This window comes from Mesoplodon densirostris, chromosome 4, assembly GCF_025265405.1.
Source record: "Mesoplodon densirostris isolate mMesDen1 chromosome 4, mMesDen1 primary haplotype, whole genome shotgun sequence".
NCBI lineage: Eukaryota > Metazoa > Chordata > Mammalia > Artiodactyla > Ziphiidae > Mesoplodon > Mesoplodon densirostris.
The window spans coordinates 172,250,974-172,395,152 of record NC_082664.1 but is presented as its reverse complement, the minus strand read 5'-3'; the positions used below and the strand labels follow the sequence as shown (position 1 = coordinate 172,395,152).

Here is a 144,179-nt window from a genome sequence, read left to right as displayed (position 1 = left end):
CTGGTTTGGTGGTGCTGAACTCTCTCAGCTTTTGCTTGTCTGTAAAGGTTTTAATTTCTCCATTAAATCTGAATGAGATCCTTGCTGGGTAGAGTAATCTTGGTTGAAGTTTCCTCTCCTTCATCACTTTAAATATGTCCTGCCAGTCCCTTCTGGCTTGTAGAGTTTCTGCTGAAAGATCAGCTGTTAACCTTATGGGGATTCCCTTGTGTGTTATTTGTTGTTTTTCCCTTGCTGCTTTTAATATGTTTTCTTTGTGTTTAATTTTTGACAGTTTGATTAATATGTGTCTTGGTGTATTTCTCCTTGGATTTATTCTGTATGGGACTCTCTGTGCCTCCTGGACTTGATTAACTATTTTCTTTCCCATATTAGGGAAGTTTTCAACTATAATCTCTTCAAATATTTTCTCAGTCCGTTTCTTTTTCTTTTCTTCTTCTGGAACCCCTGTAATTCGAATGTTGGTGCATTTAATGTTGTCCCAGAGGTCTCTGAGACTGTCCTCAGTTCTTTTCATTCTTTTTTCTTTATTCTGCTCTGCAGCAGTTATTTCCAGTATTTTATCTTCCACCTCACTTATCCGTTCTTCTGCCCCAGTTATTCTGCTACTGATCCCATCTAGAGTATTTTTAATTTCATTTATTGTGTTGCTCATCGTTGCTTGATTCATCTTTAGTTCTTCTAGGCCCTTGTTAACTTTTTCTTGCATTTTGTCTATTCTATTTCCAAGATTTTGGATCATCTTTACTATCATTATTCTGAATCCTTTTTCAGGTAGACTGCCTATTTCCTCTTCATTTGTTAGGTCTGGTGGGTTTTCATCTTGCTCCTTCACCTGCTGTGTGTTTTTCTGTTTTCTGATTTTGCTTAACTTACTGTGTTTGGGGTCTCCTTTTTGCAGGCTGCAAGTTCGTAGTTCCCGTTGTTTTTGGTGTCTGTCCTCAGTGGCTAAGGTTGGTTCAGTGGGTTGTGTAGGCTTCCTGTTGGAAGGGACTGGTGCCTGTGTTGTGGTGGATGAGGCTGGATCTTGTCTTTCTGGTGGACAGGTCCACGTCTGGTGGTGTGATTTGGGGTGTCTGTGGCCTTATTATGATTTTAGGCAGCCTCTCTGCTAATGGGTGGCATTGTGTTCTTGTCTTGCTAGTTGTTTGGCATAGGATGTCCAGCACTGTAGCTTGCTGGTCGTTGAGTGAAGCTGGGTGCTGGTGTTGAGATGGAGATCTCTGGGAGATTTTCGCCATTTGATATTATGTGGAGCTGGGAGGTCTCTTGTGGACCCGTGTCCTGAAGTTGGCTCTCCTACCTCAGAGGCACAACACTGACTCCTGGCTGCAGCACCAAGAGCCTTTCATCCACACAGCTCCTCAATTTGGGATGATTCGTTGTCTATTCATGTATTCCACAGATGCAGGGTACATCAAGTTGATTGTGGAGCTTTAATCTGCTGCTTCTGAGACTGCTGGGAGAGATTTTCCTTTTTCTTCTTTATTCTCACAGCTCCCGGGTCTCAGCTTTGGATTCGGCCCCGCCTCTGCGTGTAGATCGCTGGAGAGCATCTGTTCTTCGCTCAGACAGGACGGGGTTAAACGAGCAGCTGATTAGGGGACTCTGGCTCACTCAGGCTGGAGGGAAGGGAGGGGTACGGAGTGCGGGGCGAGCCTGCGTCGGCAGAGGCCGGCGTGACGTTGCACCAGCCCGAGGCGCGCCGTGCGCTCTCCCGGGGAAGCCGTCCCTGGATAACGGGACCCCGGCAGTGGCGGGCTGCACAGGCTCCCCGGAAGGGGGGCGTGGACGGTGACCTGTGCTCGCACACAGGCCTCTTGGCAGCGGCAGCAGCAGCCCCAGCGTCCCACGCCCGTCTCTGGGGTCCGCGCTTTTAGCCCCGGCTCGCGCCTGTCTCTGGAGCTCCTTTAAGTAGCGCTCTTAATCCCCTCCCCTTGCGCACCAGGAAACAAAGAGGGAAGAAAAAGTCTCTTGCCTCTTCGGCAGGTCCAGACTTTTTCCCGGACCCCTCCCGGCTAGCCGTGGTGCACTAACCCCTTCAGACTGTGTTCATGCCGCCAACCCCAGTCCTCTCCCTGCGCTCCGACCGAAGCCCGATCCTCAGCTCCCAGCCCCGCCCGCCCCGGCGGCCGAGCAAAGAAGCCTCTCAGGCTGGTGAGTGCCGGTCGGCACCGATCCTCTGTGTGGGAATCTCTCCGCTTTGCCCTCCACACCCCTGTTGCTGCGCTCTCCTCCGCTACTCCGAAGCTTCCCCCTCCGCCACCCGCAGTCTCCGCCCGCGAAGGGGCTTCCTAGTGTGTGGAAACCTTTCGTCCTTCACGGCTCCCTCCCACTGGTGCAGGTCCCGTCCCTATCCTTTTGTCTCTGTTTATTCTTTTTTCTTTTGCCCTACCCAGGTACGTGGAGGAGTTTCTTGCCTTTGGGGGGGTCTGAGGTCTCCTGCCAGCGTTTAGTAGGTGTTCTGTAGGAGTTGTTCCACATGTAGATGAATTTCTGGTGGTTCGCGCGCTCTCGCTCTCGCTCTCGCTCCCGCTCCCGCTCTCGCTCCCGCGCTCTTCAGTAGTGTCTTTATCAAAGGATCCTACACACCGTATATGAGAATGCTTAATTAAAGTCTTACTGAATATTAGTTGATTGGGAGGAGAAGGTACGAGGAAGTAAAGGACAATTAAATCCCAAACAGAATGTGTTGTCTGGACAGCCAAGATAAAGATGGAGCAATATACAATCAATCTGGTACCACTTGGAACAGCTTACATTTCATTCAGAGTGTTTACGAGCAAGTGGAAATGGCCCTTCGAAGCTCTTCCGTTCTTCCCTTCACTCTTGAGTTTTGTTCTCTGTGGAAGTAATGGGCTACTGAATTTCGGAGGCTGCGGGAAACATTCAGAAGTGACTCCATCTTCTGATCCAAGTGGACTCACATGGAACACCTCTGGAGGAAAGATTTTTTTTATCTACCTTCTTAAAAATAGGTTGTCATCTTTTTTTTTTTTTTTTTTTTTTTGCGGTACACGGGCCTCTCACTGTTGTGGCCTCTCCCATTGCGGAGCACAGGCTCCGGACGCACAGGCTCAGCAGCCATGGCTTGCGGGCCCAGCCGCTCCGCGGCATGTGGGATCTTCCCGGACCGGGGCACGAACCCGTGTCCCCTGCATCGGCAGGCGGACCCTCAACCACTGTGCCACCAGGGAAGCCCGGTTGTCATCTATTTAATCATATCTTCTAAAGTGTCTTTTGAAAACATTTGGGCTGTAATTCTAAGAGAAGGCACTGCCAGCAGCTCAGGCCCCCTGGTCCTGAGGGGTTTTCTGAGTGTCAGCCCTGAATCCTCTGCCTTGTTTCCTTGTGGAGTTCAGGCATGCTTCCTGAAAAAGATGTAAACAACCAAATAGCTCCTTCCTCACCTTCCCACCTTGTCCTCCATCCCCCATGTGGTTTTGCAGGAGACCTTTTTCTGCGTCCCAACGAGTCCCCTAGAATTAGTATAACTGGCCCCAGACAATCCACGAAAACCTTCTTGAGTCACCAGACACGTTTTACATTTTTATCATTTTTTAATAATACCTGCTACTTGTACTGACATCATGGATTCACAAGCCAGTATTTCATGCATCAAGGTAATTCATCAAATTCCCAGAGTGCCTCCAGGTAGTTATTAGAACAGTGTATCTTCTTACCTATATATTATTTCATGGATACGTGTACAATAACTTATTAAAAACAATTTAATTTTAAAAATGATTACGATTCCAGTTTTTCAATGTTATAAATAGTATTGATGTAAACATCCAATTTTGTGTGTATTTCTATAGAATATAGTTCTCATATCCATGATAATGTTTAATCCTTTTCCCAGGTTGTATCTGATAGCTCAAAATTTGTCAATTTACAGACTTAGATAGTTTTTCTCTAATTGCATTACTTGTCACTTGCCCTTAATAAAGCTCCGCCTGCCTTATTTTCTGCCTACAAATGTAGACTTGAAATTTCCTCCCTTCATTGATTTGTTAATGCCTGCTTAGTGAGTTTACTGTATCCATAAATCTCAGAGCTCATGGTATACTTGCTTTTCCAAATTAACTATAGCACTATAAAAGTTTTTAGCTAAAGAATTGAAGCCATAGATTATTTCCTATGACCTCTTTTTAACTGCTTTCCCAAACAAACTATTCTGTGATGAATCCCACAACTTTAAGGCTTTAGAGCTGAAGGTATCCTTATATATCTTATCAAAAGCTCCTTTTTAGGGACTTCCCTGGTAGTCCAGTGGTTAAGAATCCGCCTTCCAATGCAGGGGATGCGGGTTCAATCCCTGGTTGTGGAACTAAGCTCCCACAGACTGCAGGGCAACTAACCCTTGTGCTGCAACAAAGAGCCTGCACACTGCAATGCCAACACAGCCAATAAATTAAAAAAAAATTTTTTTAAGCTCCTTATCAGAGGCCCCTGGGATTCAAACAAAATATAAATTATCTCTATCCTTCCCCCTTTGTCCATGCTGATTTACCACCTCAAAGAACTGTTTTAAATTACTAAGACTTCATTTCCCCTTTATCTTTGCTTCAAGATGCCTAATGCCTCTTTTCCATTTCAGAAACTGGAGAGAGTTATCTCTGAGGATGTGACTGTGTGTGTGTGTGTGAGATATAACAAGTTGGATCAAGCATTGGTATATCTTAAACAATTGGGAATTCATACTTTTTAAAATTAATTAATTTTATTTTTGGCTGCGTTGGGTCTTCATTGTTGCGCATGGGACTTCTCTAGTTGTGGCGAGCGGGGCCTACTCTTTGTTGCGGTGCACAGGCTTCTCTTTGTGGTGGCTTCTCTTGTTGCAGAGCACGGGCTCCAGGCATGTGGGCTTCAGTAGTTGCAGCACTGAAGTCTCAGTAGTTGTGGTGCACGGGCTTAGCTGCTCCACAGCATGTGGGATCTTCCCGGACCAGGGCTCGAACCTGTGTCCCCTGCACTGGCAGGCAGATTCTTAACCACTGTGCCACCAGGGAAGCCTGGAAATTCATATTTTAAACACACACACACAGAAAAAACTATTAGGTCATGATCTTGTCACATGAGCTGGTTCCAGACTAAAAGGTCAGGTTGACAAGTTCCTCTCCATGTTTTTCTACTTCTGGGAAGCCCAGGCTAGTTTTCTTCCCTGAGTCAGAGAGGAGCTGATAAAACAAGCTCACACAAAGCTGTGAGTGATTCAATATTTAACTTTTTGGGGGTAATGCATTAAGGATGTATCAGAAGGCATTGCTTCATACAAATAAGGAACTGCTGATTCTGGGGATTTTGACCATCAGCCAGAATAGGAGATATTTCCAAGTTTCAAATCAATCATTTATTCAATAAGCATTTACTGATTACCTTCCATGACTAGACACTGTACTAGCCATTGAGGATACTCAGATGCCCTTGCATTCAAGGAGCTTGCGATATAGTAGGGGAGACAGCAAAGAGACAATTATAATACATTATAATAGAATATGAGCAGGTATAAAGACATGCCCAAGATGTGGGATGCCAGGAGAAAAGAAGTACAAGAATAGAAATTGTGTTTGCCCCACATCCTTGGCACCTCTTTCTTTTATGTAGCAGTCATAGGGTGAAGAGGGTTGATCCTAGCTCTAGGGGATGGGCCCTGAGGAATCTAAGCCACTCAGGACCCACATGCTTCTCACTGGACACAGGGCGCCCCCCAGGACACTGGTTCATTCACGTACTGTAGTTCAGATCACTGATATGTAAGGAGAGGTTTTCTGAGAATTTCTGGTAAAGAAGTGTTCATGCTTCTTCTTTTGTTAATTGAGATATAATTCACACACCGTAATATCCACCCTTTTACTTTTTTTTTATTTTGGCTGCACTGTGCAGCATGTGGGATCTTAGTTCCCCGACCAAGGATCGAAACCGCGCCCCCTGCATTGGAAGCGTGGAGTCTTAACCACTGGACTGCCAGGGAATTTCTCCACCCTTTCAAGGTGTACAATTCGGTGGTTTTAGCATACTCACAGAGTTGTGCAACCATCACTTCTATCTAATTCCAGAACATTTTCATCACCCCCAAAGAAACCTTGTACCTCTTCTCTTTTCCCTGCAGCCACTGACAACCATCACTTCTATCTAATTCCAGAACATTTTCATCACCCCCAAAGAAACCTTGTACCTCTTCTCTTTTCCCTGCAGCCTCTGGCAACCATTAATCCACTTTGTCTCTTTTGCCTATTCTGGATACTTCATGTAAATGGAATCATCCAGCACATGGCTTTTTGTATCTGGGTTCTTTCCTTGGGCACATGTTCAAGAATGACAAAAACAAACAAACAAACAAACACCCCACAAACACTTTCATTGATATTGCTTAAAAATTTCCCTTAGAATAGTAGGAAAAGGATTCACATGGATTCCACAAACTTTTCTTGAATCTGTTATTAATTTTAAAATGGAAGATTACATTCCAGATGTTCATTTTCCTCAGTTACTATGAAAGGTTCAGACTATAATCAGAGGACTAATGCCAAGCTTTGTACTGTTGTACAGTACTCAAGTAACAAATGAACATGCTTCTTTGTAACTTTTTGCTATACTATTACCTGGGGAGAAAGTTTGCACTAAGTCTAAACTATTGCCAAGCCAAGAGAGGATTCCCTCATTCAGCTCATTTCTCCTTGAATAATTCATTTGGCAAAGTTCCTTTTACTGCAAGCCTAGATGAGAGTGTCTTATTGTGTCTTAATGAATTTTAATTGTATCTCTCCCTATCTTGATGTCAACAGTGTCTTATTTATTACTATACTTTGATCACTTTTAATAATTCTTCGGACTCCAAAGCTTGAAACAATTTGTAGTTTTGTTTTTTATTCTCGTTGTCTTCTCGGACGGCCAGCTCAGTGAATAAGCTGATGAGACCAATGTGTCCAAGATCATGGGCTTGGCTTGTGATGCCTTCCCTCTGGCCACAGACTGTCCCTCTGACCCTCCCCCCACCCATATTGTGATTTGTAATAAGAAATATATATGTTGGTCTTCACCTCATTTCTGACATGGAGGTCCTAAAACCCTTGGAATTTCCTAAAAGATAGAGTGATAAAGATGTCTTTTGTTATTCATAACAAGCCCCTTTCCGACACACCTGAATTTATGTTAATAAGTGACTTTTGGGGGACTTCCCTGGCAGTCCAGTGGTTAAAACTCCCCGCTTCCACTGCAGGGGGCACTGGTTCCATCCCTGGTCGAGGAACTAAGATCCCTGCATGCCACAAGGCATGACCAAAAAAAATAAAAGATGATTTTTGGAAAGCCCTAAGGATGGGGGCTGGTTGTCAGGGGAACCAATCAGGATTAAATCAAATTAGTGGATTGGAACTTTCAATCCCACCCACCAACTTCCAGGGAGGGGAGAGGGGCTGGAGGTTAAATCAGTCACAAGTGACCAGAGTTATAGTCCAGCATGGCTATGTAATGAAGCCTCCATAAATACCCAATAAGAAAGGTTTGGAGAGCTTCCAGGCTGGGAACACATGGAAGTACTGGGAAGCTGGTGCACCGGAGAAGGCGTCCTCGCTGTCTTCCTCAGACCTTGCCTTATGCATCTCTTCCATCTAGAATAAACCAGTCATTGAGTAAGTACACTGTATTCCTGAGTTCTGTGAGCTACTCTAGGAAATGAATTGATAGCTAATTTAATTAGCTGGTCAGTCAGAAGCACAAGTGACAACCTGGACTTTCAATTGGCCCCGGAATGGGGAGGACAGGGGCATTCTTGCGGTACTGAGCCTTCAGCCTGTGGGATCTGATGCTGGCTCCAGGTAAATAGTGTCAGAATTGAGTTAACTTGTAGGACGCCCAGCTGATGTTGCAGAATGGCTTGATGTGTAGAAAACCCACACATCTGGGGTCAGAAGTGAAGTAGCGTTGTAGTGGAGTACTGAGAATAGAGGAGACACACAGGAGTGGCTTTTTTCCTTTAGACTCCTTAACCCCCATCTCTAAAATGCACCTGTGTAGTCATCCGGCCGAAGTGCTGGGTTAGCTGAGGGGATGAAGTGCAACTAACTGAATTCTCCAGTCCAAACACTTGCCTTTCAAACAAAGAGCCATTAGCCTTTAATTTGCTGAGGATGGCAATCAGTAATGTTCTAAGGCTCAGTTTCTCTCCTTATAAAAATATGATGATTAATATGAATAATTATGAAGACTATGCACCACCACATAAAAGCAAGCCATGAAATTATTTGTGCCCTATGAGTACAACCATTTAAGAATGGCTACAGTTTAAATAGCCCAAGAATGAAAGGGAAAACCAAAAAGGAAAAACAATGATTTTTTACAGAGGTAAAAATTTTACAAAATTTTATTTATAAATAACACAATTATTTTATTTATGAACAAATGTTTATTTAAATGAACAGATGTTCAAAACCCCTCTAGACTTCGCTCCCACTTTTCCTTTATGTCCAAATAAAATGGCTTAATTATACATCCCCATATTTTCCTAGGATTTTTTTTTTAAACCCCCAGCATAGATGCAGGGGGAGGAGACTTCAGTCTCCTGTCCATTTCCACTTGCCCACGTGCCTGGGGCTGAAGTCCATTCTCAGCACAGCTCTTAAGCAGAGACCAGCCTCTTCTCCTTCAAGGCAAAATCACCATTAACTCAAGGCTATTCACTCATGCTTATCTTGCTGACTCTTTGAAGAAAAAGAGGGGGTGACAGAATAGCACAGAACACAGAACAACTTGAAACTGGATGTTATATCCATTTTCACCCCACCATACATAACTTCCCCAGAAATTTTTCTCTTCCATCTCTGACCAGATCAAATGACCCTATAAATATACTCTCACCCAAGCTCTTCTTAACATTTAACGCAGTTTTAATTCTGCATTCATGTGTGTGGTTACTTAGATTAATAACTGTCTCTCCCACTGTGTTATAAGCTCTATAAGGGCAGGGTCCATTTTTGGTTTTGTCCACCATTGTATTCCCAGCACCTAGTATAGCACCTGGCCTGTGGTAAACATTCAATAAATATTTGCTGGGACTTCCCTGGTGGCACAGTGGTTAAGAACCCGCCTGCCAATGCAGGAACACGGGTTCGAACCCTGGTCCGGGAAGATCCCACGTGCCGTGGAGCAACTAAGCCCGTGAGCCACAACTACTGAGCCTGCATGCCACAACTACTGAAGCCCGTGTGCTTAGAGCCCATGCTTGGCAACAAAAGAAGCCACCACAGTGAGAAGCCCGCATACCGCAACAAAGAGTAGCCCCTGTTCGCCACAACTAGAGAAAGCCTGCTCGCGGCAACGGAGACCCAACGCAGCCATAAATAAATAAATTTTAAAAAACTAAAAAAAAAATTTGCTGAGTAAATGAGCAATGATTGTTAACATTTATTGAGCACATGAGATTTCATAGGCGCTGTGCTTATGTGCTATTTATGGGCCAGACATTGTTCTCAGTGCTTTCTGTCTAATGTCTCATTTAATACTCATAAAAACTTTGTGAGATATATAGTTATTATTTCTGTTACACTAATGACCAAAAAAACTGAGGCACAGAGAGGTTATGTGATTGCCCAAAGGCCACACAACTTCTAAGTGGAGGAACTGGGATTCAAGCAGTCTGTGTCCTGAGCCCATGATCCTAACCTGTATGCAAGCTATGTATTTAAATGGATGAATCAATGAATAGAGAGGCAGATTCAATGAACTATTTATCCTGTAAAAAATTTATTGTTGGGCTTCCCTGGTGGCGCAGTGGTTGAGAGTCAGCCTGCCGATGCAGGGGACACGGGTTTGTGCCCCGGTCCGGGAGGATCCCACATGCTGCGGAGTGGCTGGGCCCATGAGCCATGGCTGCTGAGCCTGCGCGTCCGGAGGCTGTGCTCCGCAACGGGAGAGGCCACAGCAGTGAGAGGCCCGCGTACCGCTAAAAAAAAAAAATTTATTGTCCATCTATTTTTCTAGGCATTTGGTATAAGGTACAGATGAAACAATTCACTTCTCTCATGTAGCTTATATTAGTGTGTGCATGCACATGTGTGTGCTTGCACATGAGATAAACAATCAACAAGTGAATATATACTATGTCAGGTGGTGATAAGTGCTATGATAAAAAATGAAGCAAAAGAGGGAAATGGAGAATAAAGACAAGTTTCTGCCAGCGTGGTCAGGGAAGGCTTTTTTAGAAGTGCTATTTCCAACAGCTGAGGATTGAAGTCAAAGAGAAGTTATAGAGATGATTGAGAAATAAATGATTCCATTAAAAGGATCCGAGCAGATAAAATTCAAAGCAAGTATTTATTAAAGCTTTGTACAAGCCCAGGGCTGGAGAAAGCAGCAAAATATCCTGGGAGGTCATTTTACACAGCATAGTGGTGGTGGTTTTAAATTCCAGGGTAATGGAGATAAGTCAGCCCTGAAGTATCCCTGCTCTGTCTTTGGCTGGTTTGCTGGGGTGCCGCCTGCTGCATGGTCCTGGCAGGCTCCAGGGGAGAGGTAGCACCAACCAAAGTATACAACATCACCATCTAAATGCACCTCTGATTCAGTGAACCAAATAAAAATCGAATATAATCTTCTGTGCGTCCACAGATCAGCCCATGTACTTGCTTTCCTGGGACTTTGCAAGGGAAATGTGTTTTTTTAAATGTCTGGGGCTGGGCTTCCCTGGTGGCGCAGTGGTTGAGAGTCTGCCTGCCGATGCAGGGGACACGGGTTCGTGCCCCGGTCTGGGAGGGTCCCACATGCCGCGGAGCGGCTGGGCCCGTGAGCCATGGCCGCTGGGCCTGCGCGTCCGGAGCCTGGGCTCCGCAACGGGAGAGGCCACAACAGTGAGAGGCCCGCGTACTGCAAAATAAATAAATAAATAAATAAATAAATAAATGTCTGGGGCTGAGGTGCACTGAAGGATCCATGCATGTCCCTCAGATGTTTTGTTGATGCCCAGGTGGTAAGTTGAGCACTTAGACCACCTGACTCAATGTTGTCTAAGAGGAAAGTCTTGAGAACATGACACCTAATTGGAACTTTTGTTACTAAATCTTTGTGAGAAAATGCATTGAGAGACATCCACAGAGCACAGTGTTGGTGAAAACGATTAGATGTTTTGATTCCTAAAGCAAAGGAGTTCTTTTTTAAGAAAAAAAAAATCAAGTAGGTGTTGAGTGGCCTCTACTATCACTAGAGTTTCTAAACAAGGCTGAAACTCACCCACTGGTGCTTTGGATCTTTTTACTATAATCACTTCTCTCCATGCCTGGCCGTTTTTTGCTTTCCCTTCCTCCCTTCCTCCCTCCCTCTCTCCCTCTTTCTTTCTTTCCTTTCTTTCTTTTTCTTTCTTTCTTTCTTTCCCTTCCTTCTTTCTCTCTTTCTTTTCCTTCCTTCCTTCCTTTCCTTCCTCTCTCTCTCTCTCTCTCTCTCTCTCTCTCTCTCTCTCTTTCTTTTCTTTTCTTTTCTAATTCATTCAATAGTGGTACACAAACCAGCAAAGCCACATCCAGGACAGCTGGTTAACTGATACACCTTGAGGTTTTTGAAAACAAAAGAGCTGAACATTTCCTTTGTGCCAAAGGAGAGGAAGTAGAGATAGGCTAAGATGCTGCACTTCATTAAGAAACCCATTTAGTCAGAATGATTTCCTGACTGAGGAGGTAAATTACCCATTCAGTCCTTCCTCTACTGATCTGCCCAAAGGCCAATAAAATATAGATTCTGTCTCAGAAAACTGAGACGTAAATAAAAGTTTGTTAAACTAACATTTCATTAGCAATGCAGCAGAAACGTCCATAACCACTACGTCTGAGAAGGCATCATCATCTGTTTCCCTGTCTTTGAGGTGATACTACTCACAACTCTTGTAAAGTTTAGATAAACCCCCAGATGTTGCTGTTGGTATTATTGAAGGTTAGTTCTTCTTTATTTTAAAATCCTACCCATTCTTCCAGGTTCTTTTTATTTTTTATTGTTTTGGCCCTGCAGTTTGTGGGATCTTAGTTTCCTGACCAGGGATAGAACCTGGGGCCCCGGCAGTGAAAGCCTGGAATCCTAACCACTAGGCCACAAGAGAATTCCAAATGAAAGAGTTTTCTGTTTTTGTTTTTGTTTTTAAATTTAGTTTCCATACATTACCATATGGTTTTTTTTAAATAAATTTTTATTTATTTATTTTTGGTTGCATTGGGTCTTCATTGCTGTGCATGGGCCTCTCACCTCGGTGGTCTCTCTTGTTGTGGAGCATGGGTCCAGGCGCGCCGGCTTCAGTAGTTGTGGCACGAGGGCTCAGCAGTTGTGGTGCACAGGCTCCAGAGCACAGGCTCAGCAGTTGTGGTGCACGGGCCCAGTTGCTCTGCAGCATGTGGGATCCACCCGGACCAGGGCTCGAACCTGCGTCCCCTTCCCTGTCAGGTGGACTCCCAGCCACTGTGACACCAGGGAAGCCCCCCAGTGAAAGAGTTTTGAGCACCTTCTATGTTCCACATGCAATGCCTGCACCACTTACACAAAGATAAATAAGGCCCTTTCCTGGAGATGATTATAATCTATGGGACAGAGATACACATACACAACTAAGAACACGCAAGTTGGTGTGCCATAGCCAGGGCCAGGCACTTTCTCAGGAACACAGTGTATCTGGAGCCTTTGTTCATGCTGTTTCCAGAACTGATTCCCTTTTCCTCTCCACCTATCCAGACTGTATTCAGCTTCCATTCCTGGGTCCACATCAAGCTTTTCTATGAAGAGTTCACACCTATCCAGACTGTATTCAGCTTCCATTCCTGGGTCCACATCAAGCTTTTCTATGAAGAGTTCACTGAGTCTTCCTCCTTCAGTTTTTTCCCTCTTTCTTTCTTAGCATTTCGTTTTCTTCACATTTCCTACATCATTTGGAGTTTTCACTGTACAAAACAGCAGTTTATTGTAGAGTGTTTTACAGGAATGCATATCATTTTACATGTATTAGTTTTGTCTTCTTCATCAATGTGTAAGTTTCCAGAAGACCAGACATCTCCTCTGTATTCTGTGCCAAACTTAATGTTAAAAGTACAGCTAAATATTTATTGTGGGGTTGGGTCTGCTGTTCTCATTTGGCTACCTTTGCTTCTGAAATCCTGATTGCTAAGTTCTCCCATAGTTCAAGCGGGATCCATTTATTTCACAACTGTAATTTGTTTTGTCACATCTAGGTTCAATGAGTTGAAGGCAATGAGTTGCCTTAAATTTCTAGGCCAGATGTGATATTTCAAATCTAATAGTGTTCTTACGTAACACCTAATACATGCTATTTGGGACATGCGTTTTTTTACTTTCTTTTTTATTAGTGTAATAAATATTAAGTGTCTCCACTTATAGGCCAGGCATGTTTTGTTGTGAAAGAAAAGGGCGTATGTGGTCAGAAGTAAATGAGTCACAACTAGAAACGAGCTCCACTATTGTCTTTACTTCTTTCATCCCTTATGCTTCAAAGCTCCTTTGCGGTGAATTCTGGGACTGGGTTTCTCATGTCAGCCGTTTCCTGGGTTAAACTCCTATCCCACTTTCCCCTCAGGGCCTCCTCTTCAGCTGTGACTAAACGTTCAGTATTTCATCTCCTAGATACTCATTGATGTGATCCTAAGCCAATCGTTCCATTCAGTTGAACATTCTCTGAGATCAGTTCTCTCATATGAAAAAGGAATGTTATTGCACACCGTTGAATTAATAATGTAAATGAGGGACATCCCTGGTGGTCCAGTGGTAAAGGCAGGAGACGCAGGTTCGATCCCTGGTTGGGGAACTAAGGTCCCAGAGGCTGCAGGGGAACTAAGCCCGGGTGACACAACCACTGAGCTCGGGCACCTCAACTTAGAGAGCCCACGGTGCCACAAACTACAGAACCCACGCACTCTGGAACATACGTGCCACAACTAGAGAGAAGCTGGTGCGCTGCAGCAAAAGATCCTGCATGCCTCAATGAAGATCCGGCAAGCCGCAGCTAAGAACCAACGTAGCCAAAAATAAAATAAATAAATAAATAATAAATCTTCCAAAAAAAAAAAAAGTAATGTAAATGAGAGATTGCTTGCTCCCCAGCCATCTTGGCAGCTGCTTGAAAAAGTCACTGGAGTTGATCAACTCTAGGCTCCAACTCGTTATGAAAAGTGGAAAGTATGCGCTGGGGTACAAGCAGACTCTGAAAATGATCAGACAAGGCAAAGCGAAACCGGTCAGCCTTGAGGAAATCTGAAATAGAGTATTATGCCATGTTGCCAAAACTGGTGTCCATCACCACACTAGCAATAATATTGAATTGGGCACAGCGTGTGGAAAATACTACAGAGTATGCACACTGGCTATCATTGATCCAGGTGATTCTGTTATCATTAGAAGCATGCCAGAACAGACTGGTGAAAAGTAAATCATGCACAATTTTTCTTTAATAAAACTGGCCAAAGCTTGTTTTTTTAAAAGACTAATAATAATAGTAAAGTAAATGAGAGAAGCATTTTCTGGACCTTCAGGACCTGTGCAAACATCAGATATTACCATCATCACCATCATCACCTTCATCATTGTTATTATCTCCATCACTACCTTGTTTGCAAAGTTACTTAAGAAGGGTGATGTGATGGAAGGAATCCTGGTAGATATTACTAGTGCTCCCCAGCATCAGCTCCCCTCTACCTCCTGAGCACTTGGAAGAAAAGACTTTTCAGTTGCCTTTGCAATTGGTGGAGCCCCGTGACTCTCTCTGATCAATGGAGTGGGTGGAAGGGGCCAATGTATTTAATAACTGGTGCCTGACACTTTCTCCTTCTTTTTCTTGGTAAAGTAACTCAAGAGGCCTTATGTTCCAGATAGACAGAGCTTCTATCAGCTGGATCCCTAAGTGGCTGTGTGCAGCAGAACTTCCTGCCAACACTGTGGGACTTGTAGTGTGAATAAGGAATTAACTTTTGTTGTATTGAGTCACTGAGATTTAGGATTGGTTGCTGCTGTAGCATACGACAGCCTAATACACTGATACACTGTGACAGACCAATGGATAAAGAAATCCTGGATGTAGCTGTGACCTAACTACCTGTATGTCCTTGACTGAGAGGACTAACGTATACCAGCTCTAAGGTCCCTTCAGCTCTGAAATCTCTGACGTTTCCACACCGCAAAGCAATCCCATGCCAATGACAGAGAAATGTTACATATCATTTAAGGAATAAAATGAAGTTTCAGCTTATAGAAAATCATCTCAGAGAATGAATCCAGCTAGAATAACTTGTAGAATTGGGACAATATTTTTTAACTGTTTTATACACACACCGGCCTTTTAAAGAGAGTGTGTTAAAATAGTTGCATTAAGGAGAATCAGTGACTCGTGGTCATTATTATGAACCTTAGTTATTTTACAGTGATGGCCTCAGGGCCAGTGATGAGTATAAGTCTCCTTATTACTCACAGTGGCCTAAGCCTCCCATGTGATCTGAATTTTTGTTATGAATTTTTTAGTCTTTTTTGTGCCAGCCATTACCTTTCATTGCTGTCAATGTCCTGATCATTTTCAGCAGCTCGTCCCCCAACTTTTATTGGCTGTAGAGGTAGAAAGCAGATATCAGACTGTTAGAATTGTACATGATGGTTAGGATATATAGGGTCTGAGTAAGAGGTTAAGAAGCTTTCCTAGGAGTAAAGCAAATAGGTCCTCAACATGAACTTTGTAGCTTCTAAGGATACACATCTTTCTGCTTCATTTCTTATTCTCATTAATACTGCACAAAGGTGAATTTTCCCAGTAACTGGGGTCTGGTAGACAGTGTGCTAATGTATTTGATTCTCTACAAATTCTCTACAAGCCCTAGCAACATAGATTCATAATTAAGTTGCTGATATGGGCCTGACAGCTTTAGAGAGAATTCTCGGGCCACTTGCCAAAACTAACATCATGGGAAGAACTAAATAATTTGTTTCTCATGACAATTTGGTGAAGCAATATAGCATAACAATTAAGTGTGTAGGCTCTGGAGTGTGACCGTCAGTGCTCAGAGCCCAAGTGCACAGAGCTTACCCTTGCAAGCCAAGGTGAACTTGGGCAAGAAAATCCACTTCTTGGTGTCTCCATTTCTCCTTTTTAAATTGTGAGTAATCAACTAAATGAGTAGTGTGTTGAGTGCTTAGAAAAATTCCTGGCATTGTCAGCACTCAGTAGATGTTAGACTTGTAATAATTATTTTTCTCGGTCCTTTTAGTATACTTACTGTATTGGTCAGGGTTCTCCAGAGAAACAGAAACAATGTGATATAAGTGATATAGAGAAAGATTATTATGAAGGATTGGCTCACGTGACTATGGAAGCTGAGAAGTCCCACAATCCACTGTAGATTGAGGAGGACCAAACTGGAGGACCAAGAAGGCTGGTGATATAGTTCTGTACCAAACCTGGAGGCCCGAGAACTGGGAGCCGATGGAGTTAAGTGCCAGCCTAAGTCCGGGGGCCTGAGAGCCAAGAGCATCCATGTCTGAGGACACGAGAAGATAGATGTCCAAGCTCAAGCAGAGAGCAAATTCACCCTTCCTCCACCTTTTTGTTCTATACAGTTCCTCAACAGATGGGATAATGCCTGCCCACCTTGGTGAGGGGGATCTTTACTCTGTCTACCCATTCAAATGCTAAGCTCTTTAGGAGGCACCCTCACAGACACACCCAGAAATAATGTTTTACCAGCTCTCTGGGCATCCCTTAGCCCAGTCAAGTTGATATAAAATTAACCATGATATTTACAACTAGCAACATTAAGTGCTACAAAGAATATAATGGTATCCTCTGATTAATTTGTTAATTTTTCATTGGTCACTCTGTTAGGGTTCTCCAGAGAAATAGAACCAATAGGATGATTATATTTAATATAGTATATAGATAGATTTATTTTAGGAAATTGACTCACATGACTATGGAGACTGGCAAATCCAAAATCTGCAGGGTGGACAAGCAGGCTATAGACCCAGAGGAGAGCTGATGCTACTGTTCTGCTTTGAAGATCATCAGGCTGAAGACTTTGAAATTGCTCAATTTGTATTTTTTTCTACCACTTTTCCAAGATAGGGTTTGAAGCTGAAGGACAATGATGGATGCCTAAAATTGCAGTTACAGGACGTTAATGAGTTGGGCTGACTGCCCAGGCAAAGGCTGACTTGCAGGTTTGTTGTGGGGAAAGCCTTGCCTCTGAGTCTAGCCCTTGTGAAGGTGGGTCTAAATCCTGTATTTTATCAGTTCGTTAGGTCAGGCTACAGAGGAATACTCACACTAACCAAAATCACATTTTTGCTGTTTACACCAAGTCTTTCTTGGAAATCTATGTACCTGTGAGTCTGGATTAGTTATTGGCAAGCTGCTTTGTGACACTGGAGAAAGAACAGAGAACTAGAAGGTACTATGCAGGTACTTTATCCAAGTTATGGAAAAGCCTGATGAGTGTTCCACATCTCATGAGACTAGATCCCTCTATGATGTGATGAAATGGAGCACCCTGAACAGATTTCTGTCTGATAAATTCTTACTATACCTTCTTTCACTGATTCTAAGATTCACATTTTTAACACCTTTGGATAGATTGCATGAAATACAGTAACTGCTTTTTTTTGCTCTCCATTCAGACTTCTACATTTCCTGGACGACCTCACTATATATTACAGTGGACATGTTACAGATGCCCTATGTCCCAGGCATGAAGATCCACTCTGGTCACATGACCAGACTTGGAGATTTCCCAAATTCCCTTCAGCCCCAGGTTCATAAATCTTCTCTCAAATGAACTCACTTCTTTTTTTAAAATTTATTTAATTAATTTATTTTTGACTGTGTCGGGTCTTCGTTGCGGTGCATGGGCTTCTCATTGCGGTGACTTCTCTTGCTGCAGAGCACGGGCTCTAGGCGCCCGGGCTTCAGTAGTTGTGGCGTGTGGGCTCAGTAGTTGTGGCGCACGGGCTTAGTTGCTCCGTGGCATGTGGGATCTTCCTGGACCAGGGATCGAACCCAGGTCCCCTGCACTGGCAGGCAGATTCTTAACCACTGAGCCACCAGGGAAGCCCCTGGACTCACTTTTTTTTTTTTTTTTTTTTTTGCCCATACCATCTGGCTTGGGGGAATCTTAGTTCCCTGACCAGGGATGGAACCTGTGCCCTCTGCAGTGGAAGCGGGGAGTCCTAACCACTGGACCCCCAGGGAATCCCCATCTCAGATAGACTGACTTCTGCAGATGGCTAAACTCTACCATTTTTTTTCACATTTTTATTGATTTCCCTTGTAAACTTAGATTTAAATAGAGGATACCCTTTACTACAGCAGTCAAGGGCATTTGGCAGTAAAATCTAAGCTCCATATCAAAGTTACTCCTGTCCAGACTCCCGATCTTGCTTCTCATCTTGGTTTTCAGCTTTAGCCAGACAACAAACATTTACTGATGGATTTTTATAAGAGTGGACATGGGGTTTCCCTGGTGGTGCAGTGGTTGAGAGTCCGCCTGCCAATGCAGGGGACATGGGTTCGTGCCCCAGTCCGTGAGGATCCCACATGCCACGGAGTGGCTAGGCCCGTGAACCATGGCCACTGAGCCTGCGCGTCCAGAGCCTGTGCTCCGCAACAGGAGACACCACAACAGTGAGAGGCCCGCGTACCGCAAAAAAAAAAAAAAAAAAAAAAGAGTGGACATGTTATCTCATGGCAGGAAAATTTAAGACATTAAAATGATCTAGTCTCAGGAGTTTTTCCATGAAGGATTTAGTAGCATAATATTGTCCTGGCTAAGGGCCTTGCTATTTCTTGTTACAACTCTTTATTTAAGAACTTTGGTTCTGGATGAAGCACGACATAAAACAAGTTTACACAACAGAGCCTGTACCACATAATCTTAGATTATAGCTGATGATAAAAGAAAAATAAGCACTTTACGCAGGATGATGCTCTGGAAAGAATTTAAATTACAAACCGACACTGAAACCCTCTTGGCTTTTACTTTTACTAGACTCTAGAACTGATAATATCCAATTGCAATATATAAATTTCTATGTTTAGAGCCAGCACTTGACTCAATCAAATCCTCATGCTATTTCATCTGAGATGTTCACACTTTTAATAATTGGTAGGTGATATTTTCATATAAGGACACATTATATTTATACATGTTTCAGAGAAGCACTTGAAAATTTAAAATTGGGGCCTTAGTCCTATTAATTTAGCAAGTAAAAATTATTTTCGCTTATGAAATATCCAACATTTTTAAAATGGAAAACTTAAAATAGTACATTCCTCGGCTGTGGTTTAGAAGGAAGGAACACACTCTTTGAAGTCCTGGTTAGCATTCTACTTGCAGTGTGTTTTATGTGCTGCCTGCTTTTCTTGCTTTATGGATTATTTCCAACCACCCCAAGACAGGTTGATTATCTAGTTTATACTGGTGAGAAAAGAGAGGCTCAGAGATGTTAAAACAAAAACAAAAACCTTGCCCAATGTACTAAAACAAGTTTCAGAGCTATTTTTTTTTAATGTTTAATCCACAGCTCACAAGCTTTCCATTAACAACCATCAATGAACTCAACATGTGATACCAAAGGCCTGCATTTAGTATAATAAATTCTCTGACAGTGACAGTATTGGAGGCAGGAATATGATCTGAAATGAACAATTTTATAAGGCAGAACACCTGAGAGATAAATGTAGGTAACTGATAAGTGTTATGTAGTTCATAGTTTCAAAAAACAATCATCATCATAACTTGGTCTCCTAGACACTGAAATCTGAAGCTCCTTGATATGCTATATAGCATGGGCAAACAAAGAGGTTTTGTTCAGTACATGTTTTTGTGGGATGGTGTAACTATGCAGTCCCTATAGGTCAACAAACACTGCACAGAACCGAGCAATGACTCATGAAATCTACTGTGAGATCTCCCTCCTCAGTTTCAAAATATTCATTTAGCATTGCATTAGTGAAACAGCCAACAGCTTGTCAGTCTTTTCACTATCTTGGCCTGGTTCAAAATGGATCAGGCTTTTTAACTTGGAATTTTACTCATTTAAAAAATTTCATAAGCATTGTGGTAAAATAAAAATTCACTTAAGACAATTTAATTTATACATATATTACACTTACATATACATATATTTTTTAAATACTCTTTTCACTATATAGTAAAAATTTCCTATGTAGACTTAGAAGTTAGATTTTGAAAATAAAAACCACCGTAGAGTAAAAATAGCTCTTTTTCTCCTTTCTTCAACTTCCCGAAGGAAAAATGAATCTTCACGGAAGATTGTGTTGACACTGGTTATGAATTTTGTTTGGCATTTGGGACTTTTCATCTTTGTCTTTAAATATAAGAGTAGTGATAATGCTACAGTGATTTATTCTTTGTATGTTGAGCATCCAATACCAAATTAACTTTTTACATAATTATTATGAGAGAGAAGAAAATATTTTGTTTTCCTGTAGACAACAGATTGAAATGCTTAGTTCTAAATTGAAATTACTTACTTCCAAAACCAGGCAATGACATATTGATGATATCAGAATAGATGTTTGCTATCATTGTCAATGAGTGGTACATCATTTAAAATAAAGGATTAGCAACAGTTTCACTATAAGGAACTTATTGTAGCAGTAAAAATGAATTCCACACAACACGGTATAGCTTAAAACGATGCGTTAGTTCTGACCTTTTATATTAAATAGGAATGTAAACCTGATTAATCTCTGCAAAAAAATTTTTGTCCACGAACACTTACGTTTGTGGCCAACTGGCAGGTATAGGCAATTCATCAGGCTGCCTGCTTCCCTCTTATTATGGGATTGCTCTGAGATCCCAAGGCTCATCATGCAAAGGGCATCGCTATTAGATGGGTGCACTATTTTTCATCCTCCCGGAAGATGACCTTTAGCCTACGGAGGAAGGTCAGGAAAGCGAGGGCCGTCGAGCTTCCATCTAATGTCGCAAGGAGAGGGGTGATGACGTAGGAAGGCAGCTTAGGCATCCACGCCCCCCAAGTGCGCGGGCCTCGCAGGAGGCTGAGCTCAGAGCTTTAGCACAGGAGAAGGCGCGGAGAGTTCGGGGCGTGGTGGGCTGCCGCAGGGTTATCTACAGGAGTCCAGCTCTCCTGGGGACATGGCCTGGCCCGTGCGCACCGAGAACAGGAAGCCGTGAGCCAGGCGGGCAGTGTAAGCGGCAGCGGGTCGACTCCCGGGCAGTCTCCAGGCCGCCCGCCGCGCCCGCGCCCTCAGGATTCCCGCGCTCTGCCGGTTCCCCGGGAGTCGCCATGGCAACGGACGACGGGTCCTGGACTCGGCGGGAGGCGCCCGGCCCAGCTGCCATCACCGCGGCTCCGATGGAGAGCTGTGCCGACGCGCCCGAGACCGAGGAGTGCTGGAAGATCATCGAGAACCTCGAGTCCACTATTGAGCAATTCCGGTTCAGACCCAGGTGACTGGCGCGAGCTGCGGCGCCCCGGCCCGCGCTCCCTGCCCCTCCCCAGGTCAACATGGCGCCCCGCGCCCCTTCCCGCGCTCCACCGCTCCCCGGGCTCCGGGCTCCAGGCCACAGGGCTGCTGTTTTGATTTCTAAAATGTACTACTGTACACTAAGCACGGACTCTGGAGCCAGACTGCCTGGGTTCGAATCCTAATGACACGATACAGGGCCCAAGAGTTGGGCGAGTTAGCTAACGTCTCTGTGCCTCGTTATCTCATCGGGGAAGCAGCCGCGATGGTGATGGTGGCGCATAGTGCCTCCTTAATAGTTCATAGCGAACCTCCAGTGAGTTAATCTGAGGAAAGTGTTTGGAAGAATGCCATACATATAGCGTACATAGTACCACAGAAGTGTTTGCCAATATAACTTATTGACCCTTTTCTATAGTTTTTCGATCTCATAATTCTTCTTTGTCTCCTCTGCTCCAGTTTTATTTGGATAATGTAGAGCTGATGTTTCTTGGGGGAAAAAAAAAAAAAGGTACTTTTCTTTCTAAAAACCTTTCGAAATCCGTAAGTGGCCTGCACTAGGTTAGCTGCTGTGGAGGCCCTAAGACAAGGGCCTCGTGGTGCCCGGTGGGCGGGCTGAGAGGCAAGCCCCGCCCACTGAGGCTGCTCCCAAGTGGGAAGAAGGGACCAGAGCCCAGTGGTGGGGACCGACGCAGTGAAATGGTGCCGCCAGACCAGCTGCCCCCGCTCAACTGTATTAAGTGGGTGCATTTGTTAAAAGGGATCAGAACCTGGTTGATTGGTGGTTGTGAAAACACATATTGGCAGCAGCGGATGGTAAGCTCAGTGGGCCCAGTGTCTCACCTGTTCTAGTGGTCGACTGAGAGCAATGACTCCCTGCCTTGGGTTCCGCAACATTCCGTGGTGGGGAGCTTCTCCAGCAAAACGCGCTGGCGGTGCTCAGCGGCCAGACTGACAGTGCCAGGGGCTCAGTTTGTGCTTGTTGGGTGAACAAAGGAACCACTGATGCCCGTGTGAGTTTCTCTTCACCTGTAGTGCTGGGGAGTGGGGTGGGAACTGTGCTGGTGCTCAGGTGTCTGGTGTGAGCGGGAGAGGCTCGGTACTGACTGCAGTCCCGGAATGAGGGAAGAATCAGCCCATGAGGAAGCAGCAGTCCACAAACCAACATAAGCCCGTCCTTTGTGAAGTTTAGTTCTAGTCAGGAAACCAGCGATAAACAAGCAGACTCTATAATAAATAAGTTAAGTGGTGGTGAGTGCTAAGGGGGAAACAGAGCCGAAGAAATAGTGTGTGGTGTGGGGAAGGAGGTTGTAATTTTAGATACTGTGGTCAAGGAACGCTTCTTGGAGATGACTTTGGGGGGAAGACCTGCAGGCTGGAGGGGGAGCCCTCTCAGGAAACAGTGTTCCAGGCAAGACAGGAAGCCGAAGAGAGTGGGCGTGGGTGTCACCAGGAGGCTGGAGCAGTGGGGGAGGAGGGAGCAGTGGGGGAGGAGAGAGCAGTGGAGATGAGGTCAAGAGGTAAGGGGATGGTGTCGGATGGCCTGGGACCTAGATCCTTGTAAGGACTTCAGCATTGACCTTGAATGAGGTGGTCAGATGTGTTTTTTCAACACCGCCAAGCAATTCTCCCATTCTCAGCAGACACTGACTGGGTGTGTCCTGTAGTTTGCTTATTTATTTATTTTTAATTGAAGTATAGTTGCTGTACAATACTATGTAAGTTACAGGTGTACAATATAGTGATTCACAATTTTTAAATGGTATACTCTTCTTACAGTTCTTATAAAATATTGGTTATATTCCCCCATGTTGTACATTATATCCTGTAGCTTACTTAATAGTTTGTACCTCTTAATCCCGTACCCCTGTGTTGCCCCTCCCTCTTTCCCTCTCCCTACTGGTAACCACTATTTTGTTCTTGTGTCCTGTAGTTTAACTGGAGATAGTGTCAGATTCCATATGTTAAGGGCTCAGTCCCACAAGACTGCCCCGTCCTCCCTCTTCAGAGGCCAATTGCAAGTCCAGGTTGTCACCCGTGCTTCTGACAACGAGCTATAACTCAGAGGTTCCTCAAGTTCAGTTGATTTGCTAGAGTGGCTCACAGGACTCAAGAATCCAGTTTACCTACTCGGTTACTGGTTTATTACAAAGAATATTAAAGGATATGAATGAAGAGCCAGAGGAAGAGATACATAGGGCAAGGTCTGGAAGGGTCTAGAGCACAAGAGCTTCTGTCCCTGTGGAGTTTGGGGTGCACCACCCTCCTGGCACATGAGTTCTTTCTTGTTCACCAACCTGGAAGCTCTCTGAACCCTGTAATTCAGGGATGTTTATGAAACCTTCATTGCATGGGCAGAATTGATGGAATCATTGAGTTTTTGTGATTGATTCAACCTCCAGCCCTCTCCAGAGGTGGAATTGGGGGTTGGGATGGAAAGTTCTAACCCTCTCATCATGGTTGGTTCCCCTGGCAACCACCCCCATCCTTAGGGGCTTTTCAAAAGTCACCTCATTCACATAAAATCAGGTGTGGTTGAAAGGGGCTTCTCACGAATAGCCAAAGACACCCCGTTCACCTTTTCCCACTATTTCAGAAACTGAGGACAGAAGACCAAATATTATCAATATAACAAAAGATTCTCTCATTGTGCTTGTCGCTTAGGAAATTCCAAGGGTTTGGCCTGCTGTGAGGCAGGAAGCACGGATGAAGACCAAAATATATATATGTTTATTATAAATCACACTGTCACAGATGGGAAGACACGAGGACATTGCAGGAGAGGGATGACATAATCTGGTTTATCTTTCAACAGAATTACTCTGGCAATTGCTTTGAGATTAGACTATAGTGAGGGCCGGGGAAGAAACAGGGAAACCAGTTAAGGGACTAGGACAACATGCTTGGTGAAAAATGACCGTGGTGGTAGCAGGAGTTGGAGGTGGTGAGACTAGTCAGGTTCTAGATCTATGTTGAAGGTAGGACTGATAGGCACAGAGTGGGAGCTGGCTAACTGGAAGGATGGAGTTGCCATGAACTGGGATGGAGAAGACTAGGACACGAATAGCTTTGGGGGGAATATCATAAGCTTACTTTTGGACATAATATCTCAGATGTAACTCTTAGCCATCCGTCTAGGCTGTTAAGTTGGTAGTTGGTTATGTGAGTCTTTAGAGAAGGAACAGTAATTTACCCTGTACTCTTCTGAGTTCTTGGCTGAGACAGCCCCGGTTATAAAAGATTAACAAGAGGAAAACAAACACGTTTATTAACATGCATGTCTCATGTGTACCTAGGAGTTACCCAGGAAAAATGAGTAAAACTCCAAGATGGCCCAAGCCACCGCTTTAAATACCATCTTCAGCTGAATACAAAAGAAAGACGTACGGTGGAGGGAGGCCAGTTATGGGAGGTTACCAAGAAGTCCAGTAAAAAAGGGTAAGGTCTGTTACGCGGATTTAAAGGGGTGTCTTCTCCTTTAATAAGATTCTTTTGTGAGTTAGAGTCATCTTCCTGGTAGGAGAGTTCCTTTATAAATGTAAATTTCTCTTACAAAGGGGGGTAACTTCTACTCTGTTTCCAGGGCTTCACCTGTGTCTGCAGTTTCTCAAAAATAATTAGCTCAAAATAATCCTTATGCTAAAGGGGCATATTTCGGGGTGCCATATTCTGCTACCTTTAAACCCTAAAGTTCAGAGAGAGGCTCAGGATGGCTGTACCATTGTGGGGGTAATTGACACAAAGATGGATCTAGAGCTGGGAAACTTGGTCAGATCACCCAGGCAGTGAGTGAAAAGAAGTGTGTGAGCCTTGGGGCACATCAAAGTTGTGTGCTCTTTGAAGAGGAAAAAGGTGGAAGCAATATCTTCCTTAGTTAAAATTGAGCAGTACACCATAGTGAAAGTTTGGTGCACTTAATGCCACTTTCTTTGACTAATTCATTAATGAGCATTTGTTAGGATAGATTATTCTAGGATTTAGTGAGACATGTCATTGCATTCTATTAAAAAATATTCATGGATCTATTTTCTATAAGTTAACATGTTAATTTTTTATCTAATTTGTTTGAAAAACCCCCTGTAATTGCTATTTTTCCAAGACTGTATTTTATGCATAATAACTAAGCTATTATTCAGAAATCAAATTGTTAAACCTGTAAATAAGGACTGTGTAGGAACCACTTAGTTTGTTGTGATGTTGGTTTCCATTCTAGGCAGAGGGGTTGTTATCTAAAATTAGACACATTTGGAATTTGATGGGAAGCTGAAGAATGAACTTTCATGTTTCACTTAGATTCTGAATGAGCCAGAACTTTCTAAATCAGTCACTCAAAAAGTTAGGACCAGTTAGGGATAGTAGAGCCATAGGCCTGTTCTCACCAGGGATGGAGGGTAAGACTCTGTCACTTCAGGCTTGTGGTTTTTTGTTTTTTTTGTTTTTTGTTGGTAATGCCATGTGGCTTGCGGGATCATAGTTCCCCAACCGGGGATTGAACCAGCACCCTCGGCAGTGAGAGCGTGGGGTCCTAACCACTGGACCGCCAGGGAATTCCCAGGCTTGTGATTTTTAGATTAACCGTCGCAACTTGAAGGTTCGTATTAGGGGACTTATGTACTTAGAATCTTTGAGCCTCAGCTTCCAAATCTTCAGAACAAGAAAGGTAGATAACCTGAGAAGAAAGTGTGTGTGTATCAAGACGTATATCTTGACTAAGCACATAGGACAAGTTAAGCGTTCAATTGTGGTTTTTTTTTTTTTTGGCTGCGTTGGGTCTTTGTTGCTGCGCGCGGACTTTCTCTAGCTGCGGCCAGCGGGGGCCACTCTTCATTGCGGTGCGCAGGCTTCTCATTGCGGTGGCTTCTCTTGTTGCGGAGCGCGGGCTCTAGGCGTACGGCTTCAGTAGTTGCAGCACGCGGGCTCAGTAGTTGTGGCTCGCAGGCTTAGTTGCTCTGCAGCACGTGGGGGATCTTCTGGGACCAGGGCTCGAACCCGCGTCCCCTGCAGCGGCAGGTGGATTCTTAACCACTGCACCACCAGGGAAGTCCGCATTCAGTTGTTAAAAAACAAAATTCACCCCGGTAGATTTGAAGATCTAATTGGTTTAATTAGGTGATTCATGAATTGGGCAGCATTCTGCCTAGCAATTAGAAGGGTGCTCCAAGGGGGTTGTACAAAATGGGAGGTTTCTATAGGAAAAAGCTATTAGTGAAAGAGAAGAAAGCAATGCTTTTAGGCTAGGGCTTATCTTTTTGGGGAAAGGGAAAGGCAGGGGTTTTATCATGCAGATTGCCTCTTCTTCCTCTGGGGGCGGAATGGAGAGCCCCCCACACCCCCGTGACAGATTATCTTCTTGGTGCTGCCAGAAAATTCCAGACTGGTTGATTAGGATTACATTTCTGGGGAAGGTTGAAACTGCAGTTAAGTCAAGTATTAAGTCTAGATTTGGTATCATGGGCTTTAGAACGAGTAATGCCATTTTGAGCCTGTGTTTTTCTCTTTCTTTAACACAGTAAATAGGCACTAATATTATTTCTAGACACCCTGGAGGAGGTACCTATAAAATTCTTGAACCTGGTTTTAAAATATCATACTGTATTACTATAATATTATGGCATCAGACGGAATAGCTGAAAACATTATTCCAAGTTTCTAAATCATATCCTGAAGATATATGTATTTGGGGTGGTTTTTTTTTTTTTGCACCTCTATTTTTTTTCTAGTTTTGAGATCTAATTGACATGTAACATTATATATTTATCATAAAACCTACTCACATTCGTAATTTACCACCTACCACAGATCTTTTGCTTAAAGTGGGAAGAAAGGAAAGAACATATGTGGTCAAGCTTATTGAAAAATGCATCTGAGTAGTAAAAACGAGCCACTTGGTGCTGGAAAGGGTAAAGGATTGCATTTCCAGGCTGGAGGGGTGAGTCACTGAGTTCTGTTAAATGGGAGGCGTTGCAGAATATAAAGAAACAGGTTAAGTTTAGGTTGTTGTTTGTATTTATTGTATTGATATAGCACTCAGAGTCCAAATAGGAGGCAGAAACCTCACCAGTATTTGAACAGGGAACAAACATTTCCCGTTTCTTATTAAATATTAAAGAGGATTTTTAACTAGTAAAAGGTGGTAAAGGTGATAAAAGACCCTAAGCAGCATTGTCGTAGGGAATGCAAATGCAGCTGTGACCCCAAGGGCAGAGGAGGTGTAAGCACAGAAGGGACTAAGATTTAGCAGGCTCCCACCCCACCAAATGCTGAGATTAAGACCTCTTGGGAGAGGATGTGGCTGGTGGTAGAGGCACCTGCCAGAGGGTGCTGCCCAGAGTGCTCGCCGTACCACGGGCAAGTAAATCGGGAGACAAGGTGTTGAGGCTTTATTCGGAAAGCCGCAGACGGAAAAGATGGGAGACTAATTAATCTCCAAAAAAACCCATCTTATCGGGGTTTGGATGCCAGTTTCTTTGATGGAACAGAGAGGGGGAGGGGGTGAGGAAGTAAAGTAAAAAGGCCATAATTCCTGCAAATATCTCCTGGAATGGCCAGCCTCAGGGAGGGGATGTGTTAATTTCTTGTTTCTTGCAGCCATTCACAAGTGGACAGGGTCAGGATGTTTCCCTGAACAAAGGCACTTTTGTTTAACATTCAGGCAGAGGGGCAGGGTTCCCCAAGGCAGGCCATTATGTATAGAGAGTATCCTTTTAGTGAACAAAAGCAACGGGAAGCAAAGGTTAAAATAAAAGAAACAGATCCAACATGGAGTCTGATTTAGCTCTTCCTGGTAACAAGAGCTGGTCCATGTGTTACCAAGGTCCGGCCGATCGCTGCTGGAAAGCCAATTGTGGAGAGACAAGGGTCGGTAGGAAAGGAAAGGTTGCTTTATTTCGGAGGCCCGCAACTGGAGGCGGGGAGGGTGGATGCCTGTTCAAAGGCCGACTCCCATCCAACTCCCACAATCAGGAAGCAAGAGCCTTTATAGACAGAGCAAGGCGGCTACCTGCAGAAACAGCGCAGTCAGCTCTGACAGTCGTCTTGAAATTGGTCATCAGTGGTCTGACCTGCGTCATCTCGATTGTTTTAGGTACAGTTAATCTTCAGTTCCAGGGTCGGTTTGTTTCCATTTCTTTGAGGCCAGTTCTTGGAATTGTGGCAGCTTATGTCATGGCTACAGCCTGGTCATCACGTAGTTAACTTCTTCCGCCTGGTGAGGGTTTCCGTATCTATAAGACAGCTCACGGGATATGGCTCAGAATATTACCTATAGCCCTTAAGGAGGAACTAAAGGTTCTTGACTTTGCTTACTGACTAAACTATTATTATTTGGTCTCCTTTGACTGTTTTCCTCTGCTTCTGCATTTTCTCACTTCTCTGATTAAACTTATTCTTTGGCTAAAGTTTTTCCACAAAATGCAGCCTGAGGACATGGGGGGCAAGCACCATAGGGTCCTTCTCCATTTCACATGGGCATGGCTTGTTGAGTGGCCAGGGAACTTGGTGAAAGATACAGGCAAGCCAAGGTTCTGTACATAGATGGGAGATCCATCTCGTCATTCTTGAAGGTCCTGAGTCCTCAAAAGTCCTGTCTTGTTTTGGGGGGGTTGCTGTATTTTTCCATTAATCTCTGCTGTTGGACATGGAAATGCTGAGAGTTACTCCAGAGAAACTCCTGGGTTCCAGACATCGTTCTGGACTCCACTGTGTACCCACAACCTGTTTTCCTTTTGATAATCCGAATTAATCACTTCAACCAGTAGAGTGCCCCCTTTCTCTGCCTTTGGTTTAGTGGTGTAAGGATCACATAGTGTGGCCAGGTACCAGTTCAATTCACTCTCATCTAATTCAGTGGAAACATTGTTGTGATTCCTGGTAGAAGCATTCTCCCCTTGGGAACTAAGACCTCCAAGCCAGCAGCTCATGAAGTTGCTGGGACAGGAAAGCAGTGATTTTAGGGGTGGATTATTAGGTGTAAGGGTGAGAGGATCCTCTTCCCCTTTCACCCCTCAATTTCTGGACCTGTGGCTGTGGGAGAGATGGCGTCTTGTACTGATTCAAAGTGTAGAGGAAGAAAAGTGATTTTGTTGCAGGAAGGGGGACCCCTTCCAGGGCCCGGGAGTGGGCTCTTGTCTAACACTAAGAAATGAATTGTCCGAGGAGACACACGTGTTGGCAAAGCAGGAGACTTTATTGGGAAGGGGTGCCTGGGTGGAGAGCAGCAGGATGAGGGACCCCAGGAGGACTGCTCTGCCACGGGGCTTGCAGTCTCGGGTTCTACGGTAATGGGGTTAGTTTCCGGGTTGTCTCTGGCCAGTCATTCTGACTCAGGGTCCTTCCTGGTGGTGCACGCATCGCTCAGCCAAGACGGATTCCAGCGAGAAGGATTCCGGGAGGTTGGTAGGACATATGGGCTTGCATCTCCTCTCTCCTTCTGACCTTTCCTGAATTCTTCAGGGTGGTGGTAGCTTGTTAGTTCCACGTTCCTTACCAGGACCTCCGGTTGTCAAGATACTCATGCAAGTGGCTACTACCTTGTCTGGCCAGGGTGGGCGGTTTCAGTCAGTGGTTCCCCTAACAATTTTCCTTCTACCCTTTCTATGTCACTGGCTGAGAGCGCCCCCGACCCCACCCTGTAAAAAAAGACAGATTAACTGGAGAAAAAAAAAATACCACCAACAGAAGTTTAATAACACGTATACCTCCTGTATACAAGAGAGATACCCAGGAAAACTGAGTAACTCCCTGAAATGTCCCATGACACCACCTTAAATATCATCTCCAGCTAAACACAAAAGATGTTGAGGGTGAGGTTGGAGCCAGTTATGGGAGGTTCCGAGGAAAAGCACGGTAAACAAGGGGATGGTTGTTATGCAGCTTTAAGTGCACGTCTTCTACATTGGTAAGAGTTTCTAGAGATTTAGTCATTCTCCTCTTCCCGGTACAGCCAGGAAGACAAGCTTACAACAGAGATTTTCCTTACAAATGTAAATGTCTCATACAAAAGGGTAACTTTTATTCCATTTTCAGAGCTTCTCCTGTGTGTGTAGTTTCTTTCTTTTTTTAAAAAAAATATTTTACCATTTTATTTTATAAATTTATTTATTTATTTATTTATTTATTTTGGGCTGTGTTGGGTCCTCTTTGCTGCGCATGGGCTTTCTCTAGTTGTGGTGAGCGAGGGCTACTCTTTGTTGCGGTGCCCGGGCTTCTCATTGCAGTGGCTTCTCTTGTTGCGGAGCACGGGCTCTAGGCACGTGGGCTTCAGTCGTTGTGGCACGTGGGCTCAGTAGTTGTGGCAACACAGTAGTAGTTGCTCTGTGGCTTGTGGGATCTTCCCCTGCATTGGCAGGAGGATTCTTAACAACTGCGCCACCAGGGAAGTCCTGTAGTTTCTTAAAAATAACTAGCTCAAGATAATCCTTATGTCAAAGAGGCATATTTTCGGGTGGCAAATTCTGCTCCCCTTTGAAAGCATGTACTACATCCTATAAGACAGAACCACATCCTTTCGTGGATTTGTCTCTCAACTGCCATGACTGAGTCTTCAATAAGTCATTCTACCTTTCCACTAGGTTGGCTCTACTGGGTATGGGATATGTGATAAGACTGTTACCCCAAAACTGGGTTCACCTCTTGGTGGGTGTTGAGCCAAAAGACACAACCAAGCCAAAGATCGGGAGAAGGAATGATTTATTACTTGCAACAAGTAAGGAGAACACCAGGGATCTTTCCCAAAGCAGTGTGTCCCCAAACAGCAAGATTGGGGAAGTTTTAAGCTGAGAGTACATGCATATTCATGAAGGGACTTGAGTAGAGGAGAATTCAGCATAGAATTGGGGCAGAAGTTGACAGAGTCCAAGCTTTAGTTGACTGAAGTCAAGAGGGTCAACGTCATCATTCCATCCTCTACCTGGGTGGGGGCCTTAGTTCCTGCAGAACTCAAAGATATATTATTATGTATGTCTCTTGAGGAGGAACTAGGACCCTGTTTTGTCACTGACCTGCTGTTTCTTGACTGCATTTCCTTTGTTCCTGCATTTCCCTCACTTCCAGTAAGGTCATTAATTATGGAGACCTGTTCAAGGGCAAGCATTGTGGCCAGGCTTAGATCACAAAATGGCTTAGGCCAAAAATGGCTTCTCTTATGTCAAGAAGGCCATGCCTGGCTCTCTTTCTTCATGAACCCTCCTACCTTATCTGCTTATAAGACCAGTCAATTCCATGGGCATGAGTCCATTGCTGTACTTCTTTTGCTGTGAAATAGAGTACCTTGATTAGAACTGATGCCATGCCCAATGTTATGATGGTGGATAAGGCCTTCTGTGAATCAATGGATGATGGTTCTGATCTCAGGTGGCCTTGGCCTGCAGTGGCATGAAGCAGGGTTTTGGTTCCCGGCCAAAGATTAAAGTCAGGCTTTGGCAGTGAGAGCCCCAAATCCTAGCCACTAGACCACCAGGGAACAGTGGCCAGTGACAAGGCCCTGGCCTGTACAGCTTTGCAGAAAGTGAATTTCCACAAAGAAATGGGAAGTAGTGAAACAAAGTGCTTATTAGGAGGAAAAAGAGTACGTGTGGATAGACACACAGGCGGCCTCAGAGAGAGAGAGTCATGCCCTCGTGGTAGTTTGAATCACTTATATGGGGCATTTCTTCTGGGTTTCCTTTGGCCAATCAACTTGCTTTTCCTGGTTCTGAGTCCGTATTTGTTTTATCTCAGGGTCCTCCCCTGCGTGCACGCATCTCTTAGCCAAGATGGATTCTAGTGAAGAGGCCTGTGCGTAGGTTGACGTCACTCCCTTTTGACCTCCAAGGAGCCTTTCTGCTCTTGTATAGTCAGGAGGGTCTCCTTGACCTCAAGAATGAGAAATATATGGTCTCTTATCTGGGCAGGGCTCAGCTCCTCCTCCTCTTCAACTTGGAGTATCTGTCCACAGGGGACAAACCCCTGCTGCTCAGCCTGGGGCCCACCTATCTCCTGCCTCAGTTCTGTTAGATGCGTTATGGTCAGGGAATGCAAATCCATATCCAGTATATGTCTGTCCCAATGAGGATGATGGGAGAAGTTCAATGTTATCAACCTGCCACCAGGTGGCTGGCTATCCTCACTAGTAAATATGGCCATATTAGGGGCTCTCTACGTGGGCTGATTAGGCCCTCAGGGCTTGCAGCAGTCAGGCCAGCCTTGGTAAGGAGAAGTCCATTTTTTTGAACTCCATCCCTGCCACCATGGCCATTTTGTTGAAGGGCGATTGAGTGAGAACTGGGATGGCTGTGGAAACTGACTGATATCCACAGGGTGTGTCTTGTTGCCTACCTGATTACTGAGCACTTTTTCTGCAGTGGATCATATGTGAGCATTCACATGGGGCACAAAATTTTTACAGGCCGTACCCATCCTTAAAGCCTCATCCATGGAACTCTCCCTTAGACTTGCTTGTCACCAGTCTCTCAATCTTGTTCCTTCCAAGTTCCTGACCATCCAGTTAAGCCTTGAGCAACTACCCATAAATTAATACAGATGTGTGGTTCTGGCCATTTCTCATCCAGAAAAAGTAGTAAACCAAATGTACTACTTCAGGTTCTGTTCAGTGGGAGGATTTTTCTTCATGACTATTCTTCAGGGTCACCTCCGAGTGAGACTGTAAGACGGCAGGTATCCACCTTCTGGTGGCAGCTCCATCGTTAACCAGGCTTGAGTTTTTTCTTCCTCAGCTCATCATCCAGAACTTCCCATGAGGCCATAGCTGTGGATTGAGGGGGAAGAGGCACAGGGCCACTTACTCCTATAAATTGCTTTCCTTCTGCCTGAGTCTGGTGTCTGATATGCCCCTCCCACCTGATGAGAGATTGAAGCTGCCCTTGCCCAGCTTCATGGTTTGGCGGTTCAGATAAAACCCAGTTTGTCCTGGGAAACCCAGGCCATAAGGTCACCTGGTGACTCATGGTTAGGCATTCAGTCTGTTCCAAGGCTCAGAAGCAAGCTAGAGGCTCTTTTCTCAAAAGGATGATAGTCATCTACACAAGACGGCATAAGATGTACTTCAAAATCCTAGAGGTCTATGCTGCGATTTTGTGATGGGCGTTCGCCAAAGGGTCAACCAGATCATACCTGGTTGTTCCAGACACTCTTGAGAGTCCCAGTGTATCTGCTGGTTCGTGACGTCCAAGTGGAAGAGCAGCTTGCCCTGCAATCTAGATTTCTCTTACTCTAGGCTCCAATAAAAGTCGGCTCCTTACTTGGGACTTGGAAAACGGGTTGAAGTAGCACACACAAATGTGGTATATGTTGCTTCCCAATTCACATTTCGTTGTTCATTAAGGCCTAACATACTGACAGTTCTTACTGGGTGAAATTGGTAAAATTTGAGCTTGCTTGAAGGATGCACATGACTTTTAAAAAATAGCTTATTTTGAAATAATTTCAGATCTACAGAAAAGTTGTCAGAACAGAACTAAGAACTCCCACATCCCCTTCACCTAGGTTCTAAAATTCTTAACATTTTACCATATTTGTTTTCTCTCTCCTCTTCCTCCTCTCCCCCTGTACACATTCACACACACATACAAACACTCAGACATTCATTATTATCAGTCTTTTTAGGAGCTTTTGAGAGCAAGCTGTAGACATGGTTCCCATCACTCCTAAGCATTCAAGTGTGTTTTTCCTAGAAGGGATACTTTCCTACGTGACCAACACGGCTCTCAAATCAGCAGATTGACATTGCACAGCCCTATAACAAGCCCCTTTCAAGCTGTGCCAAGTGTACCAGCGATGACTCTTTCTTTCCTTTCTGGTCCAGGATCCTATCTAGGAGTGTGTGTTGTCTTTAGCTATCCTGTCCCCTCAGACATATTCAGCAGGAAGAGTTCCTCAGCCTCTCCCTGTTGTTCATGTCCTTGACATTTTTTCAAAAAGCACAGACATTCTGTAGCATGACCAGCTCTACCTGGGTCCATCTACTGTTTCCTTATAACCAGACTCAGGTCATGCATTCTTGGCAGGAATGCTGGAGAAATGGAGTCTTAACCACTGGACCGCCAGGGAAGTCCTAGTAGTCCTGTTCTTAATTTTTCAACAGAATATCCTTTTCCTAATCAAACACTTCCACTGACCAGCCTTAGCCTTTAAGCTAAGCTTAGCCCTAGCTGCCATTGATAACTCCCACCTTAATCAGTCACCTCTATGGTGGTTGCCAAATGGTGATTCTGTTTTCATCATTCTTTTCTAATACATTTACTAGAGCTTCCCATTCTCATTTATCTGTTTATTCATTCATTTATGTCAGTGTGGACTGCTGGATTCATATTTCATTCAATAGGTTGTAAGCTGATACTTTGTAATCATTTATTTATTTATTTAAATTATTTTATTTATTTATCTTTGGCTGCATTGGGTCTTCATTGCTGTGCGCAGGCTTCCTCTAGTTGCGGCGAGTGGTGGCTACTCTTCGTTGCAGTGTGTGGGCTTCTCATTGTGGTGGCTTCTCGTTGCAGAGCATGGGCTCTGGGCGTGTGGGCTTCTGTAGCTGTGGCATGGAGCCTCAGTAGCTGTGGCTTGCAGGCTCTAGAGCGCAGGCTCAGTAGTTGTGGCACATGGGCTTAGTTGCTTCAAGACATGTGGGATCTTCCCGGACCAGGGCTTGAACCCGTGTCCCCTGCATTGGCAGGTGGATTCCTAACCACTACACCACCAGGGAAGTCCCTCATCATTTATTTTGATGCTCAAATTGTCCCAGATATGGCCAGTGGGAATCTCTTCAATCTAGTTTCTGTGTCATTCTCAGGTGTCCCCATCATTTTTTGAGTATTTCCTCACTTTCTGGAGTAACAAGATGTTCCAGGCTCATTTTATACTTTTGTTAGCCAAGCTTTGGAACCAGCCATTTTTCCAAGAAGCCCTGGTTCCTTTTAGTGCAGAATGGTATTTAAAAACCAACATCTGAGTGTTCAGTGTGCTCATTGTTACTGGGGTGTCATTGCTTCTAGGCTCTCATATTGGACAGAACTAGAAACAAAGGTATATAAATATATGTACATATGTATGATATATGCACACATTCATATGCACATATATGTACCTATAACTATTTATCTATCTACGTACATAATTATAAAACCATGCCCTCATGCCAGAACTTCCAATTCCATTACACTGTCTCAAGGTATATTCTAGCCTACTCTTTTCTTAAGTTTGTAAATATCATTTCGGGGACTAAAGAACTTGACTTCTATCATCTTCAGTACATTTACACGTTGGTTCAATGTATCCAGTCTCCCAGCCGTGTGGGCTCTCCTCTGCCTGCTGCCTCTGTGCTGCTGCCCGTGTTCTCCCAACTTCCCTCCATCCTTGGCTACTGGAACCGTTGGCCTTCTCCTCTGCATGGCTCCCAAGCTTTTTCATCATTGAACAATTGACCCATCTCATTGGCCACCATGTTGATTCCTGTCCTCTGGGAAGGGAAGGGAAGGAAAAGGAACATGGAAAAGAAAGTGACTACGTATGGTTTTTTTTTTTGTTTTTTGTTTTTTTTTTGTGGTACGCAGGCCTCTCACCGCCGTGGCCTCTCCTGCTGTGGAGCACAGGCTCCGGACGCACAGGCCCAGAGGCCATGGCTCACGGGCCCAGCCGCTCCGTGGCATGTGGGATCCTCCCGGACCAGGGCACGAACCCACGTCCCCTGCATCGGCAGGCGGACTCTCAACCACTGCGCCACCAGGGAAGCCCTACGTATGGTTTTGATAGGTAGAACTGTAGGGAAACTTTGTCCTAGGCTGAGGTACAGATGTATTTTGGGAACTTTTAACAGGAAGATGTGTGACAGATGAGATGGTACATGGGGTATACTTTTTTTTTTTTTTTTTGTGGTACGCAGGCCTCTCACTGTTGTGGCCTCTCCCATTGCAGAGCACAGGCTCCGGACGCGCAGGCTCAGCGGCCATGGCTCACGGGCCCAGCCTCTCCGCGGCATGTGGAATCTTCCAGACTAGGGCACGAACCCGCGTCCCCTGCATTGGCAGGCGGACTCTCAACCACTGCACCACCAGGGAAGCCCACATGGGGTATACTTAATGAGAGCTGAGGCTTAACACTACCTCAGAATATGTAACATGTTTTTGTTTACTTGTTTACTGGTTGTCTCCCATTAGACTGTAAGTTCCACGAGAACAAAACCTTTGCCTTGTCCACTGCTGTTATCCTTGGTGCCAAAAATAGTGCCTGGCAAATAGTAGGTACTCAGTTATTCTTTGTTAACCGCACGAAGCTCTGAAAAGTAGTTTGCCTGCATATTTTGGAGGTCAGAATAAGAAGATTGAGTTTCATTTTCTTAAGCAGGGTAAGGCTATCAAAGTCCTCCGTAGTGGGGTAGTGGTACAACCTGAGTTTTAGAACAATGGGAATGATAGATGAAAATGACAAAAGATTTGGAGATGCAGTCATTTTAGGAAATGTTTATTATCTATATTTTGTGGGACGCTTGTTCAGAAGTATAATGATTTTATTTTTATTTCATGTTTTAAAAGATTCCCAAATGTATCATAAAAGAATTTCATTAAAATTTCTAAAACACATATTCTAGAAAAAAATTTACCACATGGACAGTTTGTCATCAATATTTGTCAGCTTTGAAAAGTACCAAGAACATTTTCCCTGAAATTTTATGTCATCACCACTTAAAAGTTGGTTTCTCCTATTTGTTATAAATTGCTTTAAAAAGTACATTAGAGCTTCCCTGGTGGCGCAGTGGTTGAGAGTCCGCCTGCCGATGCAGGGGACACGGGTTTGTGCCCCGGTCCGGGAGGATCCCGCATGCTGTGGAGTGGCTGGGCCCGTGAGCCATGGCTGCTGAGCCTGCGTGTCTGGAGCCTGTGCTCCGCAACAGGAGAGGCCACAACAGTGAGAGGCCCGCGTACCACAAAAAAAAAAAAAGAAGAAAAAGTACATTAAAATTTTTTTATCATACTTGATCATATGATTCATCCATTTCTATAGTTCAGTACAATATTATACATATTTAACTTTAACATAGTGATTATAATTTAGTAGTGGTTTTCAGAAGTTATTTTCAAAAATGGTTATAGATTTTAGATAGACAAAGCCTTAAATATTGGTGATCTTTTCAGTTAATTGCTATATCTTAGTTTTTTGGGTTTTTTTTTTAAGGAATTGAATACAACAAGCATTTATCAAGAGGATTTTATGGGTCAGGTACTTGTCAAGGACACTGCAGTGTGTGAGATCTTACCCTCCTTACAAGCTAATATGTTTGCTTGTTACTGTTTCATGGCTGTTGGCAGAAGACATGACTCCTGGGTCAGAGACAAAGGACTTCATCATGGTAAAAACAGTATTAGTGATTCATGTTTATTTGCATTGATTCCCCATGCCCCCTAAGTTCCATGAGGGTGTCACAAAAGACCTACCATGGGTGCCTATACACAGTAGTGAGTTGTATTAAAGGAGAGGATCCCTGAGTTTGGGGGGTTCCACTTTTTCAGTAAGGAGTAGCAAGCCTGCTTCTTGGCAGGGGAAAGGCATTACCTCATCCTTCAAGGTTGCTCACTGCAAACGCAACTCAGGAATGGCCCAAGGAAAGAGTGATCAGGGCCTTTGTATTTCTTGGCATGCCCAGAAGGAACATGCAGGGACCCTTGGGCCACTGGAGATTGCCTCTCCCAAAGGTACTGTGTTAGTGAGAAAAAAATAGCCTCCTAAAAGAAAGTAGGCCAAATCTAAAATACAATTTTTTTGTGGGAAAACACTAGAAATTTTCATTGAAATTGAGATGTACAGCATTACGGATGCTCCCTCTGCTTTGAATAATGCTGCTGACTAGGTCTGTCATCAGTATAATATTGATGGGTGTGCAGAAGGTTAGTTGAAAATTTAGTGGGATTAGTTGAAAATCATTACAGTGTAGTGAATATCAAAATCTAAAAATATTTAAATTTAGCCTTTCTTGGTTGAATATTGCTATGCTTTTGTAGTGTTCTCTACATATGATTTTTAAAACTGATATTTTCAAAACATAGTGGTGATAGCAACAGCTACTGTCACAGCACCAAAAATAGGTAACATTTCGTGAAGGCTTACTGTGTGACATACACCATTCAAAGTACTTCTCAACTCACTATCCTGGCAATAACTCTATGAAATAGGCACTATTTATTTTGCATAAGAGGAAACTAAGGCACAGAAAAGGTAAGTAATTTACATAATGTCACACTGAATATCAGTTAGGATGCTTTCAGCTGTGGTTGACAGAAACTCTCACAAATTGTTGATTTATCGTATGACATTCCAGGAAGACCAGAAGTGTGATGAGTGTCAGAGTTGAGTCAATGGCTAAACAAAGTCAGCAGTCAAAATTATTTCCATCTTTTTAAAAGCTCGTCATCTGTGCACTGGCTTTGCCCTCTGGCTGGCCCCTCTTGTGGTCACCAGATGACTGTGCCAGTTCCTGGCCTCATTTCCACACATGGCAATGTCCAGGGTCATAGAGGAAGCCTCTCCCTGGTGCTTCTGTGTAAAAAGCTTTCCCACAAGCCCCCGACAGATCTTTTCTCCCGTCACACTCACCAGAACTGAGTCCCACACCCACCCCTAAAATATCTGACCAGAAGAATGGGATCACTGTGGTGGGCTGAGACCAGACGAGGGTTACCCTTGATACTGGGAATATGATCACCCTCCCCTGAGTTCCATGGGAGATAAATCTGAGGCTCTGCCAGCGGTAAAAAGAGAGGGCTTGCCATGGGGTGCCCCCAATCACAGTCTGCCACACCTGGTCAGCAGACAAGTGAGGGGTAGAAACACAGACGCTCTGTCTACAGAGCCTGCACTGAAAAGTCTGGGAATTCTACTTGAGGTTTCACGGCTCTCTTTTTTTACCTGACATTTTAGAAACCAATAGTTGTGGTAAGTTTGGTCAAATTGACAGAGAGAGTACATCCAGAAAACTGGCCTTCTTGTTACAGTCTGAGATGCCTGTAGTTAAAAGTCTATAGGAGAACATTACAAATACTTGCTCCTACTTAGATTTTTGGGGGAATTCTGTTTACAATCAAATATAGTACAGTGGTGTGATTATTTTAAAGAAGAAGTTCTCAAATCTTTTGGTTTCAGGACCTCTTTACAGTCTTAAAAATTATAGGGTCCCTCAAAGAGCTTTAGTTTATGTTACATCTATTCAGAGTTACCATATTAGAAATTTTAAAGGAGAGACGTTTAAAATAATGATAAACCAATTCTGTGTTAGTATAAATGATGTATTTTAAAGAAAAATGAACTCTATTTTTCAAAGCAAAAACTTTAATGAGAATAGTGTCATTGTTTTACATTTTTGCAAGTCTTCTCAATGCCTGGCTTAATGGAACATAGCTGAATTCTCCTGTCAGCTTCTGCATTCAATCTGTCATCCAGTCACATAACCTGTAGCCTCTGGAAAACTCCACTGAACACTTGTGAGAGAATGATAATGGAAAAGGCAAATAGAACCTTAATATTGTTATGAAAATAATTTTGACCTGTGGATTCCCTGAAAGAGTGTCCTGGAACCTCCAGGGGTTCCTCACACCACACTTTGAGAACCTCTATCTAAAAGTAATTTTGCTTGCTATGCCCGTGCATAATTTATAATGACTTCAAGCAGAAGCACACATAAAATGTAAATAAGATATTAAAAGTAGGCTCATAAATTGGTCATGTCTCAGAAAATGGAAATAAGATGAGTATCAGTGGAGCAATGTGCTAGTGTCCAGGGAATCTGATAATCCAGCAGAGTCCTGGGGAAAACCCCTAGTCATGAGAAGATAATTCAGTGGTTTCCTCACTTCACCAATCCTTTGAATCTGTAAAATATGATTTGCATGAAATACGCTCACTAAATATATTTTTAAGGAAATATCTATTATATAAACCACAGTTAATCTCTCCGTCCTCCCTTCTTTTTCTTTTTCAGATTTAACATTTCAGATGATTTGAAGGTTGGCTTTTTCAGCTCAGACCATGCTACTCAAACAGATTCCAGTGAGATTTTGCCATTAAAAGAGTTGAGTTCATCTACACAAAAGCTAGTGGAGGTAAATCTGGATTTATTTTGAAACTTCTGAGATAATTTGTGGGTACTATTTGCCTTTATGTCTTTCCTTGACAGAATTGAAATGATTAACATTTTAAAAATATTAGTATCTTTTACACACTGAGTTGGATGACAGTTGTGTTTTTTAAAATTATTAGTATAAACTACTACTTCTGTTTGTGTCATATTTATGTCATGCTTATATATGTTAACTTGTTTAGTGAAATGTTTCCTTACTCTCTTTAGAATTCTTTTGACATCTGTGAACATTTACTATTTAGGATATTTTAAAAAATTAAAAAATATTTTTGGCATATAGAAAAATGTCAGGAATAATATACAGTAGTGAATAACTGTGTCACCCATGGTCAGGGAGGAAGAAATTTTCCTCTGTCCCTCTAGGTTCTTCTGGCTGGTCTAAGAATTAAATTGACATGAGACAGATGAACAGGAAAAAATCCAACAAAAATTTAATAACTTATATGTGGGAGAGACCCAGGAAAACTGAGTAACTTGCCAAAATAGCCAAAGCTCTCACCTTCAGCTAAAGACAAAAGAGGATGTTGAGGATAGTGGTTTGGGACTTCGTAGGAGAGGAAGACAATTCACATGAAGATGGAAAAGCAAATATTTGGTAAACAAATGTTTGCTGGGCCATGCAGAGACAGTGGGACACAGAGACGAATTTTAACTGACTTTGCTAGGTTCCTCCCGGTCTACACAGCTAGTGCACAGTATACTATAGTTATCTATGGTGCTACTCCCTTCCTGGAACAGGTCCTCTATCTGCATTCTTCTAGGAAGTTATGGGGAATGTCAAAGGTTCTTCCTGAGTCTTTGGGGCCTTAACAATAATCAGCCTAAATAAATCCTCATGCCAAAGAGACACACTTGGAGGTGGCAGATTTTGCTCCCCTATACTACCATACAGCTTTTTCAGATCTCCATATTCTATCATATTTCCTTTGGGGCTTTAAAAAATATTTTTTTTTAATTTTATTGAAGTATAATTGATTTACAATGTTGTGTTTATTTCTCTGTACAGCAAAGCTTTGGGGCTTTTTTGATTGTAAAGAAACAGAACATTTCATACACATTAGATATCAAGAGTTATTATGAAAAGTCCTGGGCTTCCCTGGTGGTGCAGTGGTTGAGAATCTGCCTGCTAATGCAGGGGACACGGGTTCGAGCTCTGGTCTGGGAAGATCCCACATGCCGAAGACCAACTAGGCCCGTGAGCCACAACTACTGAGCCTGCGCGTCTGGAGCCTGTGCTCCGCAACAAGAGAGGCTGCGATAGTGAGAGGCTCGCACACCGCGATGAAGAGTGGCCCCCGCTTGCCACAACTAGAGAAAGCCCTAGCACAGAAACGAAAACCCAACACAGTCCAAAATAAAAAATAATAAAATAAATAAATTTTAAAAAACAACAACAACAACAACAAAAAGTATAGCTTAAAATAACCAAAAAAAGCAAGGTTACTAACCACTGTTTAAAAAAAAAAAAAAAAAGTCCTAATCAATAAAACTGTGACATAGGGTGGCATACTACTACAAATACTTTAGGTTGCTTTGCTTCTGTTTTTTCACTTAACAACATAACTTGGAAATCATTTATGTACGTTGGTACATAAAGAGCTTCCTCATCTATTTTACAAGTATTGTATCACAAACTGGCGTCATTTATTTAGCTATCCTCCTACTGATGGACATCATTTTTTAGTCATTTCAGATCTTTCACTGCAATGAATAATTCTGTTCATACTCACATGCCAGTAAAACTGGGATGTAAATTCTTAAAAGTGAAATGTCTGAGTCAGAGGATGCATGCATTAATCATTGTGAAGGATGTTGCCAAGTTGCCCTGCATAGAAATTATACCAATTTACACTCCCACTTTTGAGGATGTCTCTTTTCCCACATATGTCCCAATTTATTGTCTTCTTTTATGCCTTCAGAAAAGTGTTATAACTTTATTCCTTTGCAACTAACGTCCACATGAGTAAGTTCTGGTCAGTAGAATTTAGGTGGAAATATTGGGTAGCCGCTTTGGGCAACCTTTAAGGCACAGTTCCGATGCACTGTCTGCCACTTTACTTCTTCCTCATCCCGTCCCTCTTTCCTTCCTCTCTTTCTTGCCTTCCTCTTTTTACTTCAGTGCCTAGACCATGGATGCTACCAGTTACACCATGATTTTGAGGTATACAGAAGACTAAGGAGATAGAAGGATCTTGGGTCATTTTCACCACCTAGTGAAAGAGAAGTAAGCTTACCTCTCTTTTATGCTTCTGTTATTTGGATTTTTTAATATAGCTGAACCAAAATCTGATGCAATATGCTTAAATCAGATTAAGGATGTTTCTTTATTTCAAATTAGTGAGAGGCATTTTTTTAAAAAAAAATCATGAATGGCTGGATTTGAATGCTTTTCATGGATCTGTTGAGATGGTCATACAGTCATACGGTTTTTCTCCTTTATCTGATGATGTGAAGAAATTTGATTTTTTGATGGTAAACCTGGAACGAACCCAACTGGACTATAATATTTCCTTTTGCATTGCATTATTTGCTGCTGTTTTACTAAGGATTGTTTTCCATCTGTGTTCGTAAGTGAGGTTGTCCTATAATTTTCTTTTCTCCTTATGCTGTTGTTGTTCAGTCTTGGTAGCAAGGTTATAGTATTGTCATAAAGTGAGTTGGGAAGTGTTACCTAGTCTATTCTCTGGAATTACTGGCTTGAGATTGGAAGTATCTATTTCTTCAGTGTGAACTTGCATGTAAAACTGTCTGCTTATTTTTACTGCTATTGTTGTTTTGTTATGATTATATTAAGGTTTTCTTAAATCTTCTTGGGTCGGTTTGATGTTATATTTTTCTACAGAATATTCAAATTGCTGGTTATGGTGTTGATTATTGTCTTTGCATATCGTTTTTAGGTCTTTATTGTATCCGTAGTTATATTTCTTTAAAAATTCTTAATATGGTCTTCATACCTCCTCTCTTTTTTCTTGATGAATCCTGGCAGTGTTATCTATTTCATTAATTTTTTTCAGAGACCCAACTTCTGGATTTATTAATCCTTTCTATCATATCTTTATTTTCTAGTTCATAAATTTCTTTTCTTATCCTTATTATTTACTTATTTATGTGTTTTTAAAATATTTGTTTATTTTATTTGGTTGCATTGGGTCTTAGTTGCAGCATGTGGGCTTCTTAGTTGTGGCATCGAACTCTTAGTTGTGGCATGCATGTGGGACCTGGTTCCCTGACCAGGGATCAAACCCAGGCCCCCTGCATTGGGAGCTCGGAGTATTATCCACTGCGCCACCAGGGAAGTCCCTCTTATCTTTCTTATTTAATTCCTCCTACTATCTTTGGGTTTACTCTGTTTTTCTTTTTCTAATTCCGTGAACTGGATCTGGGTATTAGTTGGGATGTCATATAGCTCTGTGTACAGACAGTGCAACTATATTGACTTAACAGGAAGTCTTGGGTTAGAATATCTGGAGTTACAAGTTAGGGCAGTAGCTCCCTGATGTCATCTGTGTACCAGGTTCATTTTATCTTTTCACAGGTCCATCATTAGTGCATGGATTTTGCTATCATATTTCTGACTTGACAGTAACAAGATGGCTGCTCCATTTCCAGCCTCCATCTGCATTTCACAGAGGAAGGAGAATAGGGGAGAAGTGGAATGGAGTGGCGGTAGCTCTACTGAAAAAGCAAAAACTTTCCATCGAAAACCCCAGCGTATTTACCGTTGGCCTTAACTACATCACATGACCCCTTTAACTGCAAAGGGTTCTGAAGGAGTGAGTGTGTTGGCGAGGCACATTACTGCGCCGACAAAGTCGTGCTTGTCTCAGTCAGGAAGGACCTGTGTGATGGACACGAGGCTCTTAGCTATCCATGCCTACAGGTCATTCATTCTGAGGCTCCCTTCTTTCCTTTCATAAGCATTTAAAGACAGTATAAATGACAATATTTAAGACAATATAGTCCTACTAATTACTTCTTTAACGTCATCCCACAAATTTTGAGATGTGGTATTTTTATTAGTATTTAGGTTTAAGTGCTCCAATTTCCCATTTATTTAGTTGGCCCATTGTTTCATAAGAAGTTGGTTAGATCTCCAGGCATGCTCTTTAGTGACCATTATGTTGCTGAGTTTTAACTTCAGTGCTTCGTTGTCAGCGGACAGTCTTTGTGAGATGAATTATTTGGTCTTTGTTGCGACTTGTCCTGAGGCTTTGTGTGAGTTCAGTCTTCATTATTGTGCCATGGAAATGGGAAATTAAAAATAACCTGTATTTGTTGAGTGTGTGTATATACATATATATATATATCCACACACACATATGTACATGTGTGCATATATACTTATATGCACATACACATATTGTCCGTTTTGTTCAATATTAATATAACTATAGTAACATTCTTTGGGACATTGTTTGCCTGGTAAAAATTTCTTATTTCTACACTGACCTCAGTTCTGTGTCATTGTATCTTAGGTACATCTCTTGTAAATTGTGATCCATGGGAGTCTTAGGCCAGTAGGAGTTTATTTGACCATACCAGGATTCCTGTCCCTCCCTTCTTCAGAACAAGCCGTCCATATAGGGCTGGATCTTCTAAAGGCACAGTCATTTCATCTTGTCCCTGGAATTTAAGGAATTCGTTAAGCTTTCACTTGCAGTAGAATTTTTTTTTTTTTTTCTCAAAATAGTAACCTTCATAAGTTGACAACATGGTATAAAGAAGGAGTATGAGTCAGTCACAACTCTGTTCAAATCTGGACCTTCCGCTTACTGGCCACGTAATGATGGACTAGTTAGTCACTTAACCTCTCAAAGTCTTGAAATCCTCAACTGCAAAATAAAACCTTCCACATAGTATCAGGATGCTAAAATCGAGCTTCTTCCCAGCATGCTAGTAGCCAGGTATCAAATTCCGAAGTGAGTGTGAGATCCCATTTGCAGAATTTACGAAGAGAACGTTACACATCAGATCAATGACTCTTAGCTCTTTAATCAGACCAAGGATAATAAAAACGGGGATCAGGGGGAAAAATTGCTGAAGCAGTTTCTTTAGGAAACACTATTGCCATGCTCTTTCTGGGGGAGGGGTAGCAGAAGGGCTTTTCCTCAGCCCAAAGCCAGTAAGGCAGGCTTCTGTGGAACTTGAAATATGTTTGCTGCTATCAGAAGGCTCAGAGGACCGGTGCCGATTCATGTGCAAGGAAGCTAACGTGGGCTGGGGCAAGAAGGGGAAGCGGCTGAGCTGGGATCAGTCTGCACTGCCAGAGTTGCTGGGGTGAGGGTTGTGTGATTGTTTCTTGTGGACCACATGTGGCCTCTGAGAAAAAGAGAGAGAGCGCCAGCTTGGGGTCATTCTGGGTCCTCTCCAGTTGACAGATTGAGAAGGACAGAGGGCCCCCAACACAAGGGAGAAGAAAGGGTAAAACTCTAGATTCATAGGGCCTGAGGGCGGAGTAGCAGTGATCACCGGGAGTAGAGAAGCAGCTGCTTATCCCTGTGCATCCACAGGAGAGAGGGTACCTGCAGCGGGAACCTCTAGAGAAGCTGTGTTGGTGCCCGAGGGAATAAGGGCCGTTCTCCTGTCCTACCAGACCAGGGTGAAGCCCCCCGCCAGGTAGGAACAGCCGTGTCCCTTTACCCCTTCTGCTTTGTCTGTGGTGGAGAAGCAGCTGGGGTGTGGGGGGAGGAGGTAAGAGGGGAGAGAGCTCAAGAGTGAATCCCACTCTCTTCCTTAAAGACCTGCAGCTGCCAGTTACTGCCCTTGGCCTGGAGTGCAGGGAGCAGCCTTACCTATGAATGAAGTTGGAAGTGTCACATTCTAAATGCTACTTTCGGGCTGTGTTTTGAGTGATGATGGGACTTTCTGTTCCCAAGAATGGGTAGGAATTGCTTACAGTTTCCATTCAGGGCGAGGGAAGATTACCTAGTGAATACATTTTATTTATTTTATTTTTTGAATTAAATATTTATTTATTTTGGGCTGCATTGGGTCTTAGTTGCGGTGCATGGGCTTCTCTCTAGTTGTGGCTCGGGCTCCAGAGTGCATGGGTTCTGTAGTTGTGGCGCATGGGCCTAGCTGCCCCGTGGCATGTGGGATCTTAGTTCCCCGACCAGGGATCGAACTCACGTCCCCTGCATTGTAAGGCGGATTCTTAACCATTGGACCACCAGGGAAGTCCTAGTTAATACATTTTAAATAGAAAGTGGGAGACAAAAATACATTGCGTTTGGATGATACCAACCAGTTGTTAGTCAACACATTGGTTATATATTTAAGTACTTGGCTAGTAAATTCACAACAAATGTTGATTCTTACCCATTTTTCCTGATCTGAAAATCACATATTGAAAATCATTTTTTCAATCGTTTTTTGATTCATGGCAAAGGATAACTTACTCTGTATGGTAGGAAACTGCTGGGAACCTCCTCTCCCTTCGTCCATCAGCATGTATTAGTTTAGCAGATTAACTGGAATCCCCAGTGTACATGACTTTGGAGAGGTAATCTTCAATTCAGGACAAGCCCCTGACCCAGGTGCCCAAGTGATCTGCCCAGACCAGACCAGGTGCTGGAATCTTTACACAGAGGGCCCTTACTCTCTACAATAACGTATGTTTTTCCATTTTTAGATTGTTAAATCTCTTCAGGTGGATTTTGGGTTCCTCAAACAATTGATTCAACTGAAGTTTGAGGACCGTCTTAAAGAGGAATCTTGCAGACTCTTCACTTCTCTACATGACAGGATCCTGACAATCGAAAAACGTTACCAACAGGTAGAAGTTCTCTCATTTCCTCTGTTTCGTATGTGGATTAATTTTGTGTTTAGATGTGTAGGTACTACAGTTTTTAGCTTAGGAACTTATGAGGGCAATTTAATTTGTATGTGTTATGTCTCATGTGATGACTACATAAAGCTGTATGGTACCTATAGCTTTACTATGTGCAGAAACTTTTGTGAGTACCCTGTGTATGAACTCATTTAAGGCTCATGACTAACCTGACAAAGTAGGTACAATTATTATACCCCTTTTACAGATGAGGAAACCGAGGCACAGAAAGGTTAATTCACTTGCTCAAGGTCACCAGTTAAAAAACCATCAGGGTTTAGGTTCCAGGCCAGACAGTTTAATGCTTGAATTTCAGCCCTTAACTACAGTTTTATATGACTTGTGTTTTAATGGCTCCGTAGGAGCCAAAGACATGAAAACTCTGCTGCTCTGAGGAATTTCCTAAAATCTTTGATCAGGTTATCATATTTATCTGTCATTAAGAACAGGCATCAGTGTTATTTTTCTGCTATAAAACAAAACACCCACGTGTTGTTGACCCCACCATTCAAAGTACCTTTTAATGCATTTCCTCTTTAAGTCCCTCAACAGTCCCTAAGTGGAAATCCTCTTATCCCTGCTCTGCAGATAAGGAAACTGAGCCACCAAGGTTAAGTCACTTGCTTAAAGTCAGACAGATAGTAAGTGTCACAGTGACATTGAAATCCAATCCTGACTCTAAAAGCCCATTGGTGGTTTACACTCCATGCTAGAATCAAAACTGATACCAGAATCAAGAGTATTTTTTTAACATCTTTATTGGAGTATAATTGCTTTACAGTATTGTGTTAGTTGCTGCTATATAACAGTGAATCAGCTATATGTATACATATATCCCCATATCCCCTCCCTGTTGCATCGCCCTCCCACCCTCCCTATCCCACCCCTCTAGGTGGTCACAAAGCACCGAGCTGATCTCCCTGTGCTATGTGGCTGCTTCCCACTAGCTATCTATTTTACGTTTGGTAGTGTCTATACGTCCATGCCACTCTCTCCCTTCGTCCCAGTTTACCCTTCCCCCTCCCCGTGTCCTCAAGTCCATTCTCTACATCTGCGTCTTTATTCCTGTCCTGTCCCTAGGTTCTTCAGAACTTTTTCTTTTTTTTAGATTCCATACAAGAGTATTTTTTAATGTACTGTCTTGCATTGTTATCCATAACAGATAGGATCAAATAATTTGATTAATCAGAAAATGACTCTAGTTTGTGGATTAGTGGCCCTAGATGTCTTTGCATGAGCATAATTCATCCAAAAATACCAGGACCAGAAGAGGATGTGAACTCCAAATAGATTTCACTATTTTATTTTATTTTTTAATTAATTTTTATTGGAGTATAGTTGCTTTATAATGTTGTATTAGTTTCTGCTGTGCAGCAAAGTGAATCAGTTATACGTATACATATATCCACTCTTTTAAAGATTTCCTTCCCATTTAGGTCACCACAGAGCACTGAGTAGAGTTCCCTGTGCTATACATTAGGTTCTCATTAGTTATCTATTTTATACATAGTAGTGTATATATGTCAATCCCAATCTCCCAACTTATCCCATCCCCCGATTTCACTATTTTATAAGCAGTTCTAAGACATTAAAAAGACTATGATATGGAAGATGAGAGAAAATGTTCATGTTATCTGTATTTATTTTATCCATATGAGCTCTCTGTTGCTTTTGGTTCAGTGTAAGTGAAAATGGAATGTGTTGTATTAGCTGTAAGCATAGGGGAAATGATTACAAAGTGAAGTTTTTGAGAGAGCATATGATTTGAATGATGGTTTTGTACTGAGCCCTTCCCTTGTAGGTGTGAGAGTTGCATTTGGAAATACATTGTGGTGCTCGGTGTATTCATTTTTCATTTGCAGAATGAGGATACCTTAAGAAAATGCTACAATCAGCAGCTGGCCGATGCCATAGCTACCATCAAAGGAAGGTACCAGGTGAGTTTTGAGTGCCATCGTGGGTGAAACTGGCTTGGTATCTTGTGAGTGCCCAGGGTGGGGCTCACCGTGGGTTCCCAGTCAGCGATTTTAGCTTTGAAGGTCTAAGACTGTTCATGGTTACTTTAAACTGACCAAAATAACGCTTTATGGTGACAGATAGAACTTTTCAGAAACTGAAAAATTCCAGTCTGGTATCTAGTCCACCTGGGCAAGTGATGCAGTATTCCAGAGTTTGTTTGGTGAGCGTGCAGTTTGATAGAAAGAGGTCAGGGAGTCTCAAGAGAGGCTTCATCAGTAAATCCCAGGGAACAGTCTCAGATCCTCAATGGAGTAACTTTTCTAATGATGGGGACGCAATCTATCTGCCAGACACCATGCTTCCTTCTCTTCATCATTTCCAATCATTATTTTTTCATCTTAGCGAGGACCTTGTGATTCTTTTGGTGTTTATAGCTGTAATCTTGTCTTTCATTGCAGTATGTTTCCATAAAGAAATATTGCTTTATTTACAGCAAATCGTGCTTTGATTGCATACCTCTTTTTCATGGTACTGAACACCTCTGTTTTAATTATGTGATTGCTTGTTACATGTCTCTGTTTTGTGCTGGACTGTAAGCCTTATAAGGGTAGGGTTGCTTGTCTTGCTCACCGCCATGCCCTGCCCCTTAGCACTGTGCCTGGTACACAATTAGCAATCAGCTAATAATTGCTAAATGAAGGGAGGTTGCCTGAACTTGTGGCAGATACTGGTGGCTCCACTGTCATTCTTCCCCTTCCTTTTTTTTTTTTTTCTTTTTGCGGTATGCGGGCCTCTCACTGTTGTGGCCTCTCCCGTTGCGGAGCACAGGCTCCGGATGCGCAGGCCCAGCGGCCATGGCTCACGGGCCCAGCCGCTCCGCGGCATATGGGATCCTCCCAGACCGGGGCACGAACCCGTATCCCCTGCATCGGCAGGCGGACTCTCAACCACTGCGCCACCAGGGAGGCCCGCCCCTTCCTTTTTTTTTTTTTTATTAGCAGAAGCACTTCTTACTATGAAGCCAAAATGCTAGATCCTTTCTCAGCTTCTTTCCCAGCTATGGCATGAACAAGGGCAAGTTCAGGTCCAATGTGACCTGAAGGTAAGTTAACTGTGAGGTTTAGAAAGGAGGTTCTTCTTTTTTTTTTTTTTTTTGGCTGTGCCTTGCAGCATGTGGGATCTTACTTCCCCCACCAGGGATCGAACCCCTGCCCCCTGCAGTGGAAGCTCGGGAGTCTTAACCACTGGATCGCCGGGGAAGTCCCTATTCCTTTTTTTTTTTTTTTAATTAGAAGAGACTCAAGGGAAAATATGCCCCTCTTTTTCTTTGTTTGACATTATTATGTCTCCTTCTGATGCTTGGAATTGCTGCAACCAACCTAAAAGCAAGGAGTGGGATACTTAGGATGTGCTAAGGGTAGCAGACTAGAAAAACAGAAAGCACTGGGGTCCTTGATGACATCACCGAGCAACTAACTCTGGACTTGCCCTGCCTCTGGCCCTTTTATGTCATGAGACAAAAACCCCCATAGAATTTAAGCCACTGTTAATTGCCTGTTCAGTTACCTGTGGCTAAAAATATCCCAGAACCTATTGCCTTGTCAACAGCCTCTGTGACTCTGGGCCAAGTTGTGTTTCCAAAGGTGACCCTGACAACTGTCTCCCACTCACATGCTTTTCCGCAAGGTTACCTTGCTTCCCCCACACCCAGAGGTGGAGCCTAATTCCCCATCCCTGGATCTGAGGGTCCTCCGTGACTTGGTCATAAAGACAGAACGTGACGCTGCACGACTTCGAAGGCAGGGACAAAGGAAGCCTTGCAACTACATCCTATGCTCTCGGGATGTTTGCTCTCTGGATTCTCGCCTTCCGAATCCAGCTGCCATGCTGTTAGGAGCCCAAGCCATTTGGAGAGTCTGCATGTGGGTACTGGGGCCATTGGCCCAACTGAGTCCAGTCTTCAAGTCATCCAGCCCCCAGGCATTTAGTCTTGCCATCTGGGGTCCTGGCAAGGAGCAAGACCGTGCCATCTTGCTATTCCTGTCCTAATTCCTTAGTGAGTGAGCATGATAAATAGCTGTTTTATGTCACTAAGTTTGGGGAGCTGTGTTATGCAGCAGTAACTAGATAGCTGGAACGGTATCCTTACACTCACATCAATAAGCGATTTAATTGCATTTGTTGGATAAATTACTTCCCTAGTGGTTCTGCCAGCACAATATAGCATCATGGTTAGGAGTTAGCATAGTGTATGTTTTAATACAAGGACTTGGGATTCAAACTACTTGCGTTCGAATCCTGGCTCTGCCACTTAATTACATGTGACCTTGGGCAAAATACTCACCCTCTCTGCCTCAGTTTCTTCATCTGTCCGATGAGGATCCTATTAGTACCCAGCTCATAGACCTGTTCTGAGGATGAAATGAACTGATCCTTGTGAAGCACTTACAACAGTGTTGGGCACATGATAAGTGCAGTCTAAATGTTTGTGAAACAAATAAGCTCTTATACAAATTGATGACACTTCTTGGTGTTGGTGTCTTTTTCTGGCCCTTTATTATCCTGTGTTAGTGTTTAGGCTTACAGTTTTCTGTCCACTGACCACAGATTTCAGATATAGTAAAGTGCCCTTAAGATATCTGTAATCCTTATCAATTTTTATTATGTTGAGGCATATGAAATTGCCGTTTGCTCTTACAGTTCTGTCCTGAACATTCTTGTACTGTCTCAGGTACACATGTGCGAGAGTGCTTTTAAAGTATGTTTGTAAGAGTGGAATGGAGAGTATGTGGATTTTCATATTTATTATCTAAGGCCAAGGGCCTTCCAAACTGATCATAATATGAAAATATTTGTTACTCTTCTTCGTCGAGACTTGATATTGTCAGATGTTTAAATGTTTGTTGATCTCATGGACATGAAACTATTTCATTTTGTCTGATTTGTGTTTCCCTTGATTATTAATACAGTTAACCCTTTTAAAAATATGTGTATCGGCCATTCAGTTTTCGTGTTCGGTGATGTGCCTGTTCAAATTCATTGTTTATTGTGTTATTTGTTTTCTTTTTGGTTAATAAGAGTATTTTATTTTTTTATTTATTTATTTTTTTCTTTTTGCGGTATGCGGGCCTCTCACTGTTGTGGCCTCTCCCGTTGCGGAGCACAGGCTCCGGATGCGCAGGCCCAGCGGCCATGGCTCACGGGCCCAGCCGCTCCGCGGCATATGGGATCCTCCCAGACCGGGGCACGAACCCGTATCCCCTGCATCGGCAGGCGGACTCTTAACCACTGCGCCACCAGGGAGGCCCAGTATTTTAAAAAACATATTTTGGATACTCATCTTTTGTTTGTTTTATGTGTTGCACATGTCTTCTCTTGGTTTTTTGTTCACTCTTTAAAAAAATTTTTTTAATTTTTTGGCTGCATTGGGTCTTCGTTGCTGCGCACAGGCTTTCTGTAGTTGTGGCTTCTCTTGTTGCGGAGCATGGGCCCTAGAGCACGCAGGATTCAGTAGTTGCTGCGTGTGGGCTCAGTAGTTGTGGTGCACGGGCTTAGTTGCTCCGCAGTATGTGGGATCTTCCCGGCCCAGGACTCGAAACCACGTCCCCTGCGTTGGCAGGCGGATTCTTAACCACTGTGCCGCCAGGGAAGTCCCCTGTTTACTCTTCTTACAGTGTTCTTTAATAAACCAAAGGTTTTTTTTTTTACACTAATGTAGTCAAACTCCTATATTTTCCTCATGGTTTCCACGTTCTGTGCTTTGTTTTAAAAATGCTGCTATAGGGCTTCCCTGGAGACAAAAAGAGGATGTTGGTATGGTTTGGGACCTCAAGGGGGAGGAAGGAAATAGAGATGGAAAAGCAAATGTTTGATAAACAAATGTTTGCTGGGTCCTGCAGAGACAATGGGATACAGTGTGGACCCTGATCTATAGGCCCTGCCACGTTTCTCCCAGCACACCTAGTCCATATTCTTTAGAGATATCTCCGGTGATAGCTCCATTCTGGAGACAGGCCCTTTATCTAAATTCTTTAAGCAGCTAATGGGGAGGTAACAAGAAAAACCTTCTGAGTTTTCTGTTTCTTAAAAATAATCAGCCCAATTAATCCTCATGCCAGAGAGACACATTTGGGGATGGCAAATTTTGCTGTCCTACAATTTTACACCATTTCTTCATTCATTCATTCATTTCTGCCAGCTGCACTGTTGGGGCATCTAGCATATTGTTAAGTAAAAGTGATGACAGCAAGCATCCTTATTTTATATCAATACTGAATACAGTATTTCAACATTACACATAATACTTGCTGTAGATACTATCAGGCTATTTCTTTTGCAAAGAGACTTTTGAAAAAATCATGAATGAATTTTAATTTTGTAAAATGTGGGGGTTTTGCATCTATTGAGAGGCCATATGATTTTTTTCCCCTTAATCTATTAGTGTGGTGAAATTAATTAGCTGATTTTTAAAAATGTGAAATCAACCTTACTTTCTTTGTATAAGCCCAACTTGGTCATGATGTGTTTTTTCTTTTTAAAATTTGTTCCTGAACTTAGTGTGTTAATCTTTTGCTTAGGATATTTTAAACCTGTGAACATCAGTGTGGTGAGCTATACTTCTTTTTTTTTTTTTGCGGTTCGCAGGCCTCTCACTGTTGTGGCCTCTCCCGTTGTGGAGCACAGGCTCCGGACGCGCAGGCTCAGTGGCCATGGCTCACGGGCCCAGCCGCTCAGCGGCATGTGGGATCTTCCAGGACCGGGGCACGAACCCATGTCCCCTGCATTGGCAGGCGGACTCCCAACCACTGCGCCACCACGGAAGCCCTGAGATTCCTTTTTTATACTATTCTTTTTAGGTTTGGGAATCAGGATTATGGTAGCTTCACAAAATGAGATGGGAAATGTTACCCGCATTTTGTTTCCTAGGAGCATTTGTGTAAAATTAGAACTTTTTCTTCCTTAAATATTTAGAACTGCCAGAGAAGCCACCTGGGCCTAGAGGAGTGGACTGATTGATTGACATATTTTGAACTCCCAATTTCCTTACTGATTATGAGACTATTTGGGTTTTGTATTCCTTTCGAGTCAGATATAGTGAAATATTTGTCTAGGGCCTTTATTTCCTTTAAACTCAAAAATGTGTTGGAATAAAGGCTTAATATATATCTCATTACTCTCGTATCTTTTAATCCTATATTTTTAAACCCCACTGCATATTTTTATTACTATTTTATCCATTTTCATTGAGTTTTAAAATATCACTTATAATGTTTTTTATGACTAGGAGTTCTATGTTTGGTTTGTTTGGTTATTTTTTAATGGCTCTGGCTCTTTGCCCATAACTTGTCCTGTTATTTCTATAAATATATTTCAGTGTACTTGATTTATCTTCCATGTTTCATAATTTCCATGTCTTTCATCTTTGAGGGTCTAATAAGTACTGGCTGTCGCTCATGATATGTCCTTTACTTTCGGGTTTCATGATTTTTGACTGTGAACTCATATTTCTGCAGAAATTCTTTGAGGCCTGGAATAGAGGTGAGTCTCTGTAGAGAAGATTTCTGTTTGCTTCTGCGAGACTCCTGGGTCTGTGACCGCTTTAACCTAATTCTCAGCTTGAGGCATTTTAGACCACCCAGATGTATGAATGTGGGCCATCTCATGCTTATAAAACTCAGAAGAGACTTTTCTCCACCTCTGTACTTTGAGCCAAGTTTCCAGACAGGAGGCAATTTCACTTTTACTGGGATGGGAGGAGGTACAGGGTTCAAGGTGGTTACTTCTAGTTCCTTCTCACGCTGAAGAGATGGCCCTTTGGTGTCTCAACCTTAATGGGGTGGTCTCCTATTATTTAGAATCACCACTTTGAGGAAGACCTATGTGATGCCTTTTCTCTGTGCCCTGTTAAGAGGTGAAAACCAAAGTTCAAATTTACCTGGTTTTGCAATGCCCTGGAGTACAGGCCAGCTTCAGTGTCCTGCATAAGTCTCTGGATGTCTGCATTCACTTAATTTTGGCTGAACTATTCCTTACTTCGTCAGCTTATAGAAGCATTTCACCTATCGATCCAGAATTTTTGTTGTTTACAAAGTAAGTCAGAATAACATGATTTTTTTTTTGTGTGAAACATGCTTTTATAACCCTTTGTGTCTTCAACAATTTCTGGGTCACTGATAAACTTTTAGTGTGTATCAAATGCTCAAAAAATATGACAGAATAAGTGACTATCACTCTTTCTATATACTTTTTGTATGTCTAGGAATAGAAAGCCCTGAAAGGATTAAATGCTTTATATGCATCAGTGTTTCATAAACATGTGCTGGTTAAATATGCTTAGCCAACAGTGTATTAATTGTGGTTCATTGGTTTATCTAATTAAAGAATTATTTTAAAGATATAAAAGTGATTCTTTGAATCTTTGCTTTGGCTTGTTGGCATCACTTTGATCCATGGCCTCAGACAGCCTTCCAAATCCTGGCCACCCAGTTTGTTAAGCTTAGTCATAAGAAAGAACAGAAGAGTTGAAAAAACAGCCCAAGTACACACTTTTGGTTAAGTGTAAATGACTCTCTGCTGCCCTCTGGAGACCAGTTCAGGATACAGATACAAGTGCTTTTTCAGCTATGGAGCAAGGTTTTAAATCTATTTAACTGTTAAAACAATTTCTTGTGTGATATTATACTACCTTATTTTCAGATAAAAGAAAAAGTTTTGATAAAAATTACACTTTATTTAGCTTCTTTTGGTCTTGGAAATGTATCAGCTCTGATTCAGATAAGAAAACACACTACTCTAGGTCCCTCAGACACAGAGGGATTTAGGAGCATATAAAAACCCTTAGAGAGGACTTCCCTGGTGGCGCAGTGGTTAAGAATCCGCCTGCCAGTGCAGGGGACACGGGTTCGAGCCCTGGTCCGGGAAGATCCCACATGCCAAGGAGCAACTAAGCTTGTACACCACAACTACTGAGCCTGTGCTCTAGAGCCTGCGTGCCACAACTACTGAAGCCTGAGCGCCACAACAAGAGAAGCCACCACAATGAGAAGCCCGCACACTGCAATGAAGACCCAATACAGCCAAAAAAAAAAAAAAAAAATCCCTTAGAGAAACTGGAGGGATAAAAGTTTGGGAGACTGTCACTAGCTTTCAAATTAATAAGCAATTTTCCCAACGTCATTTGTTGAATATCTTTTCCTTTTTCAATGATTTATGATGTTTCCCTCATGTTAAATGATAAACTGAGTCGTGTTAAATTTTTAAGAGTTTATTTGAGCAAAAATAAGTCATGGGGAGGTAATGTACGAAATAAGGAATATAGTCAATAAAATTGTAATAATTTTGTATGGTGACAGATGGTAACTTAGACTTACTGTGACGCTCATTTGGTAATGTACATAAATATTGAACCACTATGTTGTACACCTGAAACTAACATAATATTGTATGTCAATTATATTTCAATAAAAGGGGGGAGGGATGAGTAAAAAGAACAAATTCTTTTTTAAGTTTACTTGAGCGAAAATTGATTCGAGTCAGGCAGCACTAAATCAGAAGTGGTTAGGAGCACTCCAACACAGGAGTCAGGGGATAAACTTTTAAAGAGAAAAGGTAGAAGAAGCAAAGCAAGGAGGTTATTGGCTGTAGCTTAAGGGATTGCCTTCTATGGAAAAGCCTCATTGTCTGTTTGTGACTGGTTGTCCTTAGGTATTGACTTCTTAACCTTGAGGCATTTACAGGCTCAGGTTTGGGTTTGCTTAAGTAGGCTGTTAAGGTATTAGAGCCACCTCAGTCTGATGGCCTCCTTCATTAATTAACACTCATCATATGCCAACAGTAAGGTTTATCTCAAGGTTATCTCTGCTATTTTGTGGCTATATAAGATTATCTATGCAGTGTTATAGCTCTCCATTGCTGTTTTGGTATTTAATGTTTTTAGCATTATAATATGTTAATATCTGGTGAGTTTGGGTCTTTTTTCATTAGTTCTCTTTCTCGAAAATGTCTTTGTTCTCTTATTTTTCCAGATAAATTTAAAAATAATTGTGTTTACTTCCATTCCAAAACGGCCTCCCTTGGCATTTTTATTAAAATGGAACTGTTTGGAAATTTATTCATGAATTTTGGAAGAAATTTGTATTATTTAGACTAGTCAGTCTTCCTATCCAAGAATATTTCTTGATTCACTTATGTCTTATTTCATGTATCTCAATGCAGTTTTATAATTTTATTTATGTGGGTTGTATATCTTTTTCATACAACTAAATTATTCCTAAATAGTTTATGTTTTTAGAAGATGAGATAATTTTTGTCATATTTTGAGTATTTTGATATACATGGAAACTTGATTTTTAGCAGCTTTATTGAGATATAATTTACGCAGCATAAAATTCACTCATTTAAAGTGTACAGTTCAATGGCTTATAGTATATTTACAGAGTTGTGCAGCCATCACCCTAATTGATTTTTTTTTTTTTTTTTTGGCCGCATGGCTTCTGGGATCTTAGTTCCCTGACCAGGGATCAAACCTGGGCCCCGGCAGTGAAAGCGTCGAGTCCTAACCACTGGACTGATAGGGAATTACCACCCTAAGCTAATTTTAAAACAGTTTCATCACCCCCCAAAGAAAGCTTGTACCCATGAGCAGTCATTCCCTATTCTCCCCTCTCTCTTTTCCTCTCCTGTTTCAAATCTCTGGCAACTGCTAAACTCCTGTCACTATGGATTTACCTGTTCTGCCTATTTCATATAAGTGGGATTGTACAATATGTGCTCTTTCAATTGACTTTTACTTCGGCATAATGTTTTTGATGTGAAACCACTCATTTTTATAACTACTGTTTCCAACCACTTTGTTGATAGATTTCCAAATGTGGGATTATCAGATCTCATTTGAACAGTTCTTAATTTATTTGTATTTTCTTTTTATTTTATTTTATTTATTTATTTATTTGGTTGCGCCGGGTCTTAGTTGGGGCCGGCGGACTCCTTAGTTGTGGCTCACCAGCTCCTTAGTTTTGGCATGCGAACCCTTAGTTGCGACATGCATGTGGGATCCAGTTCCTTGACCAGGGATCAAACCCCGGGCCCCCTGCATTGGGAGTGTGGAGTCTTAACCACTGTGCCACCAGGGAAGTCCCATTTGTATTTTCCAAATATTTACATCTACTAACTGAAAATGATAATATGCCTTAAATTCTCAAATGTATATCACTTTTTTACACTAGACAGAAGTTGCAGAACAATATTAAATAGTACTCAAGAGAGTGATCATTTCCACTGAATTTGAAGGGAATCCTACCTATAATTCATCATTAAACATAAGAACGGCTTTTTGTTTGGAATAGTTTATTGAATCCATTCCTTGTTGGAGCAGCTGGATGGAAGGAGGGTCAGACTAATTCGTCCTTTGAGATGGGCTGATTGTAGAAATGTCATTAACCTACAGTCTTGGTGCATTGGGCAATAAAGTAAAAATAGAATATATATTTATGGGGGAAGGCCAAAACTGCATCAGAAAAGTAGGTCAAAAAAGAGTTAAAGTCAGAGGGACTTGAGATGGATGTTAGGTGTACATAGCCACATGGGGATCAGGGAACCAGAGAAGATTAAGAAAAATCAGGCTAGAATGGATGACACAGAGGTGGTCTAACTCCTGAGGTTGGGTTCTTAAATGCTCCCAGAAAAGCGTTGCTGAGATGAATCAAGTCCCTTTACAGAGGCCCAAGTGGTTTAGACTCTGCCCCTCATTCCTGAATGGAGAAGGACTGGGCGCTTCCTCGCCTTGTCAAGGTGGGGAATCAAATGTGTATCCTAAGGAGGGAGCAGAATTGGGGTGGGGACACAGTTCTTTGGCACTAATGCATTGGGAAAACCTATAACCAGCCTCACACCCCATGTGATGCATGCAGCTCTTGGCAGAGAAGAGAGTCCTGTGGCTTTTATAAAACTGAACAGTCTGAATTAGACTAAGACGTGTGTTTGCAGAGGCATCAAGGTGAAGTGCAGATGAAGGCTGGCAGCCTGGTGGAGGTGATTCTCAGTTCAGACCCTTTGGCATGGAACATGGATTAATTTTGCTTTCAAGTTTGGAATACGCTCACTTCCTGTGTCTTACGTACTGCGTGTACTTAGATGCTTCTTTAGATGATGGTCTCCCAGGTCTTTTAAAGAGAATTTTAGAGAGACTTAGTAGCTTTATTGTGTTCTCTGTCTACACTGAATGATGAGGCTTTTCTTATACATAGAATAATTTGTGACTAGCCCAGAACTGTGCATAGTAGGTCCTATGAATATGTACAGAATAGATGCTCATGTGTTCTTGCAGGACTCTTTGTGTAGAAGAGCTCTCTTAGGGTGCCAGAGTAAGAGGAGAATACGTCCTATTGTTCAAAAGCCTTAGGCACATCCAGAGTGCTTGAAATAGAACCATCAGAATTTCATTTCCTCAAATCAAATCACCTCCCTCTCCTTTACTAACTGGGGGCTAATGAATGAAGTCATTACCTTCTTAGTGGGTGTTCTTTCTTCTGTGAGTAAAGTCTGGGCCAGTCAGAGGGCCTTAGGGAACTGACTGTTGGGGGGACTTTGGAGGAGAAGAGGGGGATGGGGAGGGATGTTTACCCTGAGAAAAAGACACAGGAGTAGAGAGAGCCCTGCATAAGCTGTACCTCCATTGTTCTGCGCAGACCTGATCTCCTGGAATCTGACATAGTCTGGGGCTCCAGTTCTTTTGTCTTAGGTGGCATTGGTGACAGGGCATTAGTTAAAGATCTGTGAGTAACAGTGCTTGGGGAAACTTCCTCCTTTTCCCTAGGCAGATAATTAATGACAGTGAAAGCAGTTATCACTTAGCAACGTATTTACTATGGCCCAGGCACTCTGCAAAATGCTTCATGTGTAGCATCATATTGATTATATTTCTATAAAAAGACAAAAAAAAGACTAGAGTTAAACTCAAATGGATTGCAGAAAAATGCAGATTTTAATACCTAAGTTTTTATCTCAATGCCTTCCTTTTCGGTGAGACTATAATCGGTGTTCAGAAGGAAAGGTAAATGGAACTAACTCCTCTTCTGAGTGTCCTCACTCAGATATTTGGAGAAAAGCCTGATATTCATGTCTTCTCCCCTCTGGCTAAGCCATCATCTACTGGAATGGAAAATGGTTATAACTTGACTTCAAATATTCTCCCATGATGTCTTCCCCATCAAATACTCAACGTGTCTTTTTTGGTAACTTTGAAGAGATCTTGCAAACAACTCATAGTTCATTTTGCAGAACTGCAACCTTTTTATGGATAGCAAGTAGCAGTGCTTGTTTCAAGGAAAGCATTTCAGGTTTGTCCTCTTCTTTACTTTCTCAAATGTAGATGAAGATTCAATTCAGAATTACCCAAATCTGTTTCAAGGCTGTCATGTTAAAAAATGAGTTTGTTAAAATGGTAAAATAATAGGTTTTTTTGTTTGTTTTTTTTTGTTTTTTTTAGCTGCATTGGGTCTTTGATGCTGCGAGCAGGCTTTTCTCTAGTTGCGGCCAGCGGGGGCTACACTTCGTTGTGGTGCGCGGGCTTCTCATTATGGTGGGTTCTCTTGTTGCGGAGCTCGGGCTCTAGGCGTGCGGCCTTCAGTAGTTGTGGCACATGGGCTCAGTAGTTGTGGCTCGTGGGCTCTAGGGCGCAGGCTCAGTAGTTGTGGCGCACGGGCTTAGTGGCTCCACGGCATGTGGGATCTTCCCAGACCAGGGCTCGAACCCGTGTCCCCTGCAGTGACAGGCAGATTCTTAACCACTCTGCTGCCAGGGGAACCCTAAAATTGTTTTTAAAAGTCTCTGAACGGTGGGCTTCCCTGTTGGTGCAGTGGTTAAGAATCTGCCTGCCAATATAGGGGGCACGGGTTTGAGCCCTGGTCCGGGAAGATCCCACATGCCGCGGAGCAGCTAAGCCCATGCGCCACAACTACTGAGCCTGCTCCCTACAGCCCACGAGCCACAGCTACTGAAGCCCGTGTGCCTAGAGCCCGTGCACCACAATGAAGAGTAGCCCCTGCTCTCCACAACTAGAGAAAGCCCGTGTGCAGCAATGAAGATCCAACGCAGCCAAAAATAAATAAATAAAATAAATTTATATTAAAAAAAAGGAAACCTTATTAAAAAAATAGTCTCTGAACGGGGAAAGTATTTATTCTTAAAATAGAAGCCTTGCTGTGTTGATTATCATTGTCTTCCACCTCTGGAGGATTGCAGAGATATAGAAGATCCCTTTCTAACAAGAGCACTAACTTTAGATTCCAAATTTTAATGCAGCAAATACTGTCCAGGTGTTAAATGATTTTTATTTCAGATTTTTTTTAAAGTCCTAATAACAGTACTGTGCAATAAAACACCAACATTTCAGTATTTGGAGGGGATTGAATTTTCTGTACTCCGACTTATGAAACCATGATGGGCTTCTGCTAAGGGCATGACACATGCTTTTGGATTGTGACCAATTCCCTTCCCTGGAGCAATGGCCTGAGTGAGGCTTTTTGTTGAAAAGAGAGTGAGAGAGAAGACTGCTTAGATGAAATGGCAAGAAACTAAAGACTATAAAGAAAAGAGTTACAAAATAAATCATCCCATAGTCACCGAGACACAAGCTGTATGAAGCATCTTCCCCCTTAACTCTGCTCTTTCTCCTGTGTGATCACCCCCTTGCCTTCTCTAGTGCGGCAGGATGTGATAAGGGTGTCCTTCCACCTCTAGATGTAGGGAGGGCACCTTTCTTATGGGAGATTGATTTCCTGCTTTCACGGAGACAGAAAGGAGGGTCTGAGTGTCCCATTTCTTAAGAAACTTTAATTCAAAATAATCAATATGCCATTGAGGCACACTTTAGGGCGACCTACACTGGGCCCCAACAAACAATGATGAATTTTGTCAAGCTTAAGGAAAATGGGAGAAAGGCCGGGAGGTGGCCCACTTGACATCACAGAGGCGTTTAAGTTTCAAGGCACAGCCAGGGAACTGCCAGTCCTTTGGTATGACTGGAAGACGAGAAGGCTGAGAAAGTGGTGAGAGGGGATACAGGAAAAGGAACCTACAGAATTTATATTTTATCTCAAAGACATCAAAGAATCATTGTAGAATTCTAAGCAGCTTTCGTGACCTGCTTAGATTTGCAAACTTGAGAGATAAATACTACTGGAGTATTTATGAGACTTGATACATAATACTTGTCTTCCCTACTGAGGTTCTAGACCAGTTAAAGTCAGGGAGCCAGCAGATGGAGATCATCCGTCTTACGGATAACACAGGCTGTTCAGTGCTGAACCCCAGAATTTGGTAGATTAACTCCCATCACAGGCAGCAGTGGGCTGAGGAGGTCTCTTCCTGCCAGAGCAGAGCGTCTGCTCCCCAAAGAGAAGGGCAAGGAGGGGGGTGGCCAAGATGTGACCAAGTTCCTTTTTCCAAGGTCTTAATCAGATAATCGATGGAGGACGTCACTCCACATGGAAGGAAGCAACATTCCCTGGGTTTTTCCTCTTCCCTTAATACATTAAACGTAACTGTTTAGCCTGTGATCAACTAGGCGTGGGTCTGAGCCTTGGGGGAGAGGAAAGCCCTGCTCCCACCTTCATGATGCAGCCCCCCAATACCAACCACTGCTACTCTGGGGATCCCAAGACTGCCGGTGACCCAGAAGACTCAGCATCGGGTTAGAAGAGTGCATCATTTACATCAAACTCCAAGGTCACTTTGTATCCCCTACTGAGAATTTACTTCCTGGTCTGTTATTCACCCCAGATTACATCCAATATTGTCTGTCAAGAGGTTTTGCCCATGAGGTCAAATAGCATCATAAAATTATTCTAATAATAAAAAGCCAACAGTTATGTCCCAGAGTTGAATATTAATCCCCTACTTTCGACTGCCAAAGGAAAAATTAAATGTTAAATTTTCTTGTAAGAAAAGAATTAAAGTCCAAAATAAAATTTTCTTGCCCTCGTGAATTAAAAGACCAAAGACACACTCCTGCCTCCTTCCCCTCCCTGTGTCCTGCGTCAGAGCCAAGCTCTCAGGGTGCAGTGTGGTCAGAAGATCGGTTACATGAAGGGAGGGAGGATGGAGCAGATGTCAGTGCCTCAAGCACGACGGGCACCAGTTCTTAACTGCCAGAGAAGGCACTGTACTATGGAAAGGAGACGAGCCGTCCATAATAAACGCTGTGGTGTGGGCTGGAGTGGGAGGCATTGTGTGAATGTATGTTCTTTCGACGTAGATATTAGGATTCTCCAGAGAAGAACCAGTAGGGTGTGTGGAGAGAGAGAGGGGGAGAGAGAGATGGAGATTTAAGGAATTGGCTTCTGTGGTCCCAGAGGCTGGCAGTTCTGAAATCTGAAAAATAGGCTGGCAGGCTGGAGACCAGGGAAGAACTGATGTTACAGCTCGAGTCTGAAGACACTCTGCAGATAGAATTCCCTCTTCCTCTGGGGATCTCAGGCTTTCTCTGAAGGCCTTCAGCTGATTGGATGAGGCCCACCTGCAGTGTGGAGGATAATCTGCTTTACTCAAAGTCTATTCATTTAAATGTTAACCTCACATGAAAAATACCTTCGCAGCAACATCTAGGCTGGTGTTTGACCAAATCTCTGGATACTAGAAAAGGAAGCCAGGCTCAACCCCTCTCCTCCCCTGCAGGCTGCTAGTGTAAGGGAGCCTGGGACTGGGAAAGGTCAGGAGCTTTGATGGGTAAGAGTCAGCTGGATTGGAATTTGGGGGTTTGAGTTTTGGGTTTTTAAAAAATTTTTTTGGCCCTTCTTTCTTTCCTTCCTTCCTCCCTTCCTCTCTCTTCTTTCCCTCTTTCCTTCTTCTTTCTTTCTTTTTCTCTCTCTCTTTCTTTTTCTTTCTTTCTGTGTTTTTGTAGCTATCTAAGAGTTAAAAAAAAAAGTCACGGCACTTTCCCGAGAGTTCTTCTAAGAGATTGAAACATGAGACAGGATATCAGATGTGAAGGGGTGGTGAAAAAAAAAAACCTGCTTTCTGCTCACCTCCTCTTGAGCCCAGCTCATTCAGTAAACACTAGTAAAACATCAGAAGCATTCCTGGAGATGGAGAGAAATGAATGCAATGTGTTTGGGCCTTACGGTTACTTTATGAAATGTCAAAAGTGAAACTTTTTTTCTTCCAACGAACTCTGGCCCCCGCTGCCCTGAAGTCCAGAGGGGCCGAGTGCATCCTAAAGGCAGGTTGGCCCCAGCGATGCCATGTGTGTGCAGCATCTCAGCCCAGTTTCTGGTGGGATTTTAAATGAGCTCCCAGAGGTCATTTGTGCTGTGTTATAAAGGAGGTGACTCGGCCAGCTTGTCAGAAGCATCTTTGTTTTGCTATTTTTTAGGAGGACAAATAAATCCATCCCATTCAGAACATAAAGATTAGTGAGCAAAAAACAAGTAATAAACAAATGGACCCAAGAAGAATGTTTATAAGATATAGAAAGAACAGAGCAGTGGAAGGCAGGTGGGCAGGGGAGGGATGCTAAGGCTTCCCAGAGCAGGTGGCATCTGGGTTTGGATGACAAACAGTAACAACAATAATAAACACTGAGATATAATACTGGGAGCTGACGGTGCTGTAAACACTGTCCAAAATTGTTTACATGCATTATCTTATTTAATTCTCACAACAATTCAGGTAGTGTTATTGTTTGTCCCATTTTACAGATGATAAAACTGAGGCACAGGGGATTTAAGAAACTTGTTCAAGCTCACAAAGCTACTAAGTAAGTGACAGAGCTGGTCTTCAGGCCCAGGCTAACCTATTCTAATGCCATTCAGGAGATTGACAAGTAAGAGCTGATTAGGTGGCCTAGAAATTCCAAGTGCGTGGAGACCTGTGGTCCCACGGTGCTTCTGAGAAGTTGCCTGCTGAGTATCAGCACTGATTAAATGCCCAGTCTGGAGGGGGAAGGGGACAGAAGGCTGGCACGAGTCAGGGGCCAGGTCAGCCAGCAGCAGAGCAACAGGGGTGCTATTTTGTCCATTGTGCTAAGGGATTTGGACTTTAGACTGGGGACGGGGAGAGTTGCATTTTAGAAAGATCCGTTTGGCCACAGGGTGGAGATTGGTTGGAGAGGACAAAAGAAGAGTCAGGGAGGTGAGTTAAGGGCTAGTACAATAGTCCAGGTGAAGACAAGGACTCCCACTGTAACTGAGCAGGACCCTAGGGGGCATTCCGGGGACAGAGCCCTCCCCCAGGTCCCCTGCTATAGCTCCTTTCTGAAGTACCCAGATAACAGTATCTGATGCACATTTCCTGAGTTGTTTCACAGATGCTAAAACCTCCACCTAATGGAAGATGTTAACCACTTGATGACCATGAGCACCCAGCCCCCAGGCCTGGAGCCTAAGGACTGATAATATTAACCCCTGTGACACCCCCCCCCCCCCCCCACCGCTACCTCACCGTCAGCCACTCTGAGAATGGTGCCCGAGCTGATCGCACATCCTGGGCTCCCTTCCCTCACCTGGCCTTTCAAAATATTTTGCTGGATCCCATCAGGGGGTTCGGGTGTTTTGAGCATTAGCCGTCCTGGACTCCCGGCTCGGCGCCTTACAATAAACACACGGCACCGCAACCCGGTGTCGGTAGATTGGCTTTGCTGCGTGTGGGCGAGCGGCCCCCGGATTTGGTGGTAACATGAAGGCGGGGGAACCGGGAAGGGGAGGGTGGGCTCGGGAGTGATTTAGGGGTGGGTTGGACGGATTTGGTGAGGTGAGGGGAGAGGGGATCCTTAAAATGACAGAAAATCGGTTTCTGGCTTGGGCTGCTGTTATAAATGGGGGAGGTAGAAAGGAGGAGAGTGAAGATGGGGAACCTCCTCTCAGACCTGTTGGATTTGAGCTGCCCTGTCACTTACACTCAGAGCACCAGTGGGGTAACTGTCTTAGTCTCTGCAGAGCGTTTGAACTGTAGACATAAACAGAGTAGATGTGAAGAATAGATCTACATACTCAGTGCTGTTCTTTAAAATCTCCCAATTAAAAAGCTAATATTGTCATATGGATTGTTCTATTTTCACTCTTTTTAATTCTACTGCATATTCACTTACTGATGTTTTTCATTAGTGTGGTGTAGACTGTGTCAGTGTTATGCCCTCAGCTTGACTCTTTTTGTTTGTTTGTTTGTTTTGTGGTACGCGGGCCTCTCACTGTTGTGGCCTCTCCCGTTGCGCAGCGCAGCTCCGGACGCGCAGGCTCAGCGGCCATGGCTCACGGGCCCAGCCGCTCCGCGGCATGTGGGATCCTCCCAGCCCGGGGCACGAACCCGTGTCCCCTGCATCAGCAGGCGGACTCTCAATCACTGCGCCACCAGGGAAGCCCTAGCTTGACTCTTAATGCTACCTCGATGTATTATTCTTCTTCTCAGTCTGCCAGGGTTCATCATATAACATTAGAACAATTTTAGTTTGTAAATCTAACTCTCTGAAATATAATATATTAGCAGATATGGTTAGGTTTTACTATATTTCCTGTATGTCCATGTGTCCAAATGTATTAGTAACAAACAAATGACAAAAATAAAATAATTCTTCTGTAATTCCCAAAAGAGTCCAAAATGGACAAAATGCTTTTGCATGTATGTGTTGAAAATGAGATTTTTATATGTTGGCAGTAAAGCACAGCATCATTTTTAAAGCATTTTTCCTTGTTTTGGTCTTGTGATACAATTCTTCAGAGTAATGACTGCAAATAGGTTAGCACCTCAATGCTTAAAATAGGCCGTCAAGAAATGCTTCTTCTTCTTTTCACATCTCCATTCCAAACCACTGAGGGAATTAGTTGCACCACTGAAGTACATTTCCTTTCTTACATAGTCAAAATTTTTGCTGGCTTCCTTTCTAGAGGAAGATTGAGGTAGGACATTCACAATCATGATGTGGATTTACTATTAAGGTTTAAGGTTTACTATTATTATTATTATTACTGGCATGGCTGATGCAGTCAGACTCATGCTTTGTCTCATAGAATAATACTGTGCCATATACCATGACACTTTAGTGTATTGTTCAATATAAACATAGTTGTTTACTAAAACTTGTGTGCAAGTTGCAAAAATAAAATAACTTTACAAGACAGGAGCTTGAATAAAACATGAAATGGTTTCTGCTGGTGCTAGCATGGTGTCTGACTTTTAATGCTGCTTTTTCCCCCCAGCAATACTTTGAGGTAGAAGAAGAGAAGACACCTGTGCATGACGCAATGACTGTCAAAATGAAGATTTTGTTAAAAAAACTGAAGGAGAAAGAAAAACTCATTAAGGAATTAAGAGAAGAACTGGACCAATATGAAGAATTTGGATCTCAAAAAATTGTGAGTTTCACAGCAAAGAGTAATTCATTTTAATACATATAAATGAAGTTACAGCTGTCTAAAAGCTTGGGGTCGGAATAAAGGGATTACAATGCATGTATTTTGGGTATCTCTCCACAACATAAGCCAGTCCAACCCTTTTCTGCTCGACACCATAGTCTAGAAAACCCATAATAATTATAAATAGGAGCAATATAATTGTTCTCCATTTTTAATTGTAATAGAAATAAAATAACCTATCTCCCACTACAAAAATTTCCCCACCCTAGAAGAGAATGTAAAGAGATTTTTGTTTTAATTCGGAAGAGTCCCACCTTTTTTGCAGTCCAGATAATTTGAAAGACACAAAACAATCTCAAGTCAGAGGCTTCCAAGAAACCAACTTGGAACAGGATGACCTTAAGTGGAAATGTCAAGAAGGAAAATTCTCAGAGGGTTTTCGCCCTCTTCTCCCCGTTGCAGTAGGAGCCAGGAGCTGCTTTACTGCTCAAAGCACTGACGAGAACAAAAAAGCAAAGAGAGAGAAAGCAGAAAGGAGAGCTTAGCTGCCTGTCAAGGAGGTGAATGTGAAGGATCTGGAAAGTGTGGACCCTAGAGGCGAGTTTATTTTCATCTCAGATCAGCTCTGAGCTGCCGGCTCTACTGCCCAAGCACAGCCCAGAGCCATAGAGGGGTTTTCGTATGAGGTTCTAAGAGCAAGAAGTGGATGGTTTGAGTAGGAGAGGCCAGCAGGGAGGCCAGAGAATCACAGCCTGTTGAGTGTCAACTGGCAGGGGTACCTCCTCACATCACAGCGCAGTTTACCGATAAGGAAGCTGACGTGCACCCCGGGCGCAGCTGGTAAATGCTGATGTGGCATGAGAACCGAGGTCCAGCTGAATCCAAAGGCCCGCATGAGGAGGGAGGAGCTTTATCCTCTGTATAGAGGAAGAATCAAAGTTGCTATATATATATATATATATATATATATTTATATATTTATATATTTATATATGTATGTTTATATATATATATATATATACACATTATATTATTATAATAGATTATGGTATGGTCTATAGGTATATCATTATAATGTATGTTACAATTAATATATAGTGTATATTAATACCTGTGTATATTACACATAAATATCGACGCATATATATGTATGGAAAAAGCCTGAGAAGTTATACATCAAAGTGTTAACACTAAGAAGAAACACTTGCGGGTTTCTGGGCCCTTTAAGTGCAGTCCTTGGTTTATCTAAGTCCCACACTAGTATTCTTACTTAAAACCCCAAAGTTAGAAAAGATAAGAAATTGAACTTGCACCATTCTAAAGGACTTTATTTACGAACTGGGGAAGGAGTACTTTGTTTAATCTGTTAGAATTCTCTATGTTCTAAAAAAAACCACAGCATCTTCTAAGCAATGTGTTATCGTAGACCTAATAAAATTGAATATTATTTCTTTGTACATGTTCTGATTGCCTTGGAGGGAGAGGCACATCCAATTTTTGCATTTACTTTTCTTGTCTTGGGCCTACATTTACTCTTATTTTTTGGAGGAAATAATTTAATAGAAAAGGCTAAAAAAAGACTAACAGTTTTGGCTTTTAATCCTGCCTTGGCTACCAATGTCCAGTATCAGTTAGCAAGTCAATTTTGATCCATTTGTTTCCCATTTGTGAAATGGGAGGTGATACCTGCCTAGCCAACAGAGTTATGAGGAGGATACCTGTTGTAGTGGATGTGAAATGCCGTGAGTTCCTTGAAGAAAGACATGCATATAAATTCTAGTTATCATTATGAGGAAATACACAAGTCCTTACGACCATGTGGTTTACATTCCATGAAATGCACTGCTGAGAACATCCCAATTTGGTAATTGAGCTTCTTCCAGTAAAACACGAGGTCTTTCTCGGCATGTTTACACCCCTGAGTGTCCTCAACCCGTTAACTGGTCTGTCTGGACGTTAACTGGTCTGTCTGGATGGCCTGAGTATAGAGGATGAGGGTGGGTGGGGCTTGGTGAGGACCACAGAAAGTGGGAAGCTGCACCCCGCTCTTGTATAAGAAGGCGTTCTCTGGCTCGGGTGGCATCCTGAAGACCTTGGTTGTTTCACTGTAGTTTGTCCCCAAGGATACCTCATCAGTCTTTCTGTAAACACCTTAAGATTTGAGGAAAGTGAGACTTCTGATGAACCGGGTGTATACATTTTTCCCAGCTCCTTAGGACCCCAGCAAAGCACCAGGCTAACTGAGGACAATGCAGAGCAGGGCTAGTGTACATTTGGGAGGACGGACATGAACACTGCAAAAGCAGATCACGGGTTATATAAAATAAACGTCTGAAATTTTCTTTTTAAAGATCCTCTAAGAACTAGCTTTCCTAGAACGCCATGCCACTCAAGTTCTAGGTGATTTACCTTTTAAATTTGAAATTTCATCTAATACGACTGCTCCCTCTAGTGGTGTAAAAAACTTGCGACAGCAAGTATCTGAAACTAGATTTGGAAAACCGAATTTGGAGAAACAATTAGAAAATTTCAATTCAGCAATGGAAAAAACTTGCAAAAAGCTTGAAATAAACAAACTGAATAAACAGTAAGGAAACGCTCTAGTTTGTTCTTTCTCATAGTCCAATTATATAAATCACTGTATAGTTAATAGTCATAATCCCTCTCTAGGACTGTTGTAGAATGAAATCTAAGAATATGATAGGAAGGGGAAGGTTTAATAAACAGCTAGTTTAACTTATATTTATGACAAAATGGAAGTCAGAAAAAGGAATCTCTTCAAGTTCCAGAAGCCTCATCTCTCCAGGTCAGAACACGTTTAATGTTGAATTCCTGCCCCCACCTCACCCCCCAACCCCAGACCAACTACATTCAAGGGCTGAGTGTCTTTTCAGGTTCTGTAAAAACCTGCAATGACTTAATGGCACACTGCTGTAGTTATCAGGTTGCCATGCAGTACGCTGATAAATCCACTTGAGAGCTGCTAGAGAAACTAGCCTGTCGAGGTATGTGTGCCTGTGTGTCTGTGTGCCCAGGCACATGCATGTGCTTTCAGTGCAATTGGAGTTGTTTTGAAAAGATTTTTCAGTTTTCTTTCTTACCCAACATGGTTGAGCTATGCAACTATCACACCCACATCCCCTCACCCCCACCAATAGGTGAACGTAACTATTTGTTGCTGACAGTTCTGAAACAGAGCTGTCATTCAAAAGTGGCAGCTCTGCAGGGCTGCACTGCCCCAGTGTGCCGCTTTCCTGGTTGTCACTCACTGGGAAAGCACCTGCTCTTCTCCGTGACTGTCATGCAGCATGGGCATGCAGCAGAAGCCCACTCCAGCCGCAGCATCAAATTGAGATGTCCAAGTACTGTACGTGGAGCCTGCAGGATTGAGACGCCAATATGGCAGGAGGGAGACTGCTGGGAAGGCACCTGCGGTGCTCCAAACGGTGCTTCTCAGCCTTTATTGTGTTATTGTGTGTATGGGTCACCTGCAGCTCTTGTTAAGATACAGATTCTGGGCTGGGGCTGGAGATTCTGCATTTTCAAAAAGCTCCCGGGTGATGCTGAGGCTCCTGGTCCTTGGACCACATTTTGAGTGGCAAGGCTCTGGAGTACACCTGTTTTCAGAAACGATTCTTTCATGACTCGGTTTGGGATTCTGAAACCTGGGAACAGTGATACTGCACATCTTGGCTCACCAGAGAAATAGCATGTAAGCCACCACTTGAAGTCCTAGCTTTCACTACACGATAGAAAAACTCTCAATTGGCAAGTTACTTTATAAATTTAAATTTCCAGAGTGACTATGGATCACACACAGGCTGTCTTAGGCTATAATGTGGCTTTTAATAGCTTTAACTAGTTAGCCACCTTTCAATGATCTCCATCCTTCTTAACTTCGGTTTGTTAATGCAGTTTGTTTTAAAGAAGTCTCATGGTTTAAGTGAGCCAAAGCTAGTGGTGTGGGCAGATGGTAGAAGGAACACCACCACAAAACCTGCCACTCAGAGTGTAACAGATGACCGTAGCCGCCCAGAACTATCCCTTTGTTCATTTTGCTAATGAGTGTCCTCATTGCTGTGAGAATCTGAATAGTTAATTACTTGCAGTTCCTGCAGCTGACAGATGGTGGGGACAGAGCTAAAGGTTAACCTCTCAGGAACAGGGGCTGTCGGTGGATTTGTAGAGAAAAAACCCCTCGAGTTGGACGTGTTCCTTGTTTCCTGCTTTTCTACCAGATTTTTAGAAAACCCACTTAGGGGTTAGCTGCTACCACTAGTAAATTTTACACTTCATCTGATTAATTCAAGTAGTTCTCGTTTAGTTTATAATAATGGGTGCTCACGTAATCCACAGTGGATGTTCATTTTCTGCCACTGTTAGGAAATGTATGCTTAAGCCTATTAAGGCAGATGTTGTTTGTCTTTAAGAAAGCTTTTTTAGTCTATAAATACATTCTGTGATGTTCTCAAGTTGAACCATGTGGGACAAGAAATTAATGACTGGGATTCTTTATTAAGAAAACAGTGTTGTTTATTAGCTATTGGATTTGTTAGTTAAGAATGAATTGGGGTTAAATGGAATGGTGACTCAAAATCATGAAGATTCATAATTGGGCTTAGTGCAAAATTTAACATTATTTTAAATATTAACTCTGATATAACTAACTTCATTAGTAAGTCACTTGTTGTTTTTCAAGGATTTATTCATGTACTATAAAACATTGTACCCACTTATTTTTCTTTTGAACCATTATGACCGCAAGGAAAACATTTTTAATAATTTACTTTCAGATATCTCTAAAGTTAAATAAAAGTATAGTTTCAAAGGGACACCAGTTATATTGGGAGGAATGGTTTTGTTTTTGAGAGGAGAATTTATTCTTGTGTATTTGTAATCATGGCATTGCTACAAAAAGAATAGCTTATAATTCATCTGAAGATTAATTTAAAGTTCAGAAGTATTTCTAGTGTCTATAAATTTTGAAGGAAGGCATGTAGACGCTCCTCTCTGTTAGTGTAACAATACAATGACTTTCAAGCATGAGCTTTAGTATTTTGAGATTGCATAATCAGTTTAATATTTTATCAACATGAAGCATAAAGTTCTGCACCAGCTTCTCCAATTCTTTACATCTTAATTCAAAAAAAAAAGTACGGCAATGAAATCTAGACAGCCATAAGCAAGCATATTCAGATGTTTTCAAAAGCTTTGAAACAAACAAGAAGAAGAAGAAGAAAAGAAGACTAGCTGTCCCCATAAGCTTCTACTGCGTAAGAAAAAGCTTCTCCCATAATGGACATGGCAGGATTTAAACAAAAGACGCACATAATAAAAATGTAAATGAGTTTGCTTTACTAAAACTATAACTTTAAAGTCTTTTGTTGGAAGTTATCCTGAAACCTTCTTACAAGGTAATCACTGTTTGCATAGAGATTTAAACCGAAGTTCTCAATAGCATTAAACGCCTGCACAGTCCCAGTGTGACAGGCATGCAAAGCCACGTTAATGTTCAGAATATGAATTGCCTCTGGGTGGCTCCTTCACCAAGCAGAAAACCAACTGTGTGGTTATCCGTGTGCCTGATGGACTCCATGCGGCTCCCAGCCTGAAAACGTCACCACTTTGACATGTGATGTGCTCCTCATGACACTGGCAGCACTGACACTGGGGAATGCCACAAAGACGACAAGCCCCCCTCCGTAGCCGTGCGCTGTGCCCCGCCCCCCCCGCGCGGCTGCCCTCCCCCACCCCCCCCCCCCCCCGGCTGCTGCCCATCCGCGGTCTCCCCAGCCTGCCTGGTTACGGGGCGGACAGCACTTCAGACACACACAGAGGGAAGTGTGGGTGGAGGGGCCCCAGCTGCCTCCATAATGAATTGACCTGAATGATGAGGGCACACAAACAGTATGATATGCATTATTCCTGTCAAGAAACTGTCCCCATGTGCTGTGGTCTTTGTACAGAATGTACTGCAGCCTTTCTCCCAGCAAGCTCTATTTAGTCTCCTTCCTTTTTACTATTCATATTATAAGTGTGTAATAGAATTCAGAAAATTATATGATAGCTCTTCTGTATCTGTATTGTCTTGTGTTGCATATTTAAATCCTTGGCTCCCTGCTTAGAAATATGGAATTCTCCATCTTTTAGGACTCCTTTATCAAAGACGGCAGCCCTCTAAGAACAGCTCTGGAAAAGGAAAATTTGGAGTACAAAGTGGAAAATGAGAGCCTGCTTCAAGTCATTTCAGAACTCAAAGAAGAAATCCAACTCAATCTAAAAGAAAATTCAGTATTAGGTAACATTTTAAAGTCATTTTTGAGAAAACTCTGTACATTGGGCACTTTATAAAATTCATAGCCATGCTTGTCTTTTCCAAACATATGTTTGTTTGGTTACTTACATTTAAAGCATCAGTTTGTTAGCCACTTTTGATTTTCATTCTTTTCTTGAGACAGAAATTGGTCATACTCCCCTAGCCATGCCTGTTTAACTCAGGGTGGTGGTTTTTTAAGCCAAGCATTGGCCTCTGAAAAAAATGTGCTAATCAGTATTCTATATCACTTAGAAATATTATAAACAAATAGAAACTTGTGCTGATTTCTGTTTCATGTGCTTAATCAATTATCTAAAATTTATAACATTTTAATATTTAAGCATAATATTGGGGTGTGCTTTGTGGAGAAACAGAGTTGGCCCTTCAGAAAAATATGCTACTACTTACTACATTATCTTCAATTTTTGGTACAAATTTCCATTTGTAGACTTTAAACTCTCTTTTTTATATCTATAACCATTGGTAAATATTGCATTTAAATCACCAAGTTAGATTGCTTTAAAGTCTTTACATGTACTGCTATCTTTGTATTTATGTTAGTCACACAATGATGCCCTTAATCTGCAGTATGAAAAGCTGTGAGTAGGCAATTCAAAATTTACAGCAAAACATTGATAAAACCAGATATAGGACAATATTCCTTGAATGTAAAATTATACCACGCCAGTGTAGTTTCATTTCTCTTCTCAGGTGGTATAGTAATGCTTTTTCAGGTTTCGGTAGTTCTTACTGAGTCATAAAGTACCACCTGCTAAAGCCGTTTGTATTGGCTGTGACTAACAGCAAAAATGTCTCTTGCTAGTATCGATGAAAAGCTTTCAACCCTCAGCCATACTTGGATCTTGAACTTAGTTCTTAATCCTTATCTGACCAGCCATCTGAACAGCAGGAATAAGGCTGTGAATGTCAAGGGCAGTTGTGAAGGTCACAGTCCTGCTAGGACTTGCGTCCACCATGCCTGCCAGCAGTGTACAGCCTGCCCTGAAGCAGGCAGATTGAATACAGGGCCATAAGCTTGTAATTTCATGGTTGGCCTCTCTCTCCTTTTGTTTACAGAAGATGAAATTATAAGTCTGAAAGAGATGGCAGAAAAGGATCATAAAACCATTCAAAAGGTACTGTAACTTTTTTACATTGATGAATGACTCTTTTCAATGGAAATACCAGCATAATTGGTGAAATAACCCTGTGTCCCCCTTGCCTTATGATGTAGAGAAAAGTCAGTTTCTGTATTTAATCTTGCCCGTTACTCAGGATTATTTCTTTAGTAATGAAAAAGGATTCCCCATCTTGAAAACAAATTCATGTTTTCTTTTATTTGGGATAACTGAGTATCTACCTTATTGACTGTAAGAACTGAAAAAGCATATGACACAGGGAGTCTGAAGTCATGTGCTTGTGGAAAAATGATATTATTAAAAATGATCAGCCTTATTTTCAAATCAGATGCTGGTTTATGTTCATTTTTCTGTATATGAATGAACTTGGTTTGTATATCCAGGAAATCTGTATTTAGAGCAGGAAATTCTTTTGATATCATGAAGATCAAGATTTCCTGGGGCATCTAATGCCGCACAACCGCGGCAGTTCCTGCCCTCCACACCCACGTCAGGGGCTCCTGCTTTGTGCTTTCTTAGCTCTCAAAACCCTTTTCTGTGATGGTCAGTCTGCCTCGCCGAAGACCCCACAACCCAGAGACAGTACTATCTTTCCGTCTCTGATCTCTTCCCAGCGCTCAGCACGGTGCCGGCGCACTTAAAAATAAAAATACTCTCTGAGTGACTCAGAGAATGAGAATGTACTTAAGAGTTCATAAAATTCATAGACGAAACGTGGATTTACAGCCTCATTTATTCCAAATAAACATAAAGGTTTTCCGCGAACTGAATCGAGTGTTAATTTTTAAATAAAAATTAATTAAAATTAGATAAGATTAAAAATTCAGTTCCTCAGTCACACTAGCCTCATATCCAGAGCTCAGGTGACTTAGATTCAGATTTCAACCTGATTTTGCAGCTCTGGGTATTCTTAGGTTTTAGATAAAATTACTTCCAAGAACTATTTTGTAAACAAATGTATACCATGATCGGTCAGAGTTGGGAGATGTCTTCTGTGATCACTGAATCCATCACGGGTTTTCACAACATGATGTCATTTTCTTGTGCTTCATCCTGTTTTCAGTGATGAGGGTGCAAATGCCATTCTTACAGAGATAACAAGAGTCTACAGAACTGACAAGTTTAACTTTCTTGGCATCAAATTCTAAGGTTAAAAAAGGAATCTCAGCTTTCTAGTTTCGCTTAATAACCTGCAAGTTTATTAAGTTTATGTAAATGTTTCTTAAACTACTCAGTCAGTACTGTTGCTGGGAAAGATGAGTCAGATGAGCCTACTCTTCTTCTCTGGGGGCAGTTCAAGGAAATTAAAGCAGAAACTCTCACCGTTAAGCCATTAGTTAGAAAGAAACATCCCCCCTGAGTGGCTGGTTATATACCCTCTGTGGGTTTAAGTATTTCGATTAAATGCTGCCTCAGCTTTCTAGAGCCGCAGTGCCCCGTGGTAGCCACCAGCCATGGGTGGCTGCTGAACACCAACTGAGAAACTGAATTTTAAGTTGTTTAATTTTAATTTTTAAATTTCAGTATAAAAATACTGATATTTGTTTCAGTTACTGAAAAACTTTTATGTATATTTTGAATAACTTGAATATGTGAATCTACCTTTTTATTTGTAAATTTTATGAAATCTAAATGCAGATCAAATATCTCCCATGAAATTTTAGCCCCCAAATTGAGATGTGCTCTAAGCGAAAAATACACGCTGGGTTTCAAAGACTTAGGTACCGTAAGAAATGTGAAATATCTCACTAATGATTTTTAATGTGGATCATTACCCATTTAAATGATACTATTTTGAATAGCTATTGGGATAAATAAAATATATTATTAAAATTAATTTCACCTGTTTCTTTTACCTTTTTAACAAGGCTATAAGTTCAACTATAAACTGTAAAGTTTAAAATTATATATATGACTCACATTATATATATATATTTTTTAAATTTATTTTATTTATTTATTTATTTATTTTTGGCTGTGTTGGGTCTTCGTTTCTGTGCGAGGGCTTTCTCTATTTGCGGCGAGCGGGGGCCACTCTTCATTGCGGTGCGCGGGCCTCTCACTGTCGCGGCCTCTCTTGTTGCGGAGCACAGGCTCCGGATGCGCAAGCTCATTAGTTGTGGTGCACGGGCCTAGTCGCTCCGCGGCATGTGGGATCTTCCCAGACCAGGGCTCGAACCCGTGTCCCCTGCACTGGCAGGCGGACTCTCAACCGCTGCGCCACCAGGGAAGCCCACATTATATTTTTATTCGACAACTCTGTTCTAGACAAACATAGCAAATCCGTAGTTTGTTTGATCATCTTTTTTTATCCTGTCTCTTTTCTTTTCCTTTTTTCTTTATATTCACTGGGCCTTTACCCGGATGTTGAGTGTAGGTATAATTTGGTATTGATCAGGAAAAATCTAGAACCCTGGGTTCCTGTTCCATTTCTGACACTATGGCCGCTTGGGCTGGTTCCTCATCCTCCTTCCTGAGTCTCCCAGGCTTACTGTGTGGACAGAGTGAGATAATGTACGTCCAAGTGCTTTGTCAGTTGGAAAGCAGATCGGGAGTTGTTGAACAAAATGAGAGCCGATATTTACCGGTTTGTTTCCAATGTCCTCCACTAAATCCATTAATTCAGCAATGTTTGTCAGATGCCTTTTAGTGCCAGGCACTGCTGAGATACAAAAGTGTTCTATACACACATCTCACACACACACATACACACACACGCAGCCTTTCTGTGGAGGAGATCAAGTCTGGAGGGAGAGACAAAAACCATAGGGCAGTGTGATAGGGACTGTAATAGAAGTACGTACATGGAGAAGAGATGCCTGGCTTTACCTGGAAGGTTCTAGAAAAAGGCTTCACAAATTCGTCCACACCTATCTCACACTCCTTCACTTGAAGTGATTTTTCCAGGTGGGTAGGAGGGCGGAAGAGCTGCATACAGCGTGTGAATGCATAAAGTGTAAGCTACGCCCGTGGAACTCTGTGATTTGGTATGGCTAGAGCAGGAGGTGGGATCTGGTGAGACCACGTGGTGAGAATTTGTGCTGGGGCCGGAAGAGGGGCGAGTCTGGGGTGTGAGGGAGGAGTAAACAGAACCAGAAGAGAGGAAAGGGGCAGCTCAGCAGCCTCTGGATAAGCCACATGTTCCCCTTTTCAGTCCAGGATGCAATTAAAAACAAGTTGAAAATGGGATGGAATTTGGGTAGGCTGACCTCTTGCCGTCTCCATGGGCTAAATGCTGTCAATTATGGGATTCGGTAGCTTTTATGTTTAAATTTTAATAATCAAATGACAGCTGGATCTGTGTTCCAGCTGTGGCTAAATACATGAATTTATAAATTTGTAAATATGAATTTCTTTCTGAGAGGGGACAGTCGTCAGAGATGACAGCCCAGGTGTGATCAGTGTCAGGAAGCAGGGCAGCTTGCCGTGGGGGCAGGTGGTCGCACAGCCAGCCTGGACTGTAAAGGATCGGGGAAGGCTGGAGGAGGGGCACCGAGGTGACTCCTGGAAGCAAGGTCGGCGTTAACAAGGGTGAAGGAGGTGGATGAGCCAGAACGAGAGAAGGGAGAGGGCACATGACGTGCTCTGGCCGGAAGGAGGTGTGGGAACAGGGGTGGTGAGAAGCAGGGCACATCGTGGAGGAGTGTTATTCTTGCCAAGGGGTTTGAGTTGCCTTCTGAGCGGATGGGGAGCTTTGAACGTTGGGGCAGGATCGAATTCGTGTTTCAGAAAAAAGATGAACGGGAGGGAGGAAAATCCAGAGCCAGAGAGGCCAGTTAAAAGATTTCTTGTATAAACTAGGATTTCTTGTATAAAGTCCTGAAACAGAAAGAGGGCGGTGACACGGGGATGAAGGGGATGGATGAATTCAAGAGATGGTTAGGCAGTAAAAGCTGTGGTCTTTAAGAAGGTTGAAGGCGGGAGGGATTAAGCAGAGAGAAGTGAAGACTGACATTCAAATGAAAATGACAACAGAGGTAGAGCAGGGGGAAAGCAGGAGAGAGAGTGGCTATCACAGAAGCCAGGCAAGAGTTTCAAAGAGAAAGGACTCGTTCAGCGTGCCCAGTGCTGCCCAGAGGCCAGGTGTGCAAAAGGCTAAAAAGGGAGGATTGGACAGTTAGCTTTGGCAAGTAAAATGACCCTGGTAATTAATGAGGGTCATTTACTGGAACGTGGAAGCAGTTGAGAATGGGGGGTGAATGCAGACATGGAGACAGTGGGCATGTGCAACTTTCTAGAAGTTTGGCTGTGGATGGCCAGGGAGAGGTTGGGGAGTAGTTGGAGGGGGACATGGGGTTGAGGAAGGAATTTTTTAAAAGATGAAACTAGAGTATTTTTTTTTTTTCTTTTTGCTGTATGCGGGCCTCTCACTGTTGTGGCCTCTCCCGTTGCGGAGCACAGGCTCCGGATGCGCAGGCCCAGCGGCCATGGCTCACGGGCCCAGCCGCTCCGCGGCATATGAGATCCTCCCAGACCGGGGCACGAACCCGTATCCCCTGCATCGGCAGGCGGACTCTCAACCACTGCGCCACCAGGGAGGCCCCGAAACTAGAGTATTTTTAAATGACGTCGATGGAAAGAAGAATGAGAAGGTAAAAGTACAACAGAGAGAAGAGATAATTGCTGAGAGACATCTACGGAGGCAGGAAGGGTTGGGGCCAGTGGCCTTGGTGTTCGCCAGTAATTGATGCCCATTGGAAACAATGACACTTCAGACCAACGTATAAGACTCAAGACAAAACCTTTTCCTTTCCTTCCACTTCTCATTCCTTTACTTCTCTAAACCCACTGTTCAGCCTTTCACATCTTCAACTACACCACCACCTCCCCTTCTGAGGCTGTCATGTAACCAGTACCCACTGTTCCCCAGCCCTGCTCAGGGATTGAGCTGTGCCATTGGAGACAAGCTGATCCTTGCCTTTAGGTGCTATGCCCTCCCTCTACCCATCCTTTCCCTTGGATCTAATTAGTATCCTTAAAAAAAAAAAAAAAAAAAAAAAACTTACTGATTGATTGATTGAAATACAGTTGGTTTACAATGCTATATTAGTTTCAGGTGCATAGCAAAGTGATTCAGTTATATATATACATATATATTATTTTTCATTTTCTTTTCCATTATAGTTTATCACAGGATATTGAATATAGTTCCCTTTGCTCTACAGTAGGACCTTGTTGTTTATCTATTTTATAGGCAGTCATTTGTATCTGTAATTAGCACCCTTTCTAACCACCCACTGCCACTCTTTCCATCATTACTACTTTCCCCAACTCCATACTCCGTTCCTCCTCGCTGTTCCCTAATTCACAGAGAACATAGCGGACTCCTGGATTTTTTTTTCTCCTCTCCACTCTCTTGCTCACCCTGTCACTTAGCTTACCTAGCCTCACCTTTACTCCTTCTCATCAGAAGAGGGGACATTCTTCTTTGCCTTGACCCATGCTTCCACCCATTTGCCTGACTCCATCTCTTCCTCCTTCTTTTGTTTTCTGACTTTTTTTTTATTGGGGTATAATTGTTTTACAATGTTATGTTAGTTTCTACTGTACAGCGAAGTAGAGTTCCATGTGCTATACAGCAGGTTCTCATTAGTTATCTGTTTTATACATATTAGTGTATATATGTCAATCCCAATCTCCCAATTCATCCCACCACCCGCCTTTCCCCCACTTGGTGTTCATACGTTTGTTCTCTACTTCTGTTCTCTATTTCTGCCTTGCAAACTGGTTCATCTGTACCATTTTTCTAGATTCCACATGTATGTATTAACATACAATATTTGTTTTTCTCTTTCTAACTTCACTCTGTATGGCAGTCTCTAAGTCCATCCACATCTTGACAAATGACCCAATTTCATTCGTTTTTATGGCTGAGTAATATTCCATTGTATATATGTACCACATCTTCTTTATCCATTTGTCTGTGGATGGACAGGTTGCTTCCATAACCTAGCTATTGTAAATAGTGCTGCAATGAACATGGGGGTGCAGGTGTCTTTTTGAATTATGGTTTTCTCTGGGTATATGCCCAGTAGTGGGATTGCTGGGTCATATGGTAATTCTATTTTTCGTTTTTTAAGGAACCTCCATACTGTCTTCATAGTGGCTGTATCAATTTATATTCCCACCAGCAGTGCAAGAGGGTTCCCTTTTCCACATCCTCTACAGCATTTATTGTTCGTAGACTTTCTGATGATGCCCATTCTAACTAGTGTGAGGTGATACCTCATTGTAGTTTTGATTTGCATTGCTCTAATAGTTAGTGATGTTGAGTAGCTTTTCATGGGCCTCTTGGCCATCTGTATGTCTTCTTTGGAGAAATGTCTATTTAGGTCTTCTGCCCATTTTTTGATTGAGTTGTTTGTTTTTTTGATATTGAACTGCATGATCTGTTTGTATATTTTGGAGATTAATCCTTTGTCCATTGATTCATTTGCAAATATTTTCTCCCATTCTGAGGGTTTTCGTTTTGTCTTGTTTATGGCTTCCCTTGCTGTGCAAAAGCTTTTAAGTTTCATTAGATCCCATTTGTTTATTTTTGGTTTTATTTCCATTACTCTAGGAGGTGGGTCAAAAAAGATCTTGCTGTGATTTATGTCAAAGAGTGTTCTTCCTATGTTTTCCTCTAAGAGTTTTATAGTGTCTGGTCTTACATTTAGGTCTTTAATCCATTTTGAGTTTATTTTTGTGTATGGTGTTAGGGAGTGTTCTAATTTCATTCTTTTACATGTAGCTGTCCAATTTTCCCAGCACCACTTATTGAAAAGACTGTCTTTTCTCCATTGTATATCCTTGCCTCCTTTGTCATAGATTAGTTGACCATAGGTGCATGAGTTTATCTCTGGGCTTTCTGTCCTGTTCCATTGGTCTATATTTCTGTTTTTATGCCAGTGCCATCTTGTCTTGATTACTGTAGCTTTGTTGTATAGTCTGAAGTCAGGGAGTCTGATTCCTTCAGCTCCATTTTTTTTCTCAAGATTGCTTTGGCTATTTGGGGTCTTTTTTGTCTCCATACAAATTTTAAGATTTTTTGTTCTAGTTCTGTGAAAAATGCCATTGGTAATTTGATAGGGATTGCATTAAATCTGTAGATTGCTTTGGGTAGTATAGTCATTTTCACAAGCTTCCTTCTTCTTCTTCAGGGACCTTTCTTCATCAGCCTCTCTCTCTCTCCCTCTCTCTCTCACATGCCTTTAAGCATTTCCCTCTGGCCTACAGACATAGCCAAGCCATCATTCTGGGTGGTGTCCCTTGACCCTGATCACCCCTGAAGTAACTACCATTCACTCTTCTTCAAATATCAACTAAAAGAAACCTGTATCTACTAGCCCCTTCTTCACACCCCTGTTGCTAGTTTTTCCCTGTGGGTAAGGTCACCATGAGGTTCATCTTGCCCTCAATCCTTTTCAGTCTCATTCCTTCTTGAATCTTCCACTCTTTGTGGCAGGACTGTGCCCCATGTCAGAGATGCCCTCTGCAGCAATGCTTGCTTCTGATGTTTTGCTCACTTCCTCACACCTTCCTAAGCACTATCTGTCAACGGTTCCTCCTCCTCCATCTTTCACTTGAATGCTGTTCTTGGGAATTTCTCTTTATCCTTGCTTTGTTTTCTCTCTGGCTGACTTCAAACTCTCCCATAACTGGCACATCGGGTTACAGATAACTTCCGAACCTTCTTCCCGCTTCGTGTTTTCCCTGAACACCACATCTGTAATATTAACTCTGTCCTCACCCTCAATTTCCATGTTACATGCACTGGGAAGACTTCTTTGACAGTCCCCTTCTGTCCCCTATGGTAATTAGGGGCTTCCTCTGTGCCCCCGCATACCTGGGACTATTTGCTCCCTGGAGGTCCAGAACTGTGTCTATCCTTTATTACCTTTATATTAGCTCTCAAAAATATTTGCTTTAAAAAAATGCTTTACATGTTCATCAAATTCAGTGTCAAATCTTGAACTCATTACTCCTCAAATCTGGACTTGGCTGTGTTCCCCACTTAAATGAATGACATTGGCATCTATCCCAGAGGATCAAGTGGCAAATCTAGGGTCCTTCTCCACTTTCTCCTTTTTTTTTTTTTTTTTCTGACCACGCCGCATGGCACGGCTTGTGGGATCTTAGTTCCCCAACCAGGGATTGAACTCTGGCCCTCAGCAGTGAAAGCGTGGAGTCCAGGGAATTCCCATCTACTCTCTCCTTCTTACCTTATATCTAGTTGGTCATTAGGTCTGTAGACATTCCTTCCAAAATTTACCCCCATCCCCTTTCTCTGCAACAACATTGTTACAGACTTAGTTGAGGCCCCATCATTTCCATAGATTCCTACTTCATTTTCCTGTCTCCACTCTCATCCCCTTCAAATCTAGCTTCCACACCCCTGCTGTGGTTATTAATACCCTAATCTTACGTGCTAAGACCTTCAGTGGCTTCCCATTGCCTTCAGCATAAAATCAGGCTGCCTCAAAATGTTATCGGTGATTTTTATGTGCCGGGAGCAGCTAAGCACTTTCACATTTGCTGTCTCAAATTCTTTTCAGAAGAACTCTTCAAAGTAGGTTTTATTATCCTAATTTTATAGATGAGAAAATGAAGACCTGAAGCATAGAATTAAATTACCCACACAGCTAGTAAGCAGCAGAGCTCTGATTTTGAACCAACCCCTATTCTGCACTTTCCACCAGTCTGCCCTCCGCTCCTAATTGAGGTGAACAAGCCCCCTCATGATATCACCCTGAATCTCTGTCTCCCTTCATTTCCTGCCGTTCCTGTCTCTATGCACCCTGGGTCCACAAACACCAAACTTTTCCAGTTCCTCCATTACTCCAGGCTTCTCTGTGGTTACTTTGCTATTTTTATTGCCATTTTCTCTTCCTCCAACTTGTTGAACTTCTGCAGATCCTTCAAGACCCTTGTCAAATGGCCCTTCTGTGCCATTAACACCGGGTATAGCAGAACTTGTTATAATTACGGTTGCCAGGTTATGTGGATTTTTATGCTTTTCGACTACCTGAAGATTTGACTTATTAACCTTTTTTCTTATGTATTACAGTCATTTTGTTCACATTGCTCTCCTAGCATACTGTAGGTGCTCCAGGGAAGGGATCTGTTTAACTTTGTTTCCCTACCTCCATAGCCGAACAAAATGTCTGGCATCTGAAAGGTGTTCCATACATGTTTATTAAATTAATGAATATATGAATTAATTGAATTGACTGGATGTCAAAACCAAGGGTTGAATTTTGTCAGTGTATATACTACATGCAAATTGCAAATGATCATTTAAAATACTGAGGCGGGGCTTCCCTGGTGGCGCAGTGGTTGAGAATCCGCCTGCCAATGCAGAGGACACAGGTTCGAGCCCTGGTCCAGGAAGATCCCACATGCCACGGAGGAACTAAGCCCGTGTGCCACAACTACTGAGCTTGTGCTCTAGAGCCCGCGAGCCACAACTACTGAGCTGCGTGCTGCAACTACTGAAGCCTGTGCACCCTGTGCTCTGCAACAAGAGAAGCCACCACAGTGAGAAGCCCACGCACCGCAACGAAGAGTAGCCCCCGCTCACCGCAACTAGAGAAAGCACGCGTGCAACAATGAAGACCCAACGCAGCCAAAAATAAATAAAGTAAAATAAATTCATAAAAAATTAAAATAAAAAAATAAAATACTGAAGCAAGTCAAGTTGGTACAAAGGCCCTGCAGTATATGCTTTGAGGGCTATTTTCAATTGTTATGAATATGGCTTGATATGCATATAAATATAGCACCAAAACCTAAAATAAGAGAAATGGTTCATATAATGAGTAAAGCAAAATTGCTCTTTTTGATAGAGTAGGACTTGCTTTATTATGCATTGAGTCACATTTTTTGGGGGGGTGGGGTGAGAAAGGTTGTAAATAAATTGGCATTTTTATGTATGTTTTGCTTGCTTATATAATAAAAGTAATTATATAGTAGTATATCATTATTACATGGTAATCTATGGACATTTAATTTTTGCTTTGATCATATTGGAATCCATTTTTCTCACATTTAGAATCAAAATGTTTCACTAGATTTCACTGAGGAGGAATCTTGAGTGTTTTCTTACCTTTAATCAAAATGTAATATTCCTCTCTTTCAGCTAATCAATGGCAGAGACAAATTAATATGTGAGCTTGATTTTGAAAAATCATTAGTGCAAGAAATGGTAAGGGGATTTACATTATTTCTTAATAAATTTGAATCCAGGAACTTAATCATGAAAGTTTTATAAACTTTATTTGTAACTGTTTACTGTGAACTCTTCATTTCACCTTTATCCATAATCTAAATGCATGCATAATTATAAATATTTTTTAATGATTGTTTGGGAGAAAACAATTTGAGTAGTTCTTTAATAAATATACTTACTATGTAGAAGAGTCTTATACAAGAAAGAGTATTACAATTTAAAGCAGTGTACAAAATTTTTGTATTTTATTATAAGGATTAAAAAAAACAAATATGAGAGCCCAGTATTTTGAAGGATTTACTATTTTTAGTTACAAATTGCCATAAGTGACAACAAAAAAGAGCCCAGCCAGATATTTTGGCATTCTGTGTTAGTCTCATAAGAAAACACTGCCTTTTTATGTTCTTTTAAGCGAACTTTCCAGACGGCTGGTCTTTTATCAGTTGACTACCCGCCCCCACCTCAGGCTCCCCGACTTCACCCCCCGTACAGCTCATGGTGTCGTACTTTGGCTTTCAACTGATCACCACTACTATGTCTTTGTTACAGTAAACTGACTGTGTTTATTATAATCAAAAATAAAACACAGCTTGACTTGCGTTCTAAATGTGCTTGAAAAGAATATGATACTGTTTAGAAGAGAAAAGGTTGTTCATAGGAAATCAACACCACTTCAGATATTGAAACATTCCCTTTTTTACAGCTTGTCACACTTTGTGCCAAGTCATGACTGTTTCCCTAACTCTGTTTTGTTACTCTCAGCACCATGTGTTTTGGGTGCCTTGTCATAGAAATTAATGCAAAACAATGCTCTGGGACTACAATAAAGCCTTCTATGAAACCAACTTGGGAATGCAGGCCAGGAAAAAAATTATGGTTAGCTATCCACAGAAACCATGTGTTAACAAATGTATTATTTTGAACTCTTTACTTTTAAATCCCTGGTGTATAAAAGTCATCTCCATGAACTGAGTATCCGTGGTCGATTTCTGCCCCACCCCCTTCCTCTTCTGTCATTCCCCCCAGTCCAGGAGTTGCTTCTGAAAACAAACAACTAAATGTGCACATTGTCATTAAAATACAAAGTGTTTTTATGGAGTGGGAAGCAGATGTTAAACTGTCAGTTTGTTAGCAGTATTAGAGAAGAAATTAAACTACTCCATCAGTGAGTTCGTGCCTATGCTAGGAAGGGACTCCACAGTTTGTGAATTACTTTGCCACTTTATTTGAACTGTAAGCGGTTAACTGGTGCTATTATATTGCCCACGGGGAACCAATCATGTTTTACTTTGCTGTTTAGAAGTTGAGCACCACGCTTGTTGCCAAGCAGCAAGATCTTGCGTTGCAAACCTCACGACAGCACAAGAGCCTTCAGCGTGTTCAGAGCTGGTCTGGAGCCTCATATTTTCAGTAGAAGGGAGTGTACTTAAGGTTCTTCTTAGGACTGGGTTTCCATGGCATAATTTTGGGCCCAACAAGATCACTATTTGGCACCCCCCTTCCCCCCACCAAGGGATTCTGTTATTCACTTGCAAGGGAGGCTGGCTTTGTGGCTATTAGGGCTTTCTTTGTTGCTACAGTGCTTTTTTCCAGAAATGGAGATTTGTGATTGTGGCCAGATGGAGGAGTGGAAGAAGGTGGGGTTGACCAGAGTCACTTTGTAAAAATTAAAAGACGTGCTCCCTGAAGGGTTTTTGTTCCATGCTTGTCTCTTACTGTTTTCAATACAGTTTATTTTCTGGCCTATTAAGAGCCTAGTTTAAAAAGTCAAAGAGGTTGCAGTGAAAAGGCAGGATCAGTAAGTATAGGTAAGCAATGAAGTATGGAACGAGGTACCCTTAGGTAGTTTTAGGAGAGGCATAAGAAATAATTCTGAATCTTTCTGTGATTCCTACGCTTGGTGGCTTTCATTTATCTTTTTTTTTGTTTTTTGGTCAAATTGAGATATAATTGCCATATAACATCATATTAGTTTCAGGTATACAGCAGAATGATTGATTTGATACATGCATATATTGCAAAATCATCACCACAATATGTCTAGTTAGTTAATACCCATCATCACGTGAAGTTACACAGTTTTTCTTTTTCCTTTTCGTTGTGCAACACAGCTTGCGGCAGTGAAAGCGTGGATTCCTAACCACTGGACTTCCAGGGAATGCCTGTCATAATTTTTTTCCTATCATGGGAACTTTTAAGATTTAGTCGCTTAGCAGCTTTCAAATATACAATACAGTGTTGTTAACTACTGTCACTGTGCTGTACATTACGTCCCCAGGACTTACTTATCTTATAACTGGAAGTTTGTACCTTTTGACCACCTTCACCCATTTTGGTCCCACCTCTACCCCCTGCCTCAGGCAACCACCAATCTGTTCTCTGTATCCATGAGTTTTTTGTTATTGTTCTTGTTATTGTTGTTGTTTTTTAAGATTCCACATATATGAGATCATACAGTATTTGTTTTTGTCTGTCTGACTTATTTCACTTAGCATAATGCCCTCCAGGTCCATCCATGTTGTCTCAAATGGCAAGATTGCCTTCTTTTTTATGGCTGGATCATATTCCATTGTATAAATATACCACATCTTCTTTATCCATTCATCCATTGATGGACTTTTAGGTTGCTTTCATGTCTTGGCTATTGTAAATAACGCTTCAACAAACATGGGATGCATATATCTTTTCAAGATAGTGTTTTGATTCCTTTGGATAAATACTCAAAAGTGGAATCATATGGTAGTTCCATTTTTAATTTTTTGAGAAACCTGTGTATTGTTTTACTTACCGGCTGCACCAATTTACATTCCCACCAACAAGTGCACAAGGGTTCCTTTTTCTCCACATCCTTGACAACACTTGTTACCTCTTGTCTTTTCAGTGACAACCCATTCTAACAAGTGGGAAGTGATCTCTCATTGTGGTTTTGATTTGTATTTTCCCGGGGATTAGTGATGTTGAGCACCTTTTCATGTACCTGTTGGCCATTTGAACATCTTCTTTGGAAAAATGTCTACTCAGATCATCTGCCCATTTTTTAATTGGATTATTTGGGTTTTTGCTATTGAGTTGTATGAGATCATTATGTATTTTGGATATTAACCCCTTACACATATATGATTTCCATATATTTTCTCCCATTCTGTAGGTTGCCTTTTCATTTTGTTGATTATTTCTTTTGCTGTGCAGAAGTTTTTTAGTTTGATGCAGTCCCAAATTGTTTATTTTTTATTTTGTTACTTGTGCTTTAGGTGTCATATCCAAAAAAAAAATCATTGTCAAGACCCATGTCAAGAAGCTTTTTCCCTATGTTTTCATCTAGTTTTATGGTTTCCTGTCTTACATTTAAGTCCCTCATCCATTCTGGGTTAATTTTATGAGTGGTGTAAGATAGGGGTCTAGTTTCATTCTTTTATATGTGACTGTTCAATTTTCCCAGCACCATTTATTGAAGAAACTATCTTTTCTCCATTGAGTATTCTTGGCTGCCATGTCAAATATTAGTTGACCATATTCTTGATTCTGTTCCATTGGTCTATGTCTCTGTTTTTGATGCTAGTACCATACTGTTTTGACTCTATAGGTTTATAACATAGTTTGAAATCAGGAAGTATGATTCCTCCAGCTTATTCTTCTTTCTCAGGATTGCTTTGAGTTTTTTGGGACTTTGTGGCTCCATATAATTTTTAGGATTGTTTTTTCTACTTCTGTAAAAAGTGCCGCTGGAATCTTGATAGGGATTATATTGACACTATAGATGGCTTTGAGTAGTATGGACATTTTAACAATATTAATTCTCCCAATCCATGAACATGAAGTTTCTTTCCATTTATTTGTATGTTCTTTGATTTCTTTCATCAGTGTCTTGTAGTTTTCAGTGTAGAGATTATTCACCCCCCTGGTTACAGTTATCCCTAAATATTTTATTGCTTTTAGTGATACGGTAAATGGGATCATTTTCTTTTTACTCTCACAGATAATTCATTGTTAGTGTATAGAAATGCTACTGATTTTTATATGTAGATTTTGTAACCTGAACTTTCATTGATCGTGAAGCTAACAAAAAAGAGGGTCCTTATCAGAAAACTACCATAATTGAACTCTTACCCTTAACTAATTTTCTATCTACTTCATCCCAGTGCACCTTATTTCTAGGAACAATCCAGACTTGAGATAGAAAGGAGTTACAAAGGTTGTTCTAGCCTCTTATTCTGAGGGCACAGCACTGAGTTATCTTTGCAGTGGGCTTTGATCCCATTACTGGTTTCCTTGTTGCCTGAGTTCCCTCTGAGCCATGCTTCAAGTCTGTCCAGTTCTATTATATGTAACATACCAGCATTTGGCCATTCAGCTAGAAAACTGATATTTTGGTAACCCAGACATTTACTCTAATAAAATACATGTCTGAATTTCTGTGCCTAGGAACCATCACACATTTCCAGTGGGAATAGATAAATCCATGACCCAAGGGGAGGGTCTTCAGTGGTTATCCTATGTCTCACCATGGTATGTTGGCTGTGGGGTCAGATAATTTGTCTCTTTAGTTCCTGGGTCTTCCAATCAAGATAGACTTATTCAAGGAGCCTCAACTGCACCTAGACCTGATTTAAGTAACGAGATCCTGACTTTAAGCAGATGCCGTTATAGAATGAGATTTTTTGAGGCCTTGGATGAGGATGAATGTATTTTGCATGTGGGAAAAATGTAAAACATTGGAGCCAGGGGGCAGATAGATGTAGAAAAAACACTTGAGAAAGTCCAATAAACATTTATGATAAAAGCTCTCAGGAAACTGGGAATAGAAGGAAACTTTCTAAAGCTTGTAATGGGCACCTACAAAACATAACCATTAGTACATTTGGTAGTGAAAGCCTAAATGTTTTAAGTCTAAGATGAGAAAATGCGACAAGACTCTCTGTTCTTATCACTTCCACTAGACATTGCTTTTTAAGTCCTAGCCAGTATAATATGCAAGAAAAAGAAATAAATGGCATCCAGATTAGAAAGGAAAAAGTAGAACTGTTTTTATTCCCAGATAACCATGATCATTTATATAGGAAATTCTGAGGAATCTACAAAAAAAACTACTAGAATTAATAAGTGAATTTAGCAAGGTTACAAAGATCAAAATAATGCATTTCTGTGTACTAACAATGAACAACCAAAAATTGAAATTTTAAAAAACTCCAGTTGCGATAACATAAAAATATGAAATGGTTATGGATAAATTTGACAGAATATGTACAAAACCATACAAAACACTGCTGAGAGAAACCGAAGACTTAACTGGATGGAGAAACATATCGTGTTCGTGGTTCAGAAGATGCATGTTATTAATCTGTCAGTTATCTCTAAATTGATTTATAGATACAACACAATCCCAATCAAAATCCCAGCAGGCTTTTTTTTTTTTTAAATCAACAAGCTCCTCTACAATGTACATGGAAATTCGTGGACCTTGAATAGTTAAAACAATTTTGAAAAAGAGCAAGCTGGAGAAAGCACTCACACAACCTGAATTCAGCACTTACTTTAAAGGCACAGTAGTCAAGATAAAGTGATATTGGCATATGGATAAACATATAGATTGATGGAATAGAATAGAAAGCCAAGAAGTAGACCCTTTGGGTCATATATGATGAACTGATTTCTGACAAAGTTGCCAAGGCAGTTCAAGCAGGAAAGGATGATCCTTTCAACAAGTGATGCTGGAATAATTGGATAGCTATAGGCAAAAAATGATCCTCAACTGTTGCCTCATACCTCATATAAAAATTTACTTGAGATGACTCATAAATCTAAATGTAATAGCTAAACCCACAAATTAATAGAATAAGGCACAAGAAAGGATTTTAGTGACATCAGGTTTGGCAGAGATTTCTTTAAATAGTGTAAACTGCATTTCATCAAAATTAAAAACTTTTGCTCTTCAGAATGTTAAAAGAAAACTGAAAAGGCAAGCTACAGAGTTGGAAAAAAAGTATTTGCAAAACATACCTAACAAAAGATTTGCATCTAGAATACATAAAGTGGTCTTACAATTCAATAACACTGTCAACAGCCCAATTTTTTAAATGGGCAAACAATCTGAACAGACACTTCACTAAAGAAGACGTATGGCTGGCGAACTATGACGTGAACAGATGCTCAGCATCATTGATCTTTAGGGAAATACAAATTAAAATCTCAGTGAGATATTATCACTCACTCTATACTCACTAAAATGACTAAAATGTCAAAATCTGACCACATCAAGCGTTGTCAAAAGTGAGGAACACCTAGAACTCTCATTTACTGCTGGTGAGAATGTAAAATATCCAACCACTTTAGAAAATACTTAAATTAAAATACTTTTTAAAATTTATATCTATACTTATCATGTGATCTGGCTATTCCACTCCTAAGTATTTATCTGAGATAAGTAAAAATGTATATTCACACAAAGACATGTATGTAAATGTTCGTAGGAGAAATAACCCTGATGACTATTAATAGGTGAATGGGTAAATAAGTTGTACCTTATCTACCCAGTGGAATACTACTCAGAGATAAAAAGAAATGGATCGTTCTTATACACAGCAACAAGGATGAATCTCAGAAATATTATGTTGAGTGAAAGGAGCCAGGCAAAATAAAGAATACCTTTGTACGGTTCAACTTACTTTAAATTCTCGTAAATGCAAACTAATGTATAGTGACAGAAAGCAGATCAATGGTTGCCTGGTGATGAGGCAGAATTGGCTTACAAAGAGGCATAAGGAAACTTTTGGGAGTGGTGGGGATGTTCATTATCTTGACTGTAGTGATGATTTCACAAGTCATAGAGTTGACAAAGTATGAGTACCCCCAGAATATAAATATGCCCTAAAATCAATTTAATAAAAGACATACTATCGACTAGAAACATAGGCAAAGAGTTGAAAAGTGGGAATTCAGATGAGGAACCTACAAAAATATATCCAACCTCATTAACAATAAGTGAAACAGAGTAAACCCATGAAGAAATAGTATTGCTCACACCAGATTGATTGTTTAAAAACAAAAATAAAAGGCTTACAGTACTAAGCGTTGGCAAAGTTGTGAAGCAATGGGAACTTTCATAACTTTCAAAAGGTAGTAGAACTAATTTTGACAATTGTTTGGCAAATTTTCTACTAATGTTTAAGATGAGGATACCTTAGAATGACTCACAAAAGAGAGACATTTTCAAGAATGTCGGGGCAGCATTGTTGGTAATAGCCCCAAATTGGAAACAATTCAAATGTCCATCTAAAATAGAGTAAATTAAATTAGTTGTGGAATAACTTACAGTGACATATAACAATATGGATGAATCTCATAAACAATATTAGGCTCAAGCTGCAAAATTCAAAAGAATGCATAAAGTTTTAAAAGGACTGGGCAAAAGCTATTAATGTAATTTCCCACACAATCAGATTACAGGAGAAAAATTATATGATATTCTGAGTTGATGCATGCAAATTCTTTGAGAAAAAATAACATCCAATCTTACGCACACACAGATGTGCACATACACACCGCTGTCCCATGAGAAGTAGGAGGAAGTTCTTTACCTTGCTAAAGAGTAAAACCTACAGCAAACAGACTTCTTGGTGAAACACAGGAAGCATTCTCTTTAAAATCAGTACAAGGTAAGGTTGCCTAATACCATTTTTTTTAGTTATTTTGGAAATTCTGGCCAGTGTAGTAGAATAAGAAAAAAGACAGCAAGAGGTGTGAGGAGTAGAATGGAAAACAACAAGACTGTTATTCAAAGAGGAAGCAGTTGTCCACTTAGCCAATCTCCCAAAACACTAAAGACAAATTATTTAAATTAACAAGATCGCTGGATATAAGATCAACATTCTAAAATCAATTGGATTTCTCAATCAAAAATTAGGAGAAATTATAATTTATAAAAATTTATAATTAAATAGCAAAGTTTATAAAGGGCTCATAAATAAATCTCATAAAAATTTGTAAAAATCTCCATGGAAAATAATTATAAAACCTTTTGGGACTTCCCTGGCAGTCCAGTGGTTAAGACTTCGCCTTCCAATGCAAGGGGTGCAGGTTTGATCCCTGGCTGGGGACCTAAGATCCCACATGCCTTGCAGCCAAAAAACCAAAACATAAAACAGAAGCAATATTAACAAATTCAATAAAGACTTCTAAAAAACTTATTGACTGGGATTAATAAAGACTTAAAAAAAACTTAAGGGGATTACAAAAACTAAATAAATGGAGAGCTATAACTTAGTCGCCATAGGCAAACTAGATTATCTTAGAGATAATAGTTCTCACCAAACTGATCTCTATATTCAATAAAATTCCAACCAAAATTACTACAAGGTTTTTCGTGGAACTGACAAGCTTATTTTAAAATTAATATGGAAGAACAAGGGTCAAGAATAGCTACGAAACACAGTGAAATAATGACATGATGGAGTAGGGAGCGATTTCTCCTGTAAGCTATTAATATAAATTTAAGGTAATTAGGACACCATGGTACTGGGCCAGGGGTAGACCATTGGGAGAAAATGGAGAACCCAGGAGCAGAACCGGACGTACATAAATACTCATGTATATATCAGTATCACAGATCAATGTAAATAGGGTGAAATTTTCACTAAAGATGCTTGACAATTGATTCAACAATTGCATAAAATGAAACTGGCTCCTTACCTCACATGATACATATCCATTTTATATGGATTAAGTATTCAAATATAAAGGGAAAACAGTCTTTTAAAATTTTACAAATCATATGAGCTCCAAGTAGAAATTATTGCCTAAACAAGACACAAAATAAAGCATAAAAGGAAAGTTAAAAATTTCAACCCCACAAAAATTAAGGGTCCCTTTTCAGAAGACCCCCTCAAAGAAAGTTTAAAATCTAGCCACCGATTTGGTAAAGATACTCGCACCATTTATGTATTCACAAAGCTGTTTTCAGGAATACGTGAATAACTCCTTCAAATCAATAAGAAAAGAACCACCCAATAGAAAAATGGGCAAAAGTTTTTAACAGGCCCTTCACAAAAGAGGAAACTCAATGGCCAATGAACATTGATTGAAAATGTGCTTGATTTCATTAATAATATAACAGTACCAAGTGTTGGTGAGAATGTGGAGTAGAGAATTCTCATAAACTGCTGGGGACTATGTATATGGTTACAAAAACTTTGGAAAACAAATTTGAGTTATCTTCTGAAGCTGATCATTCTCTTAACATATGTCCCAGAGTTCCACTCCTAGGCATATAACGTCACACAGAAGATCCCTAGCACATGTGCCTGGGAGAACAGGTACAGGAATATTCAAAGCCATATTATGTATAAAAGAAAAAAGAATTTCCCAAATGTTCATTGACAGCAAATGGATTAATAAATTATGCTCTATTCATACACTTGAATACTATACAGCAGCCAATATGAATGAACGGCTTCCAGTATCAACATGGGTTAATCTCCGAAACTATGGAACAAACAAGTTGAGGAAGAACACATACATTATGATTTTTAAACAAGGTTTAAAAATAAGCAAAACTAAATTTGTATATTGTTTAAGGATACCAATGGGGTAAAAAGATAAGTCTATAAAAGCGACAAAAAATTATCAAGAAAATAAAAGGGAATCCCGAGCACAAAATTCAGAATAGTGGTTACCTGGTTGGGAGGGTGGTGGTCATGGGACACTTACAATTACACAGGGAGATTCAACACTGTAGCTGTTGTTCTCTTCCTCAAGTCGGATGGTCATATTTTTATTATTTCTAACTAACATTTGCACTGTTTCCTTTTTTGGTATATATTAAAAAATTTTTTTAATTGAAGCATTTAATTAATTTTTTTTCCCAGCCTCATGGCTTGTGGGAATCTTAGTGCCCCTACAAGGGATTGAACCCGCCCCCTGCCCCCCACAGTGGAAGCTCAGAGTCCTAACCACTAGACCCCCAGGGAATTCCCTAATTGGAGCATTTTAGAAACCCATTTTCTGCTAGAACCTAAATGCTTGATGGCAAGGTTTATGTATTATTTATTCTAAGAGTCTAGTGCAGTGCCTGGTACACAATGTTAATAAAATAAATACACATAAGCAAACAATTGCATGTTTTCCTATAATCTATATTATAAAGTACTTTTTTTCTGGGTGCAGATTTATTTTCTCTTCTAATTTACATTCAGTATTATAATTTATATTCCTATAATAGTTTGGGCAGTGAAATGGTTTAAAATGCCACTCTTTCATTGCTTAAGGGAAGTTTACCAAAAATTCTCTTTCTTAATCTTTGCAAATGATAACAAATGACACGGGTCTTTAATTTCACAGGTTAATAAACAGAAAGAGGACCTTGAAATGAGAAGAAAGTTTGACACTATAGTCGCCAAGGTTTGCATTTAAGTTCTATTTTTTTTTTTCTCTTACTCTGTTCATTTCTTATTTGGGCATCTGGGTTGAAGAACCTATACACACCATCCCGAGGCTTTTCACTTTCCCACATCCGAGTTTGAAGGAGAAAACACTTAAAAGTGAGGCAAGATGTGTGCATGGGAGACGAGGGACTGGTGGGTGAGAGCAGTGAGGAGGGAGTGAGTGGAAGGTGTCACTGGCATCCCGACCCCCGGGCTCAATGCCCTGGCCCTTCAGACTCCTGTCCCGTCGCTCCTGCCTGTGGCCCCCGATGCCTACCTCCACCTCTGTACAAATACGACACCCACCTCAAGCTACGACCTCACCCCACTCCACCAAGACCCCACCTTTCCAGGTGCTTCCAGAAAACACTGATCTCTTGGTATGTTTTTCTTAGCACACGAGCATCAGTGGGAGGAATGGAAAATCGGGCCTCACCTGCAAATGAAATCAGGCAGGAGCTGGGGGTGCTGGGGGACCGGGGATGGTGGGACAGGGAGCAAGAGTAGATCCAGGCCCTTCGGGACTGCGATTCTAGCTCAGGAGAGGAGGACAAGGGAGGAAAAGAGAGGGAGGTGAATCGGAAGCATGTATAGTGAGAATAACAGAGCTGGCTCTTTTTCTGTGCCAGAGCCTCAGAGCCATCAAGGAGAAAGAAACCACCTTGTCCCCGTGGCCCTCACAGCCCGGGAGTGCAGGCGCTCCGAGGCCACGTTCTTCCTCCACCGTTTCATTGCTTTCTAAGGCCAAAAGAGTCAAGAGTCCAAAGAAGGCTTCAAAGGAAAAGCAGCCTACGGTAAGGCTCACTCAGAGGACCACACCCCGGGACACCTTCACCTGCAAACAGTCTCAGACACCCGATTCCCCCACTCCCTCTGTGTGCATCTGGGCAGGGGGCTCTGGCTGCTCTTCCCCTCACCGATGCGTCCTCATCAGGCCCCTTACCTTACCCAGGAGGATGCCACCCTTGTCCTGAGTGTGGTGTTTTATTTGGCTTAGTCACCATGGCTTCGTGGATCTCTATTAAATTAGCAACACAGAGAAGCCACATTCCAAGCGCTTTCTAGGGTATGTAATCTGTAACTCATGACTACTCAGTATCTATCAGAGGCTTCCTGGAGACTCCCTGAAAGATGTGCAGTTGGAAAGTCCATTTGCTCATGGACTATTCTTTTTTTTTTTTTTAATTAATTAATTTATTTATTTATTTATTTTTGGCCGTGTTGGGTCTTCATTGCTGCACGCCAACTTTTTCTAGTTGGGACGAGCACGGGCTACTCTTCGTTGTGGTGCGCGGGCTTCTCATTGTGGTGGCTTCTCTTGTTGTGGAGCACGGGCTCTAGGCGCGCGGGCTTCAGTAGTTGTGGTGTGCGGGCTTCAGTAGTTGTGGCACAAGGGCTTCAGTAGTTGTAGCACATGGGCTCTAGAGTGCAGGCTCAGTAGTTGTGGCGCACGGGCTTAGTTGCTCCGCGGCATGTGGGATCTTCCCGGACCAGGGATCAACCCCATGTCCCGTGCATTGGTATGCAGATTCTTAACCACTGCACCACCAGGGAAGCCCTGCTCATGGACTGTTCTAAATCAACCATGGACTAGCTCATGCTATCAGAGACGTACATCCGTGAATTATATGCTAGTAATTTCCTTACCCCCAGGTAATCAGAATTGCTTCTACTGGGCCTACGGCAGTGCCATTGGTCTATATTAAAGGGCACATCAAGAAGTAGGTCTGTGATGTTCATCTCAGTGTTGGCTTATTGTGTGGACTGTGCAGAGACACTGCTCACTGCTTTAACCAATACCTCCATTTAAAATGATCCTGGGGCAAACTTTCTTCTGAGCTTAGTTATGGGAATAGTCACATTTCTCTGAACAATCGATCTATCTTGTGGGCCCTGTGAATCGTGCAACCAGTCAAAGCTCCTTTTCCACGTTGATGTTTAGAAAGCTTAGAGGCTGATGGGTGACACAAGGCCAAGGTACAGCACTTCCTGGAAAGAGTCTGTGCACTAGCATCTTTTGGTTTCCCAGACTCTTTTGTCTTGTTTCTATGTGTCCCCGTGTTCTTCCTCCTTCTCCCCCAGGGGGCGGAATCTACCTCTCCAACACTCAGGGCAGGAGAACAGAGCAGAATCATGCTCGCTGTGTCATCCTTGCTCCAAACGGGGGCAGGAAAAGGCGTAGCCCTCTCTCGCTCACTCACCAGGCAGATGGCTCACCACTCGAACCCACCACTTTCTCTCCTTTCGGAGGAGAAAGAGGGAAGTGGAGCAGCAGGTAGAGGGAGGCCGGGGTGTTAATACTGGTGGCAGTCACTCCACTTGGAAGCAAACCCCAGGACTTGAGAAAAAGCATTCTCCTCTAAGAGCGCTTCCACTTTGCAGAGAGTTAGGAAGTATCAACAACTAGAATTTCCTGAGGAGGAGAAGGACATTTGGGGAATGCGGTACATGACTGACCAATGACTGGGTTCTAGAAGTAAGATTTTTAGAATCCAGATCTGGGAAGTATTTGGGGGGGGGGGTGCAGGGGGAGGAGGCCCACAACAAAGCAAGAAAACAAAAAGCAACCCCCCCGGGCTGAGCATGCAGGGCTGCCTGCTGACCTGGGGTGGGGGTGGGGGGCCAGCCTTACTGGGCAAGGGGCTGTAGTCCAAGCCTGGGACTTAGGGAGCCTGTGGCCGAGGCAGTGTCCTGTTCCATAAACTTCTGTCAGCTGCCTTGAAATCAGGGTATGTGCCAGGGGTCTGTGGTCTGAGGCATTGTAGAGTGGGGTTGGAGACGGGGACAGGGCAACCCCTTCCCTACAGCAAACCCAGGGCCCTAACTAAATCCTAGAATTGCAGACTAGAAACTCCAAAGCCCCGAATTTACCCATCAAAATTGAACTTCCAAAGTCCCAACGACAAGGGGCAGAAATACCACTGTTCTCCCCTACAGGAAAGACACCGTGAAGGGGAGACAAAGGCAGACAGCGTCTCTGAGAAGGTGTCATTTCAGTAGGGTTTTCTCCTAGTGTCAAAGTCTCTCCTTCTGACCGTAATGACTGTTATCTAGATGTTTCCGAAGCTTAAGAGTACATTTTGTCAGCTGGGATACTCGGAAGTTAATGTGTAACAATAAGTAAAAATTGGACTGGGGGAGGGGAGAGATGACATAAGCTGGAGTTTACATTTTCATAGGAATTGACTCGATTTTAAAGAGAAATATATTTTTCTAGCTCACCGTTATTACTCTCATATACACTTTTGTTAATAATGATCCTATTATAATGAGTGCTCCCTTCCATCACCTCCCCATGTGGTGTATTCTTCATTGTAGATTAGCTCTCTCTATATGCACTCTGGTTATCATTTTCCTGTTTCTGTCCTTTAAATATTTAATTATATTGAGGTAGTTGGACTTCTTAAAAATTGTCTTTAAAGGGTTTTGTCATCTTGACCACGTGTAAATGACCAAAGGGAGAGCTTGCTGCAGGAACTTTCTACATCAGTCATTTACCTTATCTAATTAATCATACTTATTTTTTGAAATCTGTGTCATTCGGTGGGAACAGCACACGTGCTTCACCCAGCGGCGCACACAGTGATAAACTGAGTGTTCAACCAGTCTGAAAAGCACAATAGGAACATTGCTGTGTGATTTCTATTTATGAAAGATTTCACAACATGAAATTTGTATTTGGACAGCGTTTTTGTGTAAAGTTTATTTTTTGATAGCTGTAAAACATTTCAAATACTGAGGTTTCACAAAGCAAGGTTAACTTGGATTCCCAGGTTTCCCTCCCACAGCCCCCGCTCCAGGGTAATTAGTTAATTAAGGCTGCACCCAGTAAATGCTTCCCTGGAAAACCTCTGAGCTTCCATGGGGTCACCTGTCTGCGCTGACGGAACATATGGTACGCGCTTAGATCCACAGAAAGCATCAGGACCCTTCCGTGTGGGAAATGGGACAGGGGACAAAGTCAGTCGTATTCCCATTCTTAAAGTTCATTCAATACAAAGCAATTTGGACATCAGAAAAAACTTATTAAAACCTCTAGAACGTTTTTCTTTAAACATTCAAGAATTGCAAGGTGAAGTACTTTTGCGATAGTTTTCCAAGTATGACCATAGTCACCCTGCAAGCTAGTAATTTTTTTTTTTTTTTTTTTTTTGCCATACTCGGGCCTCTCGCTGTTGTGGCCTCTCCCGTTGCGGAGCACAGGCTCCGGACGCACGGGCTCAGCGGCCATGGCTCATGGGCCCAGCTGCCCCGTGGCACGTGGGATCTTCCCAGACCGGGGCACGAACCCGCGTCCCCTGCATCGGCAGGCGGACTCTCAACCACTGCGCCACCAGGGAAGCCCCAAGCTAGTAATTTTTAAAAAATTGTTATTACTATGGGATATGGAATTATTATGGGTGTAGAGTATTATAGACAAGGTGGGTGAAAGGAAGATCTTTCCCATTCCTCTCCTGTACATCCCTTTTATTTGACTGAGCTGCCCGTGAAGTTGAAAATAAACTCCATCAGAGAAGAAAATCATATAACCTGTTAATTGTTTCATTATTTCGCTATTTTTCCCCTGGGCTTGGCTTGATAAAGCAGGTAGTTCATTGTTCTGCAGAGCTGTGTGAAAAAGCCAGCGTTTTGCTCATTGCTGACCTGGCAGCCCAGGGTGGTGGAGTAATACAGAGCTAGGACAGTCCCGGACACGTGTACAGTTGTATGGTCTTCAGGGACTGTCAAAGGATATTTACTGTATTTTGATAGATTATGTTGACACAGAGGAATCTTCCTTATCGTACTGGATCTTTGTTTCCTAATGGGAGTAGCTTTTTTTTTTTTTTTTGGCTGTGCCGTGCGGCTTGCCAGGGTCACAGCGGTGAAAGCACTGAGTCCTAACCACTGGACTGCCAGGGAATTCCTGAATAGGAATAACTTTAAAATGTAGAGATAATTGAAATCATACACAACAATTACTTGTTTTTTATTTTAAAATTAAATTTGTCATTTGCCGCTAAAGTGAATGCATCTTTAGATTCTGCTGTCAGAGACCAAAATTGAAAAATCTGAGTAATACCATATTTAAAATTCAACTGAAAGGTGGCATTGACTTTCTGTATTATTCTTCTCTAAGTAGTTTGATGATAAATAAGTACTTTCAGTATATTTGGGACTGAAAATATTTTAGTGAAAATAATATCCAACATTTGTTCCACAAATGAAAAATGGTTTTTGTTAAAAATCACTTGAAAGGTTTTATGCTTTGTCGTCTTCTTGTTTATTTTTGCTGGGGAAGAATAATACCATTTTACTTGTAGAGTTTGCGATATTTAGTATAATTTCATTTAAAGGCTTAAGATTGTTGTGGAAATCAGGAAAAGAAGAGATTAGTATCAATTTCTATTCTTCCCTGGACACTCTGAGCAATAGGGCAGATGCTAGGTCCTGACCACATGTCACCTTGGTGGTGACAGAGGAAACGTCATTCAGGAGCCCACAGGGCAGCCACCTGACCCCTCACTGCATGGTGTGCTTTATTCCATTTACCTGGGTTTCAACTGTGGGTTTCTTTCCAGTTCTCCCTGGGAATTGGGGCCAGTCTTGAACACCAGGTCATTTGCCAGAGTCCTGACACTGCCGGGACTTGGGTCTCACCCCCTGAACATTTGACGTGCTGCCATCCATCCTAACTGCCATCATTGCATGTACTAGTTCTGCTGTGAATTCTATTACAAACTCACTGTCATAGAACAGCTTTAATACCGACGTTCACCGCTGTCAACCTGAGGTAGCTACACCCCACTGGATGCTGGCATTGGACTATCAGCCACCCTCTTCGGGTCCAGCTCTTCCAACTTGTCAGTTTCTCCAGCCCTGACCTCTTCAGGTTTCTCCTCAAATCCTAGGGATTAGTTTATATAAATTACAACATATTTCAATTCCCCTTTCTTTAGGAATGTATTTTTGTGGAGGGCGGTACTTAGACTTTTCTTCATGTAATGCCTCAGTTGTAGTCTCCATTCGTTCATCAAAAAACTAAACTAATTAAAGGAAAGCTATTTGTTTCCCCATATTCACCTATTACATGTTGCTGCTAACTTGCATTTCTGATCAACTTTAGATAACCAAGGATAGCTCACTGAATTGATTTTATGCCAGCCAAATCCAAAGAGTTCTTATGTTTTGTTAGCCTATGCAGCCTTATTAGGGAATCAGGTATACTGATTTTTAGGCTTTTAAAAAATCTTGAAGGATTTTTTAATCCTGAGGATCTCCTTCACTAATTTCTATGTGGGAGACATTCTTCTGTTGACTATATGAATATATATATATATATATATATATATATATATATATATATATATATATATCCAGAATAGAATAAGGAGTTACCTATAACCAGTGCCATGAAGTGTTATGGAGTCCAGTTAATCCAATGGCTGAAAGCATATGGTGAACCCATACTGTGTTTCATGCCACCAGAATTGATAGACAGGAGCCTGAACGTCCTAGAGAGTAATTTTGGTGGTCTTTCTCTCTAGTTGAATATATGCAAGTGGATTCTGATTAAGATTCATAACATTTCTGTCTGGTTTACATTAAATAAGGCATAAGTGTATTTTAAAGGTAAATTTTATACTTAAATTAGAAAGGTTTCAATAGTTTTGGATTCTTATACAACCACTGGAATAGCCAGGAGAACATCTATTAGGAAAGCAACAAAAAAAAGATTTCAGACTGAAGCACCCAAGCAGCTTGTTGATAAGAGATCAGTAAGAAGTCATTGCAATTTGTAGGAACCCCTGGAAATCTCCCACCAAATAGCTTAGTCTTCAGCAGTAAAGATAGTGTTTAAGAGTTCTCCAGAAAGTCACTGTGCAACTCATATTTGTCCATTCATCTTGCTCAAAATGCCTTTGGATGATCTTTTCCAATGTGTCCATCAAAAGTACAGTTCTTTGGAGTTTCTAACATGTTATATTCTTCAGAAAATTGTAATTTAATATAGATATTTTCATGTAACAAAAATGGATATGATTTGCCACGGCAAGATTTGCATTTGACACCTTCATTTATACCATTTTGGAGCTTTTATTTTTTTTATATATCTAAGTTTCTGTCCGGTATCATCTTCTTTCTTCCTGAAGAACTTCCTTTTGCAGGGATTATAGTGCAAGTCTGCTGGCAACAAATTCTCTCAGCTTTTGCTTGTCTGAAAAAAACTTTATTTTGCCTGTATTTTTGACAGATTTTTTTCTGAGTATGGAAGCATGGGTTGACAGTTTCTTTTCTTTAATACTTTGAATATGTCACTCCCTTATCTTTTGTCTTGCATAGTTTCAGCCAAAAAGTCTACTGTATATTTTAACTTTGTTTCTCTGTCTATAATGTGTCTTTTACTTTGGAATGCCTTTAGAAGTTTCTCTTTCTCTTAGCTTTTCAACAGTTAGACTATAATGTGTTTTGGAGTGTTTGTTGTTCCTCTCTATTTCTTTCTGTCTGTCCTGATGGACTTTCTTGAATTTGGGGTTTGGTGTCTTTCATTAACTCCTTACCATTATCTTTAATTATGTCTCTTGCCCTGTTCTCTCTCCCTTCTCCTTCTGAGATTCTGATTACACATATGTTAGACCATTTGGTATTGTCCCCAAATTCTTGGATATTCTGATCATTGATTTTAAACGACTTTTTCCTCTTTATGTTTCAGTTTGGGGTATTTTTGTGACCTATCTTCAAATTTACTAATTGTTTTCCTCAGCTGTATTGATTAATCAAAGAAGTTAATTTCTTCATCTTTTTAAAAAATTTCTAATATTTACATTTGACTTTTTTTTTACATTTTTCAAATCTCTGCTGAAATTATCTATTTATTGTTTGCCATCTATATTGTTCACTTTTTCTCCTAGGTTCTTTAACATTTTAATTATAGTTAAAGTCCTCATCTGATAGTTCCATGATCCATGGGTTATCTTTGAATCTGATTCTGTTGATTGCTTTGTCTCCTGACAATAGGTTCTTTTCCTTTTTGTCTGTCTCATAATTTTCTTTCTTTTTTTTTTTTTTTTGCGGTATGTGGGCCTCTCAGTGTTGTGGTCTCTCCCATTGCGGAGCACAGGCTCTGGATGCGCAGGCTCAGTAGCCATGGCTCACGGGCCCAGCCACTCCGTGGCATGTGGGATCTTCCCGGACCGGGACACGAACCCATGTCCCCTGCATTGGCAGGCGGACTCTCAACCGCTGCATCACCAGGGAAGCCCTGTCTCATAATTTTCGATTGAATATCAGTCATCGTGTGTAGAATAGTAGAGACTGAAATAAACAGTGTCCACACCTGGAAATGGCATGCCTCTTCCTGTAACAGACTGTTATTGTAAGCGGTAGAGCCAATCTAGCCAAAAGTTGAATTGAGTTTGGTTGTTGCTATGGTTCCTTTTAGTGGGCCACAACCTTGATATTCTTGCGGTGGGTGTGTGCTTAGAATGGGAATGAGGGTAACAGAGTGCTTTTCTCTGTATGTTGCTCCACCTTTAGCTTTCAGCAGAACTATCCACCTGTGCCACTGAGTAAGTCTCTCTCTATGCTCTTATGCCTTCCTTGGTAATAGACTGCTATTGCTTGGTACTTCACAGGTGAGGGCAGAAAGAGTTCTCTGTTGTTCTAAAGCAAACTTACTCTTTGGGAAGTGCTGTGTGCCTGTGGCTCAGAGGTGGGCTCTCTCAGGATTCCTGCCCCTCCTCCCTGTGGCAGTCTACCTCCACCTTGTATCTGAAGTTGACCTTGGGCAGGAGATACCTGTTTCTTCTGCAATAGGAAACCTCCACTTGGTATTAGTACACTAAGGCCTCCACTAAGGCCTAGTACAATTACTGACGCCTCACCCAGAAGAGGAAAAATCTTCTTTATTTGCCCCCTTGCCATACTATGCCTTCACCTATGCCCTATGAGCGAGAGGCTTTGCTGCCCTCCCCAGCAGTTCAAAGCTTTCCTTCCTAGGAAACAAAGCCCTAAGAGAAGGGGATGAGGCTTGATGCCTGACACTTTTCCACTGATCACCTTCTTTGAGTCTGACTGGCCAGAGAGTTTGCTTTCCCTCTCTCAGAGGCTTAAGACTTTTGCTTCTTAGGATAGAAGGTGCTTTTCTCTTAGCAGCAGCTAGTCTTCTCTTCAAGCCAGCACAATCCACGAGTCTCCTGCCCTGCTCTGCCCTCAGCTTTTCGCATGAGCATCTTGTGGGGGATGGGGACAAAAGCTGTGAGTGAGTGTGAACTCACCTTTTAACACGTGCTCCCAGCTACTTCAGACTGCTCTGCTGACCCATACTTGCTCTGCACTACTTTGTATTTTAGCTCATTTTTCTTACCTGCTTGTGTTGCAACTGGCATGGTGCTTCTTCTACTGTGGATGAGGCTGTGCATGTGTCTCCTCTCTCCTTGGAGGGGCTCACTCCTCTTTGGAATTCAGTTACCTGGTTGTGACCTCAGTTCTCAGATGAGTTCAAGAAAAGTTGTGATTTTGTAGTGTATCTGGATTTGTCTTGTTGTTAGTATGGGAGTGACATTATTTGCGTCCTGTGAGGGAGCCAAATACATATTTACCATTTTCGCCACTTTATTTTTTTATAATTTATTTATTTATTTTATTTATTTTTGGCTGTGTTGGGTCTTCATTGCTGCGTATGGGCTTCTCTAGTTGTGGCAAGCGGGGGCTACTCTTCATTGCAGTGCACGGGCTTCTCATTGTGGTGGCTTCTCTCGTTGTGGAGCACGGGCTCTAGGCACATGGGCTTCAGTAGTTGTGGCACATGAGCTCAGTAGTTGTGGCTCAAGGGCTCTAGAGCGCAGGCTGAGTAGCTGTGGTGCACGGGCTTAGTTGCTCTGCATGTGGGATCTTCCCAGACCAGGGATCCAACCCGTGTCCCCTGCATCGGCAGGCGGACTCTCAACCACTGTGCCACCAGGGGAGCCCTCTTGTCTATTTTTGAAAGAATTTTGAAATTGAATTCTAATAATTTTGTTAGAAGAAAATTCACCAGTGATATATGGAGGTAAATGTTCTATTTTGCCTTCTGGCTTACACAGTGATCAGTGCCTGACTGCATACAACCTCCTAGTCTATCCTCAGTGTTCTCAATTCTTAAGTCTCTTCTTTCCAGACTGTAAGCACACAGGCTGCTTCTCCTCTCTTCCTATGGTTGCATCACTCTCCCCTCCCCACCCACCACCATGCCAGCTACCACCCGCTGGCACATTACTGGTATTCAAAATTAGTTGTTTGCTTAGAAGGTAATCAGAAAAAAAAAAGATAATATGGAAGTCAAGATTAATGACATTTGGGCTTCCCTGGTGGCACAGTGGTTGAGAGTCCGCCTGCCGATGCAGGGGACACGGGTTCGTGCCCTGGTCAGGGAAGATCCCACATACCACGGAGCAGCTGGGCCCGCGAGCCATGGCCGCTGAGCCTGCGCGTCTGGAGCCTGTGCCCCGCAATGGGAGAGGCCACAACAGTGAGAGGCCCGCGTATCGGAAAAAAAAAAAAAAAAAAAAAAAAAAAGATTAATGACATTTTAGGGACAGAAGATCATCTTTCTTCATGAGTTAGAAACATTGTTTTGATAGAAATATATTTGATGGCTTAAAGGAGAGACTCAAGGAGGCATTAAACCCAGAAGGATCAGCCCAAGTTTCAGAAGAGGGATGTTTGTGGAAATTGGGAGAAATGAAAGAATGTGATGAGTCTTTGATTGACAAGAAAAGGAGAAAGAGGATATGATAAGGAATCTGGTGGATCATATGACAGTTAATAACCATAATTGTACTCCTGTTATTACAAACCTTGGCTGTTGATTCCAAATTTAGATTATATTTATTAAATGTTGGGTGTTTTTTTAACATGTTTTAAGTGCTTAAACTGGGAAATAAATTTAAGGATCAAAATTTTTAAATTTCTATTGTAAATAAAACATTTCTTAATTTTATAGATTTTTAGCTATAAATATATATACAAATTCAAAAAAAGAAATATTTATAATGAATTATGTCTAGTCACAATGTTCGATTATCTTTGTAATTATTTAATTTACATTTTCCTACTTAGGAAGTTATCTCCTTTTCTATTACCACTCATTTTCACCTCTATCTACTGTTTAGCAGTCCAGTGTTTGCACCTGTCAATGAAGTAGCCACATAAAGACCAGCACATGTATTCCAGAGAAAATGGAACGCCAGCAGCTGGCAAAACAAAATGACAGTTTAATGTGGACAGAGCCAGGATTGAATATAACGTGCTGTAGCGGGAGTTGAAAGTTCAACTCAAACTGGAGAGCAAACACTCTAGTCTACATGTGGTGCTTTTTTTTTAATGAAAAGAGAAGCTATCTTTGTCATTGTCAGAGTATTGTCTTTGGGAGAGATTGAATAATTATTTGCTTTACAGAAGATATGGTTTAGCATGGTTTTATCTCTAGTTATTACAGAGTTGATCATTATATGAGAGTCAGGAAAAAGGAGCCTTGAAAATTGGAACTAATTTTTACTGTATGCAAATTTAAACACAGAATCTCTTTTTTTCTTTTTTAAGTTTTTAGTTTTATTTTATTTATTTATTATTTTTGGCCGCGTTGGGTCTTCGTTGCTGTGTGCAGGCTTTCTCTAGTTGTGACGAGCGGAGGCTACTCTTCGTTGCGATGCGTGGGCTTCTCATTGTGGTGGCTTCTCTTGTTGCGGAGCACGGGCTCTAGTCTTCCGTAGTTGTGGCACGCAGGCTCAATATTTGTGGCTCGTGGGTTCAGTAACTGTGGCTCGCAGGCTCTAGAACACAGGCTCAGTAGTTTTGGTACATGGGCTTAGTTGCTCCACGACATGCAGAATCTTCCCGGACCAGTGATCGAACCCGTGTCCCCTGCATTGGCAGGCAGATTCTTAACCACTGCGCCACCAGGGAAGTCCCAGAATCTTTTTTTTTTTTAATAAACTTTAAATTACTGATATGACTTCAGATAGAGTGAAATAAATAAATATAAATGTCTTCCTAAGTGGAAACGTATTTTGTTTTGCCAGTTTGTTTTCCTAACTTCCTGTGGATTCGTTTTTAAAATTTGGTTTAGTTTATTCCCATTAACATATGGGCAAGTGCCCTCCAAAGCTTGGGGCTCTTACTCCCATGATTTCCTTGGTCTACTGTTAACCAAGTGGCAGTGAATTCACTGTGTACTCCTCACGTCCTGGTCAGAGAGGCAGTTCAAGCGGATTGTGCTCTTTGAGAGCAAACAGGTAGAGGGAGCCCCAAAAGTGCATGCCTCCCATGACTTGGGTGACCCCCACGTATTCGAAGCCAAGGGAGGCTAATGATAACCAAGATTCCCGCTGTTTTGTTAAATAGGTGTTACTAGGCCTCAGGCTTTGTTTTTGGCTAACTTCCTGTCATATGGGCCTTGGGGAGACTGAGTCACTGTGCTGGTGGTTGTAGGTGGTAGGTTTCTCTAGGAAGGTGTGCAGACAACCAAGGGAACAATAATCTGGGTAGTTCTAGGACCACCAGAAAGCTCCTCAGGACTGAGGGGACTGATGGAGTAGGAGTTAGTTTAGTGAACTAAGGTAAGAGCAATGGGTTAGGGTCCAAGTTCAGGATTAAGTCCGTGCTGAAAATTCTCCTATCAGCCAGGGGCTAATCAGGAATTATCAGCAGGGAGTTCGTAGATCACCATATAGAAGTTTACATATATTGACGTCATAATGAAGGCAACCACAGTAAGAGCTAAACATTTGCAAATAAAAAATCAGGCATGCGAGGGAAGAGAGAAGGTGGAAGGTAATTTGAATGCTCTGAATTCTTAATCTTTATTTGTGGGGAGTCCAAACAATAAAGGCTACTGTTCATTTATAATGATAATGACGAGAGAAACTAAAACAAAACCAAACCCTTGGGTTCTGGGAAGTGAGAGTTTTATGTTCACGTATACTATCTGCAGTTTATTTTTAAAATATGTGTGTGCATTCTCTATCACTAAAAATCTAAAGTGACAGGGATGGTGAAATCAATAGGTTAGTGTATAGAAGTAAATGGTAATATGTGTGACGTGCCTGACCCATAGTAGGCACTCAAAAACTTATAACTTTTATGGCTGTTAGTTACAAATTTTGTTACGTGGCAGCTAACGTCAGCTGGGTTCTCTCTGCCCCTTCAGATATAAGTAAAGTTGGCTCAAACCCACATTCTGTGCTTTGTGGCAGCCGAAAACGTGTCCACTTGTTTCTCCAGACGCCCATGGCATCTTCTGGTGGTTGTTGCTATGTCTGGGCTCCTTCTTACACTGAAACGAGTCCATTTCTGAGTCCCATTGCACTCTGTGTCATCCCAGCTCACACTTTGTTGAATCAGACACTGAATTCAACCCAATTCTGTGGTTGCTACTAAAACCACTCACTCACAGGACACCTTTAGTTGGACGAGGTTGAAGAAGGTGAGTAACAGGGACAGTCTGCATCACCAAGACGCCATTTCACATTGAATATTGGACATCACCCCTGGGCACTGGTCACTTGTGGCTTCACCACACACTAGCAGCTCCAGCCTTGGGGTCCTGCCTGGCCATTCTCTTCTTTTCTAGCTCTTCTCAGCCCTCACTTCTGATTGCTCCAGGGAGCTCTGGGTTCCTTTTACTTTATTCTGAAGACCTGGCTCCAGACCCTGCGTGGCAGAGCCCACCCCATCAAGATGGACAACAGATCAAAAGCTTTTGGGTCACAGAACCCACTAGAGAAGGTAGTGGTGGTAATAAGAAGTACCTTTTGCTGTCTATGTTCTGTAGAGGAATATAAGAATAGCTAATCAAGCAGGTTTTTATATTCAGTATATTTTCTCACGCCATCTGCTCTCTGCATCATTCAAGAGGAATAGTAGTGAAAATTCGTCTTAATTATCATTTAAAATAAAAGTTTATTTATTTATTATTAAATAAATGAGCAAACAAATGCATTAAAATCTAAAAAACAAAAAAGTGCAGTATGTGATTTACTTAACCATTTTGAAACGCAGTGTTTTTATACCTATAACTGGGATTCATTAGATTTAATCCAAAAGATAGTTGAGAAAAATAAAAGTTTTTTTTTAAGCTTGTGACTTCACTGGGTAATAACTGCCCACTTCATTTAAAAAAAAAGTGTAATGGTAAAATTTGACCCATATATAATTACAAAGTAATGCATTTAAAAAACAAAGAGTAGGGCTTCCCTGGTGGCGCAGTGGTTGGGAGTCCGCCTGCCGATGCAGGGGACGTGGGTTCGTGCCCGGTCCGGGAGGATCCCACGTGCCGTGGAGCGGCTGGGCCCGTGAGCCATGGCCGCTGGGCCTGTGCGTCCGGAGCCTGTGCTCCACAGCGGGAGAGGCCGCAGCAGTGAGAGGCCCGCGTACCGCAAAAAAAAAAAAAAACAGTAGTGGGAAGGTTGGTTTTAATGGGATGTACTTGTCCAATTGCAAATGCAGTGTATAAACACTGAGTCTTGTAAATTAAATGAGGCAGTCAAGACCCCTATGGGACTAGGGTTGGCATATTTTTAGTCTCATTTGCCTTTCTCTAAGCTGCAGAAAAACCACATCTTTATGCATTGACTAGAAATGTTATACTTGCCCTGGTTTATTTTCTTTCCAGGTTAAACATGGAATACCTGCTGCAATGCGTGGAGAAAAAGCGAGACTATCAGTGGCTAAGGTATAATAATGACTAATATGACCCTTACTATTAACTTAAATATTGTTTATATTGATGCTGACTGTCCTTCGAGAGGAGCAATGACTTTGAAAGCTACACCAAGAATCAGTCTAATGAAGAGACAGAGGACCTGATTGCCTCTCTACTATGATTCTGGGGTACATCCCACCACACCCAAAGAAATCTCATTCATGACATGCCTACAATTCCACTGTTACAGATTCATTCCTTTGCCAAAACTTTGTCCCCTTGTAAAGTAGAAACAATACTGAGAAATGGCATACAGTTCTAATGTGATTGAGTTGGTCAGATCCTTTCCTGAGAACAGTTTTGATAGAAAGAGGAAATAGAGTAACTGGGGGCAGCTGCTGCTATGTTGAAGAGATTTAGAAAAAGTGATACCTGGTAGGGGGGAGGGGTGATGAAGATAAATTTTGGTTACTTGGTAATATTGTCTCACACTGGCTGCTTTGAAGTGAATCATTTACAGGAAATGGAGGCATGGGATCTTAAATTCTTCCAGTTTATGGGAATTTGCAAGTAAATGTAACTCATTGTTCTGTCAAATTTTTGATGATAGTTAGAATATGCATGCTATTTACTAGAAATAAACTTTCAGATTCACGGGGAAACGGTATAATTAACTTTGTGATGTATTTTCTATTGAAAGATTGAAGAAGAGAAACGTGGTTTGGAAGAGCAAATAGAAATGTTAAAGGCTAAGTTAGAGAAAGAGAAAAAGAAGTCGGAGAGGTACTGGTAATAGTAATTCATAATTGTTCATTTGCAGCTAATACGATATTTAACCACCTATAAATTTATTACAGGGTTAAGAAGGAATCAGATCAGATCAACAAAAACTGGGAAAAGAAATTCTTAATTCTCAGGAACAGGTATAGTGTGGTGATATATACAAATTCTATTTGTAAAAATGCGACTAATCGTCTTTTAAGGAAATTGGGAGCCTTGCATTTTTCTGTATATATTAACTAATATGAAATGCCCTCACATACCTCTTTCAAGAGATGCAAAATAACTGACCTAAAAAAGAAGAGTAGTCAAAGTCAAAAAAAAAACAACAAAAAAAGAGTAGTCAAAGTCACTTCAAAGAAAAACTAATTCAAAACTCTGTTTTATTCCTGATCTCAGTGTTTCAAATTTAAATCATAGACAGGATGGACAGACTCTTTTTTTTTTTTTAGATTTTTTTTTTATTAGTTTCTGCTTTATAACAAAGTGAATCAGTCATACATATACTTCTGTTCCCACATCCCTTCCCTCTTGCGTCTCCCTCCCTCCCACCCTCCCTATCCCACCCCTCCAGGCGGTCACAAAGCACCAAGCTGATCTCCCTGTGCTATGCGGCTGCTTCCCACTATCTATCTACCTTACGTTTGGAACTGTATATATGTCCATGCCTCTCTTTCGCTTTGTCACAGCTTACCCTTCCCCCTCCCCATATCCTTAAGTCTATTCTCACGTAGGTCTGTGTCTTTATTCCTGTTTTACGCCTAGGTTCTTCATGACATTTTTTTTTCTTAAATTCCATATATATGTGTCAGCATACGGTATTTGTCTTTTTCTATCTGACTTACTTCACTCTGTATGACAGACTCTAGGTCTATCCACCTCATTACAAATAGCTCAGTTTTGTTCCTTTTTATGGCTGAGTAATATTCCATTGTATATATGCGCCACATCTTCTTTATCCATTCATCCGATGATGGACACTTAGGTTGTTTCCATCTCCGGGCTATTGTGAATAGAGCTGCAATGAACATTTTGGTACATGTCTCTTTTTGAATTATGGTTTTCTCAGGGTATATGCCTAATAGTGGAATTGCTGGGTCATATGGTAGTTCTATTTTTAGTTTTTTAAGGAACCTCCATACTGTTCTCCATAGTGGCTGTACCAATTCACATTCCCACCAGCAGTGCAAGAGTGTTCCCTTTTCTCCACACCCTCTCCAGCATTTATTGTTTCTAGATTTCTTGATGATGGCCATTCTGACTGGTGTGAGATGATATCTCATTGTAGTTTTGATTTGCATTTCTCTAATGAGTAAAGATGTTGAGCATCCTTTAATGTGTTTGTTGGCAGTCTGTATATCTTCTTTGGAGAAATGCCTATTTAAGTCTTCTGCCCATTTTTGGATTGGGTTGTTTGTTTTTTTGCTATTGAGCTGCATGAGCTGCTTATAAATTTTGGAGATTAATCCTTTGTCAGTTGCTTCATTTGCAAATATTTTCTCCCATTCTGAGGGTTGTCTTTTGGTCTTGTTTATGGTTTCCTTTGCTGTGCAAAAGCTTTGAAGTTTCATTAGGTCCCATTTGTTAATCTTTGTTTTTATTTCCATTTCTCTAGGAGGTGGGTCCAAAAGGATCTTGCTGTGATTTATGTCATAGAGTGTTCTGCCTATGTTTTCCTCTAAGAGTTTGATAGTTTCTGGCCTTACATTTAGGTCTTTAATCCATTTTGAGCTTATTTTTGTGTATGGTGTTAGGGAATGATCTAACCTCATACTTTTACATGTCCCTGTCCAGTTTTCCCAGCACCACTTATTGAAGAGGCTGTCCTTTCTCCACTGTACATTCCTGCCTCCTTTATCAAAGATAAGGTGACCATATGTGCGTGGGTTTATCTCTGGGCTTTCTATCCTGTTCCATTGATCTATCTTTCTGTTTTTGTGCCAGTACCACACTGTCTTGATTACTGTAGCTTTGTAGTATAGTCTGAAGTCAGGGAGCCTGATTCCTCCAGCTCCGTTTCTCGTTCTCAAGATTGCTTTGGCTATTCGGGGTCTTTTGTTTTTCCAAACAAATTTTGAAATTTTTTGTTCTAGTTCTGTGAAAAATGCCAGTGGTAGTTTGATAGGGATTGCATTGAATCTGTAGATTGCTTTGGGTAGTAGATTCATTTTCACAATATTGATTCTTCCAATCCAGGAACATGGTATATCACTCCATCTATTTGTATCATCTTTAATTTCTTTCATCAGTGTCTTATAATTTTCTGCATACAGGTCTTTTGTCTCCTTAGGTAGGTTTATTCCTAGATATTTTATTCTTTTTGTTGCAATGGTAAATGGGAGTGTTTCCTTGATTTCACTTTCAGATTTTTCATCATTAGTGTACAGGAATGCCAGAGATTTCTGTGCATTAATTTTGTATCCTGCTACTTTACCAAATTCATTGATTAGCTCTAGTAGTTTTCTGGTAGCATCTTTAGGATTCTCTATGTATAGTATCATGTCATCTGCAAAGAGTGACAGCTTTACTTCTTCTTTTCCAATTTGGATTCCTTTTATTTCCTTTTCTTCTCTGATTGCTGTGGCTAAAACTTCCAAAACTAAGTTGAATAAGAGTGGTGAGAGTGGGCAGCCTTTTCTTGTTCCTGATCTTAGTGGAAATGGTTTCAGTTTTTCACCATTGAGGACGATGTTGGCTGTGGGTTTTTCATATATGGCCTTTATTATGTTGAGGAAAGTTCCCTCTATGCCTACTTTCTGCAGGGTTTTTATCATAAATGGGTGTTGAATTTTGTCAAAAGCTTTCTCTGCATCTATGGAGATTATCATATGGTTTTTCCCCTTCAATTTGTTAATATGGTGTGTCACATTGATTGATTTGCATATATTGAAGAATCCTTGCATTCCTGGAATAAACCCCACTTGATCATGGTGTATGATCCTTTAAATGTGCTGTTGGATTCTGTTTGCTAGTATTTTGTTGAGGATTTTTGCATCTATGTTCATCAGTGATATTGGCCTGTAGTTTTCTTTCTTTGTGTCATCCTTGCCTGGTTTTGGTATCAAGGTGATGGTGGCCTTGTAGAATGAGTTTGGGAGTGTTCCTTCCTCTGAAATTGTTTGGAAGAGTTTGAGAAGGATGGGTGTTAGCTCTTCTCTAAATACTTGACAGAATTCACCTGTGAAGCCATCTGGTCCTGGGCTTTTGTTTGTTGGAAGATTTTTAATCACAGTTTCAATTTCAGTGCTTGTGATTGGTCTATTCATACTTTCTATTTCTTCCTGATTCAGCCTTGGCAGGTTGTGCATTTCTAAGAATTTGTCCATTTCTTCCAGGTTGTCCATTTTATTGGCATAGAGTTTCTTGTAGTAATGTCTCATGATCTTTTGTATTTCTGCAGTGTCAGTTGTTACTTCTCCTTTTTCATTTCTAATTCTATTGATTTGAGTCTTCTCCCTTTTTTTCTTGATGAGTCTGGCTAATGGTTTATCAATTTTGTTTGTCTTCTCAAAGAACCAGCTTTTAGTTTTATTGATCTTTGCTATCGTTTCCTTCATTTCTTTGTCATTTATTTCTGATCTGATCTTTATGATTTCTTTCCTTCTGCTAACTTTGGGGGTTTTTTGTTCTTCTTTCTCTAATTGCTTTAGGTGCAGGGTCAGGTTGTTTACTCGAGATGTTTCCTGTTTCTTAAGGTGGGATTGTATTGCTATAAACTTCCCCCTTAGAACTGCTTTTGCTGCATCCCATAGGTTTTGGGTCGTCGTGTCTCCATTGTCATTTGTTTCTAGGTATTTTTTTATTTCCTCTTTGATTTCTTCAGTGATCACTTCGTTATTATTTTTTTTTTTTCTTTTTGCGGTATGCGGGCCTCCCACCGTTGTGGCCTCTCCTGTTGCGGAGCACAGGCTCCGGACGCGCAGGCCCAGCGGCCATGGCTGACGGGCCCAGCCGCTCCGCGGCACATGGGATCCTCCCAGATCGGGGCACGAATCCGCATCCCCTGCATCGGCAGGCGGACTCTCAACCACTGCGCCACCAGGGAGGCCCATCACTTCGTTATTGATTAGTGTATTGTTTAGCCTCCATGTGTTTGTATTTTTTTTTTTTTTTTGCGGTATGCGGGCCTCTCACTGTTGTGGCCTCCCCCGTCGCGGAGCACAGGCTCCGGACGCGCAGGCTCCGGACGCGCAGGCTCAGCGGCCATGGCTCACGGGCCCAGCCGCTCCGCGGCATATGGGATCCTCCCAGACCGGGGCACGAACCCGTATCCCCTGCATCGGCAGGCGGACTCTCAATCACTTGCGCCACCAGGGAGGCCCCAAGGGTTCATATCTTTTTTTTTTTTTTTTTTCTTTTTTTTTTTTTTTTTGCGGTATGCGGGCCTCTCACTGTTGTGGCCTCCCCCGTTGCGGAGCGCAGGCTCCGGACGCACAGGCTCAGCGGCCATGGCTCACGGGCCCAGCCGCTCCGCAGCATATGGGATCCTCCCAGACCGGGGCACGAACCCGTATCCCCTGCATCGGCAGGCGGACTCTCAACCACTTGCGCCACCAGGGAGGCCCCATGTGTTTGTATTTTTTACAGATCTTTTCCTGTAATTGATGTCTAGTCGCATAGCATTGTGGTCGGAAAAGATACTTGGTACAATTTCAATTTTCTTAAATTTACCAAGGCTTGATTTGTGACCCAAGATATGATCTATCCTGGAGAATGTTCCATGAGCACTTGAGAATAATGTGTATTCTGTTGTTTTTGGATGGAATGTCCTATAAATATCAATTAAGTCCATCTTGTTTAATGTATCATTTAAAGCTTGTGTTTCCTTATTTATTTTCATTTTGGATGATCTGTCCATTGGTGAAAGTGGGGTGTTAAAGTCCCCTACTATGAGTGTGTTACTGTCGATTTCCCCTTTTATGGTGTTAGTATTTGCCTTATGTATTGAGGTGCTCCTATGTTGGGTGCATAAATATTTACAATTGTTATATCTTCTTCTTGGATTGATCCCTTGATCATTATGTAGTGTCCTTCTTTGTCTCTTGTAATAGTCTTTGTTTTAAAGTCTATTTTGTCTGATATGAGAATTGTTACTGCAGCTTTCTTTTGATTTCCATTTGCATGGAATATCTTTTTCCATCCCCTTACTTTCAATCTGTATGTGTCTCTAGGTCTGAAGTAGGTCTCTTGTAGACAGCATATATATGGGTCTTGTTTTTGTATCCATTCAGCCAATCTGTGTCTTTTGGTTGGGAGCATTTAGTCCATTTACATTTAAGGTAATTATTGATATGTATGTTCCTATTCCCATTTCCTTAATTGTTTTGTGTTCGTTATTGTAGGTCTTTTCCTTCTGTTGTGTTTCTTACCTAGAGAAGTTCCTTTAGCATTTGTTGTAAAGCTGGTTTGGTGGTGCTGAACTCTCTCAGCTTTTGCTTGTCTGTAAAGGTTTTAATTTCTCCATCCAATCTGAATGAGATCCTTGCTGGGTAGAGTAATCTTGGTTGCAGGTTTCTCTCCTTCATCACTTTAAATATGTCCTGCCAGTCCCTTCTGGCTTGTAGAGTTTCTGCTGAGAGATCAGCTATTAACCTGATGGGGATTCCCTTGTGTGTTATTTGTTGTTTCTCCCTTGCTGCTTTTAATATGATTTCTTTGTGTTTAATTTTTGACAGTTTGATTAATATGTGTCTTGGCGTATTTCTCCTTGGATTTATTCTGTATGGGACTCTCTGTGCCTCCTGGACTTGATTAACTATTTCCTTTCCCATATTAGGGAAGTTTTCAACTATAATCTCTTCAAATATTTTCTCAGTCCCTTTCTTTTTCTCTTCTTCTTCTGGAACCCCTATAATTCAAATGTTGGTGCGTTTAATGTTGCCCCAGAGGTCTCTGAGACTGTCCTCTGTTCTTTTCATTCTTTTTTCTTTATTTTGCTCTGCAGCAGTTATTTCCACTATTTTATCTTCCACCTCACTTATCCGTTCTTCTGCTTCAGTTATTCTGCTATTGATCCCATCTAGAGTATTTTTCATTTCATTTATTGTGTTTTTAATCGACGCTTGATTCATCTTTAGTTCTTCTAGGTCCTTGTTAACTGTTTCTTGCATTTTGTCTATTCTATTTCCAAGATTTTGGATCTTGGAAATAGAATCTTCGATTATCTTTACTATCATTATTCTGAATTCTTTTTCAGGTAGACTGCCTATTACCTCTTCATTTGTTAGGTCTGGTAGGTTTTTATCTTGCTCCTTCACCTGCTGTGTGTTTTTCTGTCTTCTCATTTTGCTTATGTTACTGTGTTTGGGGTCTCCTTTTTGCAGGCTGCAGATCCGTAGTTCCCGTTGTTTTTGGTGTCGGACAGACTCTGTTGATACCTGGTTTAATCGGGCCTTCACAGTCATCTTCCTCCGTAGGGCTATTAAAACATTTCCGTTCATTTGCTCATGATAATATTTATCTTCAGATATAGAGACCTGAATGAGTGAGGGAGCACACCATGTGATTATCTGGAAGAGACTTCCAGGTGAAGGAACAACACTTGCAAAGGTCCTGGGGTGGGGGTTTGCTTGTGTGTTCAAGGACAGTGAGGAAGCCAGGTGGCTGGAGAGACATGAGCAGGGCCGAGTGGTATAAGAGCTCAGTGAGGTAGAACATTTTGGGTTTTGCTCTGAGATGGGAAATCACTAGAAGCTTTTTTTTTTTTTTTTTTTTTTTTTTTGCGGTACGCGGGCCTCTCACTGTTGTGGCCTCTCCCACTGCGGAGCACAGGCTCCGGACGCGAAGGCTCAGCAGACGTGGCTCACGGGCCCAGCCGCTCCACGGCATGTGGGATCCTCCCGGACCGGGGCACGAACCCGCGTCCCCTGCATCGGCAGGCGGACTCCCAACCACTGCGCCACCAGGGAAGCCCCAGAAGCTTTGTTTTTAATTGATAAGAAAAATTTCTCTTTTACATGCCTACTGGGTCATTACCACACCTAATAAAGTTAGCAGTATAAATCCTTTACTACTACTTATTGACCCAATCATATTCAAATTCCTTGATTATCTCAAGGGAATCTTCTACAGTTGTTTGATTAAATCGGGATTCACGGTAGGTGGACCACTGCATTTGGGTGTTATATCCTTTAAATCTTTTTATTTTTTTTCTATGATGGTCCCACTTACGTCCCTGTTTTTTCCAGCCCACTGATTTGCTAGAGAAATATGCTCATTTGTTATGTAGAATGTCCCCCATTCTGGATTTGACTAAGTGTTTATGTGCACATGTGTATGTATGTGTGGTGTCATCTAACATGTTCTTCTATCTCTATATCTTACAAACTGATCTTTAAATCCAGAGAGTTGATTAGACTCAGGTTCAATATTTTAGGCAAGACTATTTCACTCGAACTACTATGCAATTCCTATGCATCGCATCATAGGGCACATAGTGTCCGGCTATATTATTTTAATCAAGTGTTATCAGGCTAATTCATGTATTTTAAGGTCCATCACTGACCTTTCTCCAAATAATTTTAACATCCATCAATGATCACAAACCATGATCCAAGATTTCATTAGGGTTGCAAATTGGTGATACCTTAATTTTATCTTTCCTTCTGCATTTCTTAGCTAAATTCTATTAAAGAAAAAGTTTTCCCCACTGCTTACCCTGAAATATAGTTTCAGACAAGATAAGGCAAGGTAAATGCTTGATCCAATATTTACCAGTATTCAGAATAATGAGTTGGTACCCTAAAACCTCACTGGAGAGTCTTGAACTGAGGAAAGACCCAATGATCTGATGTCTTAAAAGAATTATGACTTGTGTTGATAAAAGGCCATAGGGAAGCCAAAGGAAAAGCAGGGAGAAAAGTTAAGAGCTCCAGAAAGAATAAACCCCTCTTAGGCAAAACATGATGGTGATTTGACTGAGATGGGAGACCTGGAGCTGTTGAGAAATAATTAAATTGGGGATATATTTTGAAAGTAGGATGTATTGAAAGATTGGAAATAAGGTGGGAAAGAAAGAAGTCAAAGATGACTGCAAGGATTTTACCTAAACAACGGGAAAGATGGAGTTGCCTTCAACTGAAGCAAGCAAGCACACTTTGGTGGGAAATCAATTTTGATTTAAGGTGCCTTTAGTCACTTAAGGGTAGAGGTCTAGTGGCAGTGATGAGTATATGAGTCTGGAGTTCAGAAGAAAGTTTAGGCTGGGGGCATAAATTTGGGATGCATTAGTATAGATGGTATTTAAAGCCATGGGCTTAAATGAGATCAGCTAAGAATGAGTGTTGGAGAAAAAATAGAGAGATACAAGGATTGAGTTCTAATACTTGGTAATAACTGACTTTCAGATGCTTTTTTTGGATCTGATGTTTTCCTTCTAAAGGACATCCCTCTTTTGTGAACTCTTTTCATCTTTTGCTTTCTTGTTGGCTTGTGAAATTTATTTGTGTATTCTTATTTTTAATTCCTTATCAATTTTAGATGTTACAAATACCTTTTCCTAGTCTATGAACTTTGTGTATGCTGACCTTTATTGTACAGAAATTCTTAATTTTTATCCATCAATATTTTTGCCTTAGGTGTGTTTAGAAAGTCTTTCTCCATCTCCACTAAAATATTCTCCCACGTTTTTAGACAAGCCTTCTTGATTTACCTCTCATATTTAGGTCTTTACTCCAGTCCTTTCCGGATTGGGTTGTGGTGCCACTTTGGTCACATACTATGTTCTAGTACATTCCCGAATCTGTTTCAGTGTTCCTATTCTATTCCATTTATTTTTCCTTTCCAAACTGTTTTTATACTATGATTTTTGTGGTATATGTTAATATCTAGTATGGCTACTCCCTCCTATTTGCTTTTCAGGACTGGAAAATACGTAATTTTAAAAATCAAAGAGTGATAAGTTCATACTAATATTTTTAAATTTTTACTTTTATCTCCTTGCTCTTACACTGAGCATTCTAGTTTCTAATCACAAGAACATAATACCGATTTGCTCTTTCCTATAATTTATGTTCATTTTAATTCCACTGCTTCTTTTATTTCAGCTTTCACGTCCTTAAGAATGAGATGTTTACTAGACACGCATTGTTCCGTCAGTTTGCAGTGCTGGCTGACACATCCTTCAATTATGTTGTAAGTACACACTGGCTAGACGCTCTTTGTCTCTTTGATGATACCTGTTACGTTTCTTTCTGAAGTTAACATTTTTTGAACCCCTGACATTAGAGGCTCTGGAGATAGTACATGAGTCACTCTGCTGAATGCTGATGGCATAAGACAGAGTGTCTGAACCCAAAGAGCTCAATCCAGTGTGAGACATAGATGTGTAAACAAATTGTTACCACACAGTATGGTTGAGCTATAATGGAGGCAAGTGAACATTTCAGAGGAGGGTGACTCATTTCCCCAGGAGGCATTTATCAACCTGACCATTTGTGTGCGTGGATGGAATGTAGGAACTATCACAGCTCAAGATCCAAGTATCCAGTCACTTCCAAATGGAAAAAGGAGGTAAAAGAATCTGTTCCTAGTACCAAGCCATTCGTTTTCACACTAGAAGTCACCTGTAGATAAAGCCCAATTCTAAAATAGACTTTTTTTGGAAATTGAAGTATAGTTGATTTACAATGTTGTGTTAGTTTCTGGTGTACAGCAAAGTGATTCAGTTATATATATATATACACACACATATATATACACACATATGTATACACATACACACACATATATATACATAACTGAATATATGTATGTTCTTTTTCAGATTCTTTGCCATTATAGGTTTTTACAAGATAATGAATATAGTTCCCTGTGCTATACAGTAGGTCCTTGTTGTTTATCTATTTTATATATACTAGTGTGTATCTGTTTAGTCCCAAACTCCTAATTTATCCCTTTCCTTTTCCCCCTTTGGTAACCATAAATTTGTTTTCTATGTCTGTGAGCCTATATCTGTTTTGTAAATATGTTCATTTGTATTATTTTTTTAGATTCCACATATAAGTGATATCATATGATATAAAATAGACTATTTTTAAAACTGTTTACTTAATGTTTTCACTTGGGAGTTGTAATTTTAAAGGCAAATGATGACCAGTGTAGAAAGATAATCAATAAATTGCACCCAATCAGTAGCTTAACATACTATAAATGCTACTGAGAAACTGCTACACAGCTAAGTGTTCTGAGGACAAATCAGGTTTGTGGAAAAAGTCACAAGAAATAGAAATTTTGGTTTCCTACTTCAAGAGGCTTACAATCTAAAATCACTTTCTTTTTAAAATTTTTCCCACAATTTTCACTTTAAGACAGTTTTCTAACTCCAAGTTGCTGCAAGCGATCAAAGAACTTAAGAACATTGGCAAGATAATATTATTTCTAATTTTTAACTAAATTTACATAGCAATAAGAACCTTGCTGAGGATCTTAATAATTGACTCCCCTGAAATGTTCCAAAACTGGTCTACATAGATGGGAATATATTAAGTCTCTTTCTTCTCCTTTTGGTTTTTTCTCTTCTCAACTGAAGGTTACAACTTTAATTGGAGTACTCCTCATTTTAGATATTTAATCAGCTGGACAAATAAAATATTGGAGGACCCAGGAGAATGCTGTGCTACTCAAAAAGCAGGCTTTTTAAGGATTATCTGGTAAAATTTTCTGGTCCAAATTTGAATTGTCCAGGCTTTACGACACAGACTTCTAACATCTCAAAATCATTCCAGTCCAAGCATAGTAATAGATCCAGTTTTTTCTTGAGAGAAATCTTGGCCCTGCCTCAGCTGTTCATGCAATCTGTCTTCCTATGGAGGAGAGATGGACTCTATCTAGTCGAGAATCCATCTGTGTGCCACTACTTATTTGGGATTCAGGCTCATGAATCCTTATCTATATAGCTACACAGTATATATGCACTCAAGACACTCATCAAAGTGGACAGCGAATATTTAAGAAAAATAGACAGAGGGAAGGGGAGAGAGTGATGAGTGAATGAGTGAATGAACTTTGGGTAAACCAACATTTTCCCTTGGCTCCCTATACTCTAGTCACTTGTCCATTCACAGATATTTGAGTACAAATATGTACCAAGAAGCATGCTTGGGTTGCAAATGTCATCTCCCAGTTTGTGGACAAGGTTTTGGTGTCTTTTCATAAATAAATGTTCTTAATCTCAATGTTAGTTTAATAATATTTTCCTTTTTGCCTTTATATTTTTTTCTGTATTTAAGAAAACCTTTAATCAAAAATATATTCTTCTCTAATGTATGCAAATGTCAAATCACTATGTCGTACACCTGAAACTAACATAATTTTGTCAACTATATTTCAATAATTTAAAAAAACCTAAAAAACAAAAAATATTTTCTTCTCTATAAACTTAAAATTTTTTTCTTGTTTTGCCTTTCATATTTAGAGGTTTAATCCACCTAGATTTGATATTAGTGTACAGAACGGTAGATATCTGATTTCATTTTCTTTTAATATAGATAATCAGCAGATCTAGCACCATTTATTAAAAATTCCATCTTCTCCCCTGATACATAATTCCACCCATTATATATTATAGTAAGGGCTCATATATATATGAGCCTGTTTCTGTCTATTCTGTCCTACTGTTCTATTTGTCTGTTCTCGCATCAATGTGACACTGGTTTAATATCTATACCTTTATTATAAATCTTTTTCTGATAAAACAAATACTCCTGCCCTGATGTTCTTCAAGAATGCCTTGGCTTTATTGGATCTTTACATTTCCATATAAACTTTAGAATCAGATTGTCAATATTCACAGTATAAAAAAAACCCATAAGAAACAAATTAAAAATTCTATTGGGATTTTGATTAGAAGTGCATTAAATCTATAGATCAGTTTCCGCACAGTTGGCACCTTTTAGGTGCTGAATCGTCTCATCCATAAACAAGTCATAGCTTTTGTTGACAATATTATGTTAGTTTGCATTTTATCTCCGCCGATTCTTTTCCAGAGACTTTTCTCAGTAGTTTCTAGAGGTCGTATATTCTTATACTCTATTGTTGGGGACAGCAAGCTTAATGAAGTTTTCATCTAGATCTCATAATAGGTCATTTTTTAAAGAATATAGTTCTGATTTCAGGATACTGTTTCTTTAACTGACTCTACAGGTTTTTCATAGTCCCTGTTTTATTTACTCTTCTCTCTCATCCTTGACAGGGTGAGGTATGTTGAAACCCAGTGTTATCAACTGCATTCTCTTGTGTATTGCTCAAATCTCCCTTTTACATTTCAGCTGGAAGGCAGGTTGATATGCACAGCCCCTATTTCTGACCCCAACTTCAGCAGATTTTACCTTTTTCAGCCCTGTCAGAGAGGTGGTATTTTCTTCTACACCCACGGTATGAAACAATGGAGTACACTGGAACTTAAATTCTCAGCAGTCATGCATTGAACACTGGCTTCTTTTACCATCTTTATGAAAGACTTGAAGGCAGTAAGGAAAGAACCATGTGCATGTTTAAAAGAGTTTTCTAGACAGCGAAAGGACCATCGGAAGACTCTAAGACAGAAGTGTGCCTGGCATGTTTGAGAAACAACAAAACATCCAGTGTGGCTGGAGCAGAGTGAACAACGAGAGAGAACAGGAATAAATATGGTTAAAGGGATAATAGGACTTTGATTTTTTTTCTATTACTCTGAGTAAAATTGGGAGCCTTTCAGAGTTTTCAGCAGAGCAGTAAGACAATCTCACTAACATTTTAAAGGGACAACTCTGGCAGCTATGGAGGCCAGGGGCAGGGAAAGAAGCAGATTAGGAAGCTATTGAGGTGATGCTGGTAAGAGATGGTGTGACTTGGACCACCTTAGGAGAGCAGATGGGCAAAATGGGGCCGACACGTGCCTGGAGTACTATGTAGTACTCTGCGGTGCTAGATTTTATGTATATGCAGCAAAATGGATGGACCTTAAAAGCATAGTACTTAGTGAAATTACTTTGTACATAGTCCTTAGTGAAAGAAGTGGAACACACAAGATATGCTGTTTTTCACCCTGAATCTAAGACGTGCTCAACATCGGTTCAAGATTTTATAAGATTCTAAAAGAGAAAAAGTGCTGCCAATCTTACTGTGACGCTCCATCTATTGTCAGATGCATCCTGATTTCAGGGATGTTAAAATATCAGAAGGCTATGCCGTAGAATCAACAAAACAGGATATCACATAATACCATTAGCACAAATTAAAATACATGCACAAAATTACATATTTTTGCAAGAACGTATTCAAATAAAAAATAAATATTTAAATGGTTTATTTGGTGAGAGGAACAAAAACAGAGTGGGAGCAAGCTGTGGGGAAATAGAAAAATGCGTGCAAACACACTTACATGTATGTGTGTATACACACATACAAACCAACAAGAGAGAAGGCTTGAGTAGGGAGAACGTCACATAAATTTCCAGGGTGCATCCATGGACCTCAGACCTCTTTTTGATAATCATGCTTGGTGTACTTTTGGTCCTTTTCACTTGTGCGTTTTTAATGTCATGATTTACTTTGCAGTATATGATGTTGGTGGCAATTCTGCTTGTGTGCTACTGCTTCTGAACTCCTGGAAGAGATGCTTTTGTTTTTTCACTCTTCAGTTCCTGGGAACCAGGACCATCACTGTGTAGCTCCCAGGAGCTGGGTGGTGCTGGGGATGACCCGGTGGTACCTGACCAGTTACAAGCAGTAAATCCCATATGGCATAGGGATGATCAAAAGGAAGTAGAGTCAGAAGAGACATTAAGGAAAACATTTTTCTTGAATTTTCTCTCAAAGTAGCCTGAATTAGGAAGGGGTCTATTCCTTGGGTTTAAAGGAAAAGATTTCCCCAGCCATATTTGAGCAAATAAGTTAAGAGCATGATTTTCATATCTCAGTTAACTAAGGACTGAAAAACATTCTACATCCATTTGAGGTGGTCATTATTTCCCCTGGATAACACGGTACATACCGTTTGTGTCTTTCAGAAAGTTAATAAACCTTTATTTGTGCAATCCAAAGTGAAATCGGTAACAGCGTCGACATCTTCTGCAAATGTTTATCATGCATCTTCGGTAGGTAGATTATTTTTTCCCTATTTAACATTTAATCAGTCAGTATTATTCAGTCTCAGTAATGAAACGGTTTGGTTTACCTACAGATAGACAACAGGTATGTCGACCTAGACAGGGATCACATATCCCTCCCTCCTTCACCAAGAGGTAAGAATCCTTATTGTTGGAGAAATTGTTCATGCAGGATGGGTAATTAAGATTAATAATGCTTTTCTTTGTTGTCCTGAGATGTTTGGTTTCTGGGTGAATGCATGACTTTTTTCAGCCAATTTATTAAATTAATAGATATGATAAATAAAAGAATGTTAATATGTATTTCTGAATATTGATCTCTGCTAACTGAAAATGAATTGAGTCATACTTCAAAACCAGGAACTGTCTCAGTTGGAATCCTGTTTCTTTTTAATTAAACTGCCAACAAACCTGGAGCTCCTGTTAAATCCCTATTTTTCCAATTTAATGCTTAGAAGAAGAGGACAACTATTTATAGCGTCCTTTATCTCCCATCAGTCCTTCTGCGGCCTCAAATTGGACTCATTTGGAGGTGGAAGTACATTTTGTCCACACGTTTCTGTAAGTCTTTAGGAAACAACCATGCTTGCTTTTCTCTAATAAACAAGTTGGATTAATGAAATGCAACGTTATTTGTTTGAATTATTGATGGTAATCAAAGGGTGTCAGTAATTTCTGTTTTTCATGTCTGGGAATCTTTAAAAGTAGACTTTTATAATGAATCTTTATACAAGGAGGAAGTGTATGATATGAGTTTAAATCCTGGACCCTAATTTTTTTTTAACATCTTTATTGGAGTATAATTGCTTTACAATGGTGTGTTAGTTTCTGCTGTACAACAAAGTGAATCAGCTATATGTATACATATATCCCCATATCTCCTCCCTCTTGCGTCTCCCTCCCTCCCACCCTCCCTATCCCACCCCTCTAGGTGGTCACAAAGCACCAAGCAGGTCTCCCTGTGCTATGCGGCTGCTTCCCACTAGCTGTCTGTTTTACATTTGGTAGTGTATATATGTCAGCGCTACTCTCTCACTTCATCCCAGCTTACCCTTCCCCCTCCCCGTGTCCTCAAGTCCCTTTTCTATGTCTGCATCTTTATTCCTGCTGGACCCTAATTTTAAAATCAACTTTTTGAAAACTAGATTGAGAAAGGAACCTCTCTTCTGGGTCTCCATGCAGTGGAGAGGCTTCTTCTGTAGTGCTTAGGGGTATAGATAGTATCTTTTCCGGAGGTGCCTGCCTGGGTGCAGAGGAATCTTTCAGCAGTCACAGTGCTGGCTGCCTCCTGGACTGGCATTTAGGTGACAGTAACACCCAGCCTGGACTCTGTAGCAGCTGCTAGCCTAGGGCATGCAATTTAAAGATATCACCTTTTTTTTTTTTTGGCCACACCATGTGGCTTGGGGGACCTTAGTTCCCCAACCAGGGATCGAACCCGGGCCCCCTGCAGTGGAAGTGCGGAGTCCTAACCACTGGAGTGCCAGGGAAGTCCCCGAAGATATCAGCATTTAAATAAAGGACTAGCTCTGTTGAATTGTTGGAAATTCCAACCCATACAGTAAGTTATTTCTAAAATATTACAATGTATTAGGGGAAGAGAGACTCATGATTTATCATAAAAATATAAATTGTTAAATTTGGAACCTGTGTTCCACCTGACATTTTAATTAGAGAGCTTAATTAACAGCAAAAAATTCAATTGACAGTTTTACATCCAAAAGTGATTTTTCTCTGCCAAGCAAACCAGTTTTCAAAGGTCCATTTGTAGTCATACAAACCGACCTTGATGGCCACCTGGGCCATAAGGCAGCTTTGGCCAAAACAAACAGTCACTCCCTTTCTTCTGTCCTGAAAATGCAAAGTGTAGAGTTATTTCCACCCTGTCTACGGAAAGCCCTCCTAAAATTCATTAGCCCCCTTTTTTTGCCTTACTAATAAAATTAAAAGTAAATGCTATTTTATGATCCATAATTTTGCAGCATGCCACAAAGCGCATCATTCTGAATATGACTGCACTGCAGAAGAGGCGTGGGTGACAGTGTCACACTGAAAGCCTCTGGGCATAACCCTGACGTTTCTTTCCACAAAACCTCTGATATAACGTTGACATGTCATGTTTTCCCCTCTGAAGATAGTGTGGGGAAATCATCCAGTTAACAAAAGTTTCTGGTTAATTGGGTTCCAGTTAATCCAAAATTGACTAGAAATAAATTTTCTATTTTTAATGGATAAAAAAACCAATACATGAATGCCAGGAGGAAACTGAATTACAAATTCACTAATTGGGGAGTAGATGAATTTTCTCATTAGATATCAACCTTTCACGATTATGGGGACTGAACAGTATTCACACTAGACAGTCAAAGGACCAAACCGTTGTCACAAAACAGATCACTCCAAGCTTCTCAGGTACTTCAGAAGGTGGAGAACCCCTTCAGGCCCCTAGGAAATATTTCAATACGTTACCAGTGTTTTCAAGCACTAATTCACAAATACATTTTCAAAGAGGTGTTTAGCTACATGGTTCGTACGTACCTGACTTATAGACAAATCTTAATTACTTTCTATAACACGGGGGTAACCTATATGGTGACAGAAGCCAAATTCAACCCTGTAAAGTCACTGTGGTATTGAGTTCTGTTTTTTATATTATATAAATAGAATATTAATATTTTAAATACCCTATGAATATTTATCCTCCCTGTTAACAGCATCCTTGGTGTTGCATCAAAGATAGAGGTTCTTACGTTGTATTTTCATACCACAAGATACTTTTGAAAATTATGGATAACTACCATTTAGTGGGTGTAGGTACTATTCCAAATGCCTTTTAAGTTTTAACTCTAATCCTCACAAAAACCCTATAAAGTCAGCACTCTTGCTTTCTCAAGCCTTAGAGGAGACAATTGGATTCAGAGGGGTTTAGTAAGCTGCCAGGTTTATGACCACAAACAGATTATTAATTTATAAATAAGGCTGGGTTCAGACCCAGAGAATGTGGCCCTAGAGCCCAGGCTTGTCACCACTCAATTATATTGACTTGCCCCAAGACTCACACATGACAGTGTGTGATCCCATTTTCAACAACACACAATGGGAAAACGTGATGTAGCAGAAAGGCTTTGGAGGTGGACAGACTTCGGTTCCTGTCTCATTCCAGTCACTCCCTGGGTAACTTCATTCAGCTCCCTCTGCTGTGTAAAATGGAGATGGTGACCCCACCTCCTAGCTTTGTTATGAGGATTAAATGAGGTGAAGTGCCTAGCTAACCCCACCCCTGCCTCTCCTCCTGAGCTGTGTGGATAATATAATCCCTGGGTTCCCAAAATAAAGTCAGGCAAACCTGCTTTCTAATCTACTACACGAGAGCTATAATGTCCTCAGCAGTAGGCTAGTGATTTAAAAGAACTGGTCTCTCCTTTAATTCTTTAGTAACTAATTGTCTACCAAGCATAAGAAAGAATAAAATTTGTCACTGGTATCAGATCATATGGTAGATATTTTGAAAAGAGCAAAATAAAACAAAACATAACTTAAAACAACGTTATATCAGGTGATAGATATATCTTTCCTAAGCAAATTGAAATTAACTTCTTGTTATGTTGCAAGCTTTACTCCAAAAAATTCTAGCAAGAACAACAGAGTTATTCTTGCAACAAAGAAAGTTTAAGAGATAAATAAATCCTCATTAATATAAGGGAATTAAAAAATGAGGTACCATACTATCTGCAGAATTTCAAAGCCTTTTTTTTACACAGTAGTAATTATCCCAAAAGATCCCAGGTAACATTATTAATTTGTTTGCTACTTAACTGTGATAAAATTTGGGATCTGAGCTGCCCATTGTGCACTGTGCACTGCCACAGATTTTATGTACTTAAGAAGACCTTTCTCACAGTCCAGTAATTAGGTGCTATTGACATTGTAATCTTTGAAAATGTTCCTAATGATCCCCAAAGTCACAAATCTCATAGATAAAACCTCAAAGTAACAGTGACCCTTTAAGTGGCTTGTCAGTAAGAGAAAGCTCAAACATAAATATCTGAAACACAGGAGACACCCAAATTTAAACCTAGATTACATTGTATTGTTAATTCTCTCAGACTTTTAGGGAAGAAACATGGAAGAAATGATTTTAAAGGCTTTTAAAGAATAGTAGAACAATCGCAATACATTGGATAGGATTTTAAAACCTTTCTTTTCACCCTTGGAAACTTTGGACCTGAAAAGTGTTTTTTTTTACTAAGTGTATTATCCACCAATTTATAAAAATAAATATTAATTGAAAGTGGAGTTCAGTTGACCCTGTTTTTGTTTTAAACACAAAAATAATTTTAAAAATCACACAAGTAATTGGAATTTAAAAGATAAAAAGGAAAGCATTTTAGGCATAAGTGTTAGCATTGTTTTACATATTGTTTCTAGACTTCAGCTATAATTAATATAATTTACTAAGGTATTCATATTCAAATGCATATTTTACAGTATTACCACATATACCACATACATACATAATATATAACATCACTTAGCATGTAATTGATGGCTATTAAAAACGTTAAAATAGGACTAACCTGATTTACTAAATATAATGTATTAAGGGGTCTGTTAATGTTTATGATGTCACTGCCACCAACTTTTCTACTTCCCTTATTGTCACCAATTACCTGTAATTCAAATGTTGTATTGCTAAGTTATATACGTCATCCTTGTCTTTGAGATTTGGGCTGATTCTCAACTACCTTTTCTTAAGAATTTGCCTTGCTCTTTATGCCTGTGTTCTAGAGATATTTTCTATTCGAGGCATGGGATTTAGGATATTAAATGACAAATAAAGCCTGGAAGATCAGCAGTGTGTCTCTTTTTTTTTTTTTTTTTCTTTTTGCGGTATGTGGGCCTCTCACTGTTGTGGCCTCTCCCGTTGCGGAGCACAGGCTCCGGATGCGCAGGCCCAGCGGCCATGGTTCACGGGCCCAGCCGCTCCGCGGCATATGGGATCCTCCCAGACCGGGGCACGAACCCGTATCCCCTGCATCGGCAGGCGGACTCTTAACCACTTGCGCCACCAGGGAGGCCCAGCAGTGTGTCTCTTAACATACCTTTCCAAATACAGGGAATTCTCAATGGCACAGAAAAGAGCCAAGATGACCAACTGGATTCGGGAATTAATCTGAAGTTCTCTATCCAACTGAAGCTTTGTCCATTGGTCAAATAGGGAATTGAAAAATGTGAAAAATGAAAACAGATAATACATGCTTTGAAAATAATGTTAATAGTTGAAACAAGTAGGCAGGCAAAGTACTCTGAATTTGTAAGATCATAACAACTTAGTAGGAAAAAAGGTCACAACTAATACATATTAAAAGTGTACTTTATTAATTGATGGACTATCTTGTATTAATTCAGTCTAGTGATACTTTTAAGTATTTGTAGACAATGTTTCATTGAATAAATGCCACTAAGCATATTCCTAATTATGCCCCAAATTGGTACTCAGAGGTCTCCAAAGCATGTAGCATGAGGCAAAGATGGTTTCTGGTGTGTGTTATTATTCAGTCATTGGGCCATGAGTTGGATTCCAGCAGCCTTTCTGGATCCTGTGGCCACTGATTTCATCCCAAACCTCAGCTGCCCATTGCTGCCCAGTCATTATAAACCATATAAGCCTTTTATGGTGGTAACAAAATATTGAGAGAGGTTTTAGTGTTGAGTGAGTATTAATTTTTAAATTTAGGAATGGTTCTGTTAGAGAAATGACAAAATGTTACAAGATGTGTATGGATTCATGCAAATTCATATCAAGTTGCACCCTTAAGTGAACTGGGAGTGACATCTTTGCATGTGAAGGATACCATGTAAATATTCCTTTCAATGGGAGGAACCCCGAGTTTGGAATTTGAGGGAATAAATTGAGATCAGAAAAGCGGACATTTATGTCAGTGTAGAGCAGTGTCACTGGGCTTCAGTCCTCAGCCTTTCCTGTTCGCGGCTGGTTCAGATTCTTTAATGCACGTTCCTTATCTTGAATGAAATGATCACAGGGAAAAAAAGTAGGTCATAGGAAGAAGTATGTTGTATACTATTACATGCTACACAAATGTAAGCTAGAGTGACAACTATCAAATAATCTTATTATTTGTGTTTACATATCAGTAAGAATGAATTGAGGAAGGGCTTGTTGACTAATTTAGAAACTATTTTTTTGTCTTTTATGAAATATTTCAAATATTCAGAAAACACTGAATTACATGTTGAGTACCCATTGCGTATGTGTATGTTTTAGTATATGTGCATGTTAAAAAGTATCATTACTTCAATAATTTGTTTAGTGAGGACCTATTGATGATAAATTCTGTTTGTCTTAATTTTATCTCCCTCTTGAGGGTAGTTTAGCAAGATACGATATTCTGGGTTGGCAGTTATTTTTTCCTCCACATTTTGTTATTATACCATTGCCTTTGAGCCTCTGCTCAGGCTTCTTGAAGTTTGTTGTAGATTTGTCAACCATTTGTGGTCATTTAAGTTTTCTTTATGTAGCTTTTAAGGTTTAGTCTTTATTCTTGATGGTCTGTAGTTTTACTGTAATGTACTCATTCTATAAAATGTATTTAATCTTGATCAATATTCAGAGTACAATTTGGATCATTCATATCTTTCTTTACTTCTAGAAATTTCTCAGCCATTGTCTTTTCAAATATTGCTTGTGTAACATCCTACACATTATTTTCTTCTGAAGCACCTCACAGTCTCTTCTCGTGCCTCTAATCTACATTTTCTAATTTTTGTGTTTATTTCTCTGTTGTGCATATGGATGGATCTCCTGATGTTACCTTTTCCAATTTTCCAATCCTCTCTTCATCTATGCCCAATTTAGCCCATGTTTTAGTTTTATTTTAGTGACTTTTTTTATTTCCCAAGACTTTAAATTGATTCATTTTCAGAGCCACCAGCTCCTATTTTATCCTGGCCTGTTTTGCATCATAATTTATGTGTTTAGTGGACACCATCAATTATTTCTGTGAGCATACTAAACACACATTTTAAAATCTTTGTCAAACTATTTCACCAACTGAAATTTATCTGGAGTGAATTCGTATTCCGATAGCTTATCTTTCTGTTGTCTTTCCTAGCATTCCTTTCCTTTATTTATTTTGGAATTTTGGTTTACAGGGTCAAGTTTCTCTGTCTCATTCATATTCATTCTCTCTCTCTCTCTCTCTTTCTCTCCCTCTCCCCTCCCGCCACCTGAATGCAGTATTTCCTGAGTACAGTTTGGTAACTGCACCCACTTCCGCCACTCTCACTCCCAGTCTACAGCCAGTTCTTATAAGTTTGGGGGTGCCTGTCCTGCTGTGACAATAGGGTCTTGAAGCCTTTAAGCCATCAGGTCACTTGGCTCAGTTCCTGTGAGTGAAGTAAGTTTTGCCTTTGAGCCTCCCTAAGCCCAGAGCTTTCTAAAAAGCCATAGTAGCCCAAGGTTAGAAACTTTTTTTTTCTCTCCCAGTTTCCTTTCATTCATGCTTCTGTCTTTGAGGAGTGGTTTGTTCTTTCACCCAGCATGGAGCACATTTAGCCTCTGTCACCAAAAAGGAGCTTTACTCCTGGCTGTCACTGTGAATTTCTGCAGCTGGAATTACACAGCTCTGTGGTTTCAGCCTGTGTGTGAGTGCTAGGGCTGCCATAACCAAGTACAGCAGCTGGTTGGCTGGTTTCACAGCTCTGGAGGCGGGAAGTCTGAAATCAAGATGCCAGCAGGGTTGGTTCTTTCTGAGGTCTGTGAGGGGGAACCTGTCCATGCTGCTCTCAGAGCTTCAGGAACCTCACGTGTTCCTTTGCTTGCAGATGGTGGTCTCCTCATGTCTTCACACAGTCTTCCCTCCGTGTGTGTGTATCTGTGTCCAAATTTCACCTTTTTATGAGGATGAAGACAGATTGGGTGAGGGTCCACCCTAATGACCTCATCTTAACTCAATCATCTGCAAAGACCCTATTTCCAAATAAGGTCACATTCACAGGTCCTGGCAGTTAGGACTCCAACGTCTTTTGGGGGAGACACAATTCAGCCCATAAACAGCCTTGTTCATTGTTGTACATTTCTTTACCTGAGAAATATTTATCTATTTATCCCAGTATGTCTTTGTTTTTTGGGGTTTTTAAAAATTTATTTTATTAATTTATTTATTTTTGGCTATGTTGGGTCTTCATTGCTACGCACAGGCTTTCTCTAGTTGCAGGAAGCAGGGTCTACTCTTCGTTGTGGTGTGCAGGCTTCTCATTGCTGTGGCTTCTCTTGTTGTGGAGCACGGGCTCTAGGCACGTGGGCTTCAGTAGTTGTGGCTCGTGGGCTCTAGAGCACAGGCTCAGTAGTTGTGGCTCACAGGCTTAGTTGCTCCGCGGCATGTGGGATCTTCCCAGACCAGGGCTCGAACCCGTGTTCCTTGCGTTGGCAGGCAGATTCTCAACCACTGCACCACTAGGGAAGACCCCCAGTATATCTTTGGAGTTTTTTCTTTTTAAGTTGTTATTTATCATGTCCATACAGTGTAATAAATCATGAACTTGGTATATTGTACTTCCTTCTCCCCCACCAAAAAATTCCTATATGTTCAAACCAGTTTTCTTCATGTTTCTAGACCAAAGACCCTTCATTTGATTTCAGGCCTACCTTATGTATACAGTCTGTTCTAAGAACACTTCTCCTTTGTAAGCAATGGCCCCACTTCTTATTATCCTATACATCAAAAGCACATGTTAAATATCTACTGTTTCTTGAAAGAACATTTTAAAAGTCTCTGTTGCACCTTAGTAAAAGTCCTTTCCCCCGGTGTTCTGTCTGTGAAATAGGCAATAAGTTACCTTTGCTGGAAAAGGATGTGTTATGGGTTGAATTATGTCCCCCCCTCCCAAAAGATATGTTGACACCCTAACCCTGGTTCCTGTGAATATAACCTTATTTATAAAATAGGGTCTTTGCAGATTTAATCAAGTTAAGATGAGGTGATTGGGGTGGGCCCTAATCCAATATGACTGGTGTCCTTATAAGAAGAGGGAAATTGGGGGCTTCCCTGGTGGTGCAGTGGTTGAGAGTCCGCCTGCCGATGCAGGGGACACGGGTTTGTGCCCCGGTCCGGGAAGATCCCACATGCCACGGAGAGGCTGGGCCCGTGAGCCATGGCCCCTGAGCCTGCGCCTCCGGGGCCTGTGCTCCGCAACGGGAGAGGCCACAACAGTGAGAGGCCCGCGTACCACCAAAAAAAAAAAAAAAAGAGGGAAATTGGGACACACACACACAGGGAGAATGCCACGTGATGAAAGAGATAGCGATTGGAGAGGTGCAGCTGTAAGCCAAGGAACCCCAAGGATCTACAGCCACTACCAGAAGTTAGGAAGAGGCAAGGAAGGATTGTACTCAGAGTTTGAGAACGAGCAAGGTCCTGTGAACTCCTGGATTTCAGACTTCCCGCCTCCAGATCCGTGAGAGGATAAATACGTGTTGTTTTAAGCTATGTCGTTTATATTACTTTGTTACAGCAGCTCTAGGAAGCTAAAAGCAGGATGGCAATTTGATAATTTCCATGACATCCACATTCAATAGATAGACAGCCACCATCCCAAGTGAGTTCAGGGACCTTGTGTTTCCAGTTGGCATTACATCGTAGGGTAAGGAGTTCTGCCATTGACGTCTCAAGTAACGGAGACATCTCCCTGTGATTGATTAGAAAGCTCCTTCCTCCAACTTCAAGGTATGTTGTCGTTTTAAGGAATCAAATATGATAAGGCTTGTGTATAAATGTGCCTGCCACTTGCCAGGCATTCAGTAAGTGATCAATAAATGTTGAATAAAATTGAGTCTGACGTTCACGTCACATCATAATTGTATGAACTTGCGTAACAACCTAACGTCCCTATTTGTCCTCTGGCTGAAGAGTCCCCCCGCATCCCGGTGCTCTCCTCCTGTAATCCCGTCGACACCGCCTTCTTTTCTCACTCATCCCCTCCCTTCCTCTTAAGGCAAGCGCCCTCTGGTCCTCCTTACCTTTAATGTCAGCCCTCCAGAGAGAAATCGGAACCTGCTTTGTCTCCTTCTCTAGCCCCAGATGACTCCACTTGCTTTCTGCTCTGCGTCTCCCTGACACTGTTCCTCCCTAGGGCATCCTCCCTAGCAAATTCTTCAAATGTGAAATAGTTTTCAGTTCCTCCAGTGTATCCCCTGGCACTGGGCCACACCCCTTGCATTCTGTTACTAATGAGCATCCCTTAACTCTTGAAATGCTCTTCTCTTTTTTTTTTTTTTTTTTTTGCGGTACGTGGGCCTCTCACTGCTGTGGCCTCTCCCGTTGCGGAGCACAGGCCGGACGCTGATCGGCAGGCAGATTCTCAACCACTGCGCCACCAGGGAAGCCTGAAATGCTCTTCTCTTGACTCCAAGACACCAACCTGTTCTTGTTCTCCTCCTACTTCTCAGAACATCCTTCTCGGTCTCTCCTGGTTACTCAGTTCTGCCCCCGCTCTGAGCATTAAGTGTTGGGGTCACTAAGGATTTCATTCTTTGATTCACTTTTACACACTTTGTTATTCCTCTGCATCCTTCAGTAAATGTCTATGGCTTTCAGGATAAAACCAAATTCTTCAGTTTAGCATATAAGAGCATGCATAATCCCTGCCTCTCCCCTACATGAGCACTCTAATCTAGTCATAACAAATGACTTGCTGTTCCCCACTCTTCCATGCTATTCCATGCTTCTGTGCCTTCAGACATGCTTGCACCTAGGTGGTGGGTCTTGTGCCTGCTCTTGCTGGGGCTTGCTTATATTCTACAGTTAGCTGGCTGTCGGTGGCCTCAGGCTGTCCGTCTGCTGGGCTGACAGGCGCAACCACATCTTACATTTCTCATCATTGATCAGGCAAACCTGGTCTTGCTTTCATGGTGGTGTCAGGGTTCTCAAGAACAGGAAAAAAGAGTAAGCGCCAGCGCACAAGGACGGTTGAAGTTTGCTGACACCATATTGGCTTCTGTCACATTAGTCAGAGCGAGTTTCATGACTAAGACTGGTCAATGTGGAGGCAACTGGAAAGGCTGTGGGTAGCGAGGGGTCCACACTTCTTAACCTCATAGGTTTCACCTTCTTTTTGTTAATTCATTCATTCATCTATTCATTCATTCTACAGACTTTATGAGCACCTACTAGATTTTACTTTTTTAAATTGAAGTGCAGTTAATTTACAACGTTGTGCTAGTTTCTGGCATACAGCAAAGTGATTCAGTTATACATATGTATATTCTTTTTCATATTCTTTTCCATTATGATTTATTACAGGCTATTGAATATAGTCCCCTGTGCTTTATAGTAGGACCTTGCTGTTTATCTATTTTATATATAGTAGTTTGTATCTGCTCATCACAAACTCCTAATTTATCCCTTCCCCACCCCCATCCCCCTCTGGTAACCATAAATTTGTTTTCTGTGTCTGTGAGTCTGTTTCTGTTTTGTAACTAAGTTCACTTGTATCATATTTTGGATTCCGCATATAAGTGATATCATATGGTATTTGTCTTTCTCTGTCTGACTTACTTCACTTAGTGTGATCATCTCTAGGTCTATCCATGTTGCTGCAAATGGCAGTGTTTCATTCTTTTTTATGGCTGAGTAGTATTCCACTCTGTATATATACCACAGCTTCTTTATCCATTCATCTGTCAATGGGCAGTTAAGTTGCTTCCATGTCTTGGCTATTGGAAATAGTGCTGCTATGAACACTGGGGTGCATGTATCTTTTCGAAGTAGCGTTTTGTCTGGATATATGCCCAGGAGTGGGATTGTTGGATCATATGGTAACTGTGAGCACCTACTATAAACAAAGACTTAGGCGAGGCACTGAGGATGCAGAGAGTCTTCTCAGTGCTTGAAATTTCTATTCTAAGACGGACACTCAAAGATTAGCACATTCAATAAAAGTAATGGCAGTATTTACAGAGGTCCCACGAGGCAAGGTGAACCTGAAAATGCCTCTCTGCATTTGTCACCATTTCCGCAGAAACTGCTACCTGGTGAAAATCAGGAATAGCCATTAGCAGCCCCTTCCCTCATAAAGATCATAAAAAGCCAAAATACAGAAACGATGTTTAAAGTATTTTCAGTGTGTAAATTTTTTAAATTGTAATTGAAAAATTACTATATTTCTTTGGTAGCCTATAAATTCAAGCCATGGGATTGTGTGAACACAGCATTTCCTCTAAATATCAAATGTGGGCTAGAGGAGCAGTTAACATTTTAATCCTCCTTGCTTGTTTATAGGAACAAATTTGCTTGCAACTTCAAATTCACACTTGTGCAAATAAATTACAAAGACCAAAAGTGCAAATGAAAAATCCCTTTTCAACTAACTATGAAGCTTCCATATTAGGTATAATGATTTTTCTCTAGGATTAGGACAGATTGCATGGGGAGCCCAGGCTTTCATAAAGAGGGGGGTGGGGAATTGACTTGGGCCTTCATTTTCTCACAAAAGACACAATGAGAAGCGCATCTGTGAACATTGCATAATTTGTTATGTTCTACAAAGAGGTGGGTTTTTGTTATACACATACCAGAGCTATTTGGTACTGTTTCACCAATGATCTCTATTCAGGTCCAGAAAAGAAATTGGCCTCAGAAGAGTGAAAGGAGAGTAAATTTTTCTTTAAAAATTAGATACAGATTATCGCTTCAAAATGCAGGAGGGAATTTTACAAGTGACGGTGCACTGATTAGCTTTCCAATGGACACCCAGTCCTTTATGAATCGCATACTAGCTGTGGTCAACTGTGACCAATGTGGTTTATTACTCTCCCGAAGAGTTGAACTGGGATTACCCATCTAATTTAATTGAGAAATGTTGGGTGAACTTGAACTGTTTCATGGACATGAATGACCAGAGAATTTATTTGATAAGACATTAAAGGCTGAATATGGTAGCTATCTCTTTGATGGTTTGATACAGTCATTTCTTTAGTTCATTAGCAAATCTCTCATAGATTTTTGTTGTTGTTATTATTCTTCTGGGGATTACATGAGCAGCCAAAATGAAAAAGGGAGAAAAACGTTTCTGTACATCATTAGAAAAAATTTTTAAAACTTACCTTTATCGGTAAATATTCATGACAGTTTTTAATGTAGTCTGAAAAGTGACATCAGCTTTTAAGTAAAGGAAGCTAACAGTAGTAAAATTGTGGAAAAATCAATAAACCCACTGTATTTTCACGTGATAATCCCTAAATTATTTTTAAATATTGTCTTCTGATTTCATTTATTAAGGGGGAAAAAAGATGTCAGGAAGTTAACATGTTATTCACCAGCATCCTTTGCATTTTCTTGTAAACTGGTCAGTGTGAGCTTTTATTGCTGGCATCTCAATGAAACGTTTAAGGTAACTTTACCATTAGCAGAGCACACAAGGTAGCATCAGATGAAAAGGTGCCTTCTCTTCTTATGTCTGCTAACATTAACATAAATTCTGCTCTATTCCCAATGACAAGCGCTAAGGTGTAATGTGGATGTTTGCATCTTTTTTAAAACTGTATTTAAATGTGATATCTTTTAAACTACTCACAGAAACTCAGAGATGGAAACTCTTAAGAATAAATTACAAAATCACACCTCATATTCCTAGTGACTCTTTAAATGGAATTTTTCATTGAAACTTTGTCATTAAAATAGAGAGGCCTTTGGTTGTGCCCATACAAGCATAATAAATTGTATATGTTTGTGGTACTGAATGACTCTTGCCCATATGCTGCACTGCAAAGCTACATGAATAAGGCATTTACCAAATCAGGCCCACCACATTAAACAGAAAAACAATCTTTATTCATGGTAACTTATCAGTTTCAATTAATCAACCTTAACAATGGAAATTCTGATGTGTTCAAGCAACTTGAAAGCAATAGGTCATCTTGAGGGCAGCCATGTTGTGTCTTTGTGCCTAAGGTTTCAAACAAAGAGACATCTCCAATAAATATACATGCATATACATACATACATGTGCATATATATATATGTACCAATGGATGGTCATATCTATGCCGGGTCACGCCAACCAAAATGCATGTTAAGTATTTAAGACTTTTATCATAGCAAATGTAATTATTTTCCTCCAAGTATTACTTTTTGAGCTCTGCAAGTGTAAACAAAAGGAAAGAAATTTCCATTGGATGACCATCCTTTCAGTTTCTGTGCTGCTATGTGAATAGCATTGTGCAAACCATTCCAATGGTTTTGAAAAGGGGTAACCATTGGTTTGATTTGGTTACACGGTTTAGTAAAGAGCTCCCTCCCACTGCCTTAGGGTCTGTGAAAGGTCTGTGACCTGTTTAGAACTGCCAAGTGAAATGTCATGTCGCCCCTCCCAAATGGGAGTATCTGCATTCATTTGATCAGTATAAAAAATGATTGGGGATGGCGAGATCAGTGCTTTTGAATTGCAATTTATAGCAGTTTACAAAAATGCACATTGTTGGAAAAGAAAACATGGAAGTGTTTCTTTCCAAATTGCATTACCTGTGAAATGTCATTAGTCTTTTAAGGATATTTACATCCTTTTTTAAAATTATTATTTAGGAGACTTATACTTCAGCTAAAGAAAATCACATTTTTATTATAATTTTTAAAACTTGTATTTTGGTTCTAGTAGCAGAATTTAAGGAACACAGTGTGTCCACCTTCTTAGGATAAACATAATTTGTTATTTCCACTTACTCGTTCTCTAAGATGGTCTTTGCTAATCCGTTGCATTAGCGGAGGATTCCCAATTATCTTTCCCAGATTCTAGAGGAGTCATTTGCTGGTAAATGCCTTGTCTGCTGATTTCTAATAGGGAATCTGAAACCACAGGTATATTTAATTCTACTAGGTCTCCATTATTCTTTCAATGGTTTACTACTGAAACTTCTTTGTTGGATGAATACTTTCTAAATTATGTTTACCCTTCGATTCATCTACATGTATGCACAGTTTCATAAAAGGAATGTTATTTCTTTTCATTAAATTCGTACAAGAGTACATGAACTTTATCCCAAAAGTTAAGGTAGGCTGTTCCAGTTCATAAGTTAATGCAGCCACCTGGGTCTCTGGGATCCGGAAGTGCTGAAAGCTCCATCTTCTTCAACTTAGGCAGTGGGTAGAATCGGACATTATTTTGAAGATTCTTCTTTTAGTAAGAAAAGTTACCTTGGGAAAGGGGCCTTAGAACTTCCCTGGCTGATACTGGACGAGAGAAAGAGGGGCCCTGCTTCAGAGAACACTTGACCCAGATACACTCCCTAGCACTCCACTTTGAACCTCCCAACCATTGAAAGCTGAGCTTGTCGCGTTTTTATCTTTGTTCATGTTAAGCCTTGGAATGACAGCCTGGCTCTGTGTCCCCCTCTTCCACTGCCCCGGCTGTGAGTGTCCACATTGACACCTACCGGTGACCGCAGGCTGCAAGTCTTTGTTGCCTTCTCCACGCTCCTGGCTTTCACTGGGGTTAGCTCGGGGCCTTTGTTCCCCTTCAAAGCTGGAACATCATATCCCATGTTGTGGCTTTGCTGTCTCAGACCCCCAACGCTTTCCTCACAATTTACACACCAGGTAAATGTCCCTCCCTACCGAGCAGAGAGCCCAGCCTGGGGCGGGAGGTGGGGAGCAGGGAGGGCAAACCTCCCCACGCCCCAAATTCAGAACCCCGCCAAGTTGATTGTCTTCTCTCCTCATTCATAATTTGCTATTTCATAAAGAGGAAAGATTGAAAACGCAAATGGAAATGTAAACCTTAGTCAGATCCTAGGACCCAAACACAAGACAACCCCTGCCTTGTTTTATTCTCTTACGATGGCTCGTAACTCCTGAGTCAGAGGCCTTGGTCACAGGCACCTCAGACCATTTCTCCAGTCTGGGGCAGCAGGAGAACTACCTCAGGGGAAAACTTGACGGGCACATGCTGTTTTGAAGGCCAAGGAGGATCTGGCCGCCTGACTGACCTGTCCTCACCCCCTCGTCGAGGTTACTGAAGAGGCCCCCCAGCCGGAGCCAGGCCTGGGAGGCTCCACTGAAAGGGAGGGAAAGAGCTATGGGTGGGGAGTGGTTTATGTACAGAAGTGAAACAAACTTCACATCTCTTCGTCTCTCCCTATGTTTAGTGAGGCTGTCAGAAACCCTGGAAGAAGAGCCTTTGGAGAAGCCGTCGATGCCCCAGAACACCCCAGTGAACGACACAGATGCTCCTGAGCAGGCACCGGACACTGGGCTGCGCAGAGCGGGACCCCAGGAAGAGGGCCCTCCCCATCCTGGCGTAAGGACTGCCTCCCTGACAAGGGACACCATCTCCAAGGCGTTTCTAACATAACTGTTCCGTCTCTCCACATGTCGCACACGCGCTGGAGCACCGCGCTTGAAGAGAAGGCCAAGTGCGCACTTTGTGCGCACCTTTCCAAGCTCAGAAGGAAACCCCGCTCGCTGGCGCTTGGTGAGCGGGGCGCACAGACCCTGAGCAGCCGCCAAATCCATCCAGGCGCTTCCTGGGCTCAGCGGGGTGCCCCAACGCCTTAGTGTGGGAAGGAACGGACTTCAATTAAAATTATAAAGTGTAAAGTTTGAGGCACTAACCCTGTGTCATTCCCTCTCTAATCCACTCCGTCTCTCTCTAACACGAGTCGAACTGATTTGCTGCCAACTGATCCCATAAAGGCGAACCAGGAAACCTCGAAGGGGATTTTAAATTTCCTCTAAGGAGGTCCACTCTGACATAGGCACGGGACTCCCAGACGTATCTTAAACGCCGTAAACAATCCTTTAGTAAGTGTGGAAACTCTTCGGAGTAGTGCTTCCAGGTAAGGATCAAGATAAAGATTTACATATCTATTCTTAACGGAATGTCAGGTACCATTTCCTGAAAGACCGGTTTGCTTTCTTCCCGGCGCAGTGGTCAATTCGGTCCTTTCTGTTCCCTTGACTACAAGTCAGGTCCAGTCTGCAGCCCAGTTTCAAGACAGTAGACTCTGGATTGCAGATTTCTAAAGCTGCTTATTAAATCTCAAGAAGTATATTTGTGGTAGCTGTCACATAAAGCTGATATACCCTGGTGCAAACGAAAGCTACAGAGGTGAGTTATTTGTGCGTAAAAGGCACTGGATTTAATTGGAGAGAGACGTGTTTAACTCGAGTACATGGGGTGGCATAGCGCGGTGGAGCATTATTCGAGCTTCATCTACTATGCACTATATGCCACCGTCTCCAAAGGAGTGTTGCCCTAGAAACTTGTTTTAAATCTGCTATATATCAACACCTTTTTTTTAGCAGTCCTTGGCTGAATTACAGTTACACAGTTTGGCGCTTCTTTCAAATTTCCTCCCATCAGTTTGGCTAAAGAAAGGAATTTTTCTCCTTTAGAAATGAATTGGCTTAATTAGTAAGTAGATTAATGGCAATTGCTGGTGAGTTGGTTTCCAGCAGAGTTTCACCAGAGAGGGTTAATCGGAGTCAGGTCTGGAATCTTTCCCAGAACTGGCTGCCAGCCATTTCCACCAACCAATCAACCCTACAAGAAACGGAGGAAATGAAATAGAATTTATATTCTCTGTGCTATTATCCTGGACAGAAATTCCTTGGAAACAGTCTTCTGGCTGGGTGTAGAATAGACTGTTTCATGTCAGAATTTTCACAGAAACCTTGAAAAGTTTCACCTTCAAGATGTATCTGGGTACCAAAGCGGAATTTCACATGGCACGAGTGTCTCCAAAGAACACCGAGGGCACATTGGAAATGCCTGAGGCTCTTAAGTCAATTTCAGGTTTTACAGAAGTTGCACAAACCTCCTAAGTCCCACCCTAGATCTTAGCTACTAGAAGTCTTTACAAAGTTTAGTTGTATGTTTTGCAGCCTTTTCACTTATTTTTTCCATAGTGATAAAAAATGCATTCATAGTTTAACTTGCAGCTGCATTACTCTTGCAAAAAAAAAATCCCTGCTGAGAAATGCATATAAAAGGAAAAACAGATCGGCTGGACAGCAGTGTAATTAATGCCAGAAAGGGCTGAGGCCGGTTTCATAGTTTGTCTTTTGAGGATATCACGACGAGACCTGGTGAAAAATGACGCATGCTTTAGCATTTCAGAAAGCTGGCAACTGGCAGCGCTTTTCCTTTTTTCTTTGACTTTCTGCCTCAGAACAAAGAGGTCGGCAGAACTAGCTAGGTTGTAATGAGTTCTATGTCCCTAGCACATTAAGTGCATCATGGAAACATATTGTATCGAAATAGTTTGGAGGAGAATACCGGGGATGAAAGAGAATGGGTGCTTTGATCAGCTCCCTGGGGTCCTGAGCGCGCACAGACTGACTTGCAAGGCGTTATTCAGCTGGAGCTAGACACACTTACAACACCATTCAAAGAAATTTGCATATCTGTAATTTATCACATTGGTCCAGAACATTTTCGCAAGGTAAATAAAAGTTGGCTGAATAAAAAAATCAATCATCGCAGATAGTGTGCAAACTGTGAAGCCTATCTCCATTAAAAACATTAAAAAATATGTCCATAAAGCATGACGACTTAGAGGCTGACTTTATTATAAAATGTCCTTAGAGCAACAGGTTACACTGACAAAGACAAGAGTGGCCACAATTTCTTTGCACTTCTACTTCAGGGGAGTGCATTTGCAGCTTCCCACTAGAATAAAGGCAGAAAGTTGAAGAGATGTGTGTGGCTATAACCAACCCCGTGACATGCAGAGAAAAATTTGTACACACTTTGAGGAGATGTGAAAGATGGCTCAATCTCCTTGGTGTCTGCAAATGCTAAGGTTAAGTCTCATTTCTTCTGTTGATTTCATTG

The 144,179-nt window shown here is 41.3% G+C and overlaps 1 protein-coding gene and 1 pseudogene across 1 annotated transcript; both read left to right on the top strand.

Annotated features, from left to right (window-relative positions):
* Positions 1-14,062: 14,062 nt before the first annotated feature.
* On the top strand, positions 14,063-14,438 carry LOC132488218 (large ribosomal subunit protein eL30-like; annotated as a pseudogene).
* A 29,891-nt stretch (positions 14,439-44,329) lies between these two features.
* On the top strand, positions 44,330-141,695 carry C4H10orf67 (chromosome 4 C10orf67 homolog). The gene is made up of 16 exons (XM_060096157.1): positions 44,330-44,362; positions 47,221-47,364; positions 49,281-49,355; positions 67,566-67,721; positions 73,872-74,019; positions 75,115-75,173; positions 85,297-85,362; positions 95,719-95,778; positions 96,431-96,595; positions 110,434-110,493; positions 111,164-111,246; positions 111,321-111,386; positions 120,288-120,375; positions 125,232-125,318; positions 125,405-125,465; positions 141,490-141,695. Exons 1-16 carry the CDS (start codon positions 44,330-44,332, stop codon positions 141,693-141,695), a joined length of 1,557 nt encoding a protein of 518 aa, XP_059952140.1.
* The last annotated feature ends 2,484 nt before the right edge of the window (positions 141,696-144,179 follow it).

What these genes read in the sequence shown, in the direction of transcription:
- C4H10orf67 (XM_060096157.1), top strand. Translation starts at nt 44,330, where the DNA reads ATGACCCCTTTAACTGCAAAGGGTTCTGAAGGA. An exon ending in AATCATTAGTGCAAGAAATG is followed by an intron (nt 85,363 to 95,718) that starts GTAAGGGGATTT and finishes TTAATTTCACAG; the next exon opens with GTTAATAAACAGAAAGAGGA. An exon ending in TTGACACTATAGTCGCCAAG is followed by an intron (nt 95,779 to 96,430) that starts GTTTGCATTTAA and finishes TTTCTGTGCCAG; the next exon opens with AGCCTCAGAGCCATCAAGGA.